Source organism: Apostichopus japonicus, chromosome 14 (genome assembly GCF_037975245.1).
Source record: "Apostichopus japonicus isolate 1M-3 chromosome 14, ASM3797524v1, whole genome shotgun sequence".
NCBI lineage: Eukaryota > Metazoa > Echinodermata > Holothuroidea > Aspidochirotida > Stichopodidae > Apostichopus > Apostichopus japonicus.
Window position 1 is genome coordinate 2,606,213 of NC_092574.1, and position 105,310 is coordinate 2,711,522.

Genomic DNA, 105,310 nt, shown 5'->3' on the forward strand with positions numbered 1-105,310 from the left:
GATGCTCATGTCTGCCTAGGTTCGATTCCACGCCGAAGCACTATTTTATATAATTTTTTTTTTTTTTTTTTTTTTTTTGGGGGGGGGGGTTGTTGTTAATATCTGCATGTACATGCATGGTGTTTTAAATTTGTTTTGCTTTGTTTGTTTGTCTGTCTGTTTTTGTTTTTTTTTAGGGGGGGTGGGGGTTGTTTCTATTTGGTATATTGTTTCGCGTAAACGAAGTAGGTCATTGCAATATTTTGCACAACTTGTACTTAGAAACCAATCGGAACTTAAGACCTGAGTAGTAAATTTGATTTCTGTCTCGCTCGTCGCCTTTCACTGGAAATTTTAATGAAAGTATACATAAGGACGAAAATTGTACCTGCAAAAAGAAATGCTTCTTTTGTACAGTGTAAGGCCACCGCGACATCTTTTCTGACAATCTTGATAATATTTGTTCTTCGGGAATGTTGTGTCATTACTTAGCCTTTATATTATAAACCGTTAAGTGTGGAAACAGCTATGCTCCTGTTAGAACAACTTCACATTTCTTAAATGCTGATTTACTGAGGCAGGCGTTTGAAAGACAGTGTGATACAAACAGGTACGGTAACGTTATAAACAATGCCACGAGCTCTCCGTGCATTAACAACGATCGAAACGTGCGGTATTCATGACGGTACACAAAGCAGATAATGCGAATACAGCAGACTTAGCCGAGAATTAAACCTAGTAGCGCGGAGGATTTAATTATGACATACTAGGACTTTCTACCGGTAAACTTTACTCATTGTCGAATAAATCTATCTAATTTCTACCTTATCTAGCTTTTACTCTGTAGTTAACGTATTATGACCAAAGCAAATATGAAATTCACGACAATTCCATGGGACTTGTATATTCATTTAAAATAGCTCCGTTTTGAATCTAAAATTTAACGCTCCATTGCTATGGTAACATCGTGAATAATAGCCCTGCCGCTAATGGATAGATGACATGTAGAAGATGGCCATCGATGGCGCTCTCAACTTCTCGTGCCACGTCTGGCACCTACAAGAAGTAACCGACATATTACTGGCGCAATCCCGACCGAACGTATTTTAACTCTCCTACAGACTTTTCTACACTGATCCCAGAAAGCATTAAGTGCCGTCAAAATGCCTCAGTTGCTCATAGGTACATATCCATGACGTAACACTGTTCTCGTTGTGCATAAAACTGTTGTCAAAAGTAAGGCATATATACTGATAGGCCTAGACTAGGTATACGTTGCAGACTATGCATAGGCTAACTTCACAGACAGACATACATGCATACAGACAACTTCAGATAATGTAAAATATCACTAACCGTAATCACGTTATGTTTACGATGTCTTGAAATGTCGTCCTTTTCTTCTCTGCAACCCCGGGCCGTCATTGTAGTCGTTCGAACAACTAAATTAAGGCGAGGAACGACGTCAAGATATATCCAACGTCTAGACCACACTGCTTGCAACGAAGAGAGAACTGCCCAGTACAGTACGTGTTGATATGGACGCCTACAAAATGACAACAAATATTTTCCATTGAAAATCCACTGTGTGTGACGGTATAGTAAACACTCGTATATAGATCAACGCACACGCACGCACGGAGGTATTATGTACGTACAGCATGCAATGCAGACAAATATTTCGGAGCGCGCGCTTCTGATTTTGTGCTGAATATTCTTGTGAGCGCTCTTGTATAACTGTTTGCATGTGCGCACGGACAAGATAGACGTCAGATTATCACGCTGTAGCTACTAAACCTTTACTTGCATGTGTACAGCAGTAGACTACTGTGATGGTTGCATGCGGCAGTTTAATTGTGTGTGCACAATATGTCAGCATTGTACGGTGGCTTAATAAGGACATAGGAAAGAAAAACAGTGTCCCCAAATCTCACAATGTTGTCTTTTTATCTCAAAATATTGCCTCTTTTTTTTCCCCCTTTAAAATTTGGACTTTAAAAGATCCATCGGGAGCTTTCTATTTTATAGCTGTTGTAAGTGTCATACCAGAAGTAATCGTTCCATTATCTTACACACTATAAGTCCGTCACGTTTTGGGTCCGCTAAAGTATAGCTAGAAGTTGTCAACTGACATATCAGACCCCCCCCCCCATTCCCCCGTTGATATCTGAGGGCTTGGCCTGTCAGGGTGCATGCGCATTTCTATATCATGACGCAGTTTAGACTTTGGGCTAGAAGAGGAGCAAGTTAAGCACACTGAACCGTCTGCTCGCACGGAGAAACATATCCAGATTTAAACACAGAATTTATGAAATGCTCTGTGTCACCTCCAATCCTCCTTATTTGCACATCATCTCTACTTTGATTTATGTGCTTCCACATCAAGGCATTCAAAACGATCGTGGTGACTGGAAATATGCCAAAACAAGCACTGCGTTAAGTCATTTTACGTCTTGTGTGTGCTTTTAATTTACTTGTCTTTTCGTGTGTTTTTTTGTTGTTTTTTTTTCGTGTTTTTGTTTTTTTGTTTTTCGTGTTTCTTCTTTCACGGTTAAACTTTTGTGCGAATGTACAATACTCCAATTGGGGCACGGTATGCATTCATATCACATTGTTTTGGAACAATCTGGAACTGGAAGTATTATTTCGACCCAAGAATCACCAGGCTGGCGTGGTGGCCTGAACGGTTGGAAGACAGCACTGCGCGTCGGTGTTTGTTGTCAGGCTGTGTGAATCGCGCCGATCGGATGACAGACACTGCTTTGTTTATAATGGCATCGCCAAGGTGGAATTTTTACACGGGCCTAGGATCCCAATTCCGTATCCTCCCTTAGTTCGCAAAAGCATCCGGGAGATTACGTTTAGAGTCCGGCCTTCGGGCCAGAAGTGGGCTAGCTGACTTGCAATGGAGGGCTCACGTCGATTCGGACTGGGTTGATGTTCAACGTTCAGTGAAACCATGGCCTCGATGAGGCGTAATCTCTTGTTAATTTTAGCTTTCTGTCTTCAATTTTATAATACAATAATTCAAATTAATTATTGACATTTTGCATTCATCTTTTTCTCGCTAAGTAATCACAATTTATTTAAGATTATATTGATGCTCATGTCTGCCTAGGTTCGATTCCACGCCGAAGCACTATTTTATATAATTTTTTTTTTTTTTTTTTTTTTTTTGGGGGGGGGGGTTGTTGTTAATATCTGCATGTACATGCATGGTGTTTTAAATTTGTTTTGCTTTGTTTGTTTGTCTGTCTGTTTTTGTTTTTTTTTAGGGGGGGTGGGGGTTGTTTCTATTTGGTATATTGTTTCGCGTAAACGAAGTAGGTCATTGCAATATTTTGCACAACTTGTACTTAGAAACCAATCGGAACTTAAGACCTGAGTAGTAAATTTGATTTCTGTCTCGCTCGTCGCCTTTCACTGGAAATTTTAATGAAAGTATACATAAGGACGAAAATTGTACCTGCAAAAAGAAATGCTTCTTTTGTACAGTGTAAGGCCACCGCGACATCTTTTCTGACAATCTTGATAATATTTGTTCTTCGGGAATGTTGTGTCATTACTTAGCCTTTATATTATAAACCGTTAAGTGTGGAAACAGCTATGCTCCTGTTAGAACAACTTCACATTTCTTAAATGCTGATTTACTGAGGCAGGCGTTTGAAAGACAGTGTGATACAAACAGGTACGGTAACGTTATAAACAATGCCACGAGCTCTCCGTGCATTAACAACGATCGAAACGTGCGGTATTCATGACGGTACACAAAGCAGATAATGCGAATACAGCAGACTTAGCCGAGAATTAAACCTAGTAGCGCGGAGGATTTAATTATGACATACTAGGACTTTCTACCGGTAAACTTTACTCATTGTCGAATAAATCTATCTAATTTCTACCTTATCTAGCTTTTACTCTGTAGTTAACGTATTATGACCAAAGCAAATATGAAATTCACGACAATTCCATGGGACTTGTATATTCATTTAAAATAGCTCCGTTTTGAATCTAAAATTTAACGCTCCATTGCTATGGTAACATCGTGAATAATAGCCCTGCCGCTAATGGATAGATGACATGTAGAAGATGGCCATCGATGGCGCTCTCAACTTCTCGTGCCACGTCTGGCACCTACAAGAAGTAACCGACATATTACTGGCGCAATCCCGACCGAACGTATTTTAACTCTCCTACAGACTTTTCTACACTGATCCCAGAAAGCATTAAGTGCCGTCAAAATGCCTCAGTTGCTCATAGGTACATATCCATGACGTAACACTGTTCTCGTTGTGCATAAAACTGTTGTCAAAAGTAAGGCATATATACTGATAGGCCTAGACTAGGTATACGTTGCAGACTATGCATAGGCTAACTTCACAGACAGACATACATGCATACAGACAACTTCAGATAATGTAAAATATCACTAACCGTAATCACGTTATGTTTACGATGTCTTGAAATGTCGTCCTTTTCTTCTCTGCAACCCCGGGCCGTCATTGTAGTCGTTCGAACAACTAAATTAAGGCGAGGAACGACGTCAAGATATATCCAACGTCTAGACCACACTGCTTGCAACGAAGAGAGAACTGCCCAGTACAGTACGTGTTGATATGGACGCCTACAAAATGACAACAAATATTTTCCATTGAAAATCCACTGTGTGTGACGGTATAGTAAACACTCGTATATAGATCAACGCACACGCACGCACGGAGGTATTATGTACGTACAGCATGCAATGCAGACAAATATTTCGGAGCGCGCGCTTCTGATTTTGTGCTGAATATTCTTGTGAGCGCTCTTGTATAACTGTTTGCATGTGCGCACGGACAAGATAGACGTCAGATTATCACGCTGTAGCTACTAAACCTTTACTTGCATGTGTACAGCAGTAGACTACTGTGATGGTTGCATGCGGCAGTTTAATTGTGTGTGCACAATATGTCAGCATTGTACGGTGGCTTAATAAGGACATAGGAAAGAAAAACAGTGTCCCCAAATCTCACAATGTTGTCTTTTTATCTCAAAATATTGCCTCTTTTTTTTCCCCCTTTAAAATTTGGACTTTAAAAGATCCATCGGGAGCTTTCTATTTTATAGCTGTTGTAAGTGTCATACCAGAAGTAATCGTTCCATTATCTTACACACTATAAGTCCGTCACGTTTTGGGTCCGCTAAAGTATAGCTAGAAGTTGTCAACTGACATATCAGACCCCCCCCCCCCATTCCCCCGTTGATATCTGAGGGCTTGGCCTGTCAGGGTGCATGCGCATTTCTATATCATGACGCAGTTTAGACTTTGGGCTAGAAGAGGAGCAAGTTAAGCACACTGAACCGTCTGCTCGCACGGAGAAACATATCCAGATTTAAACACAGAATTTATGAAATGCTCTGTGTCACCTCCAATCCTCCTTATTTGCACATCATCTCTACTTTGATTTATGTGCTTCCACATCAAGGCATTCAAAACGATCGTGGTGACTGGAAATATGCCAAAACAAGCACTGCGTTAAGTCATTTTACGTCTTGTGTGTGCTTTTAATTTACTTGTCTTTTCGTGTGTTTTTTTGTTGTTTTTTTTTCGTGTTTTTGTTTTTTTGTTTTTCGTGTTTCTTCTTTCACGGTTAAACTTTTGTGCGAATGTACAATACTCCAATTGGGGCACGGTATGCATTCATATCACATTGTTTTGGAACAATCTGGAACTGGAAGTATTATTTCGACCCAAGAATCACCAGGCTGGCGTGGTGGCCTGAACGGTTGGAAGACAGCACTGCGCGTCGGTGTTTGTTGTCAGGCTGTGTGAATCGCGCCGATCGGATGACAGACACTGCTTTGTTTATAATGGCATCGCCAAGGTGGAATTTTTACACGGGCCTAGGATCCCAATTCCGTATCCTCCCTTAGTTCGCAAAAGCATCCGGGAGATTACGTTTAGAGTCCGGCCTTCGGGCCAGAAGTGGGCTAGCTGACTTGCAATGGAGGGCTCACGTCGATTCGGACTGGGTTGATGTTCAACGTTCAGTGAAACCATGGCCTCGATGAGGCGTAATCTCTTGTTAATTTTAGCTTTCTGTCTTCAATTTTATAATACAATAATTCAAATTAATTATTGACATTTTGCATTCATCTTTTTCTCGCTAAGTAATCACAATTTATTTAAGATTATATTGATGCTCATGTCTGCCTAGGTTCGATTCCACGCCGAAGCACTATTTTATATAATTTTTTTTTTTTTTTTTTTTTTTTGGGGGGGGGGGTTGTTGTTAATATCTGCATGTACATGCATGGTGTTTTAAATTTGTTTTGCTTTGTTTGTTTGTCTGTCTGTTTTTGTTTTTTTTTAGGGGGGGTGGGGGTTGTTTCTATTTGGTATATTGTTTCGCGTAAACGAAGTAGGTCATTGCAATATTTTGCACAACTTGTACTTAGAAACCAATCGGAACTTAAGACCTGAGTAGTAAATTTGATTTCTGTCTCGCTCGTCGCCTTTCACTGGAAATTTTAATGAAAGTATACATAAGGACGAAAATTGTACCTGCAAAAAGAAATGCTTCTTTTGTACAGTGTAAGGCCACCGCGACATCTTTTCTGACAATCTTGATAATATTTGTTCTTCGGGAATGTTGTGTCATTACTTAGCCTTTATATTATAAACCGTTAAGTGTGGAAACAGCTATGCTCCTGTTAGAACAACTTCACATTTCTTAAATGCTGATTTACTGAGGCAGGCGTTTGAAAGACAGTGTGATACAAACAGGTACGGTAACGTTATAAACAATGCCACGAGCTCTCCGTGCATTAACAACGATCGAAACGTGCGGTATTCATGACGGTACACAAAGCAGATAATGCGAATACAGCAGACTTAGCCGAGAATTAAACCTAGTAGCGCGGAGGATTTAATTATGACATACTAGGACTTTCTACCGGTAAACTTTACTCATTGTCGAATAAATCTATCTAATTTCTACCTTATCTAGCTTTTACTCTGTAGTTAACGTATTATGACCAAAGCAAATATGAAATTCACGACAATTCCATGGGACTTGTATATTCATTTAAAATAGCTCCGTTTTGAATCTAAAATTTAACGCTCCATTGCTATGGTAACATCGTGAATAATAGCCCTGCCGCTAATGGATAGATGACATGTAGAAGATGGCCATCGATGGCGCTCTCAACTTCTCGTGCCACGTCTGGCACCTACAAGAAGTAACCGACATATTACTGGCGCAATCCCGACCGAACGTATTTTAACTCTCCTACAGACTTTTCTACACTGATCCCAGAAAGCATTAAGTGCCGTCAAAATGCCTCAGTTGCTCATAGGTACATATCCATGACGTAACACTGTTCTCGTTGTGCATAAAACTGTTGTCAAAAGTAAGGCATATATACTGATAGGCCTAGACTAGGTATACGTTGCAGACTATGCATAGGCTAACTTCACAGACAGACATACATGCATACAGACAACTTCAGATAATGTAAAATATCACTAACCGTAATCACGTTATGTTTACGATGTCTTGAAATGTCGTCCTTTTCTTCTCTGCAACCCCGGGCCGTCATTGTAGTCGTTCGAACAACTAAATTAAGGCGAGGAACGACGTCAAGATATATCCAACGTCTAGACCACACTGCTTGCAACGAAGAGAGAACTGCCCAGTACAGTACGTGTTGATATGGACGCCTACAAAATGACAACAAATATTTTCCATTGAAAATCCACTGTGTGTGACGGTATAGTAAACACTCGTATATAGATCAACGCACACGCACGCACGGAGGTATTATGTACGTACAGCATGCAATGCAGACAAATATTTCGGAGCGCGCGCTTCTGATTTTGTGCTGAATATTCTTGTGAGCGCTCTTGTATAACTGTTTGCATGTGCGCACGGACAAGATAGACGTCAGATTATCACGCTGTAGCTACTAAACCTTTACTTGCATGTGTACAGCAGTAGACTACTGTGATGGTTGCATGCGGCAGTTTAATTGTGTGTGCACAATATGTCAGCATTGTACGGTGGCTTAATAAGGACATAGGAAAGAAAAACAGTGTCCCCAAATCTCACAATGTTGTCTTTTTATCTCAAAATATTGCCTCTTTTTTTTCCCCCTTTAAAATTTGGACTTTAAAAGATCCATCGGGAGCTTTCTATTTTATAGCTGTTGTAAGTGTCATACCAGAAGTAATCGTTCCATTATCTTACACACTATAAGTCCGTCACGTTTTGGGTCCGCTAAAGTATAGCTAGAAGTTGTCAACTGACATATCAGACCCCCCCCCCCCATTCCCCCGTTGATATCTGAGGGCTTGGCCTGTCAGGGTGCATGCGCATTTCTATATCATGACGCAGTTTAGACTTTGGGCTAGAAGAGGAGCAAGTTAAGCACACTGAACCGTCTGCTCGCACGGAGAAACATATCCAGATTTAAACACAGAATTTATGAAATGCTCTGTGTCACCTCCAATCCTCCTTATTTGCACATCATCTCTACTTTGATTTATGTGCTTCCACATCAAGGCATTCAAAACGATCGTGGTGACTGGAAATATGCCAAAACAAGCACTGCGTTAAGTCATTTTACGTCTTGTGTGTGCTTTTAATTTACTTGTCTTTTCGTGTGTTTTTTTGTTGTTTTTTTTTCGTGTTTTTGTTTTTTTGTTTTTCGTGTTTCTTCTTTCACGGTTAAACTTTTGTGCGAATGTACAATACTCCAATTGGGGCACGGTATGCATTCATATCACATTGTTTTGGAACAATCTGGAACTGGAAGTATTATTTCGACCCAAGAATCACCAGGCTGGCGTGGTGGCCTGAACGGTTGGAAGACAGCACTGCGCGTCGGTGTTTGTTGTCAGGCTGTGTGAATCGCGCCGATCGGATGACAGACACTGCTTTGTTTATAATGGCATCGCCAAGGTGGAATTTTTACACGGGCCTAGGATCCCAATTCCGTATCCTCCCTTAGTTCGCAAAAGCATCCGGGAGATTACGTTTAGAGTCCGGCCTTCGGGCCAGAAGTGGGCTAGCTGACTTGCAATGGAGGGCTCACGTCGATTCGGACTGGGTTGATGTTCAACGTTCAGTGAAACCATGGCCTCGATGAGGCGTAATCTCTTGTTAATTTTAGCTTTCTGTCTTCAATTTTATAATACAATAATTCAAATTAATTATTGACATTTTGCATTCATCTTTTTCTCGCTAAGTAATCACAATTTATTTAAGATTATATTGATGCTCATGTCTGCCTAGGTTCGATTCCACGCCGAAGCACTATTTTATTATATTTTTTTTTTTTTTTTTTTTTTTTTTTGGGGGGGGGGGGTTGTTGTTAATATCTGCATGTACATGCATGGTGTTTTAAATTTGTTTTGCTTTGTTTGTTTGTCTGTCTGTTTTTGTTTTTTTTTAGGGGGGGTGGGGGTTGTTTCTATTTGGTATATTGTTTCGCGTAAACGAAGTAGGTCATTGCAATATTTTGCACAACTTGTACTTAGAAACCAATCGGAACTTAAGACCTGAGTAGTAAATTTGATTTCTGTCTCGCTCGTCGCCTTTCACTGGAAATTTTAATGAAAGTATACATAAGGACGAAAATTGTACCTGCAAAAAGAAATGCTTCTTTTGTACAGTGTAAGGCCACCGCGACATCTTTTCTGACAATCTTGATAATATTTGTTCTTCGGGAATGTTGTGTCATTACTTAGCCTTTATATTATAAACCGTTAAGTGTGGAAACAGCTATGCTCCTGTTAGAACAACTTCACATTTCTTAAATGCTGATTTACTGAGGCAGGCGTTTGAAAGACAGTGTGATACAAACAGGTACGGTAACGTTATAAACAATGCCACGAGCTCTCCGTGCATTAACAACGATCGAAACGTGCGGTATTCATGACGGTACACAAAGCAGATAATGCGAATACAGCAGACTTAGCCGAGAATTAAACCTAGTAGCGCGGAGGATTTAATTATGACATACTAGGACTTTCTACCGGTAAACTTTACTCATTGTCGAATAAATCTATCTAATTTCTACCTTATCTAGCTTTTACTCTGTAGTTAACGTATTATGACCAAAGCAAATATGAAATTCACGACAATTCCATGGGACTTGTATATTCATTTAAAATAGCTCCGTTTTGAATCTAAAATTTAACGCTCCATTGCTATGGTAACATCGTGAATAATAGCCCTGCCGCTAATGGATAGATGACATGTAGAAGATGGCCATCGATGGCGCTCTCAACTTCTCGTGCCACGTCTGGCACCTACAAGAAGTAACCGACATATTACTGGCGCAATCCCGACCGAACGTATTTTAACTCTCCTACAGACTTTTCTACACTGATCCCAGAAAGCATTAAGTGCCGTCAAAATGCCTCAGTTGCTCATAGGTACATATCCATGACGTAACACTGTTCTCGTTGTGCATAAAACTGTTGTCAAAAGTAAGGCATATATACTGATAGGCCTAGACTAGGTATACGTTGCAGACTATGCATAGGCTAACTTCACAGACAGACATACATGCATACAGACAACTTCAGATAATGTAAAATATCACTAACCGTAATCACGTTATGTTTACGATGTCTTGAAATGTCGTCCTTTTCTTCTCTGCAACCCCGGGCCGTCATTGTAGTCGTTCGAACAACTAAATTAAGGCGAGGAACGACGTCAAGATATATCCAACGTCTAGACCACACTGCTTGCAACGAAGAGAGAACTGCCCAGTACAGTACGTGTTGATATGGACGCCTACAAAATGACAACAAATATTTTCCATTGAAAATCCACTGTGTGTGACGGTATAGTAAACACTCGTATATAGATCAACGCACACGCACGCACGGAGGTATTATGTACGTACAGCATGCAATGCAGACAAATATTTCGGAGCGCGCGCTTCTGATTTTGTGCTGAATATTCTTGTGAGCGCTCTTGTATAACTGTTTGCATGTGCGCACGGACAAGATAGACGTCAGATTATCACGCTGTAGCTACTAAACCTTTACTTGCATGTGTACAGCAGTAGACTACTGTGATGGTTGCATGCGGCAGTTTAATTGTGTGTGCACAATATGTCAGCATTGTACGGTGGCTTAATAAGGACATAGGAAAGAAAAACAGTGTCCCCAAATCTCACAATGTTGTCTTTTTATCTCAAAATATTGCCTCTTTTTTTTCCCCCTTTAAAATTTGGACTTTAAAAGATCCATCGGGAGCTTTCTATTTTATAGCTGTTGTAAGTGTCATACCAGAAGTAATCGTTCCATTATCTTACACACTATAAGTCCGTCACGTTTTGGGTCCGCTAAAGTATAGCTAGAAGTTGTCAACTGACATATCAGACCCCCCCCCCATTCCCCCGTTGATATCTGAGGGCTTGGCCTGTCAGGGTGCATGCGCATTTCTATATCATGACGCAGTTTAGACTTTGGGCTAGAAGAGGAGCAAGTTAAGCACACTGAACCGTCTGCTCGCACGGAGAAACATATCCAGATTTAAACACAGAATTTATGAAATGCTCTGTGTCACCTCCAATCCTCCTTATTTGCACATCATCTCTACTTTGATTTATGTGCTTCCACATCAAGGCATTCAAAACGATCGTGGTGACTGGAAATATGCCAAAACAAGCACTGCGTTAAGTCATTTTACGTCTTGTGTGTGCTTTTAATTTACTTGTCTTTTCGTGTGTTTTTTTGTTGTTTTTTTTTCGTGTTTTTGTTTTTTTGTTTTTCGTGTTTCTTCTTTCACGGTTAAACTTTTGTGCGAATGTACAATACTCCAATTGGGGCACGGTATGCATTCATATCACATTGTTTTGGAACAATCTGGAACTGGAAGTATTATTTCGACCCAAGAATCACCAGGCTGGCGTGGTGGCCTGAACGGTTGGAAGACAGCACTGCGCGTCGGTGTTTGTTGTCAGGCTGTGTGAATCGCGCCGATCGGATGACAGACACTGCTTTGTTTATAATGGCATCGCCAAGGTGGAATTTTTACACGGGCCTAGGATCCCAATTCCGTATCCTCCCTTAGTTCGCAAAAGCATCCGGGAGATTACGTTTAGAGTCCGGCCTTCGGGCCAGAAGTGGGCTAGCTGACTTGCAATGGAGGGCTCACGTCGATTCGGACTGGGTTGATGTTCAACGTTCAGTGAAACCATGGCCTCGATGAGGCGTAATCTCTTGTTAATTTTAGCTTTCTGTCTTCAATTTTATAATACAATAATTCAAATTAATTATTGACATTTTGCATTCATCTTTTTCTCGCTAAGTAATCACAATTTATTTAAGATTATATTGATGCTCATGTCTGCCTAGGTTCGATTCCACGCCGAAGCACTATTTTATATAATTTTTTTTTTTTTTTTTTTTTTTTTGGGGGGGGGGGGGTTGTTGTTAATATCTGCATGTACATGCATGGTGTTTTAAATTTGTTTTGCTTTGTTTGTTTGTCTGTCTGTTTTTGTTTTTTTTTAGGGGGGGTGGGGGTTGTTTCTATTTGGTATATTGTTTCGCGTAAACGAAGTAGGTCATTGCAATATTTTGCACAACTTGTACTTAGAAACCAATCGGAACTTAAGACCTGAGTAGTAAATTTGATTTCTGTCTCGCTCGTCGCCTTTCACTGGAAATTTTAATGAAAGTATACATAAGGACGAAAATTGTACCTGCAAAAAGAAATGCTTCTTTTGTACAGTGTAAGGCCACCGCGACATCTTTTCTGACAATCTTGATAATATTTGTTCTTCGGGAATGTTGTGTCATTACTTAGCCTTTATATTATAAACCGTTAAGTGTGGAAACAGCTATGCTCCTGTTAGAACAACTTCACATTTCTTAAATGCTGATTTACTGAGGCAGGCGTTTGAAAGACAGTGTGATACAAACAGGTACGGTAACGTTATAAACAATGCCACGAGCTCTCCGTGCATTAACAACGATCGAAACGTGCGGTATTCATGACGGTACACAAAGCAGATAATGCGAATACAGCAGACTTAGCCGAGAATTAAACCTAGTAGCGCGGAGGATTTAATTATGACATACTAGGACTTTCTACCGGTAAACTTTACTCATTGTCGAATAAATCTATCTAATTTCTACCTTATCTAGCTTTTACTCTGTAGTTAACGTATTATGACCAAAGCAAATATGAAATTCACGACAATTCCATGGGACTTGTATATTCATTTAAAATAGCTCCGTTTTGAATCTAAAATTTAACGCTCCATTGCTATGGTAACATCGTGAATAATAGCCCTGCCGCTAATGGATAGATGACATGTAGAAGATGGCCATCGATGGCGCTCTCAACTTCTCGTGCCACGTCTGGCACCTACAAGAAGTAACCGACATATTACTGGCGCAATCCCGACCGAACGTATTTTAACTCTCCTACAGACTTTTCTACACTGATCCCAGAAAGCATTAAGTGCCGTCAAAATGCCTCAGTTGCTCATAGGTACATATCCATGACGTAACACTGTTCTCGTTGTGCATAAAACTGTTGTCAAAAGTAAGGCATATATACTGATAGGCCTAGACTAGGTATACGTTGCAGACTATGCATAGGCTAACTTCACAGACAGACATACATGCATACAGACAACTTCAGATAATGTAAAATATCACTAACCGTAATCACGTTATGTTTACGATGTCTTGAAATGTCGTCCTTTTCTTCTCTGCAACCCCGGGCCGTCATTGTAGTCGTTCGAACAACTAAATTAAGGCGAGGAACGACGTCAAGATATATCCAACGTCTAGACCACACTGCTTGCAACGAAGAGAGAACTGCCCAGTACAGTACGTGTTGATATGGACGCCTACAAAATGACAACAAATATTTTCCATTGAAAATCCACTGTGTGTGACGGTATAGTAAACACTCGTATATAGATCAACGCACACGCACGCACGGAGGTATTATGTACGTACAGCATGCAATGCAGACAAATATTTCGGAGCGCGCGCTTCTGATTTTGTGCTGAATATTCTTGTGAGCGCTCTTGTATAACTGTTTGCATGTGCGCACGGACAAGATAGACGTCAGATTATCACGCTGTAGCTACTAAACCTTTACTTGCATGTGTACAGCAGTAGACTACTGTGATGGTTGCATGCGGCAGTTTAATTGTGTGTGCACAATATGTCAGCATTGTACGGTGGCTTAATAAGGACATAGGAAAGAAAAACAGTGTCCCCAAATCTCACAATGTTGTCTTTTTATCTCAAAATATTGCCTCTTTTTTTTCCCCCTTTAAAATTTGGACTTTAAAAGATCCATCGGGAGCTTTCTATTTTATAGCTGTTGTAAGTGTCATACCAGAAGTAATCGTTCCATTATCTTACACACTATAAGTCCGTCACGTTTTGGGTCCGCTAAAGTATAGCTAGAAGTTGTCAACTGACATATCAGACCCCCCCCCCCATTCCCCCGTTGATATCTGAGGGCTTGGCCTGTCAGGGTGCATGCGCATTTCTATATCATGACGCAGTTTAGACTTTGGGCTAGAAGAGGAGCAAGTTAAGCACACTGAACCGTCTGCTCGCACGGAGAAACATATCCAGATTTAAACACAGAATTTATGAAATGCTCTGTGTCACCTCCAATCCTCCTTATTTGCACATCATCTCTACTTTGATTTATGTGCTTCCACATCAAGGCATTCAAAACGATCGTGGTGACTGGAAATATGCCAAAACAAGCACTGCGTTAAGTCATTTTACGTCTTGTGTGTGCTTTTAATTTACTTGTCTTTTCGTGTGTTTTTTTGTTGTTTTTTTTTCGTGTTTTTGTTTTTTTGTTTTTCGTGTTTCTTCTTTCACGGTTAAACTTTTGTGCGAATGTACAATACTCCAATTGGGGCACGGTATGCATTCATATCACATTGTTTTGGAACAATCTGGAACTGGAAGTATTATTTCGACCCAAGAATCACCAGGCTGGCGTGGTGGCCTGAACGGTTGGAAGACAGCACTGCGCGTCGGTGTTTGTTGTCAGGCTGTGTGAATCGCGCCGATCGGATGACAGACACTGCTTTGTTTATAATGGCATCGCCAAGGTGGAATTTTTACACGGGCCTAGGATCCCAATTCCGTATCCTCCCTTAGTTCGCAAAAGCATCCGGGAGATTACGTTTAGAGTCCGGCCTTCGGGCCAGAAGTGGGCTAGCTGACTTGCAATGGAGGGCTCACGTCGATTCGGACTGGGTTGATGTTCAACGTTCAGTGAAACCATGGCCTCGATGAGGCGTAATCTCTTGTTAATTTTAGCTTTCTGTCTTCAATTTTATAATACAATAATTCAAATTAATTATTGACATTTTGCATTCATCTTTTTCTCGCTAAGTAATCACAATTTATTTAAGATTATATTGATGCTCATGTCTGCCTAGGTTCGATTCCACGCCGAAGCACTATTTTATATAATTTTTTTTTTTTTTTTTTTTTTTTTGGGGGGGGGGGGGTTGTTGTTAATATCTGCATGTACATGCATGGTGTTTTAAATTTGTTTTGCTTTGTTTGTTTGTCTGTCTGTTTTTGTTTTTTTTTAGGGGGGGTGGGGGTTGTTTCTATTTGGTATATTGTTTCGCGTAAACGAAGTAGGTCATTGCAATATTTTGCACAACTTGTACTTAGAAACCAATCGGAACTTAAGACCTGAGTAGTAAATTTGATTTCTGTCTCGCTCGTCGCCTTTCACTGGAAATTTTAATGAAAGTATACATAAGGACGAAAATTGTACCTGCAAAAAGAAATGCTTCTTTTGTACAGTGTAAGGCCACCGCGACATCTTTTCTGACAATCTTGATAATATTTGTTCTTCGGGAATGTTGTGTCATTACTTAGCCTTTATATTATAAACCGTTAAGTGTGGAAACAGCTATGCTCCTGTTAGAACAACTTCACATTTCTTAAATGCTGATTTACTGAGGCAGGCGTTTGAAAGACAGTGTGATACAAACAGGTACGGTAACGTTATAAACAATGCCACGAGCTCTCCGTGCATTAACAACGATCGAAACGTGCGGTATTCATGACGGTACACAAAGCAGATAATGCGAATACAGCAGACTTAGCCGAGAATTAAACCTAGTAGCGCGGAGGATTTAATTATGACATACTAGGACTTTCTACCGGTAAACTTTACTCATTGTCGAATAAATCTATCTAATTTCTACCTTATCTAGCTTTTACTCTGTAGTTAACGTATTATGACCAAAGCAAATATGAAATTCACGACAATTCCATGGGACTTGTATATTCATTTAAAATAGCTCCGTTTTGAATCTAAAATTTAACGCTCCATTGCTATGGTAACATCGTGAATAATAGCCCTGCCGCTAATGGATAGATGACATGTAGAAGATGGCCATCGATGGCGCTCTCAACTTCTCGTGCCACGTCTGGCACCTACAAGAAGTAACCGACATATTACTGGCGCAATCCCGACCGAACGTATTTTAACTCTCCTACAGACTTTTCTACACTGATCCCAGAAAGCATTAAGTGCCGTCAAAATGCCTCAGTTGCTCATAGGTACATATCCATGACGTAACACTGTTCTCGTTGTGCATAAAACTGTTGTCAAAAGTAAGGCATATATACTGATAGGCCTAGACTAGGTATACGTTGCAGACTATGCATAGGCTAACTTCACAGACAGACATACATGCATACAGACAACTTCAGATAATGTAAAATATCACTAACCGTAATCACGTTATGTTTACGATGTCTTGAAATGTCGTCCTTTTCTTCTCTGCAACCCCGGGCCGTCATTGTAGTCGTTCGAACAACTAAATTAAGGCGAGGAACGACGTCAAGATATATCCAACGTCTAGACCACACTGCTTGCAACGAAGAGAGAACTGCCCAGTACAGTACGTGTTGATATGGACGCCTACAAAATGACAACAAATATTTTCCATTGAAAATCCACTGTGTGTGACGGTATAGTAAACACTCGTATATAGATCAACGCACACGCACGCACGGAGGTATTATGTACGTACAGCATGCAATGCAGACAAATATTTCGGAGCGCGCGCTTCTGATTTTGTGCTGAATATTCTTGTGAGCGCTCTTGTATAACTGTTTGCATGTGCGCACGGACAAGATAGACGTCAGATTATCACGCTGTAGCTACTAAACCTTTACTTGCATGTGTACAGCAGTAGACTACTGTGATGGTTGCATGCGGCAGTTTAATTGTGTGTGCACAATATGTCAGCATTGTACGGTGGCTTAATAAGGACATAGGAAAGAAAAACAGTGTCCCCAAATCTCACAATGTTGTCTTTTTATCTCAAAATATTGCCTCTTTTTTTTCCCCCTTTAAAATTTGGACTTTAAAAGATCCATCGGGAGCTTTCTATTTTATAGCTGTTGTAAGTGTCATACCAGAAGTAATCGTTCCATTATCTTACACACTATAAGTCCGTCACGTTTTGGGTCCGCTAAAGTATAGCTAGAAGTTGTCAACTGACATATCAGACCCCCCCCCCCATTCCCCCGTTGATATCTGAGGGCTTGGCCTGTCAGGGTGCATGCGCATTTCTATATCATGACGCAGTTTAGACTTTGGGCTAGAAGAGGAGCAAGTTAAGCACACTGAACCGTCTGCTCGCACGGAGAAACATATCCAGATTTAAACACAGAATTTATGAAATGCTCTGTGTCACCTCCAATCCTCCTTATTTGCACATCATCTCTACTTTGATTTATGTGCTTCCACATCAAGGCATTCAAAACGATCGTGGTGACTGGAAATATGCCAAAACAAGCACTGCGTTAAGTCATTTTACGTCTTGTGTGTGCTTTTAATTTACTTGTCTTTTCGTGTGTTTTTTTGTTGTTTTTTTTTCGTGTTTTTGTTTTTTTGTTTTTCGTGTTTCTTCTTTCACGGTTAAACTTTTGTGCGAATGTACAATACTCCAATTGGGGCACGGTATGCATTCATATCACATTGTTTTGGAACAATCTGGAACTGGAAGTATTATTTCGACCCAAGAATCACCAGGCTGGCGTGGTGGCCTGAACGGTTGGAAGACAGCACTGCGCGTCGGTGTTTGTTGTCAGGCTGTGTGAATCGCGCCGATCGGATGACAGACACTGCTTTGTTTATAATGGCATCGCCAAGGTGGAATTTTTACACGGGCCTAGGATCCCAATTCCGTATCCTCCCTTAGTTCGCAAAAGCATCCGGGAGATTACGTTTAGAGTCCGGCCTTCGGGCCAGAAGTGGGCTAGCTGACTTGCAATGGAGGGCTCACGTCGATTCGGACTGGGTTGATGTTCAACGTTCAGTGAAACCATGGCCTCGATGAGGCGTAATCTCTTGTTAATTTTAGCTTTCTGTCTTCAATTTTATAATACAATAATTCAAATTAATTATTGACATTTTGCATTCATCTTTTTCTCGCTAAGTAATCACAATTTATTTAAGATTATATTGATGCTCATGTCTGCCTAGGTTCGATTCCACGCCGAAGCACTATTTTATATAATTTTTTTTTTTTTTTTTTTTTTTTGGGGGGGGGGGGGGTTGTTGTTAATATCTGCATGTACATGCATGGTGTTTTAAATTTGTTTTGCTTTGTTTGTTTGTCTGTCTGTTTTTGTTTTTTTTTAGGGGGGGTGGGGGTTGTTTCTATTTGGTATATTGTTTCGCGTAAACGAAGTAGGTCATTGCAATATTTTGCACAACTTGTACTTAGAAACCAATCGGAACTTAAGACCTGAGTAGTAAATTTGATTTCTGTCTCGCTCGTCGCCTTTCACTGGAAATTTTAATGAAAGTATACATAAGGACGAAAATTGTACCTGCAAAAAGAAATGCTTCTTTTGTACAGTGTAAGGCCACCGCGACATCTTTTCTGACAATCTTGATAATATTTGTTCTTCGGGAATGTTGTGTCATTACTTAGCCTTTATATTATAAACCGTTAAGTGTGGAAACAGCTATGCTCCTGTTAGAACAACTTCACATTTCTTAAATGCTGATTTACTGAGGCAGGCGTTTGAAAGACAGTGTGATACAAACAGGTACGGTAACGTTATAAACAATGCCACGAGCTCTCCGTGCATTAACAACGATCGAAACGTGCGGTATTCATGACGGTACACAAAGCAGATAATGCGAATACAGCAGACTTAGCCGAGAATTAAACCTAGTAGCGCGGAGGATTTAATTATGACATACTAGGACTTTCTACCGGTAAACTTTACTCATTGTCGAATAAATCTATCTAATTTCTACCTTATCTAGCTTTTACTCTGTAGTTAACGTATTATGACCAAAGCAAATATGAAATTCACGACAATTCCATGGGACTTGTATATTCATTTAAAATAGCTCCGTTTTGAATCTAAAATTTAACGCTCCATTGCTATGGTAACATCGTGAATAATAGCCCTGCCGCTAATGGATAGATGACATGTAGAAGATGGCCATCGATGGCGCTCTCAACTTCTCGTGCCACGTCTGGCACCTACAAGAAGTAACCGACATATTACTGGCGCAATCCCGACCGAACGTATTTTAACTCTCCTACAGACTTTTCTACACTGATCCCAGAAAGCATTAAGTGCCGTCAAAATGCCTCAGTTGCTCATAGGTACATATCCATGACGTAACACTGTTCTCGTTGTGCATAAAACTGTTGTCAAAAGTAAGGCATATATACTGATAGGCCTAGACTAGGTATACGTTGCAGACTATGCATAGGCTAACTTCACAGACAGACATACATGCATACAGACAACTTCAGATAATGTAAAATATCACTAACCGTAATCACGTTATGTTTACGATGTCTTGAAATGTCGTCCTTTTCTTCTCTGCAACCCCGGGCCGTCATTGTAGTCGTTCGAACAACTAAATTAAGGCGAGGAACGACGTCAAGATATATCCAACGTCTAGACCACACTGCTTGCAACGAAGAGAGAACTGCCCAGTACAGTACGTGTTGATATGGACGCCTACAAAATGACAACAAATATTTTCCATTGAAAATCCACTGTGTGTGACGGTATAGTAAACACTCGTATATAGATCAACGCACACGCACGCACGGAGGTATTATGTACGTACAGCATGCAATGCAGACAAATATTTCGGAGCGCGCGCTTCTGATTTTGTGCTGAATATTCTTGTGAGCGCTCTTGTATAACTGTTTGCATGTGCGCACGGACAAGATAGACGTCAGATTATCACGCTGTAGCTACTAAACCTTTACTTGCATGTGTACAGCAGTAGACTACTGTGATGGTTGCATGCGGCAGTTTAATTGTGTGTGCACAATATGTCAGCATTGTACGGTGGCTTAATAAGGACATAGGAAAGAAAAACAGTGTCCCCAAATCTCACAATGTTGTCTTTTTATCTCAAAATATTGCCTCTTTTTTTTCCCCCTTTAAAATTTGGACTTTAAAAGATCCATCGGGAGCTTTCTATTTTATAGCTGTTGTAAGTGTCATACCAGAAGTAATCGTTCCATTATCTTACACACTATAAGTCCGTCACGTTTTGGGTCCGCTAAAGTATAGCTAGAAGTTGTCAACTGACATATCAGACCCCCCCCCCCATTCCCCCGTTGATATCTGAGGGCTTGGCCTGTCAGGGTGCATGCGCATTTCTATATCATGACGCAGTTTAGACTTTGGGCTAGAAGAGGAGCAAGTTAAGCACACTGAACCGTCTGCTCGCACGGAGAAACATATCCAGATTTAAACACAGAATTTATGAAATGCTCTGTGTCACCTCCAATCCTCCTTATTTGCACATCATCTCTACTTTGATTTATGTGCTTCCACATCAAGGCATTCAAAACGATCGTGGTGACTGGAAATATGCCAAAACAAGCACTGCGTTAAGTCATTTTACGTCTTGTGTGTGCTTTTAATTTACTTGTCTTTTCGTGTGTTTTTTTGTAGTCACATTGACTTACACACTAAATAACAAAAGTAATGTGGTCTCTAAGTCTAGAAAGAGTTTTCACTAGCTAAACGCTACCCATCACCGGATAGCTGACAAGTTGGCCTTTCATGGCACCATCAATTTTCCGTGTAGATTTTTTGCCATCCGAGCCGGAAGTTTTTGTCACTTGTAAACAAACCTCTTCACTCAGTGGTAAACAATTTTCCTACGCTGCTCCTGGGAGGCCTTAAAGGGGTCTAAAATTGCCTCAATTGACCCAATTTTCTCACTTCATGTACTTCCATTCATGCTCTTCAACATACAAGCCACACAAAACTAGATCATAATTTATAACAGGTCAAAAAAGATGTTCTCCTGCTGCTTTTTGGCACTTTTCCTGAGGGTGAACACTTGAAGCGGATTGATATAGACGCTAATATAGGAGTATGCCACCCGCAGCTGATTGCAAAAAAAAAACTAAACCCGCACTGAACCGGGCCCTCCCTCCCACTTTGAACACGCCACTGAATATGTTTAGCAGTTGAGTTCACCCACCCCTACCCGTGCATGACTTACATTATAATATGTTTGTTGTGTAATTAGTGACAATTGCTGTTTGACATCTAAGGGCTTCGTCATTCTCAACAAAATTTAGGAAACGTTTCTTGGGTGTACTGATGTACCGGTACTGAAAATTTTTGAAAACAAGTTTTGTAAGAATCGCTCGCAAGGACATCTACTGATGTTATAACGTTGAAATGCAAACAAAATCACGCAATATTTAACTCTGTTGCCTCTACTGCTTGGAATATTTTATCAGAAATAAACCTTTTCAAAACCAAATAGCGCCAGTTTATTAACTATATACCGCATACATAGCGTACATTCTTTAGTTACTGCGTCATCCTACAGGTCTCAACCACTGCATTCCATATCTCTTGTTATGCAAATAGTATACTGGTCGGCAATAATTCAGGTGACAGAGCTGAACTCTTTGACATGGCGACTCCGAATTAATTGAAACCGAATGAAGGGCTTCGGATAACAACGCGATTTGCCCGTATTTTGGAAGCATTGTTAGTGTAGTATGGACATGATCCGAAATGGGGAACTACCGTTACCTGCAGGGTGGGAAGAAGCGAGAGATTTTGACGGCAAACAATATTTCATCGACCATTTCGGGAAGAGGACTACGTGGGTTGATCCCCGAGACAGGTAGTTATTGAGTAGGCTAGGCTTAGCTTAGGCTACGGTAGGCTTATTGTGGTTAACAATGTTAGGTATGCCGAACACAGCCTAGCTTAGGTCAGTTGTGTTCGACTGCTGTGCTACTTTGTTTGGTAGTTAGTTAGGGGCGAGATCTCAAAATCAATAACATTACCGGCATTATGATAACACTAGGCATAGCCTAGCGCTGTTTTGTTAAAATTTAAGTGTTTTGTCCAGATGCATTGCCAGTTAGCATGCCTTCTTCAGAATCAGATAAGGAGGACAAAGATGTGCTGCACAGATGGGATGTAATTTTAACAGCCAGAGTTAGAGAAGGCCTAAGGTTCAGTTAGGCTACGCTATTTCATGTCGTAGTGTCCGATAACTATTTCGTATAACTATGCAGTTCCAATCCGTAATATTGCAACAACTGGTAGGCTACCCCAATAATGTGGCAAATTTGTATACTTACTAGCCTAGGCTTAGGTCTAAACAGTTAATGCTAATTCACTTTTGACAGCTCATAACACAACTGTGCAACAAGCTAAAGTGCCAGCATTATATCATCTCTGGTTAACCACCACATTGCTGGCATTATTGGAAGTTATGACAATTTGTGCTGTAATCCATTTTGCCAAGAAGAATGAAATTAAGAGACAAATTTGTTCAACAGTATTATTTATTAATAAGAAGTGAAGATTCTCTGTCCAACATAGTAATGTTTAGTGATATAAGTTTGACATATATACAGAAAAGTTCAAGTGTTATTGATCAATATGTCAATAATGGCATAAGTGTCACTTTCTGTCAGCAATGATTGTGCAGCCATTTCGTGCTTCAAGGTTTTGATAGCATACAAACTGTTACTGTACTGCTGATGCTTGTCAAAACAAGTATATGTAGCCTACTGTGCAATGAGATACATGGAGTCTTACATGAGTGCAAATAGTAATTGGTATAAGACAATATTTCATTGTAGAGTATCCGAAGATGAACATTTTTGTAGTAAAAACTCCTGAGAATCATTGTGTTAGAAGCAATGCTGAGAATTTGTATTACAGTGGGTCCTTGACAGATGGTCATGTTTGAAGCTTTCAGCTTCCTATGTCACTCAAGTATCATAAACGTTGGCTTAACTTTTGATTCCTTGTCGACGGCAAAAGGAATCTATTTCGATGGTGATGGCATGTGTGCATGAGGTACTGTAACCTTGAGAGATCTCATGCTTGGCATGTGGATGCCATAGAGTACAAGAACCCTATTGTTTTTGGTGGTCATTTGAGGTTACCGGTGGCCAAACTGAAAACCTTGTAAACACTATATTTCAAGCAGGGACACAGTAATGTACCTAATACTTGGCATGTGGATGCCCAATGCTGAACACAAGAACCCTATAGTTTTTGGTGGAGGTCAAAGGTCATTTGTGTTCACCAAAGGTCAAATGGTGAAAATCTTGTAATTGATTTGACAAGCAGGAAAACATGTCTGGATCTTATATCTGGCATGTAATGAGTAATGCCCAAGTTTAGTTTAGTAATGCAAACTGCTGATTGACTGTATGATCATGTTAACATGACATCAATCTGTTTGATCTCCAATTATTAAATTATTAATAAAGACAATAAATGGGGTGAGTACAACAACTCTTTTAAAAAAGGTGAAGATCAAAGGTCAAAGTGTGAAGACTTGTAAACATGATATCGCAGAGGTAATACTTCGATGACTCATACTATACTGTGATTCATGGTTCACAAAAAAGTTTGTCAATCCTCATGGATCTTAAATATTCTACACCTACTGTAACAATTGGAAGTCTGACCCCATGACCTTGAAGAAAGATCAACGAATGTTCTTATCGTTCATTTTGAATTTCCCTGCATTTTTATGTAAAGTAGGTCCTATGATTCACTAACAGAATTTTCAGAAATGAAGGTTTACAACTTAACAAAACCTCACAGAACGAATTAAAAGTAATTTCCAATTGATGGTAGGGCAAAGATACCCGAGAAAAAATCAACCAAGACCTATGAAACAACGTTTGTAATCCAACTAAAAGTAATCGTAACTGACAGAAAATAGGTCAAAAAGAGACAACGAAAGAGAGCTCCAGAAAGAAAATATTCCCATTTGTGGATATTTTTACATGATTCTTTAAAGTTAAAAAGGGAAATGGTTGTCTGAGATGGCCAGTCACAAAAGGGTTACCTGGACTCGAGCGACTTTGCCGCTGTCGCCGCCATTTTGAAACGAGGTAGACTTTTGCCAAGCCGTTTGCGTGCTATGGGCTATTATCGACAAGACTTCACACAAATCGTTTCAATGTAGTGGAACCCATTCCTACAGTGTCCAGTCTATTAAGAATGTTAGGTTTTGTAGTGTGAAAATAAATTATGTTGTGCCAAGGTTTTTTTGAAGAAATTTTGTCCCTAATTCTAATGTTTGAGTAGGTAAAATGTGGAATTACTGAGAGCTGCATATGGGAGGGGTAAGGTAGGAGTGACAAGAAATTTGATGCCTTAGGAAAGGGGTCATACCACATGTTGCATATACCAAGGTAACAGAGCAAAACTTCTTACAAGTTGCTTTATTGTAAGGAACTTCCACAATACGGAATGATTTATACTACATATCCAATGATTATTACTTACCCACTTACCATACAGTAGTTCCACAGTAGACCTTACTCAGTGAGATTTTAAAAAGCTGGGTACTCATCTGTTGCTTATAACAGTATCCTTCAATGAACATCAGTTAACAGTTTTCCAGTCAATACCAATTTTCTTTGGTGATTGATGTATCACACTACATACCCACTTGTTAATTATGGAGTGAAGTACTGTACTGGGGCTTGGGTAGGGGTGTTGTGTTTAGGGGAGGGGTGTGGTGTGTTTAGAGGTTTTGAGAAGGGAATGTGGTACTTAGGGGATTTGGGGAAGGTTGTGGTCTTTATCAGCTTTGGGATGGGTGGGGTGAGTACCAGCTTTGGGAAGGGTTAGGGTATTTTGGAGGGATGAGGTGGTTTTGTCTCTTTGGGATGGGGACTATGACCAAAAGCGGACTTACAGTATATATGTATTTTAGATCCTTATGCAAGCAGGAACTCGAAAAGAAGCCTCGTTGGCTTAAATCAAAGCCGCAAGCTGACCAAAGTCAGTCTCTTAGAGTCATATTTAATGTCCATGATTATAAATTGTCAACAACTCTGTAACTGGAAGATATACATTAATCTTGGAGTGACTCAAACTAGGGACCTTATGATTGAAAGGCACCGGCGTTAACTACTGCGCTAACATGTTTGGATACATTACGTACTGTACTGTGGATACTTTGACCAAAATTTTTGAGTAGAGCTGTTCTCTTCTTCTCTTGCACATGCATAGAGAAAACATTAGTCAACAGTGGAAAGGGAGTTGCCTGGTCTTTTATTGATCTTGTAATTGTAACAATAAAGCACTTTCAGTGACCGAAAAATGAAAAAAAAAGATTTGGTGTGACACTCTCCAAGAAAGCACATGTTTTAATGTCCTATGAAAATATGGGCATGAAATATATTTTACATACACGGAAAAAAATGAAGACATGCAATAAAGGTGGTATAATTTACGTTGGTCACTTCAAAGTGAAATACTTTGATAAAATAGAAGGAATAGCTTAAAATATTTGAATACTTGAAATGAAACAAACACTTCATACTGTGAAGACTTCATACAATAATATTGTCTGAGAAAAATAAATTTTGCACACAATGTCAAGTGCATTATGACTGGAAGAAGTATTACAAGGTGGCATAGTGAAAGGCATAACATACTGTAGCAAAAACAGTTAAGGTGGCAGGATGGATGGTTTGGACAAACCTTTGCACCTTATATACAAGTGAATTATGAAAATGTAACTTTGAAATGGTGAGATATAACTGTGACATAAAGCATAAGATTTAAATTAAAAGACAAATATAGAAAAGTACATGGTAAGAGTAGAAAGTAAATAAATGGCTCCAAACTTGACATATAACTTAAAATGATTTCTATAAATAAACTCTTATATGAAGAACTTGAGATATGAGGATAATTTTCATAAGGATGTAATGAACTCTGGAAAGCCCTCTGTTCACCTTAAGAATGAGGTACGTACAGTAGATGAATACTTTTTTGGGGGGCGGGTTGAGCTGATACTTACTGTAATACCAGTGGAACTGCATTTTGCAACAGTCTTTATACAACATAACAAACCAAAAAGATTTCAATAGTGAATGAAATTTTCCTTCTTTTGGGATTCGCTTTTTTCTTGTCATATATAAATGGGAAACCACCTTAGAGAAATCTGTGTGTAACACACGCAGGAAAGACTGTAAGTGAATGGCAATAATTTGTATGTGGCATACAGTACATGGACAACTTCAAAAGTGACTGAAAGCTTTCTTATTTTTTGGCAAGAAAGATTATCTGTGTCATATGTTGTTTTGTTATGCTGCTTATAATGGTTGTATGCATACATGTGTAGTGCAACTTTTCGATAATGATCTTATTAGAATTAGGTTTAATTTTAGCATGTACAATAGGGCTGTGTCATTCCGGTTAATTCACTAACCGGTTAACCGTTTCTATTAACCGAACGGTTAACGTTTAAACGTAACCCGTGTTGTTGCCTCAAAATAAGAGCCGAAAATCAGTTATATAGCTCAGATTATAATTCCGAAAGAGCGCCACCACTTTTGTGCGGAAGTACATTCTCGAAATAGCGCTGCAAGTATCGTTTTTTCGTAACGCGTATGTCAAGAATTTGGTTGTATTTGCTTAGTTTTGACGATCGTTGCATTGAAAAAGACGAATCGCGCGTTTTCATGAAGTTTTAAACAGATTTTTGTTTCTCTTTCAGTTCATCGGTAACTGTTACAGAGATATTTGAAGCAAATATTTCTTCGTTAATTGCGTAGCCCCAACTGTAATAGCGCAGGCATTGTATGGCAGTTATAAGCCTAATATTACTAGGCCTACTTAATATTGGCATTGGCAAGTTCGCGATCATATGGAGTGTTAGACTACAAGGCTTTCACCAGCTAGGCCAAGGTTAGGAAAGTCGGTTGTTAGGAAGCGATTTCTACAGAAGTGTACGGTAGAAGGGCTAGGCCTACGCAATTACAAGTACAACAATGGGTCACAGATATATTGAATTTGTGCATTGTGGCGGGGTAGGCAGAGGGTAGGGGGGAAGTGTGGAAAACATTGTAAAATTTCCCGCGAACACCCTGTCGATTTCCCGCCGGAGTTCGTGCAGCAAACACAATTAGCACGCGTAGCATAATGGCGTGGGGTAGTCCCCCGGTGGGGTCATGTGGTGGAACCCCTTGTGGGGGTCCAGAGGTTAACGCCCCGGAAAATTTGGCGCGTCTGGCGATAAAATATTCGCAGCTGTGGATGCAAAATACTGACAACTTTTTAAATTTTAATTGTCACGAAACTGATGAAAATTTTGAAATGACAAGTTAGAGTAGCCATATTTTGTTATAAAATGAAAGAGATCTATCTGTCTTACAATCATTAAAAAGTTTAACTTAAAAAACATGCGATTTTATGAAACAACGTTCGGCAAAGCCCCATTCCTAGACTGCCTAACAATAGCTTGCACTATACTACAACTACGGTAGGCTACATTTTCCAAGGTATACCTTGCCAAACAACTGTGAGCTCATCCCCTGTCTAACACCTGTTGTTAACAATTTTTTGGCATGTTGCCAAGGAACGTTTAATGGTCTAGAATTAATAACTTGTCAGTCAGTAAAGGTTCGGTTAAGTTATGAGAATTATTATCTTAGACGTTTAAGAAAAGTAGGTAAAATATGATCCCCGTAACAGCTAGGTAAGTAAAACAGGCAACTGACTCCTCCGCATGAACAAGACAATCTATTCCACATGATACATGGAAGTAAACCTTGTAATCACATGTTTAAGGTCACTTGGCATGATAAACTAAATGCTTAATATTGTTTCCATGTTCTTGTAGAAAACATAAACTTCGCAATATACAATTAGTTGTGTTTTTGTAGTTACGTGAGATCCGTAACCGACGAGGTGGTTAGGCTATTTGCTATACACTAAACTATGGTAGGATATTATTTTCTCCGTAATTTTGGAAATTCTAGAAAATACTTTTTCGCCGCTTAACACCAGATGTGTTCTTACGTTTTATTCATAATTGGGTGTACTTAGAGCCTTGATTACATGACATTAGTTCCATTTAGCACGATATGCCAGTTTCGCGTGAATTTTTCGAAAGTTTTTTGCTCGATCTTTCGTAAAATTTGAAAGGTGTACCAGCTTACTTTTCGTACACAATTGGTTATTTCTCTACTGATTTTCAGAGTTTTTTTTACAGTCAAGTGTATACGTTGTGCATTGAGTATAAACTTATCGCGAATGCAAGAAAACGATGCGGGGATTTCCAGCAGACAAATGTTTTCTTTGTGAGATTACTGAGTCTGTTGAATGGAATCCTGCACCTTAGAGGGAACACTGAACTGAAATTACATCATAATAAAGAAAACGTTTACTGCTTAAATACAATATAAATTTGAAAGGATTAGATGCAGACTCGCCACGTTGTCGAACGGGGTAACAATAGGCGCTTCACAGGTCGCATACCGCTTGGTAATCCCTCAATCGTACCGCCATTCTTAAAAATCTTTTGTATGGATGCATGCTAAAGTTTGCAATTGTTACGTGATTTTCGGCAAGCAAATGTTGCGGTCTATTTCGGGAACAAAGTGATTTGAAGACGCGCCGTTGCGACTGCGTAATTGGCATTACAAAAACGGTTAAACTTATACGATGTACGGCAGACGTTTATCCGGCCGTTCGGTCGGTTAACCGGTTAACCGTTTAACCGTTACAGCCCTAATGTACAACAAAGATTGACTCAGGGATGTGTTTCTTCTAAAATAAAAGTTTAGTTAAATTAGTTATATAAGCAACAGTAAGTTGAATGGTTGTCATGTTACAAATTTATGGTAGTGCCCGTAGTTGATCATTGATGTTGTACTGCTATGAGATTGACACATAAATGCCTGATCTAGCAGACCTACTGTACATGAAGAATAGTTTGAAGGTGTTTGACAAAGTTGTACAACACAATGAACGAACATATTTAGATATTGGTGGAGGGTTAGTTGGTAAACATTACAATGAATGTGTAAAGAATTAGGAATGTAATACATGTATAACCAGGCAAATATCGTTATTACATCGCCATGAACTAGGGTAAAATAGTAATCCTGAATATAGGAAGAAATTCAAGTTTGATGAATGAGAATGAGTTATGTAGGTACTAGTTTGCAAAATGTTTGTACTTAATAACTTCGTTTACAGGTAAATACTGATATTATTTGGCCGGTATATATCTGTATTGAATTGTTGTCACACTGCCATGCCTTACTACTGTACCTGGTCCAAAAATTCACCTAATACATCAATCTCCATTTTCAGTTACATTTTGATTGGAAGTAATGACAGGGATACTTGAGTATTCTTCCTAAATGTCATCATTTGATGATACTTCCTTCTTTCTTGATGTCTTTATTTGATGTCTAAAATTTGATGAAAATATGTTTTATTCCGAAGAAAGTATGATAAAATGCAATTTGTTAAACATGAAATGCGTATGGTGTATTTTAGCCATAGATACATCGTTTTGAAATACCTGCATACACATTTGCTGCAACAACCTTGATCTTTGTACTCTGTGCTGCTAACTCTCCTAAAGTAGAACCCTGAAGTATCAAATTGAGTTGAACAGTTATAACCAGATTAGAACAGAAACTTTCCCCTTGGATAGAAATGTCCATGGCCGAGTGCAAGTGTAACACTGTGGAGCCACATAAAGGCTGAAATTTTCTTGCAAGAGACTTTTTGTTTACAAAGTATCCCATTCTGAATTGTTGAAATTTTATAACCCAACAAATGCTGCCAAAACTTCCTCAGTCACAAAAAAAAGCACATTTTTCAGCAGCATTTCTATGAATAACTCTGTCACAGTTTTTGAAATATTTTCTGCCTTGACTAGGCCATATGGTTTAAGAGTGCAACAAAGCAAATTACAGTTCATGGCTGTAACATCCCAAATGCATCAAATGGCTTGATCTGTGTAGCTAGATTGCTGGGATTATTAGTTTACACCTAGCTTTTTCATTGGGTTCTTAACGTACTGTAGATACTTTACAAGTCTGACTGGTATTTCCATTCCTTGATTGTCCTTTGTCTGCTACACTTTTAGCGGTCTCATTAAATGCATTCAATGTGGCTACAGGGATGTTGTTATAGCAATTACATAAATTATAACAAATAATTAGAAACAATTCCAGTTCCTGATATTAATAATTTGGGAATCTGGTGATGACGCATATCTTTTCTGTTCCAATCCATTGTCCCTGTGGATTGAGCTCCCATCCCTCCACTGTACTGAATATTGAAGTTTGCTGGCAATGATAGCTGGTTAGGTCAAGTGGATTACATATATTGTACATGTTATGCAGTACTAGTAACCAACTGCATTCTATGCATCTGTAACTGAGTGCAACATATTGTCAAGTAATGATTCATGAAGCTGTCTGTAGAATTCCTCAAGTTGGCAAGTGAAATGTGTGGCATCGCCATTTGTCAGTGTTACAGTTAGAGATAAGTTAGTTTTAACTGCTTACTGTATGTATACATGTAATAGATATCATTTATATATGGTATAGGATATAGGTGTTACTTATTTTTCCTGAGTTAGCATGAGAGCACATGATACATGCCCCAACTCAAAGATACAGTAGCATGTAAACATTGCTTTTCGGAGACATGTACAAACACCCTACACTCAACTTTTATCAGGCAGTGGAAGGCCTGGTTCAGTATGAATAGTGATAGTACCTTTGCTATAATCCAGTAACACCCAACCTAACATTATAATTTAGTTTAACATCCCAACTGGCAAATTTGTGTGTTGTGTTTCTCTAATGATTTGGATTAATAGGGGCTGTGTTGGTATTTGGCAGTCTGCTTTACATTTGCCACTCAAGGGTGGTATGTATCCAATTTCAAGATATGTTTTGTACTTTTATTGTGGTATCTTGTGGTAATGCAAAGAACTCAAATGAAATGAGAAAAACATTTGAGTTATCTAAAATTGGTAACAACAGGAATGCTTGATAAGGACCCATAATTAGTGTGTGACTTTGACAGTAGTAGCCTTTGTTTTAAGACCAAGTTTTGTATTTAAGGTTAATTTCTTGGCCACTATGGCAGGCCACTGTAGCATGAAGGTTAAGAAGTCGCCTTCACATTCTTAGCATTCTTGTATTAAAGGAGTCCAAAGAGCAGAATATGCCCTAGAATGTAGATTAAAGGAGCTTTTGTTTACAGAGTTTCTTAGTTACCCATTCATGCATACAGTATGACTACTACTAGTATGGACTCTTCTGGATGCTTTATGTAGGGATGTGTTTGAGAGATGGATACACAACTGGACTAAATTAGTTATCAAAACTTCACCAAAGACTTAAAACTTCATGATGCAAAGTTGAAAGAATCTTTCTTGGTACTTTTGTGTAGTAAATAATCACACAGTCATGATGATTGCCCTCTTTTTTTGCCAAAAATATGACTTTCTACCATCAATGGTTTACTTGCCTTAGGCAGACAAGTAACCTAGATGCAGTAAAGATGGCGTAAATGTTTGTGTGTACAGTATGTGATGCCTTATCTTGTTAACAAGATATATCAACATATATGCAGATTGTCATGTGTGGCATGTTGCATATAATTAATGCAAGAGCCAATAACCCTGCTGGCTGAACATCATAGGAGCTCAGATACATGCATGGTAGGATTGTCTTATGTAGTGTAAAGTTTCTACACAATTTGGGAAAGGTCAGAGCTCATTCATGGTCACCTGGGGTTAAAACTTGAAATCCTTGTAAACATGATATCTCCAGATTGGAAAGTTTATTGGATCTCATAGTTTGGATGTGGCTTCCTTATTAAGATTGCAAGAACCAGTTAAGTTTTTGTGAAGGTCAAAGGTCATTTGGGGTCATCAAAGGCCACACTCTGTAAAGCCTTATAAACACGATTAACCAAGATAGGTTAGATGACATAGCATATATTGGGCATGTCTTTCTTATGGTGAGTGGGCTATTATTTTGGGTGGCGGTCAAAGGTCATTTGGGGTCTGCAGAGGTCCAAATGGTAGAAACCCATATGATAGTAAAATTGCTGCACAATTTTGTATAGGTAAAAGTTCATGAGGTTGTCAAACTCTACAAAATTTCTGAAGTTCAGGTCTCAATGAAGATGTCAAACTTATGCTGATTTGAATTCCCCATATGTAGTTGAACCTCCTTGGTGATTTAGGTGCTCAGGTCAAAGGCCGACATAGGTACATGCACATTGCAGTGTGAACTTCAGCCAGGGTTAGCTTGCAAACTACTCTTGTGCTGCATATGTAATATATTTAAAGGCAAGTAACCGCTGGGAGGGGTTTCCCTCTGTTTGGTTCCTTGCTGGAGCAAATGTTGAGATGATTCTTCTGGTATTTTATTTGCCCCTCTCCCCCTTTTGATGTTTACAATTAATCTGCTGAAATTGGTAGAGGTCAAAGAGCCTTTCTCATCACTTCAAGTCAGAAATGGTCACACTCGAAATTGTTCTGTGCAATTTTTGTTGAATGTTCTGATAACAAATGCTACAAGAATTAACAGACATTTGCATTGTTAATCAGTACTACATAGTTGTTAAGTCACAGGTTCACTTTATCCATACTGCTCAAATTGAAATAGGGCCTCTATCACTGGGTTTCTGTTTACCAAAAAAACCCTCTTAGTTATAGTGTAACATCATTTCAGACCATCATCTGTGTTAATGTAGTATCATATAGTATGGTCACGTAAAACATACCATTAGAAATGACAAGCAGCGTATACTGAACTTAATGAAGAGAATTGTTAGCACTAAAGGCCAATAAGTAATCAATAGGGTGATTGAGAGGCTCACTCACCATTTCTTCAAGTTATTAACTATCTGTGAATACAGTAAAGTCAACTATTGGTATAAACAATGGATAGAAACAATTGTTTTAATCAGTTGAAGTAATTTGGAATGGCAAATCTATAGAGTGTTTCAAGTCTTATTGCAACAATGTGAGTTTGGCAAATAGGCATCTGTACAATGTGGCTTGTGGTCCACCCAGGTTGGATTAATGGTCACAAAATGAACCTGTGTTTGAAATTATTGGGAGATTGAATAGAATAGAGTACGTATGTGCTTGGTGAATATTACTTTGTGGTTTTTGGATTGAACAGTCTAAGCCATAAACATTATTATTTACAAATTTGTAAAGTAAAAGAGGTTGTTACCTTAATCAAACATTCTTACTGTCCTAATGAAAACATGAAACCTTCTGCCTACACACTGCATGATTGTCAACATGTGTCTGTTTGATGCTGACTGTACAAGACCATCTGTTAAGTTTTCAATTATTGTTCTTTCTTGTCTTCCATTTTACAGGTTGAATAAACCAGACTCATTTTCAGAGTGCAATGGAGATCGTAAGTAACTCTTCCAACATATTTCAATGTAGTATGTAGACCTGTACAGTAACTCTTATTGACTTACATCTTCAGTACCAAGGAAACATTGTTTAGACTGAGTAGTTAGGTATCCATTTTGGTTCTGTTTAAATAGAATGCCGACTGTGGCTTTTAACTTTCAACCCTGATAACTTAATATATTTTAAGGGAAGGAGATAGGATCTTGTGATGATAATGTCCTGTGCAGCTGACAGCCTGTGCAGGAATTCAATTTTGTGATTGAGGACAAACAGGCATTCATGCACTTTGAATTTTGGGATACAGACAAGTCAAGGTGTCTTCCCACTGCCCATTTGATTATGTGGTAAAAATCAACTGTTTAGTTTGAAATCGTTTAGTTGTATTAATTACTGTAATTATTGCTTTATTACATTGACCTAAGTTTTAGGACAACCAGATTTAACGCTTGGACAACCTGAATCAGACAGTAGTTCACAATCCCATGAAAAGCAGTCCTAACTAGTACCTTCATGTATGATTAATGTGTGAATACCATGGAGGAATGAATACTGTGCATGTAGTGGCAGGTGCCTGAAGCAGTGCTGTCAATTTGTTGGTTTAACTGTTTAAACAGTTGCTCCATACACCCCCTTTAAATGCAATCTTGTCAGGTTGCCAAGGGGATTCATCTGCCCAATTTGTGGAAATTACCAACCAAATCACATAGCAAATGACCACAAAGAGTATGGTGCTGATCCAAAACCTGGAGAAATAATCCCAGACAGTGGAGTAACTAGGACTAGTGCAGCAGCCTGTGCTGGGTAAAAGGTACAGGGCAAGAAAAATACCCACCCATCCACCAAAGCCTGCCCACTAAAAAAGTAAATATACTCGATACCCACCTAAATGGGGATTCAAAGAAATACTGGCCTTTTCTGTTGACAGTTAACAGATTATCAATAACGGAACCTGGGTGCTTGGCTCCCCCCCCCCCCCCCTTTGTATATAGTATTGTATACAACAATTTTGCCTAATGTGAGGTCTTGGGACTTTGTAGCAGAAAATGCTCATGATAGAAAGGCCATCTTTCTCGGACTGGAAAATTTTATCACCAATGTTGGAACACTTGTACTTAATTGTGAAACTGGCAAGTATGAAGTTTGTGCTTTTGCAATTGGTAGAGGTCAGTGAACCACTGGGCCTTTCTCCTCATCACTTCAAGTCAGAAATGGTCAAACACTTGAAATTGTTCTGTGCAATTGTTGTGGCATGTTCTGATATAAATTGTGGCAAGTATTTACTATTCAAGATATCAAAGTCCATCAGCTTTCTGGTTAAAGTGTACAGCAAATACTGTACAGTGTAGAACCATTTCTGGTATTCTTATCAGCTTAAAAAAGTTGTGCAGTGAAATACAAGCACAGAAATTCCTTGTCTTTATCATAATTCCATCTTTACTTAAACACCTGTTAGTGGAATTCAATATTTCTGAAATGTGAATAAGGAGTCAACATGTTTGCAATTAATATTTAATTCTGGCCAATCAATTTCAAGGCACATAGTCATTATGTATTCATGATTCACTGCATATTCATCAGTATAAAAAAAGGAAATTTAGTTGTTAAATGTTCCATTCTGAGGCAAATGTAGGCTATAAATATGGTTTTAATTAGGTCTACATGTAATGATGTTGTGATAATAACTTCTTTCAAGTAGTGATTGTGCAGTTCTTGCATTGGAATTTCATTAATTACATTTATTTAATTTGCTAGTCCCTTTTGTTAACATGTTTTCATAGTAGGCCAATTTTCTTGATTGTGCCCAAGTATTAAATTCCTCAAACAAATGCTGATGATACTTGCAAGTTTTGCTATTACAGTTTATTATGATAATGATGTTTTTAGTAGTTTATGTCTAACTGTTTCCTCTACAGAGCTACCATTTGGTTGGGAAGAAGCACATGACCCTGTGTTGGGATGCTACTACATCAATCATGTTAAACGTAAGTCACCTTAATGTTATTCCTAGAAAGGTTGAATCATGAACAGATGCTGTCTTTCTAGAGGAATCCAGTACATTTTTCTTTCAAGTCAGTACAGTAATGATATTCTTAATTCTTACCTGCCCTTGTTCTGTTTAATCTTCAAGTTACAGTTTCACAGGACATGAGATTTTGATCATCAATTGTAAGATCAATGGTATCCTATAGAAAAGTGCTTTCAGTGAATTGCTTTCTGTTAATAATCATTTACATAACATAAAACTTGCTTCCTTAGAGAGCTACATTGTATGTTGGTGCATCTAATCCAGTTAAGATAGCAGTTGTGTCAATGCTTAGATTAATAGAGAACCCTTTCTTTACCATATCTTCTTTAGTTCACTTCAGATTTACAGTAGCATTACACTCAGTAATCACAGTTTTGATCTATTCTTTGCCGCCCTTGCTCTAGAAGGGTAACACTGGTAAGATGCCTCACTGCACATACAGTGGTCTTCTTGCCTGAAGAATCAATGACAGCCAGTGATCTTTATTTACTGACATCCATTTAAGCTGCTCAGCAAACAAACCACTTAAATCCCTGAAACAGTCCTATTTCAGTACATTACAAGTGCTGCAGGTTGCCAGCAGCATGATGTATTCATTGTACAATCTCTTAACAAGATCACATACATTTGTCAGGAATACAGCTTTCATCAAAATGCTCATAGTGGCATTGGCCATAGGCCTGATTCAGGAATTTTTAAAGCAACTTGTTGAGATATGATTTTTATCAATTTTTGGTATCGATGATAATCGTAACCTATGCAGTCATGCAGGCGGATGAGTGTGCTGTGTGTGTGTTTGACACCTTTCTTGTAAACACGATATCTCAAGAAGGGTAGCTTGGTTTAATCTCATATTTGGTGTGTAGGAGTAGCACATTAAGTAGAAGAAACCTATTGTTATGGGGGAGGTCAAATGTCACCAACCTTGTAAGCACGATATTTCAAGTAGGGAAGCTTGGACCAATCTCATATTAAGTATGTAGTTGTGACACGTTAAGTACAAGAAGCCTATTGTTTTGATGGAGGTCAAACGTCATTTGGAGTCACCAGAGGTCAAATTGTGGAAACCTTGTTTTATAATCTACCGTATCTCCCACCGACTAGCCTATTAGATAACATGTGCGTTTCGCCTCATGAGCATATCTCTGCTCTCTTTGTTGTAGTTTTCTGTCGTATTTTGCAATTGTCAAGATTCAGTGACAAACAAAATCTACAGGTATGGATGTAGTAACATTGGGGAAATGATCAGGCGCCATTTACAAAAAATAACTGTTGCCACTTTAGATGTTTTAGAGCCAAACCAGATGCAAAATCTTGGGGACCAGGGGGATAAAAATCTCCCTGTGCCTGCTTAATGTACAGCTTGTAGGTGTACCACATTGAGTAGAACAAGCCTGTTGTCTTTGGTAGAGATCAAATTCAACCTATGTGTCCCAGTGATGTCGTATATTCATTTGTTCAAGTTTTCAGGCTTGTGTGTGCAGAAACATTGAAACTGTAATCTCCTATTTGGCATAAGATTTCTCTAAGTTGCTTGGGGAAGTTGGTCATCACATGTATCTATATCTTATTGACCAATGTTGATGTTTGGGTTTGAAACTTAAATGTAAAAGTTGGTTTATGTAAAGTATTAAAAGATATTTATTATTCCCTTTCCTCTTTGAAAGTCTCGGCATACTCATTGTATACATGTTTGTTTGACAAGTGATGAGAAATGAATAAAATTTGATGAGAATTCTACTGTAATCTTTCCTGTAGAGTACAACCAGCTTGAAGATCCCAGGTCACAATGGAGAACCGAACAAAAGACTATGTTAGAAGATTATTTACATTCAGCCCAAGAAATCCGTGATGTGAAGGAGCAGCGACTACAGCTAGCTGAGAACGAGGTATGATGACTTAATGAAAGTTACATTTAATTCCCTAACAATTTCCACTCTTAACCACATTTACTCAAGCCACTATGTTAATGTACCTGCCAAATGATATCAACTAGTTTTTATTACCTACATAGGCATTGTGAACTTTTAGCTCACAACTCATGCATAAGGTATGTATGTAAACCACATAAGGCCAAGAGACATTCTGTTCATGGTCTTTCTCATGATTTTAATATTTGTTGTGACATTAATTTACTGCTTGCTTATTTTCATTGAAATATTGAAAAATTTCTTGGGGGGGGGGGGGTTGTTGCGGAGCAAGTATAACCTGACTTAGTTGAAATATTGTATCACTGAAGACCATGTTCCATTGACAGCATTCACCTTTGAGAATGCAATGGTAAAAATGGTGCCTCCTCATTAGACAGTGGGAAATATGATCTCAGAATGATGGGAAGGTCAAATGTTCATGTACTACCTAACTGGTGAGCGTTGATTGAGATCTGAGAATGGAAGCAATATCAGATTTGTATGTTCCCACAGTGAAGAGTGTAATATTGTACTCATAGGAGGAGAGTAGATGGAGGAGGATTCAAGGTTTCAAGTACTGTAAATGTATAGTGCAGTGTATTATGCCAGGCTCTGAACAGGCCTGTTGTCTCTGCCTCTTTCTTGCAGTCTCACTACAACTTCTTAAGGAAGGTAGTTTGGTAATGCAGGTCATGGTTGTAGGTCAAGAACTGGTTTGTCCACTCAAGGAAGTGGATTTCCCTTCTGGGGTCTGATTCTCTCATTAGATTTCAGATTTGAATGCATCCTCTGTATGGATGTGTAAAAGAGAGGTAATACACGTAGGAGTAGTGTGGTAATTGTAATCCTTTGCCTATGTGAACTGACTTGATTTTGCTCTTTATATTGACAGGTTCAACATCTTGATAAACAGTTGAGTGAGTGGCATTCCAGAACAAGTTGTAAGTGGATTGTCATTTTCCATACTTAAAGTAGTTTGAAATAAAAGATCTGCCAAACACTTCACCTCGTGTGCTGGAAGTTTTGTTTGTTGACTGCTTGTCAGCAATATTACATTTCATCCATGCTAACAGGGCATCCTTGTTTGTTCTTTTCATGAGATGCTTTGGGTAGTAGTAGATGGTTTTCACAATAAGGTTGTAGCCTAGAATAGGCTGGACTACATAGGATGACAGGCTTTCTGGTCACTTCGCCCAACAACCATTTCGCCCAACCAGCCTGGTCATTTTGCCCAACCAGCATGGTCATTTCGCCCAACCAGCATGGTCATTTCGCCGAACCTTTTTTTTACTAATATTCAGTCAGAATAATATTACTTTTTCTATTTCACTAGTTCAATTTGATTTATTTTGGGTTTTTGGTAGGTAAATAAAGTGAGGTCCGCTCGATATCGATCGGAGTCTAAGCAGTTATTTCGGGTATAATGGGAGGATTACACTACTTTAGGCGGTTACACATACAATGGAAGTTATTTTATTACACAAACAAAGGGGAATCGGTGTGGAATAATATCACCTTTTCTATTTCACTAGTTCAATTTGGTTTATTAATCCACAGCTATTGTTCTGCTGACTTTGGTCAAGCATTTATCAAGTCCGCCAGGCATTAATCAAGGGTATTATTCACAGCAGTTAGGTGTTTATCTAGTTCTACATAGTGTTAATTTAATGTTTTACAAACAAAGGGGAATCGGTCTCCATAAAAACCTATCAAACCTAACCCCTAAAACACTGATCCATCTTACTGACTAACAATTCCCGAACGTTTCCTTATTAAATTGAAGAAAAAATTAAAACATAAAACCCGTCCGTAATATTGAAGTACTATATTTAATCAATGTTACCACTGTATCAATGTAACCACGTATGTAATCACATATGAAATCAATTTAACCACGACTTCAAGTTTCCTTAATAATCGGTTCGTATCCCGTAACGTTAACAATTCCCGAACGTTTACTATCAAACCTAACCCCTAAAACACTGATCCATCCTCAAGTTTCCTTAATATTCGGTTCGTGTCCCGTAACGTTAACAATTCCGGAACGTTTCCTTACTAAAGTATCATATTTAATCAAGGTTGGGCGAAATGGCCAGGCTGGTTGGGCGAAATGACCAGGCTGGTGGGGCGAAATGGCAGTTGGACGAAATGGTTGTTGGGCGAAGTGACCTATTTTCCGAATGACAGTACTAAAAGGTTAGAATGCTCTAGACAAGATAGAGCAAGTGTGCTATGTTGTGAGGGGACAGGTAAGTTTGTCACTGGAGGTAGGATTGGGATATATGATTATGGAAGGGTTTGTCTGACTTTTGTAGGTGCTTGTAAGAACAATATTACCTAAACGTGATACTATTTTGCGAATTCGTTGTTTGCATATTAAGTTTCTACAAAACCTCATAACACCCTCCTCATGTTGGCCCTGGAAGAGGAAGGTTGTTAGTCCTTTCTTGTTTTACAAACTATTTTGACTTTCCTTTTTCTCTTTTTTCTTATTGTAGTAAACTCCAATAGTTCTTCTGGCAGCACGAGATATGACCCTGATATACTAAAAGCAGAAATCGCCAATGCTAGACAAAGGGTGCTCAATATCCGCAAAGAAATTCAACATGTGTCAAGATCGAATCCTATGTGAGTTTTTGGTTTTGATCACAAGAGAAACGTATGCAGTCATGATGGCATGTGTGTGTGTGTGCGCATTTGTGTGTGGGAGACACCTTTGATGCAACTACGACATCTCAAGATAGGAACCATGGATACTTTTCGTACTTCATTTGTAGATGTGTCATGTTGAGAGGAAGACCCCTATGTTTTTTGTGGTGGTCAAAGGTCATCTGAGGTCACCAGAGGTAAAAAACTGAAAACCTTGAAACTTGAAAATGTAAACACAATATCTCATGATAGGAAGTATGATAACTTTTGGTTTCGATGGCAAGAGAAACCTGTGCAGTCATGATGGCATACGTGTACATGTGGGTGTATGTGTGTGATGCCCTTCTTGTAAACACAATACCTCCAGATAGGACTCAAGGAAACATTTCATACTTGGCATATAGATGCCTCATGTCAAGTAAAAGAACCCTAGTGTTTTTGATGGAGGTCAAAGGTCATCTGAGATCACCAGTGGTCAAACTGAAGACCTTGTGAATGCATTACAGTGAGTAGAAGAACTCTATTGCTTTTGTTGGAGGTCATCTGAGGTCAAATGCTGAAAACCTTGTTAACACAAATTCTCATGATATGAAAATTTTAATATGTGACATGTGTTTGCATCATATTGAGTAGAAGAAACCTATTGTTTTTTGTTGGAAGTCAAAGGACATTTGGGATCACCAGAGACCAAACTGAATGCTTTGTGAACACAATATATCAAGAAGGGAACTTTGATGAATCTCATACTTGGTGTGTGAGTGCCCCTTATTGTGTAGAAGAACCGTTTTTTTTTGGTGGAGTACAAAGGTCATTTGAGGTCACCAGAGTTCAAATGGTGAAAACCTTGTAAACAAGATATGTGAAGCAGGAAAACATCTGGATCTTATATCTGGCACGAATTGCCCAAGTTTAATTCAATGCAAGACACCATGTAAACATGACAGTCATACTGTTTGATCTTCTATTTTTAAATTATTAATAAAGACCTGTGATGAGTACAACAACCCTATTAAAACTAGTGGAGATCAGAGGTCATACCATGAAAGCTGTGTAAACGTGATGTCTCACAGGTAAAACTTTGATGACTCATACTATACTGTGATGCATGGTTCACAAAAATGTTAGTCAACCCCCATGGATCTTAAAGATTCTATACCTACAGAATGTGTAAACACAGTAACTTCATGATAAAAACATGTCAATTTGAAACCACAGTAGTTAATAATTCCTATGGGCAAGGAATCAGTAAGCCTTTGGCTGCTGGTTTAACACAAATTTATGGAGAGTATATTTATAGATATAAAGAACACATTTGCAATTTTTGAAAGAAAATTTCTATAATTATCTGCTTGTAGGTTGGATTCAAACGAAACCCAAGTATTTGACCGCGCTCAGCAATCTCGTACCCGAGCTCTGTTGGAAGAAGCTAAAGCTGTAAGAAAATCTTTTTCTATTGGGGCTGGAGATCGGACCTACCAACGAAAGGTTTTTTTATTTTTTATCATTTCATTTTTGAAGATGTTTATTGTTTATAATATTATTATAGTGGACAAACACTAGAAATGTCTCCTGAAGGCTGCATTTTGAGTTGATTTTGCCATAGCCTGCTGGTACAGCCTGGATAAAGGAAGGGTTATGTGCATGAAGAATGTGTAAGACACAGTTTGTGTGGCTACTAGGTTGTCAAGTTGGCTCCTTTGCTTATAAAAACACAAATCTCATTGTTGGAGAAGTCGTCTATGACCTGTATGTTATCCACAATGGGTACAAGTCACCTTGTGGTGTTGGTGGGGGTCAGTATCCATAATTGGTACAAGTCACCTTGTGTTGTTGGTGGGGGTCAGTGTTATTTGAGGTCAACAGAGGTCAAAGTATGGCAGTGTTGATAATTTGCCTAGTAAGGACTTGGTCAGATGGACACAACATTACAACCCAACACAAAGTGCAGCACAAATGGTTGATGTATTGTTAGTAAGCTAAATCTCACATAGACATCCTTCATGTATTGTGGCTTTGTATTTTCTTGACTCTGTAATAAGCATTTCAACAGTTTGTTAAGTAGTTTTGGTTGGTTGTACAAACACCTGAGTATCCCCAAGGCCATATACAACAATTGCCAGTCTCAAGTATTAGTATGATGGTCAGTTGATACCTCATATAAAGAGAATTTTCTTTGTCACTGAATTCTGGTGTTCTAAAGTGCCACCATTTTGTCCCTTTACCTATTTATTCCATAATCCTTTCAAAGTCACATAACCTTTACTAAATTATCTCCCACCATTTTATTATTCCTGACCTATATCATGTCTCTGTATGTAACACCTTTGCATAGATGCTAAAACCTAGTTAGTTCATTAAAGTCTCTATAACTTCCTCACCAATTTTGCTAATGCAGTCATTTCAGCAGTGGCCCAAGGGCTGCTCAGTATGCTTCCTAACTTACACAGTAATCCCAACTGTGATGTTGTAAACAGGTGAAATCACATATCTATCAAGGTAGCATTTTCTGGTTGCTATCAAATGTAACATGGCATTGAATGCTATGTAAAAAACAATAATGACAAAATAGCAGCAGTCCAATCATCTTATGATAAAAGAATATTACAGCCTAGTAATTTTGTGCATGATCTGTAGCTGCAGTAGGACAGTGTGCAGTTTCAATACTGCTTTTCAAAATAGAAATGATCATAAACATTGCTTTCAGCAAATGTCTGCAGAGACATAGATTCAACTTTTTTTAACAAAAAACATTCAGAATATAATAGATCCCATTGTGAAATTGACTTGGAAGTTCAATGATAAGGCTATGACTCAGTGGGAGGTAACTATTTGAAATGGTTGGCACTTTGCAAATGCTACTAATAGAGCAGAATTTTCCATAGGGTGGTGGTTGTTCTAAACTATAGTGTGCAGTCATACTCAATTTGAATCGTTCTTTAAACAAGTATTGCAATTAAGATAATGTCATAAATACCCCCAAATGGTGTAAGCTGAAGAATTTTGGAGGTCAGTGCTGGTCAAAGTCTGAAAGCAAGCAGAATAACTGAAAAACAAAGTGTACATGAATTTCTTCCTTTGTGTAATTGTAGATCAAAGTACAAGAACCCTATTGAGTTCTGTGCAGGTCAAAGTTCTACGTCAACAGTAAGGATGAAAATCTGGTATAAAATGTAATAACTTACAAGTAAAGCTTGAATTAACTTGATGCTTGACAGTTTGATCGACCTTTATGAGCACAAGAATCCAGTTGCTTCTGTGGAGGTCAAATGTCATTTTAGCAGCCAAAAAGTCATGAAATGATGGTAATTCCAAAGGTAAAGCTTAGTTAAACATCCTTCTTATTGTGTAAATCTACCGATAATGAGTGCAGTAATCCTTTCCCCGTAAATGTAGGTAAATACTAACAAAATCTTAAAGTGAACTTGATGGATAGATATATGTTAGTTTGCATAATGAAATAACCTTACTGACCACTGGAAGTCAGTAATGGGCAGCACTTAAAATGTTGTGTGCAGTGTCACTGTTATATGTTCACATATATATGTTGCTGGTGATTACTTTCTGGTTTATTTTTCTGTTTGCAGCCGTTAGCAGATAAGACTGGTAGATACTACTCTTCATGCCAAGATGTGTCTACCTCTCTCCCATATCAGCAGAGACTAAGCTCCAGTCAGCTGGAGCTGCCAGGATCCAGCCTTTCTATTCATAATACACAGCTCCCAGAGAGAACCAAGCTCAATCTTCGGTATGAGGAGTCAAAGAGAAGGTACAAACTGCATGTTATTAAATGTTCTTATCGTTACTGGCAACCACCATCATGTCACTCTAAAATATTAAATCGGGAACCCCTCTCCCCATGATATTACATGCACAGAATGTACCAAAAGTGTAAAGGTAACATTACATATAAGTGTGTTGCTTCAAGACTGACACATTAATGTTGCTATAGGATCTGGAGAGTTATAGACATGGCAATAATGTTAGTTGCTGTAAAAGTCTCATTTTATTCTTATTCTGGTGTTTCTTCTACTCCGCCTAGGAGGCCACAGGTCAAGTCTTGTGTGATTTTCAAACTAAGCTTCTTTCACCAAAGCAATGTCTTCACATCTTATCATCAGCGTGCACAATTTATCGGTGTTTGTGGTGTTGCACCTTCGGCACCATTTCACACTTTGTATGTAGTGTATAATTCAGGGACTGGTTGCATCACTTAGCTCAGAGAAAGTTAATGCCTCAATAGCTATGGGAATGATACATATTTATTTGAATGTGCTGCAAGAGTTTTTCAGTAGTTGTTGAGATGTATTAAAAGCATCAAGGACTTTCAGCTGTACATTGACAGTTTAAGTAGCATTACTTCAATTATTGAGTTGCTTGATTTTATTTGATTTTATCTGCATGCTAAATGTGCATCTGCAGCATCATCTGATCAATATTCTGATTTCTTTCTTTACTGCCGAAGGTTTTGTTTTTTTATGTTAATCATTTTGACATTTAAAAGCTCTTGCTTTTTCTTAAATGCATCAGAGAGCTAGATTATTGCAATTTTGTTTTACATCATCCTTGTTGGTAGTTATAACTGTTTCTTAAGGTTTTGCTGCTGTCATCTGATGTGAAATTTGCAATCTTGCTTTTCCTACTGTAGAGAATGTTTGTTACAAATTAAGATGGCAGAGTTAGAGTCACAGCAAGCGAATCCCTTGTCCTCTGAGCTGGCGATGAAACAGGTTACTCTGATCCAAGAAAAAGAAGAACTCCTTAAAGAATTGAAAAATGCTCAAAGACACATTCGAAGGAAAGACGAAATCCAGAGGTTACAGGAGAACATTGACCAAGTTGAAAAAGAAATTGTTCTTGCCAAAGATGAATTACTTAAATTAAACATGCAAAGGTGGAGTACCATTCATTCATGTAAATACTAGCATACTGTACAAATATGCTTATGGAAAACACACTGGTAATATCTTGGAATATTCAAATCTGGTAAAATACTGTAATTATACAGTAGTAAAGATACTTCCTTCTGCAAGGAAAATGTTGAATAAATCAGAGATGTCCAAGCTATGCTTTGTACTATACAGGGTAGAAAACAAATCATTCACAGTCATTAGCAAGGAGCGCTACACATAACATATTATTCACTGTTGTGGCCAAACTGTAGCATTTACCATTGTGTTTTCTGTAAGGATATGTAGTTATCTGTTGAGGTTGACTAATCCTGTTATGCTGTCTGTCTGATTGTTTATTGCTGTATAAAGACTTTTGCATTTGTTTTCTATTTTCACCAATTAACACTGTCTTTTCGCACCAGTTTGCACTCTATGCCTGTGAGCAATAATCTTGCAAAAATCTAGAATTGCAAGGTTGAAGCATTGTTTGTAATAGATAATGAGAAATGCACATGGAGGTGTGATGAGAAACATACAGGATAGGTGTGGTAAGATCACTTTAAAAATAATGGCCTGCTGCATTTGCTTTGTATACTTTTTTTGGCATTTCATTGCTTACCCTCTTCCTCAATCAAAATTCAATACTAAATACAGATCGTACAAACTGAACCAAAGAAGCTGCTGTTAAAGCTGACAGCTAATGTGTGATGTAGAGACTGATTGTAAAATGCTGAAAGTTAATATGTGATCTAGAGACTGATTATATAGGCTGATAGCTAATGTGTGATGTAGTGACTGATTATATAGGCTGATAGCTAATGTGTGATGTAGAGGCTGATTGTAAAGGCTGATAGCTAATGTGTGATGTAGTGACTGATTATATAGGCTGATAGCTAATGTGTGATGTAGAGACTGATTGTAAAGGCTGATAGCTAATGTGTGATGTAGAGACTGATTGTAAAATGCTGATAGCTAATGTGTGATGTAGAGACTGATTGTAAAGGCTGATAGCTAATGTGTGATGTAGAGACTGATTGTATAGACTGATAGCTAATGTGTGATGTAGAGACTGATTGTAAAACGCTGATAGCTAATGTGTGATGTAGAGACTGATTGTAAAGGCTGATAGCTAACGTGTGATGTAGACTGATTGTAAAGGCTGATAGCTAACGTGTGATGTAGAGACTGATTGTAAATGCTGATAGCTAATGTGTGATGTAGAGACTGATTGTAAAGGCTGATAGCTAATGTGCGATGTAGAGACTGATTGTAAAGGCTGATAGCTAACGTGTGATGTAGAGACTGATTGTAAAGGCTGATAGCTAATGTGTGATGTAGAGACTGATTGTAAAGGCTGATAGCTAATGTGCGATGTAGAGACTGATTGTAAAGGCTACAGCTAATGTGTGATGTAGAGACTGATTGTAAAGGCTGACAGCTAATATGTGATGTAGAGACTGATTGTAAAAGCTGACAGCTAATGTGTGATGTAGAGACTGATTGTAAAGGCTGATAGCTAATGTGTGATGTAGAGACTGATTGTATAGACTGATAGCTAATGTGTGATGTAGAGACTGATTGTATAGACTGATAGCTAATGTGTGATGTAGAGACTGATTGTAAAGGCTGATAGCTAATGTGTGATGTAGAGACTGATTGTAAAGGCTGATAGCTAATGTGTGATGTAGAGACTGATTGTAAAGGCTGACAGCTAATGTGTGATGTAGAGACTGATTGTAAAGGCTGATAGCTAATGTGTGATGTAGAGACTGATTGTATAGACTGATAGCTAATGTGTGATGTAGAGACTGATTGTAAAGGCTGATAGCTAATGTGTGATGTAGAGACTGATTGTAAAGGCTGATAGCTAATGTGTGATGTAGAGACTGATTGTAAAGGCTGACAGCTAATGTGTGATGTAGAGACTGATTGTAAAGGCTGATAGCTAATGTGTGATGTAGAGACTGATTGTAAAGGCTGATAGCTAATGTGTGATGTAGAGACTGATTGTAAAGGCTGATAGCTAATGTGTGATGTAGAGACTGATTGTAAAGGCTGATAGCTAATGTGTGATGTAGAGACTGATTGTAAAGGCTGACAGCTAATGTGTGATGTAGAGACTGATTGTAAAGGCTGATAGCTAATGTGTGATGTAGAGACTGATTGTAAAGGCTGACAGCTAATGTGTGATGTAGAGACTGATTGTAAAGGCTGATAGCTAATGTGTGATGTAGAGACTGATTGTAAAGGCTGATAGCTAATGTGTGATGTAGAGACTGATTGTAAAGGCTGATAGCTAATGTGTGATGTAGACTGATTGTAAAGGCTGATAGCTAACGTGTGATGTAGAGACTGATTGTATAGACTGATAGCTAATGTGTGATGTAGAGACTGATTGTAAAGGCTGATAGCTAATGTGTGATGTAGAGACTGATTTGTAAAGGCTGATAGCTAATGTGTGATGTAGAGACTGATTGTAAAGGCTGACAGCTAATGTGTGATGTAGAGACTGTTTGTAAAACGCTGATAGCTAATGTGTGATGTAGAGACTGATTGTAAAGGCTGATAGCTAATGTGTGATGTAGAGACTGATTGTAAAGGCTGACAGCTAATGTGTGATGTAGAGACTGATTGTAAAGGCTGATAGCTAATGTGTGATGTAGAGACTGATTGTAAAACACTGACAGCTAATGTGTGATGTAGAGACTGATTGTAAAACGCTGATAGCTAATGTGTGATGTAGAGACTGATTGTAAAGGCTGAGAGCTAATGTGTGATGTAGAGACTGATTGTAAAGGCTGACAGCTAGTATGTGATGTAGAGACTGATTGTAAAAGCTGACAGCTAATGTGTGATGTAGAGACTGATTGTAAAGGCTGATAGCTAATGTGTGATGTAGACTGATTGTAAAGGCGATAGCTAATGTGTGATGTAGAGACTGATTGTAAAGGCTGATAGCTAATGTGTGATGAAGAGACTGATTGTAAAACACTGACAGCTAATGTGTGATGTAGAGACTGATTGTAAAGGCTGATAGCTAATGTGTGATGTAGAGACTGATTGTAAAGGCTGATAGCTAATGTGTGATGTAGAGACTGATTGTAAAGGCTGATAGCTAATGTGTGATGTAGAGACTGACTGTTACAGCTGATAGCTAATGTGTGATATAGATTAATTATAAAGGCTGACAATTAATGTGTGATGTAAGACTGATTGTAAAAGCTGATTTGTAATGTAGAGAGTAGGTTACTAGAGACTGAAGCTTAAATGTAATATTTTGCAATTTTAATCTTGCAGGTGGTAAGATATCTAATGTTTGTAAGAATAGTGAAACAAAGATGTGCATTGTCTTATTGCTTTCAAGTGTTCCATGAAAATTAAGTTTTAATTACTGAGTACTCTCTATGCTAATTTTGGAATCATTACAACAGTTGTGTAATTTTGATAGAATCTCACAACAAAATTTCATTCTATTTGATAACAGAACAAGTCTTAATGACGAAAAAAGGCGGTTAGCACAGCAGCTTTCAGAAACAACTCGACAAGCAAATGTTTTAGAATCAAAACTTAGAAGGTAAGAGCCTAACAAGTTTCCCTTGATGTAACCTTCATATGGGATGACTATGTGACTTATATTGAAAGTTTATGATGAGAGAAGAACCATGCTATCCTATGGTGCATTACAGGTTCATGATTTCCTACTTGGTATGTGGAAGTTAGTACAAGAAACCTGTTTCCTATAGAGCTCAAAGATCATTTGAGTTTGACGAGGGTCTAAAAACTTGTAAACGTGTTATCTCCCAAAGCAAAGCTTGAATGTATTTTATAGTTGATGTATTGATCCAGCTTAGTGATAAGAAGGACCTATTGTTTTCTGTGGAGAAAGATAGTTGGTACCGGTCAATTCAAATATTTGTGAACTCGTTTGAAATGCTATTGCTCCAGGATGTAGCGATGGATACATCTAGTTGAATCTTGCTTTATGTTTGCCAAGTAGGAAATTGTGTTTCACATGCCAACATCCGAGGAAACTATAAAGTGGTCCAAATGTCAAACCTAGCAACAAGAGCAAACTCCACAAGTTGGCTATCAAGCTCATTTGTCCATTGTTCATAGACAATCTAGCTTGTGTGTTTTCATCAGCATTTGTCCATGAACTTTCATATGTTCCTGGTTGTGTGTGCTCTACTGTGTGGATTAATGTACAAGCATAATGAGGTGAGGAAAAAAATTTAAGCAGTGCCATCACTGGAGGCTAGGTTTACAAGGAAAATTATGTAATGAGAAGAATAGTGTGTTCGATCAGTCTACCAAAAAACCACCAGGAACAATATTAATCATAACAAGTTACATATAATCTCCAGAGATGTACAAATTGAAATAGTATAATATCACATTATGTTCTTGAGATACAATATTTTCTGTATTGGATTAAATGGTTAATAACTTTCAAATAAAGAACAGACAAATGTTTCAAGCACTTAGATCTCTTAGTTGGATGGAGGGATATCAAATAGTTGTGAATGTTACATGGCTTGGTCAAAATGGTGCAAAGTTATACCCAATGCAAAATACGCTCTAAAGATCTGCAAACCATTACCAATGTTCTCTATGGAGCTTTGCAACTTTTGGACGGGACCTCCCCAGGTGGTTCACACAGTATAAAAACTGATAAATATGGTCTTAGTGGTGTATGTAATCTTGTAGTTCTCACCTCTGTTTTCTCCATGGTTCCTAGACAGACTAGCAATGATAGAGGCCTAAGTTAGAGCATACTTAAGCTCTTCCAGTCTACTTGAGAATCATGGTTGAATACCAAACATTTCATGGGTGTTCTTTTAAGCCTTAGCAATCTTCTAATAGCAGACAATGCATTTTGTGCAGTAGGTAACAGGAATGTTTCCTCTCTTTGGAGATGTTTCTGCACAGTTTGAATGTCTAACCGTTGTCTGAGGCAGTTAGCCTGTAGTTACTGATTTCTGCTCATATTTCTATTCACCAGATGATTGAAGTTCTTTCATCAGATTTGGGTAATATTCTTTGTCTTCTTATTGTAGTCTTTCAGTCAGCACCTTGTCATCAAGTTCAAGCAGAGGTTCTCTTGGTCCATCTAGTCATGGCTCTCTAGCATCGAGCAAAGGATCCATCAATAGCGCCCTCAGTCAGGCAGAACTAAACAGTGCTGGTGGCTCATTGCTAAACCTTGCAAACATTGAAGATATCAAGCATCAGGTAATCATGCAGTAGATTATTCTTGAGAACTTATGATGATCATGGAAAGTACATAGGAAAGCAGATAATTACATTACTCTGTTTTATTGTTACAGGTGGATGCATTGATACAAGGTGGCATTGCAGGCCTGGACCCTCCTAACCCCTATCACAGGCAGTATACCAATATGAGCAGACCTAACAGTGCAGAGAACATGCTGAACTCAGGTGAAACTAAAGTGTCTATGGTCTCATTATCCTCTCGTTCATCTTTGTCTTCCATCTCCCCTCCATCCTCTCCGATTACCAGTGGACATCTTGAGGAGGATGGTAAAGCCATGACAATAGCTGAGTATATTGCCAGTGTTGAGCAGGGGAGACAGTTAACTGCCTACAACCAATTCATTGTTGGTAATAATTATCAGCCAAGCCTTGACAATGTTAACTCACAACTAGTTGAGAAAGGGCAACCTCCATTGGATGAAGAGCAGTTTTCTCGATGTCTGAAGCAATGGCACATCAGCTCAGAAGATCCAACTCCAACCAATACATTGAGCTCTAGACAATCAGGCAGACATGATATTGGAAGGGAGGACGTGACCGCCATGGTCAGAGAAGGTCAGTTCATTCATGTTTTCTTCAAAGAGGATTGTTATTAACTTCTGTACCTGAGCATAGCAATACAGTGATTAATAAGGATTGCACTGTACCTTAGGATACTAGAATATACTTCATTAAGGATTGTAATTATACCGGTGCTTTGCCTGAGTGGATAAATGCATTTGAAGCAATGAGGCTTAGCAGCCTAGGGGGTTCCAGGTTCGATACCCGGCCGGTCATAGTAAGTTCGGGTTTTCATCCAAGAGTAATCTATGGTTTTCCCATCTGAAATGACTTTCTCAATTGAGAAGATCCCAAAGTTGAGTTAAAATGTTGAATTGGAAGCCAACCAACGTGTATGTTGTAATCCATAACCCCTAGCAGGTTTCTCCCTCAGTTGTGGTCGCTTAAGGGTTGTAAAATAACTGATGATTATGATTATTATAATATTATTATTATTAATTAACTTTTGTACCTGAGCATAGCAATACAGTGATTAATGAGGATTGCACTGTACCTGAGGATACCAGCATGTACCCCACAGGATTTTATTTCACTTCTGTACCAGCTAAAGGCAAACAGAATGTGATGTGTGTGTGCTTGGACATGGAAAGCAATCACTAACCCCTATTCATTTTTCCCACAGAAGTTCTCTTTCAGTTAATGAAACGAGGCTGTTTGTTTTAAGATGATAAAAACTTTCCTTGCTTAATCTTCCATCCAGGTAACATACAGAGACAGCCAGACCAGCCAACATCTCATTCACAAGGTGTGTCAGCTGCGGTATCTAATGAGTCCATGACTGCAGACAGTGGGGTCTATGAGGTGGTTTGTAAAAGGTCAGTTTACATTTCATGTCATATGCATAAGGGCTGTGAACAAAACCTTTTACATTTATTAATGTTGCTTTTTCAGATGTTAGAAATAAGAGACCACTTCCTTGTAATACCACCAAATTGTTTGATGCATGAAGCCACATTTTCTTTTTGGACAATATTCTTATTTGTTGAAGAGGTCAAAGGTCAAAAGAGATCTACAGGGCAGTGTTGGAAAACCTTGTTTAATTTCCCACAAACACACTTCGAACAACTGCCGGTGTTCGCGCAGCGAACACACCCGGCAGGTACAGCTTGCCGGTGGTTGTCTAAGGGGAGAAGGCCCCTGGAAAATTTTAGTATATTTGCTTGTCTGGTGATATAAAAAATCCCAGTTCAAATGCAAGACACTGAAAATTGTTTGAATTTACATTGTCACTAAAACTGATGAAAATGATAAAATGACAAGTGAGAGAAGCTAGAGTAGTAGTAGTTAGAGTTATTATGTTATAAATTGAAAAGAGATTTAATCTGTCTGACAATATTTAAAGAGTTTTACAAACAAAATTTCCGATATTTTAAAAAAAAAATTGTTTGGCAAAGCTCCGATTCTAGACTGACTAACAAAGAACAGCGTGCACTATACGTATATTACAACTGCAGTGCTTAACTCTACTCAATAGACTACAACATGTGCTGCGAATTTTCCCAGTAACCTTGCCAAACAACTGTGAGCTAACACCTGTTTGTTAACATTTTTGGCACGTTTCCAGGGGAAGTTCCATGGAGTAAACTGTTTTGGCCCCCCTCTAAAATTAATTAGGTCAGTCAGTAAAGGAACGGCAAAGTTATGCGAACTATTATCGTAGACGTTCAAGAAAAGTAAGTCAAATATCCCTGTAACATTTAGATAAGTAAAACACACCTTAAGCCAACTGACTCCGCATGAACAAAACTGTCTAGTAGTATATTACCCATCAAAATATGACGCACTATACAACGCATAGCATGATATCACAGCCCCTAGCTACGGCCATCTTGATGAAAATCTTGAAATCACATGTTTTAGGCCACATGGCATGATTAACTATATACTGAATATTGTTTCCATGTTCCTGTAAGAAAAATGTAAATTCCGTAAAATAAAATTGTGTTTTTTTAGTTACGTGAGATTCGTAACTGCCGAGGTGGTTAGGCTATTATTCACCTAACTATGGTAGGATCTTTCTTCGTATATTTGGAAAATTCTAGAAAATACTTTCTTTTGCCCCGCTTAACACCAGATGTGGTCTGATATTCATAAATGGGTGTACTAGAGCCTTGTTTACATGACATTAGTTGCGTTTAGCACGATATGCCAGTTTCGCGAGAATTGTTCGAAAGGTTTTGCTCAATCTTTCGTAAAATTTGAAAGGTCTACGACCTTACATTTCGTACACAATTGGTAATTTCTCTCCTGATTTTCAGAGTTTTTATTTCCTTACGGTTGAGTGAATAAGTTGTGCCTTGAGTATAAACCTTATCGCGAATGCAAGAAAACGATGCAGGATTTCCAGCAGACAAATGTTTTCTTTGCGGGATTACTGAGTCAGTTGAAGGGAATCCCGCATCTTAGAGGGAACATTGAACTGAAGTCAAATAGTTTACTTACATACAATAAAAAAACAAAAACTAGATAAAGTTGATTAAGTTTCTGTTTATTTTTTCTAGGTCTGAGATCCAGTTAGAATTTCTCTACAGACTACAGGATGCTTCTCTGACAATAACACTAGATTGCTTGCGAAATCTTTCAGTTATTTGGCCCTTAGGGCCATCACATATCTGGTAAGTGGCTATAGTTGCACTTAGTCATCTGTGTTACTTTTATAGTCCATACATCTGAATACTAAGAGTATACTGATAGAATAATTCCACAAGCTACTGGAGGCAGTTTTTCCCTTAATTCATTAAATCCATTTATTCATCCAGTCGAATGCTACTAGAATTCATGTCTGTCAAGATGCTCCAATGCATGGTTTGATGATGATCAAGCCTCGATCTCAATCCATATAACTCCTTATTATGTTTACCGTATGTCAAGATCCTTCAAGAAAGTGTTGATGATGGCCTTAGCTTGATCAAGCCTAGTTTACAAGCCACCAGGTCATGAGAATTGAACCGAAAAAGTCAAAACCAGGATCAGTCTGGCTCTTGCGCTAGACAGTTTTACTAGCCATCTAATTAAATATTCCACGTCTAGTTGAGAGAATGTGAAAATGTCTTCCAAAGCTCCTCAAATTTGACACATTTGCAAAGTATAACCCATGTCATTTTAAATGCCCCTGAAACATTTAGCTATTTCTAGTGCATTGTACATCTAATACAACTGTTTCATCAGTTTTCTGTGTCAGTATATGATTACTATCCTCCTGTTAGAAGAAAGCCTAACCACTTAGCACTTACATGCTTGACATGACAAATATTTGTGAAATAATGATTTGAATTTAAGCGCAGCAAAAAAATAAATGCATATGAGGCGAAATTTAACTCCATCTTGTAATGGATTAAAAGTTGCTTCCTTAATTAATCCTTTTGATCTTGCAGCTTTCTGAAAGGAAACCTTAATCTAGGTTCAAGTGTGCCTACAGTTGAGCTGAGAACAGATTGGTTTCAGGTAGACCTCCAGGGAGAAGAAAGTAGAATCAACCAAAAAGTGAAAGTGAATGTAACCAGGGAACAACTATGTGAAGCTAGTTTACAATTACTTATCTGTGTTGATTCTGGTGGTGGCCAGGAAGAATGTGTGGTAAGTAGAATTCACCATCTGGTAGTTGTGAGATCGGAGTTTATGAATGATTTTGTGTCACTGTTTTAATACATTAACATGTTCCGTCTGATAATGATATTTTGTTGTAATTAAGTATTTGACCCTTTGATCAAGAACAATTCTGATAAAGCCTGTCAGCATTATGTTGTCCAGTGTTGAGAGATGTCTGTATTTTGTTCACTTTATATACATGTCTTTATCATTTTACTTGTGTTACTGTAATAGCATCTGCATGACATGTCATTTTACTTGTGTTACTGTAATAGCATCTGCCTGACATGTCATTTTACTTGTGTTACTGTAATAGCATCTGCCTGACATGTCATTTTACTTGTGTTACTCTAATAGCATCTGCCTGACATGTCATTTTACTTGTGTTACTCTAATAGCATCTGCCTGACATGTCATTTTACTTGTGTTACTGTAATAGCATCTGCATGACATGTCATTTTACTTGTGTTACTGTAATAGCATCTGCCTGACATGTCATTTTACTTGTGTTACTCTAATAGCATCTGCCTGACAAGTCATTTTACTTGTGTTACTGTAATAGCATCTGCCTGACATGTCATTTTACTTGTGTTACTGTAATAGCATCTGCATGACATGTCATTTTACTTGTGTTACTGTAATAGCATCTGCATGACATGTCATTTTACTTGTGTTACTGTAATAGCATCTGCCTGACATGTCATTTTACTTGTGTTTCTGTAATAGCATCTGCCTGACATGTCATTTTACTTGTGTTACTGTAATAGCATATGCATGACATGTTATTTTACTTGTGTTACTGTAATAGCATCTGCCTGACATGTCATTTTACTTGTGTTACTGTAATAGCATCTGCCTGACATGTCATTTTACATGTGTTACTGTAAAAGCATCTGCCTGACATGTCATTTTACTTGTGTTACTGTAATAGCATCTGCCTGACATGTCATTTTACTTGTGTTACTGTAATAGCATCTGCCTGACATGTCATTTTACTTGTGTTACTGTAATAGCATCTGCCTGACATGTCATTTTACTTGTGTTACTGTAATAGCATCTCCCTGACATGTCATTTTACTTGTGTTACTGTAAAAGCATCTGCCTGACATGTCATTTTACTTGTGTTACTGTAATAGCATCTCCCTGACATGTCATTTTACTTGTGTTACTGTAAAAGCATCTGCCTGACATGTCATTTTACTTGTGTTACTGTAATAGCATCTGCATGACATGTCATTTTACTTGTGTTACTGTAAAAGCATCTGCCTGACATGTCATTTTACTTGTGTTACTGTAATAGCATCTGCCTGACATGTCATTTTACTTGTGTTACTGTAATAGCATCTGCCTGACATGTCATTTTACTTGTGTTACTGTAATAGCATCTGCCTGACATGTCATTTTACTTGTGTTACTGTAATAGCATCTGCCTGACATGTCATTTTACTTGTGTTACTGTAATAGCATCTGCCTGACGCATGTTTTTCTACTTGTTTTACCCTGCAAACCAGAATAAAACTCACTCTGAGAGCATTCAATGTGTGTAATGGCACCATCAATATTGCAGGAAAATACAATATAAATTTTGATACTTTGTAGGGTGGAGTGGGCATTGGTCTGGCACGACTGCTGATGTGTCCTGATCAAGCCTTGAAGCAAAGCTATGCAATCCAGAGCCTCCTTCCCCCAAGCCCAGATGTTACCCAGGTATGTACAAACCTCTATCATACTGTATCACTGAATTAGTACAATGAATTTTACAAGTTGAGAGTAATTTCTGAGTCAGGTCTGAGTTGGTTTCATAACCTAGCTTAAAGCAGCTGATATTTCATTTCATCAGAGATTTGAAAATGCATTATGTAACATATTTGAAAAGATTCTCTTTGTTAGGGATTTCACCTGATTTGGAAGTTGGTGGAACTCATGGAATCAGGACAAACATTAGTACACAGAAGAAAATGATCATTCAAGGTTACTGAAAAATTCAAATACATGCAAGCAGTCAAAGTATTTTGTTTTGCAGCACTTGTTCATGTTGTTTACCACACAATGGTAATATGAAAGATCAGTGAAGAGGCACATTAAGCAGTATAGAGTATCTGGTCTATAGTCTTCTTGACTTTGTGTGAACCAGTGACAGCCAAGATGGATGCTTTGTATCTTTATTACAATTGGGCATCTATTATAACTTAAGCACAGTGGATTGTTACAGTAGTTTAATATTATATGAGTCAAAACTGAGTTAAAAGTTGAAAATATATCTGAAGAAATCATTGAACCTTTTCAGATAAACTTAACTCAGGGGTTTGATTATTAAGGCCACAGTTTAGGCCACGAATTAGGAAAATGCTGCATTTTATACCTGCATTGTAGCAAAGTGTCGAATGTGAGACAATGTTGACTTTTCTGTCTTAGGTATGGTTGTTTTATGAGACACTGTCAATGTAAAAGACATGTCAAAAGATGGGATGTTTCTAGTGATTTAGCTGTTATGGATGTATGTATACAATTATGAGGTGAACAAACCACCATCTGTGTAGCCAAATGAACTGCAACGTCATTTAAATATCATCAGGCTTGCAGGCAAGTCTCTGAGCTTCTGGAATCTGCCAGGTTGAAACTAGAGAAACATCCAGAATACATCAGCAGTGAGGGTGCTGGCATCCACATTGATGGGTGAGTAGTAGTACTGTAGGATTAAAATGCTATCAGCAGTGAGGGTGCTGGCATCCACAGTGATGGGTGAGTAGTAGTACTGTAGGATTAAAATGCTAACAGTGAGGGTGCTGGCATCCACATTGATGGGTGAGTAGTAGTACTGTAGGATTAAAATGCTATCAGCAGTGAGGGTGCTGGCATCCACATTGATGGGTGAGTAGTAGTACTGTAGGATTAAAATGCTATCAGCAGTGAGGGTGCTGGCATCCACATTGATGGGTGAGTAGTAGTACTGTAGGATTAAAATGCTATCAGCAGTGAGGGTGCTGGCATCCACATTGATGGGTGAGTAGTAGTACTGTAGGATTAAAATGCTATCAGCAGTGAGGGTGCTGGCATCCACATTGATGGGTGAGTAGTAGTACTGTAGGATTAAAATGCTATCAGCAGTGAGGGTGCTGGCATCCACATTGATGGGTGAGTAGTAGTACTGTAGGATTAAAATGCTAGCAGCAGTGAGGGTGCTGGCATCCACATTGATGGGTGAGTAGTAGTACTGTAGGATTAAAATGCTAGCAGTGAGGGTGCTGGCATCCACATTGATGGGTGAGTAGTAGTACTGTAGGATTAAAATGCTATCAGCAGTGAGGGTGCTGGCATCCACATTGATGGGTGAGTAGTAGTACTGTAGGATTAAAATGCTATCAGCAGTGAGGGTGCTGGCATCCACATTGATGGGTGAGTAGTAGTACTGTAGGATTAAAATGCTAGCAGTGAGGGTGCTGGCATCCACATTGATGGGTGAGTAGTAGTACTGTAGGATTAAAATGCTATCAGCAGTGAGGGTGCTGGCATCCACATTGATGGGTGAGTAGTAGTACTGTAGGATTAAAATGCTATCAGCAGTGAGGGTGCTGGCATCCACATTGATGGGTGAGTAGTAGTACTGTAGGATTAAAATGCTATCAGCAGTGAGGGTGCTGGCATCCACATTGATGGGTGAGTAGTAGTACTGTAGGATTAAAATGCTATCAGCAGTGAGGGTGCTGGCATCCACATTGATGGGTGAGTAGTAGTACTGTAGGATTAAAATGCTATCAGCAGTGAGGGTGCTGGCATCCACATTGATGGGTGAGTAGTAGTACTGTAGGAGTAAAATGCTAGCAGCAGTGAGGGTGCTGGCATCCACATTGATGGGTGAGTAGTAGTACTGTAGGATTAAAATGCTATCAGCAGTGAGGGTGCTGGCATCCACATTGATGGGTGAGTAGTAGTACTGTAGGATTAAAATGCTGTCAGCAGTGAGGGTGCTGGCATCCACATTGATGGGTGAGTAGTAGTACTGTAGGATTAAAATGCTATCAGCAGTGAGGGTGCTGGCATCCACATTGATGGGTGAGTAGTAGTACTGTAGGATTAAAATGCTATCAGCAGTGAGGGTGCTGGCATCCACATTGATGGGTGAGTAGTAGTACTGTAGGATTAAAATGCTGCTATTATTATGATTCAGATTTAGTCTTATACCTTGTCTTGACAGTGGTAAATTTGAAGGAACTTGGTGCACATTTAGAATCTTCACAATTTACAATCAGTTACTCATCACATGTATTCTCAGCTTGTTGGTCTGATCAGCAGGTTCACTCTTTGTAAATTTCATGACTTATTTTGTAAGATTGCATGATTTGTAGCATTAATAATGTTTTTGCTTCCTCTTCAGTTTGAGTCAATCTATGGATACAATACCCTATCGTCTCCCACCCACCATTAATGGTGCTAGTCATTCTCAGACCTATGCAAGAGGAACTGCTAAGTCAGTTCTTCATCAAAGAGGGAGAAGTAATTTGGTAGTTCGCTCAAAGACATTTACTTCTTGTAGCCAACCACAGCTGAAAGAGCAGTATGTTTGCAAGGTGAGTCCAAAAGACATTTACTTCTTGTAGCCAACCACAGCTAAAATAGATGTTTGATCATCTTGTGATGTAAATGTCCTTAAACAGTATTAATATCCATGACATCCCTAAATAATGAAAGTATATATAACATATGTTTATGTATAACATATGTTTGCTAGCTGGTGTTTTTGTAAACAACCATTTGAGGTTGTTTATTGCTTTAAGATTACATCTTCTCTGAAGCCTGAGCTGGAAGTAGAATTAATGTCGACCTTAAGGTATTTGTACAAGTATAACACACTAAATCTGACTGATATATCCAGTGGTAAATACTTTATTCAACAAGGTACATGAACGAGATGTCAACAGCAATCGATGTTGGAAACAGTTAAGCCTTTCACAAAGAACAGATGCTTGATCTTTTGCCAAAATGTTAAATAAATAAACTACCTGAAGCTGGTTGTGTTGCCATTAACTTGTTACCTGCCAAACAAAGTTTTAAACAATATTCCTAGGCTTGCATCCAGTTAGTGGCTGTCTTCGGTTGTATCCAGTTATTGACAGTCTAGGATTGTATCCAGTTATTGACAGTCTAGGATTGTGTCCAGTTATTGACAGTCTTGGGTTGTGTCCAGTTATGGACAATCTTGGGTTGTGTCCAGTTATTGACAGTCTTGGGTTGTGTCCAGTTATTGACAGTCTTGGGTTGTGTCCAGTTATTGACAGTCTTGGGTTGTGTCCAGTTAGTGGCAGTCTTGGGTTTTGTCCAGTTAGTGACAGTCTTGGGTTGTGTCCAGTTAGTGGCAGTCTTGGGTTGTGTCCAGTTATTGACAGTCTTGGGTTGTGTCCAGTTAGTGGCAGTCTTGGGTTGTGTCCAGTTAGTGACAGTCTTGGGTTGTGTCCAGTTAGTGGCAGTCTTGGGTTGTGTCCAGTTAGTGACAGTCTTGGGTTGTGTCCAGTTAGTGGCAGTCTTGGGTTTTGTCCAGTTAGTGACAGTCTTGGGTTGTGTCCTATTATTAACAACTAAATAAAGTTTTATCATTGGTAGTCAGAGTCTAGGGGTTCATTTAATAAGTGACAGCCTATGGTTGTATCTGGATAGTGACAACTAAGATTTTATCAGGTTAAGAACAATCATATGTTTTATTGTATATGTTAGTGACAGTAAAGTGCTACTTTATTAACACTTGATCAAGACTGGCCTTAGGTGACATAGGTGGGAACAAATTTGTAAGTAGTTGTAACCTGCAACAATCAATATTGGCATATTTCTTTGCTTTGTAGCTCAATCGCAGTGAAAGTGACAGCTCAACATTAAGCAGGAAAAATTCCTCACGCAGGAAAGTGGTAAGTTTTTGCTACAATTATATCTTTTTTGTGTTCACCAAACCTAACCAAATCCCCCTAAGTTCTAAGTTACAAATGAATGTGGTATATGGACAGGGTTTTTGTGACATTCAATAACCTTGGTGTTTCATTGCAGAGATAAGCATATAATGCAGTGTTGTAGTCAGTCCTAGTACTCTTTGTCTTGTGTGCATATAATGCAGTGTTGTAGTCAGTCCTATTACTCTTTGTCTTGTGTGCATATAATGCAGTGTTGTAGTCAGTCCTATTACTCTTTGTCTTGTGTGCATATAATGCAGTGTTGTAGTCAGTCTTATTACTCTTTGTCTTGTGTGCATATAATGCAGTGTTGTAGTCAGTCCTATTACTCTTTGTCTTGTGTGCATATAATGCAGTGTTGTAGTCAGTCCTATTACTCTTTGTCTTGTGTGCATATAATGCAGTGTTGTAGTCAGTCCTATTACTCTTTGTCTTGTGTGCATATAATGCAGTGTTGTAGTCAGTCCTATTACTCTTTGTCTTGTGTGCATATAATGCAGTGTTGTAGTCAGTCCTAGTACTCTTTGTCTTGTGTGCAAATAATGCAGTGTTGTAGTCAGTCCTATTACTCTTTGTCTTATGTGCATATAATGCAGTGTTGTAGTCAGTCTTATTACTCTTTGTCTTGTGTGCATATAATGCAGTGTTGTAGTCAGTCCTATTACTCTTTGTCTTGTGTGCAAATAATGCAGTGTTGTAGTCAGTCCTATTACTCTTTGTCTTGTGTGCATATAATGCAGTGTTGTAGTCAGTCCTATTACTCTTTGTCTTATGTGCATATAATGCAGTGTTGTAGTCAGTCTTATTACTCTTTGTCTTGTGTGCATATAATGCAGTGTTGTAGTCAGTCCTATTACTCTTTGTCTTGTGTGCAAATAATGCAGTGTTGTAGTCAGTCCTATTACTCTTTGTCTTGTGTGCATATAATGCAGTGTTGTAGTCAGTCCTATTACTCTTTGTCTTGTGTGCATATAATGCAGTGTTGTAGTCAGTTCTATTACTCTTTGTCTTGTGTGCATATAATGCAGTGTTGTAGTCAGTCCTATTACTCTTTGTCTTGTGTGCATATAATGCAGTGTTGTAGTCAGTCCTATTACTCTTTGTCTTGTGTGCATATAATGCAGTGTTGTAGTCAGTCCTATTACTCTTTGTCTTGTGTGCATATAATGCAGTGTTGTAGTCAGTCCTATTACTCTTTGTCTTGTGTGCATATAATGCAGTGTTGTAGTCAGTCCTATTACTCTTTGTCTTGTGTGCAAATAATGCAGTGTTGTAGTCAGTCCTATTACTCTTTGTCTTGTGTGCATATAATGCAGTGTTGTAGTCAGTCCTATTACTCTTTGTCTTATGTGCATATAATGCAGTGTTGTAGTCAGTCCTATTACTTTGTCTTGTGTGCAAATAATGCAGTGTTGTAGTCAGTCCTATTACTCTTTGTCTTGTGTGCAAATAATGCAGTGTTGTAGTCAGTCCTATTACTCTTTGTCTTGTGTGCATATAATGCAGTGTTGTAGTCAGTCCTATTACTCTTTGTCTTGTGTGCATATAATGCAGTGTTGTAGTCAGTCCTATTACTCTTTGTCTTGTGTGCATATAATGCAGTGTTGTAGTCAGTCCTATTACTCTTTGTCTTGTGTGCATATAATGCAGTGTTGTAGTCAGTCCTATTACTCTTTGTCTTGTGTGCATATAATGCAGTGTTGTAGTCAGTCCTATTACTCTTTGTCTTGTGTGCATATAATGCAGTCCTATTACTCTTTGTCTTGTGTGCATATAATGCAGTGTTGTAGTCAGTCCTATTACTCTTTGTCTTGTGTGCATATAATGCAGTGTTGTAGTCAGTCCTATTACTCTTTGTCTTGTGTGCATATAATGCAGTGTTGTAGTCAGTCCTATTACTCTTTGTCTTGTGTGCATATAATGCAGTGTTGTAGTCAGTCCTATTACTCTTTGTCTTGTGTGCATATAATGCAGTGTTGTAGTCAGTCCTATTACTCTTTGTCTTGTGTGCATATAATGCAGTGTTGTAGTCAGTCCTATTACTCTTTGTCTTATGTGCATATAATGCAGTGTTGTAGTCAGTCCTATTGCTCTTTGTCTTGTGTGCATATAATGCAGTGTTGTAGTCAGTCCTATTACTCTATGTCTTGTGTTTCATTCTTCAGTCCGAGGGCTCACCACCATCATCAAGCAACTCATCACAGTACCACCAGACTGATACCTATAAGCAGAGAAGGAAACAACTTGGCCAAGAAATTGACAAATTACGAGAGATTAAGAAGTGCATGGAACAAGCCAAGCAGGCTGGTAAATACCATTTCTTCTCTCTGTTTTATTAAATGTTACCAATTTTCCTATGAATAAACTGTTCATGTTACATATTGACTAGTGGAGGATGAAAGGGGGCAGGTATACTGATATATCCAGGCAGCATTGGGACAGGTCCATTAATTGTTACCAACCTTCCTGTCCATGTACAGTGACAAGAAGTAGAGCTCAGAAGTCTTGCGGATGATCTGGTTGTTTAATGTCTTGACCATCCACTGTGAAATTCTGCATTTTCCCAACGCCCAATTTACCATGCACTCTAGTGTGTATGTGTTCATTTGTGACACCCTAACTATTAAACACTATCTCAACAACGGTAACATAAACAACCTAATGCTTGAGCATGTGGCTTCTCTTTTAATGAGTACAAGTTTTCTATTGTGTTTAGTGAAGGCTGAAAGCTACAATCCGGCAAAGTGTGTAAGTCTTAAAAGCACTCTATATGGAGAATTGTAACTCGGACAAAGTTTTCAAATTGGACAAAACTATTGTGTTCCACCACTGTCACTCTATCCATCCATCCATTTATCCCACCGTGCCATCCCATCCATACATCCCACCATGCCATCCCATCTATCCTATCTAGTCTACAACTGTTTAAGTGCTCTGGAACAATCATTCTTCGATGGATTTTAATGAAACTTGTACACAATGTTCGTTTGAAGTTGTGCTACTTTCGACCATGGGAAGTGAATGTCAAAGGTCATTTAGGGGAACTTTATGTGAAAAATGTTCCTCTTTCCCAAAAGACCATGTGTTCTTGAAAGTCAGTCACAACGTTTCTTTGGTCATGGTTTACAAGGATTTTGGATCCAAATTCATCTAAGGTCATTAGAGGTCAAAACCTGGAAATCTTGAAAACAGTCTGTTAAGTGATCTGGAGTGCTCATTCTTTGATTTATTTTGATGAAACTTATTACATGCCATTGTGTGAAACCTTGAAAATGTATCTGCTCTTTCCCAGAGCAACCCATGTTCATGAAACTTGGACACAATGTTCTTTGGATGTTGCACTACTTTTGATAACTGGGAAGTGAAGGTCAAAGGTCATTTGGGGGTCACTACAGGAAATTATGTGAAAACCTTCAAAATGTATCTGGTTGAAAAGAAAAGTTCTTGAAAGTTAATTGGTGATTTCGTACCATATAATGTTAGGTACATTGGGATGCAAGGGACATGCATTAATTCAACATTAGAATGTACATCCTCACTGGAACAATATTCACTTTAACTCAGATTTGAACTGTTTGAACTACTGCATCATTGGTGCTCTAGTATATTCAAGTTGAATTGTTCTTATGATTTGCAAACTTTATGTACTTTTGGCAGATGACAAAAGTCATGTTGAAATCTGTTCAAACGTTGTCAAAAGATTGGTTTGTCAACAGATGGATATGACATGTGGTTATAATTAGTACAATATTCCTGTTGGTTTTAGTGTGGTTCAACGGATAATTGAGGTTAGTATAGAAAAGAGTGAATATCGCAAGTCATATATCTGATGCACCTTAACTTGGACAAAGTTTGTATAATGTATATCTAAGGTTCTTTGGTCTTCTCATTTACAACATTTCCAAGTTTGGCAGTGGTCAAAGGTCATTTAAGGTCAACAAAGGTATTTTCTTCGGTAAAGTAGTGGATTCGGAAATGTTTCATTCCAGCCCAAAGCAAATTAATCGTTTGTAATGGTTTGCAACAATTGAGCATGTCACATTAATATTTACTGGCAGGAACATCAGAAACTCCAAATGGAATTGGAGGAAGTGAGATCCTTAGTAAATTATTGGAGAGTGCAGAAAAGGAATACTATGTGAGACAACAGGAAGAGGCCTTTGAGGATGACAAAGAATCAACTCTGACCAGAAACAGGTAATTAAAGACATTTAGAGGAAACCAATTACCAAAGTTAACCACTACACTGACAACTTGAAATCTTGTTACAGTGTAAGCTACCCATGATCCTTACTTTAGAGATCAAATTCTTCAAACTTTGTAAACACAAAAACCTCTAAAAAAAAAACTTAGATACACTTCAAACTTTGGTGTGTAGAGTCACCATAGTGAGTAATTATTTGTGGAGGTCCAAGTTCATGGCAGGTCGCTGACGTCAAAGTCTGAAAACTTCAAACCAGCTGTTGAAATGATCACCATAGGTGTAACAGATGGAAACTAGACTCTCACAGAAATACTTGCTGTATTCAATATGGAGTATCCACTGCCAAGTGTAGGATCTGTTTAAGTTGCTGAGATATTACTGTTAGACATACATCATACATATATCACAAACTTTGAGATGCTCTCTCTCCTTACCTCTTTAGGGATGCCAAAAATCACAAGGTGGAAGAAAGCACCGACCTCTGAGGGTGGAACCAAATCAACAGACAGGTTAACTTGAGCATTTTACCAACAGTACTGTAGCAGGCTATTTTGTATTCACCAGAATTGATATTATTCATTCATTTTTTATGATAAGTTGTTTTTATTGGGAGGGGGGGGGGGGGGCATGGTGGAGTATACTGCCACTCGATGAAAAGTAGGTGAGAAAAGATGATGTTCATCCATGTTCATGTAGTCTTTGTATTCAAGCAACTTGTTTGAAAATCATCAGCAGAATGAGGAATTTTGCATACTTATTTACCAAGATATTAGAAGGGAAACCAAAGGTTCATTTGTCAGAGTGGCTGGAAACACACAAACCGTTATGTGATCTCAAATAGCATGTTTGGAAAGGACAGATTATGTTTGATATCATCAGATGCTGCCCTGTTGCTTAAAGGAAGCTGAAACTATGAATTATTTTTCACTTCACAGCTATATATTGCCAACTACTCTGAGCATTTCATAACTATCCACTATTGAAGAAGACACATACAAAACATTAAATGATACATGCTACCTGTTGATATTATGTGTATTAACCTTAAATGTGTATTGTCTAACACATATAATAATGTAATGCTTTTATTTATTTCATTGGCAAACACACAATTATTTGCCTTATGTGATTGTTCTGGTAACAGTTCAGGGGATTGTGGTAACACACCCAATAGTGGCAAAGTCGATGTAAAATGCAGCTTGATATCTTGTCCTACTTTGAATTCTTTTCCTGGTATAATAAAAGTAAATGATGATTTCCATAAAGTTAAAACTATCCTTTATCATAGTGTTGAACCATTTAAGGTCAACCAGCCTTTGACTGCATGTGTACATTATGCATGTGTACATTATCATGATCCAAAGAATTCTTGAGCGCTTCCTTTTGTAAAGTCTGATAACCTTTACACTAATTGTGTTGATATATGGGTTTTATTTGCTTTGTATTCTCTGAGAATGTATTCCTGTTGAAGTTGTAAATATATGATATTATAAACATACCTTCTATAATATTCACAAACAAATGTACATATGTATATGATGTAAATATGTTCATATTGTGTGAGGGAGATGGGAAAGAATATTTTGAATAAAACATAGACATGTTTGTTTCATTTGTTCTGTGCTGTTTGATTAGTCTTTTTTGGACTTCCTCCTGGAATAGTTTGCGCGGTCATATTACTGTGTAACCCCCAGTTTGTGATGAGCTTTGCTACCATATGACAGGGGTGGGGGGAGGGCAGGGTAAAGCTTATTTTATTTTCTTCAGTAAATGTATAACTCAATCATTACATCCCAACCCTGTGAAGTTGCCTCCCCATCATGCCATGGTAAGGCAACAAGAACGCAATATTTGGGTGTGTTATCTCTAGTCAATACTTCAGTCACATTTTTCGTTTCGATGTAAATCGTAACCTTAGCAATCACAATGGCAAGTGTGTATGTATGTGTGTGATGCCTTGTTTGTAAACAACACATCTAAAGGGGAAAGTTGGATCTATTGAGTGCTGGATTAAGGTATGGGCTTCAGGAGCTGTAGCCCAGGGGCTGTAGCCCAGGGGCTTCTGCCAGCTGGAGGGCCTCCAGAGATAAAGTGAAATATTATTTCATTTGTGAATGCAGAATCATAGGCCTCCAAATTATTTTTTCAATTGTTTTTTTTCCCCTTCTGAAAATATTACTGGGCCTCACAGTACCTGTAACCCAGGGCCCTATATGTATCATTGCAATTGATATGGTGATGTAACTACATAGTACATGTTCTTTGCAACAACAATTAGACAGGTCTACATTTTACCATCTGGGCCCATGATTCCATGCATGGGCCCAAATTTTCTTTCCACTTCAAATGCTTTTTGGGATACATTCTTTGAGCCTGAATTTGAGAGGCCCAATATTCTTGGGACCATTTGGGCCCACCTTTCTTGAGGTTCAATTTTTAAGACAAATGTATTATCCAGCAAATATTTTGGTGCAAAATTTTAGTGGGCCCAAGTTTTGGGGGAGGGGCCAAATGTTTAAAATTGCAATACCTCCACAACTTTTAAATTTGATGGTATCCAAACTTTGAATAAAGTTGTTGGTTAATAGGTGGTACATGTAGGCCTACATTTTAGGGAACATCCTGGCCCCAAAATATTCCATGTGCATGTTTGGGCTGGGTTGGCCAAACATTCTTCCACCTATAATGGCCTGAATTTGTGGGGCCTAATATTTTTGGGGCCACATATATTGGACTTAGATTTGAGGGGGGGCAGCAAATAAATTTTGAGTCTCTTTGGATCGAATATTTTGGGACCATTTAGGAACAAAAATTGTTTAGCCCAAATTTTTGTGGGAGGGCCCAACATTGCTATAACTCCACAACCGTAAATAGGATTGTATCCAAACTTGGACAACAGTTGTTGGTTAATAGCTGGTACATGTGGGCCTAAATATGTTAGGCCCATTTTGGCCCAACATTTTGTCTGGCCCATTTTGGATAGTGCCATTGGGCTCTTTTGTTAGAATTTACTTACTGTTGGAATGACTGACATATACAATACATTTGTTTTCTTTAAAGTGAGTGAAGACTTGCACACAAAGAAACGTCTGATGGCGGTTATCTGCCCTAGTTTCGAATGAGGTGTAACAAAAGTGTTAGACACAACCATCGATCCCAGAAAATACACACAGCTTGCTACCGTCGGTAATAAGATACTAGTGTACAGTCAATATACATGCAGCTACGGTCAATACCCACAACACAGTATACATAGCAGCGATGGACATCTCAGGTCCAGATAAAAGATAACAAAGGTATCACATTTCATTATTGTCTGCATTTTGTAACGACAAGAAAAATTTCATTTGCAAGCAACGCGCGGTTTGGGGGGAGTCTTCAAAGCCTTTATGCAAGGAACCATCATGCCCATTGGGCTCTTATTATACTGTGTCATTAAATAGACTCAACATAACTGATTCCTGGTACCTTCCTTTATATGTTGCCGCATATAAATCAATAGATAATCCTCTTCATTTTGCTATGAATATTAACATGTATGGCTCACCAAACATCGGAACCACTAAACGTTTCATTTTCTGGTGTTACTTGTTTAGTAGATTTAGATCATGCTGAGAACCACAACCTTATAATGGGGGGTCTCATCACAAGAACTTTGGTCCTTATAATGGAGGTCTCATCACAATAACTTTGGTACTTATAATGGGGGTCTCATCACAATAACGTTGGTACTTATAATGGGGGTCTCATCACAATAACGTTGGTCCTTATAATGGGGGTCTCATCACAATAACTTTGGTCCTTAAAATGGGGGTCTCATCACAATAACTTTGGTCCCTATAATGGGGGTCTCATCACAATAACTTTGGTACTTATAATGGGGGTCTCATCACAATAACGTTGGTACTTATAATGGGGGTCTCATCACAATAACGTTGGTCCTTATAATGGGGGTCTCATCACAATAACTTTGGTCCTTAAAATGGGGGTCTCATCACAATAACTTTGGACCTTAAAATGGGGGTCTCATCACAATAACTTTGGTCCTTAAAATGGGGGTCTCATCACAATAACTTTGGTACTTATAATGGTTGAGTGACAATGAAGGAGATACACCAAGGTTCAACAAGCACTTGTTTATTTTTATGGTTTAATTTATTTTTGGTTTGTTGATGATTTACAATATACGTTCAAGTAGGCCTACATATGCAGAAGAGTGTGAACATATCACTGATGAATGTTCCACTAATCTCAACAATAAGACCCTGGCTCACATCTGACTGAAGGAAAACCATTCAAGAGGATAACATTTTATCTACACTTTACATATAATCATAAACTCATCACTTAGTTGGTAAGATTGCTGTAAAGTATTAATACACAACAATGGACCAGATGTTTCAGAAAGCTGTGACAGACACCGAATGTGAAACAAGCATAAATAGTCTCAGTTTATGGTGGGTACATTTTACACTTTCTACACACAATGTTAAAATACTAGATGATGCGTTACAGGAAGAATGTTCCAAACCTCAGTGCATTTTTAAATGATTCTTCTGAATATGACAGTGCACTCCAACTGTATGCTGTGCAATAAATAATGATTTGCATACAACATACTAACATCTGGAGTTGTGCATTATGTCATGCTTTGATATTATTGAATGGTCTTGAGAGTAATGATCAATTCATCACAACAGTCTAAGAGGTAAGGATCAAACATATTCGTAATAGTTGTGAGAGTGAGACCTCAATTTATCCATAGCTATTGGTGTATTATCTGCCTAACATACTCACAACAGTCTTTGAGGTAAGGATCAAACATATTTGTAATAGTTGTGGGAGCGACACCTCAATGTATCCAAAGCTATTGGTGCGTAATCTGCTTAACATACTCACAACAGTCTAAGAGGTAAGGATCAAACATATTTGTAATAGTTGTGAGAGTGACACCTCAATGTATCCAAAGCTATTGGTGCGTAATCTGCTTAACATACTCACAACAGTCTTAGAGGTAAGGATCAAACATATTCGTAATAGTTGTGAGAGTGACACCTCAATGTATCCATAGCTATTGGTGCGTAATCTGCTTAACATACAAATAACAGTCTTAGAGGTAAGGATTAAACATAGACATTGTAGTAGTTGTGAGAGTGACACCTCAATGTATCCAAAGCTATCAGAAGTAATCTACTCAGAATACCCAAGTTTATTTCCCATTTCTCATCACCTTGTGTCTTCCAATGTTCAATGAAACTATCTTTTATAGTATACAAGTTTACCCAAAAAAAGACATGCATATTTTATCATTACTTCCTTAAAATCTGTTAATACACATACATTTATGATTTTATGGAGCCATTACAGTGAGGACACTGACTGTTCCTATGTTCCACTTTGCGAATCAACCTTCAATTGTACAATGGTTCTACAAGTATGAACAATGTCAATTGTTATTATTCAAATGTAGTTAGATTTGCTCACAAATTTGTCAAAATGTGTATAACAAATGTTTTTACATTGGCAGCAATTTAAGGATCTTACATATATAAGACAATTGCTATTTTTTGTTGACCTTTAAGCAGAACTTGCTAATGGATTCATGGATTAACATAACCAATAACCCACTCATAAGGTGGACATTTCATTCAGTAACAAGGCACTAAGTACTTAACCTAGACCCACAATACTCCTCTAGTGCATGTACCTTATCCTTGCATACTTTGCATATAATTAGGGCCGGACGTTGTTGTAGTTACCAGACATATTGTACAATGAACTGTTTGACCTGATTTGAAATTCATGCATGGTATTATATTGATAGATGGCTACAATTTTTTTTTCAATTTTTTTAAATCTTTGGTGAAACAATCCAAGCATTATTCTGTTGTCAGATGCCAATCGTGACATCCTGGAAAATGTAATTTAAACATGCCTTATCATCCTATTTGTAGAGTTATTTGAACATGTCATATCATCCTATTTGTATAGTTATTTGAACACGTCATATCATCCTATTTGTATAGTTATTTGAACATGTCATATCATCCTATTTGTATAGTTATTTGAACATGTCATATCATCCTATTTGTATAGTTATTTGAAGAGCAAGAGAGCAATAAAAGTATTTACAATGAAATTAAAATGATGAAGTTCTCTTGAAATCCCTTCCCTGCCGCTTTCTGGTGTGTATTGAATGAAACTGGGGCCTGACCCTGGCAACACAGTATGACTAGTAGTGTGGATTCAGACTGGAACACTAGCTAAATAAGGATCCTCACCAACAAAGGGCTGGATACGATGGATAGCACGGTCAGTTAAGCACTTGTGACTTGTACTCCTGAGGTCAATGGTACAAATTCAATTCTACCCAAAACTTTCTTTTCCCTGTCAATTTTCCTCCTTGAGTTACTAAACATTGCATAGTCATTTGTAATGTTTTGATGTTACTGTCACTGTACACACGTTTCTTTGGCATGTAAAGTAACAGGGTTGAACGATCATTTCCAATGTGTCTAATGTAGCGAATGATTACACAACAGGTGCTTTTGACAACTGAGGAAGCCGTAACAGTTGTAAATAAATGCATTAATCATGTTAATTTTATTGTACTTTTAGCACGAAATGTTTGGAAGTGCTTGATGTAATGTAGAATTGAAAGGTACAGCAGATGCATGTGGCTAGCCAAAGTTTGTTGTATGGAGATGAGGATGCTTTAGAACTGATGAATCCATAATGTTTCATTCAGTTAGGCCAAATAATCCAAGGCATGTCACTGAGACACACTAAGTAGCTTGTTATTTATCAGCCTGGCCAAAAGTCTTGCATAGAAAGAGCTGCATGAGTTACTTAAGATCTAGGTTCACAAACTATTGTCACATAGCTGCAACAACACCAGAGGGTTTTGAGGGTTGCTGTCAAAGTTTCATTAAAAAGTTCAAATAGAACTGGTCAGTTTGTTAAGGATTTGCATAGTGTGTTTGTGTTGACTCCAATTCCAAGTAAAGAGTAAAACTTACCCTATCAAAACATCCATGTGGGAATTACTGCACATATCTCATGCTGCAAGTTTTTAAAATATTCACTCACAGCAAATCATAACACAAACTTAGTAAATGTCGACAAGCAATACCACACATTATTAAACATATCGTGCAATCCATTGCAATAGCTGCACTAGACTATATTATACTATACTTCAGGAGAATCAACTCAACTATTTGGATTTTTCATTATCCATACAAACCTCCAGTCCAGACATTTCCGTATAATCCAAGGTTTCATGTTTGTGCTTATTATATTCTTTAAAACAGCTCTCAACAAGTGAAGCATATGAACTACAGTGTTATAGGATCTAGTATCAAATAACAAAAACAACAAGAGGGTAATCCACAAAGTTGCATATCTCATCGCCAGCAAACACTGATTTCAAACGATTATTAGCTATGCAATCTGGCAATATCATTTTTGAAGTTAACATGTCTACAATCTTTTGTGAACCCTACATTGAACAAAACTAGACTGAGAGTCCTGATTCCAGAATCATACTTGTAACAGCGATACAATCATTGTGAAATTATCCTCTTTGTTAGTGTTGTGAGATTTTATTGTTAACTTTTCCTCTTTTTTGGGTCCATTTTATACCAAATTTTAGCACTAGAAAGATCACCACTCATTGTCAATCAGTGAAATTATACTGTCGCGTGATGGGTAATTATACATAGACTAGGCCGACTTTGTCCCGTTGCGTGTTAGACGCAGAGAATAGACATAAGATACGTGCCTAGGTACCATGCAGTGTATATCGCGCGTACTCACGCACACGTTTACAAGTTATAGGACAGGCACACGTTTACAAGTTATAGGACAGACCAGGATGCAAAGGTGAATTGTGTCACATCACTGCGACTTTCCCATTCTCATATTGACCGCGCTGTACAACCGTTCCAACCCTGTGTGTTACGTAGACAGTTTTGGAAATTCTAAAGCCTGTCCATTAAGCCAAGTTTTGGCTATTACATGTGAATAGCCAATGACAATACTTGAAAGTGTTTTGCCCATGAAAAGGAATTAGTGACTGCATTGTTTCAATCAATGAATGTTTAGGATGTTTTTTTACATACAATGTCAACGGCAATGAATAAAATTCAAGGATCAGGTACTTTAAACTTTTTGATTTATAGTGATATGACATCATAGTATATACCCAAATTTTGGGTTGAGATCTGCAACCACATGGATTGCCTCCTTGTTTTGTTTATTACAGAAACAGAATCTGATTCAAAGAATCTGTGATGCCAAACAAAAGTGTGTGCTTGTTTATGTTATAAAGTTGATTGAAAAGCCTGACGCTATAATATTTGACATCATAAGTTCTCATGAAGTAGCAAAACATACTACTCTTTGATTCCCAAAGATGCTCACATTCCTTAATCCCAAAATGGCATGATCTCTGGGTACCACTGCCTCCCTAAGGCTTGAGACACTGTGTCACGCATCTCATCAATGCTGAATTGCTCATCCTCCAACAAAACTTCTTCTCGTATGAAAAGCTGTGACAACCGCTTGCCACATATCTCTGCAAACTTAACAATGGCTGAGCAATGAACTTGACACTCTCCTAAACCAAGACTCTGAAGTTCTTTACAATGCTTGGCAATTTCTAGCAATTCCTTGTCCAAAGGCTCACAGCCATTGGCACAAATGACCAACTCCTTCAAACTGGGACAGTGTGTACCTAGACGCATTAATACCTCTCTAGAAACAGATCTGCCAAAATAAACATGAGTTACAGGCATTTCAAAAGTGAAGAAATGTTCATAGTCACTATCATTTAACACATAAAAGTTCATGACAAGGCTAATGTCTGGTGAATGACGAGCTAAAGCATTCCAACTTTTCTGACTGATGTGATGCAGCCTCTCTTGAGTTTCTCCTTCCTCTGTGGTGATGTTTATGCGTAGATACTTCAAAGTGACATGTTCCTCACTACACAGGGATGAGAGCAGTTCATCACTCAGATGAGAATAATCAATTGTTAATTGATGCAGTTGATGACACTGATCAGCTACAAATGTAATCCCTGTGGAAATAGACAATATATTAACATGAAACACAGTGCAAAATCTGAATTGAACACAGATGAATAATTTGTTCAATGAATATTTGACTCATAGCCATTTTTAAGGTTGGATGGTGTTGATGACTGTGGAACTTTCTGGATAACTGATTATTTATAGCTAAAGTGTTACCTAGCTTCACATTAATTAGTACAACGGAGGAGAAGGAGACGCGAGCAAGCAGGGCACTCCAATGGGCAATGTGAATGCAGTCTGCATCAGAGAAAATTTTATCCAGCATCGCATCACAAAATGCTAACAAAATGGTTAAGTTGCTATAAAGGAACTACAGTCTTGTATGGTATTCAGCTGTTTTAGTAACTTGTTACTTAGAATGATGAATTCAGCAATGGATCTATTCACATGAATTACTTCATTAACTTGAAATTAGCTTCTTCATGTACACTCCTTGAATTGGGTGAAAGAAGGGGAAGATACCTTTCTCATCCATTCTAAGTTCCAAGGGATTGATATTGAAACTGATGGAATGTGATAAATAATATAATACTCTTTATATAGGCAGTCATTGGTATATTACATCAGTTAACCTTGCTGTTGAGTCTATAAATAACAAAAGTTTATAAATTGTGTATTGTGCAAACAGTGTCTCTCTTTGAATTTTTGTTGCATGTTTCTTTGTTGGCATGATAGTACCATTTCAGGGTCATTGGTGGTATCTGGAACAGGTTTTTTCTAAGTTGAGTGCTGCGAAAATGAGCTGATAGTTGAATTATTATTTGTATGTCTGATCTTACTCACCACGAGATGATGCATTAGGACAACTCTCCATGTTAAGAAGTGTAAGAGAATCTTGATGCTGTGTGGCCAGGACTTCTAGGGATGGATCATCCACAGGCGTATCACTCAATGCCAATGAGGAGATACTTTGAGAATTCACAATCACCACAGTTAATGCAGAAACAAACTTATCTTTATTGATCATGAAGGTAGGCTTGGCAGTAGACATAAGCTCCAGGGTCTTTATTGAACAGTTAACCAACTGTGATAGAATGTCACATGCTATTTCAGCAGACTTGGGATGGCTATCAACACTAATGGATACAAAGCGAAGATGTTCCTTGTGTTGTTTCATTACTTGCCTAATCAGTCCCTTTGGTGTAGATTTCAGGTAGGACGTTGTCTCCTGAGTTACCTCAAAGTCAAAATGTCGCCACAGCTCTGGCATATGAAACACTTCGTTCCAATGTGAGCAGAGTGTGGATGCACGAGCACGATCCCAAAAATTGAGATAACTAAATACCTTGGCCAGCAAATGTGATGGCAAATATTCCCACCCAGATGGGAACGTAGTTGGTGACTTTATATATCTGTGCAATTTGTCAACAATTGATACTTTTCCTCCTTTAACATCATCGGATTGCTTCTGCTTGCTTGAGTTAGTCAGTGAACGGCATGCTATTAATGGCTGCCTATCCATAGAGGTTGTAGCTTGAATGGCACACTGGTCAGCCTTCATTGTTGTCATCCTCCAGTACTGCTCTACTGATGAAAATCCACATGAGCCTGAAGTAAACAGCTACAGTAAGTCATAACAAGCTCTTATCTGTGAAAGCATGAACAAAGAAATTTTACAAATTGCATAAAATGATATATAACATAGGTTGTAGACTTTCCTCTTTTCAAGTCCAAATTGAGTACCTCCTGTCCAAAAGTAGCAAATTCCTTGAACAAGCTTCAAACATAAAAATACTGTTCATGAACGGTTCCAATATATAACTTAAATGGGAAGTGATCTTTGCAAAAGACCAACAGCTTTAAAAGTAACATTCTTGTTAAAAGTATTAAATAAATTAACCTTGGACACAAGATATTGCATAGTGAGTTGTGAACATTAATGACAGAAAATTTTATGTGAATTTTCTTCAAATCATAGAAACCTACCTACTGAGAATAAATGCAGCCAAGGTAGTTATGGGTTGCCAATTGCCATATTTCCAAATCTTTTTGGTTTTGAATTATATTGATATCAGGTGACCATTAGTTCCCATCTAAATATTTAATGTCCATAGTTTATTTAAGCCCAGACTACTTCTCAAAACAATAATTATTTGTGACTGTTAACTATGGCTTTCGATTAAACATTATTTGCCACGTTTGGCTTCACATGGGAATCGCTAGCATTCCATGTTAAGCCTAAGGGATTTCTGTATACAGTGTACAGGAGATTTAAATAGACACTGTTTTCAATTAAGGTTATCTAACACAGCAGGTGAGGTGAATAATAGTACTCTGGTGCTAAAACAAGCACTTTGTTGTTACTCTTTGTCCTCAGTGTATCATTCACCAGCCCTGGCAACAAATGCACTTGCTACTAAATAAGCAGTGTCAACATATTTCAGTACCGCTCACGTATAACTGGACATGTGTACGCGCACAGAATCGTATAAAGACAATAAAACAAGTACAACAATATAAACAAGTACAATCGCGTATAAACTCGTTGACAAACAAATTGCCGCGTAGACACCGCAAAGACATCGCGTAGACACCTCGTATAATCCCTGTACGAGTTTATAAGCAGGAAATGCTCAATGAATAAGGGATTAAAGTCGCCGAAAGAATTAGTGAGATGTTTGAAACAGCCGTTTCTTAAATCGTAGTTTAAGACGTGATATTCACCTAGCAGTGAAGAGGACGCAGGTAAAGTGTTTGCCGGCATAGAACTTAACTGTTTTTCGTTAATAGGGTTTCTGCTCAGTGTTTCTTTTCCCGACTTTTCTTTCAGTTGTAGAGGTTATGTTCCACGGAGGATAAGTTTACTTTGAATAGTTGGCAACATTTTGAAGAAATAATAAAGTATTACTAATTGTTTCTTGTGTCAATTTTTTATATAATTTACCGTTGGTTCCAACAGAATGAAAAGAAAAAAAACTTCCACCAAACAACTTTGAAACAGGGCCGGTTAGAAACAAAACATGTTTCTCGACCCACAAGGGGCCTCCTCTTTTTCCTGATTCCCAAGACTCTATTCAGATTACAAGACATTTATACTATTATTATGTATTATTTTGTAAAGGTTGCCACATATTCCTAACTAGTATTAGCGCATGAATTATGTTAAAACTTATGTTTTAATTATGTTAGAATCATGTTTAAACTTCTACCAAACAAAATCTGTGAACAACTTTCAATCTACAACGTTTCTTGAAATCCTACATAGTAAATCAAAACTTTCGAATTAATCTGCGAGGCCACTACAACCAGGGTGGGAATTTGGCAAAAAAAGTTGGTAAGCATTTTGTTCATTTTTTGATGAAATGTGCTTACCAACATGAGCCAAGATTTCTCAGTTGGTAAGCACAATTCATGAATCGGTAAGCACAGCACAATGACCTGAACGCTGTTATCCTTTTGTGAAAACTTCCTGATTCGCGGCACAAGTGTACTTTATATCGAGCCGACAGCGGCGGCGCTGATAATCCAGTCAATGCATGTTCGATCGAAATAATTACAATCCCTGACCATCACGTTGAACTCTCCGACCAGACAATACCGGGTCGAATACTCGACTTGGTATTAGTTATTCAAATACATGATCAAAGGAAATGTATCGACTGGAGATCGTAAAAAAAACTCTGAAAATCAGTAGAGAAATTACCAATTGTGTACGAAAAGTAAGTTCGGTCCTTTCAAATTTTACGAAAGATCCAGCAAAACACTTTCGAAAAATTCATGCAAAACTGGCATATCGTGCTACATGCAACTAATGTCATGTAAACAAGGCTCTAGAACACCCATTTATGAATAAACCGTAAGACCACATCTGGTGTTAAGCGGGGGGAAAAGAAAGTATTTTCTAGAATTTCCAAAAATACGGAAAAAATAATGTCCTACCATAGTTAAGTGTATAGCAAATAGCCTAACCACCTCGTCTGTTACGGATCTCACGTAACTACAAAAACACAACTAATTGTATTTTGCGAACTCGACGTTTTCTACAAGAACATAGAAATAATTTTAAGCATTAGTTAATCATGCCGTGTGGCCTAAAACATATTTTATTACAAGGTTTACTTTCATAAAGATGGCCATAGCTTGATATCTTGTGCTGCGTGTATGAACTGTGCCTCGTGTATCATGGGTAATACTCCATGAAACGTTTCTTGGAAACGTGCCAAAAATGTTAACAAACAGGTGTTAGACAGCGGATGCATGCGCGCAGTTGTTTGGCAGGGTACCTGGGAAAATTCTGAGCACATGTACAGTATGAACTACGCAATTGCCGTCGGCAATTGCGTAGTTCATGTGTGAAGTTGGAATAATTTGCGATGCATACACAGTTAGTCGTAGGTATGTGACAGTCCAGGCACGATCGCTGAGCTAGTGTTCGTTGGTGCTTTTTGGTAGCTGCGCGACAAATTAATCCTCCGTAACTTAGAAGCAGATTGCAGATAAGCCTACTACAGTCCGATGCAGTCACTTACGGTCAGAATTTTTGGTACGCTCATTACAAGGGTGTGTAGTACTAGGCCCATTTGATTTTCTTATTTTGGTAAGCCATATTTTCATTCCAGTATGCTAGCGTACCGGCGTACCGTAAAATTTCCACCCTGACTACAACTACTAGCACTAATAAAGCAAACATGTCAAACAACGAATAGATATCACACCTTGCAGCGGTGTGACGATTAGTATGCAAGAGTTTTCTGTAGAAGGACATTTAATATTCTAGGCTAGGCTCTAGCATAGCACGATAGCAGGCATATAGTTGGCACATTGAAATTAAACTACACCGCAATCAACACACTCAATCAGACATCTGATAAATGTGAACCAGGTTTGTAGTGAAGTTATTGTAAACATGATTGAAGAAATGACAAATACTTTACAATATCTTTGCTAAGAATTTGAGATTATGAGCAAAGATTAAACATTGCTAGGACTGAATGTTGCACAGCAGAACAATCGTATTACTAACAAGTAAATGCATGAATCTAACCAAAGCAGGTGCTTGCTGATTTTTAACACAGCACAGAGCTGCACGTCAACAGCCACATCAGGGGCGATTTGTGCAGTATCACACCAAGACCAAGAGCTATAGTGTAGCATTGTGAGAACCACATACCATTGCCATATTTGCTGACAAACTGCTAAGTGTTGTGTTTGACAGGTTAGGTTATTTTTCAATTTAAGCAGATTATGTGTAGTGCTAGCTTGTACTAGTCAAGTAATCGTACAGCGCGATTAATCAAACTTCCAAAGTGTAATCGCGACTAAGTAGGTACATAGCTTAGGCTATGCATATTGACAGTCTCGTAACTGCTTTGAACCGTAGATGAAAGTTGAGGAGAATCCCGGTTGTAGTTACGATACCGGGATTCCTGTTGCATGACTACCGGTTGTGTGAAATTTGCACTACAGCACAACCCTATCAAGTGGCCTATATTTAATTTCAGACTATCGTTGAAACAGCCCACTGCACCATGCTAGTTGCTACATTAACATAACATAGGTTGGGCCTATTTCGTAATCCAATAGGCTACAGCCACAGGTAGGCATACTGATTCTTTTGACTCTTGTCTTGCGAGTTAAAATTGATTATGGACGTGTGATACAAACAGTGACATACAATCATGCTGTCTGTATATTGTATTATCCCAAGGTAAAGACCCAACTTACTTTCACACTCACCTTTGATACGCACCTGCCGTCTTCTTCTCGATACTATACTGTTCAAGCACTTACACTGTACCAAAGATATCCCACCTTATTACAGTGTCACTAAAATTGATGTTATGATGGATGGTAACACTGTGGTATTGCATGACAATGTTATTGATAATACATTCCACTTTTACAATATAGTTATCTCACATATTGACACATTTGACGAGGTCAGCTTATCAAGTAAAAAAATATACCATATATATCGCTCGCTATTAAGGTTTTTGCAACTAATTTATCTAAGTTAGTCTGACCTGGGAGACCAAGTGATAAAAGTCCGAAGAAATATGATTAAAGCTGCGACTTAGCCCTCAAATAAGCACTTGCAGTGGAAACCTTAAATAGGCACTTGTGGTGGAACTAGTACGCTCACGTTTCGTTACACATGCATCGAAAACATCGAACACATTTTCTTACGGAAGCGTAGAAGGGACGAGATCCGTTATCTCTTGAAAACGTCAATTTTCTGATTTTTGTCGTTTTGTCGAGATGGTAGTAAGTGTGCAACTCGTCAATTTGCAGAAAATTGCTGCATTGACGAGATCCGTTATCTCGTCAAAACGTCAATTTTCTGAATTTTGTCACGTTACCATCTCGTCAACTCGTCAATTTGCAGATAATTGTCGTTTTGTCAAGTTGGTAACGCGTCATTGCAATGTTCCTTCTACGCTTCCGTATTTTCTCGATGATGTGTTGTTTACATAATATAAACAATTGTTACATCAACACACGTGTTGTTAAACTGCTCCTATATAAAATCGCGATCGATTAATGAAACTGTAAGCAATATATGTAGGCCTACAATCAAGATGTGACATATAAGAGCAGATAGTTGCATCGCGAACCAAATTGTCATACATGTAAAGGTTTGGCATTAGAAAAGGATTGGTAATTAAAATGGCAAGTAACGTTTCCACAGGTTTCAAAGGTGGGGACGAGCTCGGGGAGGGTAACCCTCTACGAAAACGCCGATGCGGTAAAGGATATATAGGTCATGGACCTTGGTCGTTGAAGCCGACTCCTATGGAGGGGGGGGGGGGGACTTCTGGGGTGATATTCTACAAAGGCAAAGGCGTGGTTCAGGTTAGAGTGTCCGCCTCACGTCACCTTTTCACCGGGAGCCAGATCCCGTTCTTGACCTATTCAGAAAATCGCTGCAGTCCAGTGGTGATGTGCGATGATTCCGATGAAGACGCTTAATGGTGGTCCCGAGAGCAGGAATTGGAGCGAATTCACACCCGTCTCAGGCGCGTATCCAGGGGGGCGTTGGGGGCGCGCGCCCCCCGGGTAAGAAAAAGAGGAGAGAAAAAAAGAGAAGAAAAAGGGGAAAAAAGGGGGAAAAGGGGGGAAAAGAGGAGGAGGAGAGGAAGGAAGGGAAAAGAAAAAAGAAGAAAGAGAGAAAACGGAGAAAAGGAGGGAGTAAAAGAAAACTGCCAAGACACCGGGACGAGAAAGAGGAACAGTGACATCATTACAGCGCTGATCCCTATTATATACACATGGCCGGGTAGCCAGTGACGGATCGAGGACTTCGGAAGGGGCGTGCGCCTCACCCTACCCCTTACCTACCGACAACTCCATTTTTGACGTTTCCACTTTTCCTCTCTCACTAATGTATCTATATAAATACTATATATGGTCTACCATAACGCGTGTGTGTGTATGGACGCCTTAAACAATTGTGCTATGAACCCAACTGTGGCTGGTCTCGAACTCGACCGAGTCGTCGGGGAACATGACGCATTTCGGGAAGGGGGCGACCGCCCCCGGCCCGAGCATATTTTTTTATGAAATGCTAAGATGCAACTTACAAGGCATGGGAAGTGTGATTTCCAGCGATCTGGGCGGCATTTTCGGCCAAAATTTTCTTGTACGCTTCGCGCCAACTCGTGGTGGCGCTACGCTTAGATAGTTTGCCTACAGGCTTGCCCCCCCCCCCACTTTTCCTCAGGTTAAAAATTGTGCCCCTTTTCTACATAAAAATTGTACTCTTGATCACCTTATTAGGTCAGCTTAGGCGTAGGAGCCAAATTTTATTTGGGTGGCTGTAACGACTTGCCCGAAAAATATAACCGAATTTTTTCCGCGCGCTCCGCGCGCGTTCAACGTCTTGTGTGCATATCATATAGGCATGCGTCGGTTATTACACCGCATGCCAATAACATACAATCATATGCCGTGTTATTACCCTTCCATATTATTTATAATTATTGGGGAAGTCGTTACAATAATAATGATAATAATAATATCATAATTTTCAAAAATGCATTGCTATAGGCCTATTACATTGTGACTTTGTAATAAGCAGAAGCCATTTATAGCCTACTATCAATACTGAGTATAGTTTTAATATCGCATGATAACCTACCCCATCCTTTCGTATTTTGACAGATTTCATTTGCTTTCATGCATGTATCGATCGCGTGTGCAGGGACTTGGACTTTATAATGATATCATCTCATTTTGTCTCGAAAGAAAACTTGTTTTCCAATTTGCATATTGGATATTGCAGTGCTAGTAGGCATTTTTTCCTTGAAGGGGGGGGGGGGTGTTGATGGGGTGATGTGTATAAGGGTACTTCATATCAGGCTGCATCAGTCCAATCGAATTTCTGCAAAGTGCCCTTCGACGTCGGTGCCCCCCCCCCCAGATTAAAAGTGCTTCCTCCGCCCTTGGATAGGGCATCAAATAATTAGCTTCTGTAAGGCTACCTGATCCTCGGTTCTCTAAACTAAAGCTTCAAATATATCTCAAGCTTATAAGCACGGACCTGCAGGTCTCAACTAAACTAGGCTGCAAGGCTTCCTGATTCTTGGCTCTCTAAACTATTTAGTTTAGAGATAAAATTCAGAGACATAATTAAACATGACGTCGGCCTATAGGTTCGGTATATTATTACGGTTAAAATCGCAAATGGGCTAATAAATAGTCTCGAATGATAATAAACCCGACCGACTGACGTTTACCGGATTTACGATGATGGGAAGCTGTGCTACACTTGTGGGGGATTAGTCCCACTCGGCATAAAGGGACACAACGTAGGCTATTACCCCCATGTAACCAATACAAAAAAGGCCTTGCCCCGGGTTGAATAATTATGTGTGTTTTCATAGAGATGTACAATTATTTTTCAGGGTGAAAAATGTGGTTTTTGCTTCCATTTATATGGTTACTGGGAAGGTGAGGGGGGTTATCCCGGTTAAGGGTAAGGAAAAATGGCATATCAAATTTTGAATTTCTGATGAACTGGGCGAAGGCGTAAATTGTCCGAACCTTATTCATCTTGCAACGGCCACGCAGAAGCATGTAACAGTCACCATGGTTACATATGGCGGAATAACAGAGTTACGAATCCGTTATGTAACCCTCATGGAAGCTTAGACGAAAAGTAAACATGTCATAACATTACGAGAATTCGTATGTACAGGCCTATATCTCACCATCTCTCAACGCGCTCGTCATCAGATCGTGCTTAACTTATCTCTAGGTAAGCTAAGAGCTATCACAACCTTTCTGTGGGCAACATGTGGGTTTTACGGGGAGAACGTAGGGTTACTTGGCCCCATGTGATATTTACATTTAATATGTGTGGGCAAAGATACTTGGCCTAACTTTTGGCATTCCCACTTATATCCAACGTGGGTTGCATTTGTTCTACAAATTGGCAAATAAGTGTGGGGTAACCGTGATTGGGTCCCATTTGGATGTTTATGTGGGCTTGACAGGGGAAAATTAGTGTGATTAAACTAAGTGATGCCAAGTAGTGTTCCACAGTGGGTACAATGTGGGTTGCACATGGGTGATTAATGTGAGTAAACCAAGTGATATACATATGGGCACAAACGTGTGTCTTATGGAAGCTACAAATAGGCAAATGGGTGTGAGCCAGCCCTAGGAAGACTGATTGGCTCCCATTTGGGGCTATTACTTGGACATTAATTAATCTCCTCTGGACATGGGGTCTGTCATGTAATGTCCCATTTATCTCGGTTGTAAGTGGCGCTATCATAAATGGTGAAAATAAGGTCGAAGAGAAAGAATAATAGAACAGTTGATGTTCATGGATAACATTCTTCACTGCCATCACCCTCATAATAGGTAACCGTTGCAATGTCCACAACAATTTTGCAAATCATTCACATCACCATCGTACGTTACCATCATAATCAACTTCAAATAATTTACTAAATTACTAGCCACTTTGACACCCTTCAGTGGATTTTTTGGCTCCCTTCTGTGTAGGTTTTTATGAATATGTCTGTTGTTTTTCTTCTTCTCGTTGCCCTCTTTTTCAGTTTCTTTCCAATTTCATGGCCTCCAGCTTCAGTGCAGTTTTTGTTGTTGTATTTTTCACACTTCTTGAGCTCCAGGTTTGCAATGATTTCATCATATGTCATGTATCCACTGATCTGTACATGTTAGTGTACAGATCAGTGCATGTATCTCCCTTCTGTTATGTGATGATTGTTCTGTGTTGCAGGATCATTGTTGGTTTCGATCATCGTAATCTTTGTCGTCATGCAGGCGGGTTTGTGTACGTGTGTTTGTGTGTGACGCCTTACTTCTAAACACGATATCTCAAGAAGGAAAGGTTGGACCAATCTCATAATTAGTACGTAATTGTGACACGTTGAGTTCAAGATCCATATTGTTTTTAGTGGAGATCAAAGCAGGTGCGTAGCCAGGAATTTGCCAAGGGAGGGGCGAAAGTGTAGATTCGGCATTGCAAACTATCTAAGCGTAGCGCCACCATGATTGGCGCGAAGCGTACAAGACAATTTTGGCTAAAAATGCCTCCCAGTTTGCAGGAAATGGCACTTCCCAGGCCTTGTAAGTTGCATCTTAGCATTTTCTCTTTTGAAAATACTAGCAATATCATAGAAACATTAAAAAAAGTTTAAAATATGCTCAAGGAGGGGGGGGCGGCTGCCCCCTTCGCCCCCCCCCCCTTGGCTACGCGCCTGGATCAAAGGTCATTTGGGGTCACCAGAGGTGAAATTGTGAAAACATTGTAAAACAATATATATCTCAAGAAGAGATGCTTGGACCAATTTGATATTTAGTATATAGTGGTGACATGTTAGGTACAAGAAAACTGTTTTTTTTTTGGTGGAGGTCAAAGGTCATTTGCATACACCAGAGGTCAAATTGTGGAAACCTTGTTTTATAATCTACCGTATCTCCTACTAACCAGCCACATACGAATAGGAGAGGCTGTTGGCAATTGGAAATTAGCTTAAGGGCATCCGTATATAAGGACCAGTCTCGTGTCGGTAACTTTGGAGTTGCCGTGTACGTATACGTCGCTGCATATACATACCTGTTCTGAAAGGTGTTTAATAAACGTTATAGGAATAAACGATATTATTGTGAATCATCGGTATTATATCTTAGTATCCGTTGTTGACGTTAACCGTCGTCTTTTGCAATTGTCGAGTTGCAGTAGGGAAGGGCTTTCAACTTCGGGTAGTTTGTTCCGCAATTTGCGACCAAATAAAGTTCTGCGGTTGATTTGTTTGTAAAGCTGTGAGGGGTCGCTCTGTAATTTCCACAAAAAAAATGGGTACAATTTTTTAAGTGTCTTCGTGAATTTTTCAGTTTCGGCATTGGCTATTGGCAAGAGGGGTGATATTATGAGATGGTGAAATCCAATCAATGTGTTTGGCATATATAGTCGCTGAATTTCTTACTGTACCATTGAATGGGGACCTAAGTTGTCAGATTAGTTTCGACTGGAAGTCTGGAATAATATGGGTTGTATAGTAATGTGTCATGTTTGCATATTACGGTTTGGGCTTGCAGGGACTTTATTATCTCAACTTCGGGGAATCTAGGTTATTCATCAGTAACCACTAATAAGTAGCTGTAACTTCTCTTGGTCTCGGAGCCAGTTTGTAGTAGAGGGCGCTCTACAGTCAAGTCACACAAACACGAAGAATGACAATTACTGAGACGACCATCAGTTAAACTATTTATTTGGTTCCAACTATGCACTGTGTGTCTTACTTTCTTGTACATTCGTTATTCGGTGAGTGAATATGACCGCTCTAGGCCTCACAAATCGTAAACATTCTTTTTAGAACATCAACTTTCCCGACTTCATCCCCATTATCGACTGTTTCTGTTGACAATGTCGTCGTTTCACGGAAACGCAATAAAGATTAATTTCGGTGGCTTAACGTAAATTTGGCAGGTTACGGAGCCAGTGTGAAAATGTGCAGTAAACGACTGTTTGACGAACCTGTTGAGTAACGATATTTTGGCAGGCCGATTGAGAAAATGGGGGCGCACTTGCAAAGCAGGGAAATACCTGACAGTAGCCTTTTGACGGGAATGGTCCACAGAAGTCGATCCTTAATATAGTCCATAGTTCGTAGGGTAGGTGGGACCAGGCGCGTAGCCAAGAATTTGCCTAGGAAGGGTGAAGCCTTTATACAAACTATCTAAAACATGGGTTGGCGCGAAGCGTACAAGAAAATTTTGGCCGAAAATGGCTCCCAGATCTCTGGATATGACACTTCCCAGGTCTGCAGTTGCATCTAAGCATTTTCTATTTTGAAACTATGAGCGATATCATGCAAAAATATGCTCAAGTGGGGCGGTCCCCCCTTCGCCCCCCCCCCCTTGGGCCTTGGCTACGCGCCTGGGTGGGACATTTGGAGAGGTTCTGTTTGAGAATAGTCAGTGGTTGCCTGGCAAGAAGGCACTGTCATACCAGGTTTTTAACCAGGCCGTCGTTTCCAGGGTACCATACCTGTTATCTGATTAGATTCTTCATCAGGGGCGGCGTTTTGTCTCAAATATTGGGGGGGATATTTGCATGGGTGCAGGCGCGTAGCAACTTTCATCCCCAGAATTGTTCGCACGCTTTGTGATATTTTGTATGAATGTATATATATATATATATATATATATAAATATATATATATATATTTAAATTTATATATATATATATATGTATATATATACACATATCAGGCGCGTATCCAGGATTTTCAAACCCGGGGGGCGCGAATTACTATCTAAGCGGAGCGCCACCATCGGTTGGCGCGCAGCGTACAAGAAAATTCCTTATTTTGATACCCCCCAGATCACCGGAAACGGCACTTCTCGGGCTTGAAATGACCAACCAGATGTACACTTTTTGCCTGAGAACCAAGTTTTTCCCAATAGTTTTTTTTTCCATCCATAACCTTTTTGAAGATTGTCAACCCGGCACACATCATGTTCGACCTGATCGCATCTCCTGTGGGTCTTTGCTTTTGTAGGTGATTCTACGTCGCGGCCCACAATACCTGTCAGCCCCACTTTTCAAGGTTTTAAGCCCCATATTTGTTCAGAATTTGAAAATTCACATTTCTCGTGAATAAACTCACTTCAAAACATACCCATAATGTTGTACAAAATTTCAACCAATATAGAAAAACTTCCTTCAACCCCTAACAGACCGGTCAAAATTGCACGAGTAGAGGGAAGTGTGATGCAGAATGTTGGTCAGAAATTTTCGAAACTTCAGACACAGTTAATTTATTGGTGTACAAATATTAAAACCTCTTATAACGGCTATTATAAAACTTGGTTGAAGGAAATGAAAAAATAGCAGATATTTCCGAAACCGAATACTACACACATAGACGTAGGAGGCGCGGCGGCAGTGGCGGAGCTAGGGGTATTGGTCAGGAGGGGCGAGAATGGTCTGTAGGGGCGCTTTCGACACTATCTAAGCGGAGCGCCACCACTGGTTGGCGCGTAGCGTACAGAAAAATTTTGAGTAAAGATACTCCCTAAATCGCCGGAAATGATCCTTTCCGGGCCTGGCTAATTTGCAGATAAACGAAGAATAAGGTGTCATCGCCAAATTACACCAACAAAATGTGACAAATGTCAATAAGTAGATGAGAGCGCAGTAAAAAAGTCAATAATCTAGAATAAGTAAAAAGTGGTAAAGAGCTGAAAAAGGCGCCAGCAGTCCATTTGAGTCCGTCAGGGGGGGGGGGGCATCCGCCCCCATGACTGTATGGACGCTCCGCCACTGCGCGGCGGGGGTGCAGCCCCTAATTCGCCATTACTAATGTAAAAGAGAGTTTTGACATAATTGGACCTCCATGCTTATTATACATCTACATGAGACATGTCGTTGTTTACATTAGCATCCCGCGGTATACTGCGCAATTTTAACGGAACGTACAGTACATGATGGCATGCGATGTAATAACCGATGCTTGCTTATATGATATTGACATTAACACGTTGAGCGCGCGCGAAAATTTTTGGTTATTTTTTCAGGCAAGTCGGACAGTTTTGAGGCTTTTCATCCTGGAACGCCATTTTCATGCTCACTGATATGATGTGATATCTGCTGTTTGCGTTACAAATTCAAACAGGCGCGTAGCGAGGAATTTGTCAAGGGACGGGCGAAGCCTGTAGGCAAATTATCTAAGCGTAGCGCCACCATAGGTTGGCGCGAAGCGTACAAGAAAATTTTGGCCGAAAATGTATCCCAGATCGCTGGAAATGACACTTCCCAGGCCTTGTAAGTTGCATCTAAGCACTTTCTATTTTGAAATTACTTAGCGATATCATTTAAAAAATGCTGATGGGGGGGGGGGCGGGCGGTCGCCCCCATCTCAAAAATCGTCATGTTCCCCGACGACGCTGTCGAGTTCGAGACCAGCCACAGTTGGTTTCATAGCACAATTCTACACACGCGTTATGATGCATATATAGTATATATATAGATCATTAGTGAGAGAGGAAGATGGAAACGTCAAAAAAATGGAGTTGTCGGTGTAAGGGGTAGGGTGAGTCACACATTTACGAAATCATTGATCCGTCACTGGCTACCCTTCAGCGTTGTAATGATGTCACTGTTCCTCTTTCTCTTCCCGGTGTCTTCGCGTTTTTCTTTTACTCCCTCCTTTTCTCCTTTTTCTCTCTTTCTTCATTTTCTTTTCCCTTCCTTCCTCTCCTCCTCCTCTTTTTCCCCCGTTTTTCCTTTTTTCTTCTCTTTTTTTTCTCTCCTCTTTTTCTTACCCGGGGGGTGCGCGCCCCCAAAGCCCCCCCCCCCTGGATACGCACCTGCATATATATACAGGCGCGTATCCAGGATTTTCTAACCCGGGGGCGCGAATTACTATCTAAGCGGAGCGCCACCATCGGTTGGCGCGCAGTGTACAAGAAAATTTCTGGTTTTGATATCCCCCCAGATCACCGGAAATGGCACTTTTCGGGCTTAAAATGACCAACCAGATGTACACTTTTACCTGAGAACCAAGTATTTCCCAATAGTTTTCTTTCCATCCATAACCTTTTTGAAGATTTTCACCAGTCACACATCATGTTTGACCTCATCGCATCTCCTGTGGATCATTGCTTTTGTAGGTGATTCTACGTGGCGGTCCACGATACCCGACAGCCCAACTTTTCAAGGTTTTCAGCCCATTATTTGTTCAGAATTTGAAAATTCACAATTCTCCTGAATACATTCACTTCAAAACATACCCATAATGTTGCAAAAAATGTCATCTATGGACAACCAATATAGAAAAACCTCCTTGAACCCCTAACAGACCGGTCAAAATTACACGAGTAGAGGGAAGTATGATGAAGAATGTTGGTCAGGAAATTTTCGAAAATTCAGACACACTAATTAATTGGTGTACAAATATTAAAACCTCTTATAACGGCTATTATAAAACTTGGTTGGAGGAAATGAAAAAATAGCAGATATTTCCTTCAAGCGAACACTACACACATAGGCGTAGGAGGCAGGGGCTCCTACTGAAAGAAAAATAAATTGCAATGATGTAGCTAAAGGAAATGAATAGTTTAAAAAATATCTCCTTGATAATTAAAATAAAGTTGTAAGCTTGTCCGACTAATTCGACATTACTAATGTAAAAGAGAATTTGACATAATTGGACCTCCATGCTTTTTCTCGATCTACATAAGACATTTCGTTGTTTACAGCATCCCGCGGTATACTGCGCAATTTCCACGAACCGTACGGTACACGATGGCATGCGATGTAATAACCGATGCTTACCGGTACTTATATGATATTGACATTGACATGTTAAGCGCGCTCGGAGCCCCCGAAAAATTTAGGTTATATTTTTCGGGTAAGTCGTTACAGCCCCCAAAATCAAATGGGTTACTATGACTACACATATCGACAGTTTTGAGGCTGTTCATCCTGGAACCTCGATTTTCATGCTCACTGATATATGATGTGATATCTGCTGAGTGCTTTACAAATTCGAACAGGCGCGTAGCGAATACTTTGCCAAGGAAGGGGCGAAGCCTGTAGGCAAACTATCTAAGCGTAGCGCCACCACGAGTTGGCGCGAAGCGTATACAAGAAAATTTTGCCGAAAATGCCTCCCAGATCGCTGGATATGACACTTCCACTGCCTTGTAAGTTGCATCTTAGCATTTCATAAAAAAATATGCTCGGGCCGGGGGCGGTCGCCCCCTTCCCGAAATGCGTCATGTTCCCCGACGATTCGGTCGAGTTCGAGACCAGCCACAGTTGGTTTCATAGCACAATTGTTTAAGGCGTCCATACACACACACGCGTTATGGTAGACCATATATAGTATATATATAGATACATTAGTGAGAGAGGAAAAATGGAAACGTCAAAAATGGAGTTGTCGGTGAAAGGGGTAGGGTGATGCGCACGCCCCTTCCGACATCCTCGATCCGTCACTGGCTAACCTGTGTATATAATAGGGATCAGCGCTGTAATGATGTCACTGTTCCTCTTTCTCTTCCCGGTGTCTTGGCGTTTATCTTCTACTCCCTCCTTTCCTCTTTTTTCTCTCCTTCTTCTTTTTCTTTTCCCTTCCTTCCTCCTCCTCTTTTCCCCCTCTTTTTTCCCTTTTTTCTTCTCTTTTTTTCCTCTCCTCTTTTCCTTACCCGGGGGGCGCGCGCCCCCAACGCCCCCCTGGATACGCGCCTGATATATATATATATATAGGCGCGCATTCAGCATTTTCTAACCCGGAGGCGTGAAATACTATCAAAGCGGAGTGCCACCATCGGTTGGCCCTCAGCGTACAAGAAAATGTCTGGTTTTGATAGCCCCCCCCCCCCCAGATCACCGGAAATTGCACTTCTCGGGCTTGAAAATGACCAACCAGATGAAAACTTTTGCCTGAGAACCAAGTTTTCCCAATAGTTTGTTTTCATCCATGACCATAGAAAAAAAACCTTCAACCCATAAAGAACGAAAACGTCAAGAAAAGTGTTCCTCTGCTAAAGCCTGCTAAAGTGTTGTGGGTATCACGTTTTAATTGTGCTGACCCCAATATTGCTCACGTACCGTATATTGCAACCAAACAATAATAGAACGACCTGTGCAACACGGTTTACAATCGATGTAACACAGAGAAACGCTAAAGAGCTAAACTCGGAATCGGCTCCATCAATATAGGTCATTCTCATTGCATATAATCTGTGGCTTATATTTCCTCATAATTGAAAACTCTACAGAAGACCATGTTTTGGGTCCCTACATGATGAAAATAAGGTATTTTTCCTGAACAACTTTGGTTCACCACCAATCAGACGTTATATTCACAACATTTCAGCAGATTAAGAGAATCGCTCTAGAAGTAGCATCTTTTACGTTTTCAGAAAATTACCTCCCGTAACCACAATTAAAGGAAATTCAGATTTATAAAATATGATTGCATGTATGAAACTAACACACACCAACTCCTGACGAAATTTCAGTCAAAGCGAATGAAAATGACGACACGGTAGTCATTTTAACACGATAGCAAAATGTGTTCGAATTTCGGCATAATCGCACAATCGCTAGCGATTGTGCGATTTTGCCGAAATTCGAACACATTATACAGCTGTATAGCTCAGCTGAAAAGCTACCAGCTGAGCTAAAAACTAAGCACATGTTTACGTTACCCTACGGCCCACTACCTTATTTCGGTGTTCCACCAAAATTCGGATATGCTAAAGAATTGTTTAACTAGGACGGAGTATCGGGTAGGGCTGTGTATCCCCCCCCCTCCCCCTCACCCTCAAAACATAATAAAAGGTGATACTGATGTGAGACCACTGATCTACAATAGACGCAACCATGCTTGTTGTGTGAATTTTAGCCTGTTCAGATAATAAAGTTAGTTATTATCAATTTGTGAACATTATTTTTTTCCAATACAAATTGTAAGACAATGTTAAAAAAGGTTGAAACAACAACACTGTGATTCCACCCGATTCTCCTTGTCGTCACGATAACTAACGTGGTTCTTGCTAATGGTGATCCACGATAGTTATCGTGCTGTGTTATAACTTCATCACACATGTTATGAATTTCACGATAACTATCGTGGACTCTTACAAACCATTCAAGGAGACTTTTGATAGTCGGATATTACAGAAAGCGACTGGGATGCTAACTCTAAAGTATTGACAATTTACATTTGACATTGCGAAATCCACTTACTTTTGAAGGTCTCACTGAACTAAATTGTTTGACCATCGGCGCATAAGATTCAACCCTAAGCTAGGGTTGACTGACAAAGCAGGCCAGTGTCACCGTTTCTAGAAGTGATTGTCAGTTAGTGAGCAATTTGTGATTTCGGTTTATTTTTCGCCACAGTAGTAAAAATCACATGGAGTTAATTCCAATTCTTAATATTTTTCATTATATTATTGGATGAGAAACACTCATTCAGCAGTAATGTCATCTAAAAAATTTATGTCAAATATTGCTTTGCTTTGGAAGCTATCGGGGAGAATTGCCCTCCCACTTGCAACATTCGCCCGCTCTCAATTTATTTAATGTAATGGTCACATGGTCAATCATAAGTGCATTATCATGTCAAATTGCTAAATACACAACCGCATTTCAGTCTATATAGCCTACATTATCAATAATACTTGCAATACTTTTTTTTTATTAAGAATTCTGACAAATGGTTACCACACTTTCAATTATGAAGATTTAAAGCAGATTGACCTCATATATGTTATATAATTGCATCAAAGTCAACAGGGCACTACTTATTGTGGGCCACTCACCCATCAAGTATTGTATTGAGGAAACCAAACCCATCGATTATCATGAAGATGCCCAACAGTCCCCACCAACCACCCCCCCCCCCTTTTGCATTCACTGATCTAGCATCCCTTTTCGAACCTTCACTCGCGATTGCTCCAAGAACAAGGAGGATGTTTCATTCATTTTCAGTTGTCTGACCCACCCCCCCCCCCGAAACAAGAAAAAAATGAAAGAAGATATGACATTATGGTACTGGGTATATTTGCCTGCACAGATGGGTGGTGGTTGGGTACCATTCTTGGGATTTATAAGTTTTCTTGTTACTACTCATGCCAGCTATGGTGATGCAACTTACACTGAACATTTTCAGGTCAATACCATATTTGCACCCAATACTGACGAAACTATTCCATGTTCATTTCAGACCTTTTTCGGTGCAACCATGGACCACCACATACATATTTTCCGGGGTAATTAAACTATCATATCAGAAACGATGGAAAGAACATGATAGCAATTACCCGCCTGACAGAAACTTTTCCCTACGTAACAGTGCTTAGGTCAGCAACGTGTCAATCATTGAGGTAGCAAGTCCCTGTCAAATGTGACTTGATACTATGATACTTCACTGGAATCACCTAATTGTGGTGACGATGGTTTGGCTGCCAGTTAACCAACATCTTCCAATTTAATTGTTGTAATCAGTTTTGAGTCGACTTCTTCAACAGTAAAATATCCATCCTTTCAGTATTCCTGTTGATTCAAGTCTTTGATATGACCTTCATGTGCCATATTGTTCATTAATCTTTTTCATCTACATAATCTTGTGGTGCTAATTTTATCCATGCAAATGTTTGTCAAAAGGCAGAAATAAATCATAAATAAAAACAGTTGAAGAAGTTTGACCAAAGGTAGGTGACCATATTTGAAAATCTACCATATTTGGGCTCAATGCAACATACCATTAAAAAATAGTGTTCTTAGGAATGGCAAGACTTGTTTCCCAGCAGCCACATGATTTTGCTGTAGGCAACAATATTCTCACTACCAATCAGAAGAAAAGATCAGAAATGGTGAACACATTGGCACACACAGTGTAGAGAGAGCCCATATCTTCACAGAAAGAAATGGAATACCATATTAGACATGTATTGGTTATCACAAGAACTACACAAGTGCTTGATGCCAAAATCTCCTCCTATTGGGGCTGATGTATTACCATACATTGCACGATACCTGTGAGCCACATAATTGTTTCTGATTTTTTTTCATGTACCAGACACTAGGTGATGTCCATTCTTTAAAGGTCATCTGATGTATTGCCGGATTGGTACTTCAAGTCAATTTTTATACTCTCTGCTTTGCTGCAGAATTACATTTTCGTAACACAAGACTCACACAGAAAGAAGAAACAGAAAACAAGTATTGATGAAAGTTTAACAGATTCTTATAAGGAATACATATAAAAAGGTGATTGTCATATTGCATCATTATGATAGACAGCTTAACTATCTTAAGTAATTCATGGTAACCGTACATATGTTGTGTTCATGTAGGAAGTAGAAACCTCTCTAGTAAGCTTTGAATCTATTCCTTGAATGAGCCTACCGTGTAACTCATGTGATATCAACTTAGTAGATGTTAACTCCCATAAGTCCCAAATAGCACTTTCGAGTCATACTTAACCACAACATTCTAGTGAAGATGAGCCGCAACTCCAATTCAGCAAATGGCCACATATATATGCGACCCAAAAAATGTTGAGGAATTTTCACAACATTCTAGAAAAATAATGGCTGATATCCAATTGCATTTGGTTACCATCATGCACAAATAATATGATGGCAATTTAAAAATTTGTTACACTGTACAGATTTGCAGTCTGGCATGTACCTGTTACGGAACTTGATCATCCCGAAAGGGCAATGAAAAGGCAAGGCAAGATGAAAGCAATCACATTGACAGCTTTAACGATACAATATGAAAATTGGGCTATTTGAAAGATGGATGTCACCATAATTACATTGGCGCACATAGATAAAAGCTCCATAGATTATATTAGGAACATGTTGTTGAAAATTTAATGTAAAATATATGTTGCAGAGATGAATATGTTTTGTGATGTAATCCAGTTCATTTCATCTTGGCTGTCATGATGCTGGTGACAGGGAATAGCACATATATATCTCCAACCGAAGTCACTTCAAGAAGTCAGATCCTGGTAAATAGGTTGCAAGATCCTAAAGACAGCTGTGCAATAAGGAAAACAGATACATGAACACAATGTAAATGAAGGCAAGCTATTCATAAAAGCAGTATATATATATATATATATATATATATATATATATATATATATATTGATATTGATATTGATAACGTAATGAGAAGGAAAATCCAGAACAGTGAAAAAAATATATATATATAGATATATTTATATACATATATATAGATATATAAATAAACCAGAATGCAAATATGCATTGTGATTTTGATGAAGTAATATGAGTAAAGTTTGTATGAATGGGGCATACTTACGTTCTTGCTTTAAGTAATACAGCAAGAAGCTAGGAGTACTCCTCGTGACATATTGTATATTCACAATGACAGCTGCGACTTAAAATCACTACTGATAGCCTACTTGTACTCACTCTGATACATGAGCATACTAAATATAAGATCTCTCCAAGCTTCCTCATCTTGAGATATCCAGTTTATAACCTTGTCACAATTTGATCAAAAGGCAAATACTCCTATGCTATGACAATTGGTCAAACTCCATTCATGATAGCTAAACAAACATACTCTGCCATATCATTATCTTGTACGAAACATCAAACATTTGTACTGGAGTATTTATAGTGTTGCTTATTCAAAAGTCAGGTACAGATGGTATAGCAAACGTTTGCTTCTTCTTGCTGCAGTATCAGAAAATTAAGAGTGTCATATTTAATACTCACTGGTTTCGGGTGGGATGTCATCTAGCAACTCTTCAGGGATGGGTGCATTCACCCTCTCCATTTCTTCTGCAAAAAATATATTAATTGTCATTGTCCAAAGTGAACAAACTGTTGTTATGGTGTCTTGAAGTTATGCAGGATATGCATAATATACTAGTATGTTTGCAAACATCTATAAAAGTATATCTTACATCAATAGTGTTTCTTAAAAGGGTCAGGTACTGATGGTATTGCAAAGGTTTGCTTCTTCTTGTCACAGTATCAACAAATCAAAGAGTATCAAACCTTCAGGCTCACTGGTTTGGGGTGGGTTGTCTTCTTGCAACTCTTCAGCGATGGGTGCATCCACCCACTCCATTACTTCTGCAAAGGCAAAACAATTACTTTGGAGAACAGTTATTCGAATTGTGTTCATGTCTTGAAACCCTGCAGGATATGTATAATATACTAGTATGTTTTCAAATATCATCCTTCATGATAATATTTATCTTTGGTGCTAGTTTCTTTACAAACCCATCAATAAGTGGAAATGTACTGCATTCAATGCATGACATGAATAAGCCAAATCAATCACGCACAGCTAAATGCAAATGTATGCAAATATAATAGGCCGTGGCTATTCTTACGACTAGTCATAACAATTATTTATCTTCTATTCTTAAGACAAAGGCGAATTCAAGCCCAGTAAAGTAAATAAAGCAACTGCGCATGTAGTACAGGTAGCCCTAACCCTAAACATAACCCTAAACCTCAATTCTAACCCTAAGCTTAACCGGAAATTATTGTTACTCCTCGTCGTAAAAATAGTACTCCTGGTCATAAAAATTGCAACTGCGCATGCGTAGTCGGTAATTATTCTTACGACTAGTCGTAAGAATAGCCACTTTGAATATAATATCATGCACATAACATACGCAGAAAGACACACAACAATGCATAGATTCTATCAACAACTACGGATTCCCAAGCCATGGTCAACATAGAACAGTTTATTATTATGTCTAAGTTAGGTCTACAGCCCTAGTACTATGCTGGCCCAATCTTTTACTATTACTCATTATGACTAGCTGGCAGGTTAGTAACAATTAATACCATGGTCTTAACATTGTTAGGCTTAGGCCCTATAAGCCCCTTATTGTTAAGTTCACAACGTGTGGTCAATAGGCTATCACTAATTATAGCCTTGTAGTACTGAACTAAGGCTGAAGGCGTTACGTTCAGCCAAAACCAAACGTTACTTCTAATAAATATGACCATATACATTACGTTATCGTTTTGGTTAAGTACTTCTCCATCAGCCATCTCGATTGATCACATAGAGCGGATCTAGTACTAATTAAACTTGACAAGTGTTCGTGAACTTCCAATAACTTTCCGCCAATCACAGTGTGCAGTCACGCAGACAATACATACCGCATATTATGTTGGCGGCATAGAACTTAAGTTATGAAGAAGACGACATCCAGAGTCGGGTGGCGCATTCATACGGCGAAAGGAATGGAGGGTATTACCAAAATATTTGCTATAAAATAACTGGAAGCCAAAATGGAAGTTGTATATACGTAGCCAGAGCCGAATTGAGATACGGGTCTGTACCACGGAAGTAAAAAATACACTACTCTGCTTACAAAAGCGCCTCCACTTTCCCCCTTTTTCTCACTTTACCGTTTCTCGCTAAATTTAATTCTATGGGGAACAGTTCTTGTTTTGACTAACCTTCAATGAACAGTCGTTTTACATTCAAGCAAATGTAAAAGAATGAGTCGGTCAGCAGATTAATGGCATGAAGTCTTAAAACTTTATCAATAATAATTATGATGAAAGCTCTAAAAATACCATGATTATTGCATGGGGGGGGGGTAGATAATTCATAAAGCTTCAAATTTTATTTCGGTTAAATGAGTTTTAATTTCCGGTTTTTCAAATCTGGTAAACTAATATTTTATGAGGGATCAACTTTCATGATATTTCATACTTGAATGTACTGCGTGGGATGCTCTAACCTTAATGGAAAAAATAAAATTTTAGGAAAATTACTTTTAATCCAGTTTTTAAATTTTGCGACACTATGTGCAACACTTTTTCTTAATTTGCATACCCTATGTGAAATGGTCGAATGAAGTTTCCGATTAATACATGCTGTTACTATATCAGTGACAGATCTAGAGTTTCATAGGCTACCTGTTCAACATTTATAGGCTACGGCTACAATCCAGATTACCGTACGCAGCGTGTTCTTATATCATTCAGTGAAATTGAACATCTTGGTTTACGATTGGAGTGGTGTATGTAGATTATTAGAGTCTTCCCGAATGCAATAACAATTGACAACAATGCCTTACATGTGGAACATTTACGGAACAATAGAAAATTAAATGATAATTTGATGAATTCAATTTTCATTGGTTGACACAGATAGGTAACAGAAAGAAGGAAATATGCCGCCAGAGATTGATAATGAAGTTCAACCGTACATCACAATTGATCTACAAATACGATCAGGGTGTGCATTATGCGTGACTTGATGTGCATGTGACGGTCACAGTGTGACTTGTGACAGGTCCAAAAAATGATGCCATTCTCTTACACAATTTATTTCCATCTTATCTGAACACAACTTATTCATGAAACAGTTCATATCCTTGTAGCATTAATAAAATTGCCGTTCTCAAATGATGGCGTGGATAATGAATGAACATATGAAGACAAATTACATTTATATAATCCGTTGATGCACAAACCATGATATTATAATAACATACGTAATAACTCTCGTTAGCCCAATCCATGTTTTGAATACTTATGTGAATACTTGAATTCTAGTACTAGACCAATATTCCAAAATGTGTTATTTCAACCCAACGGCTGCATTCTGAGCCAGTCACAAAGAATTTTGCCCATATTCTGTAATATTCTGGCATATCTTCAATATAAGATCACTGTAGCAATCATCCCAGCAAAGTATTGGGAAGTAAAATGCAATAACTGTATATAGCGAAATATAATCATGATGTGTTTTCACTTTGTCTTCCTTTGTATAAGTGGGTCTCAACCGGGATAGCTCCGTTCTTTATATGGGACAATCTGTTCAGTTTGACCAAACATATCCACCCCAAATAATTCCGCTTCTCGTAACACTGCCAACTCGAGCAATTCCAAAATACAATGCTACGGTATTTTTGCTTAATCTCATTTTTGGAAAGGCACATGCTATTTAACTATGGGTTTAACTCAATGTGTTCTCCTACAATTTTGAGAGCTGAACATTGAGTGGCTGAAATTCCCACTGGATGGGTTTTGGAGCCAGAAAATTCCGAATGCTGCCTTTTTTTGGGGGGGGGGGGGGGGCGGGGCTGTTAATAACTCACATGGAAATTTTCAATTGTTTACTTCATTCCAACTGAGCATTTCGAATGAAGTGAACAATTAAACATTTTGCAGAAAATATGTCAACTAACGGGTCAAAGTTTTACATATGTTGATGGCACTTTTAAGCTACCGTAGATTAGCATTGAGCGTTTTATCGTATTTCATAGAGACATAACCTATATATCTTGAACTTACCTGGAGCTAGCGAACAGGGTCAACCCACCCAATAGCAAAATTATGTATAAATAAACCGAATTGAAGCTGGCGAACGTTGTACAGTAGTCTATTAGGCTTTTTTTTTTAGAGTATTACAAATCATGCGAAGTTTTGTACGGTGAAGTATAAGGATCGCGAGATGCAATTTCTCAAAGAGGCAAGGAAAACGTGGTAAATATGACTATTTGGTCAATTTTTACCAAATTTTGTAGGTCATTTACAATCACAAGAATATTTGAATAGGCCTAGGTAAATTAGAGCGTTACAGTCGGAAATTCCGATTGTCGCACTCAAATGTTCCAGCTATCGTCAGTTTTACCAAGATTTGGGGGGGGGGGGGGTGACAACCCCAACACCCTCTAGCGACGTCCCTGCTTTCAGTAAGGGTGTGGGTGGATGGCGACAGGTGGTGGATATCTAGTCAAAGGATGAATAGACCAATCAAATGTCAAATGTAGTATGTTATGACAATACAAGCGGGGCAGGGGGGGGGGGGAAGGCACCTAGAAAGAACACCCTTGTAGAAAGTCTTTCTACTATTCATTCCCACTCATTTATTATGCAACTTGCTCTGCATCGAGTACAATTCGTTTTCCCAAATTATCTAGTATAGGTTTTCAATGGACTGTTACATGTGGAAATTAGAAAAAGGTAGACAAAGAGATGAAAAAAAAAATACACACACAATGAATATTACCAATCAGAATTATACTTGGGGTCACCTGAACTTTCAAGACCTATCAAATATTTTAGTCACTTGAATGTGAGCTACACAAAACACACCCACTCCATATAAGGTATGAAAAATGGCTCATAAACCTACCATACCACTGTAGTGTTGCCCTAATGTAGAACTTGTCCTTAAATTTTATGAGAGGTTTGTTACAAATACAAGTTATTACTTCCAGAGGCACTGCTTAAAATATGATAGAAGTCATGTTTATAATGCATTTTCACCTCCTTCTTTGACGAATGGAAAATAAATGTTCACAAGTGGAAGTTACTGACCAGGAAATTAAAACTAAATAAATGCAAAATCCATAAGAATAATTGCTCCAAAGAATCAATCTCATGAAGGTGAGAAATTTTGAAGAATAAACTGGGATGGGCAAGAAAATAACATCTGATAATTTAAAATGGTATAACTCCGGAAGCATTAATTAAAGATCCCATTTAAAACAATTTTTTGAAATATTCAACAAACATGAATGCAAGAGTGGTAAACACTTCCCATTGACACATGCAAAAATCCTCTCCAGAGAAGATAAATGGGTATCCTGGAACTAATATAGGTTCCATACCATAACATCTGTTCTGATGTAACCAATACAACAACAACTTCCTTCATGTAGTTATCTGTTAAATATAAACTTGATAACAAAAGATTAATGAAATGTTTCCTTGCACTGACCATAAAAATATTGTCTTACAAAAACATATTTTGAAAATGGAAATAACACATTGCAAGCAGTAAGAACTGTTATAAGATGGATTAATAGGGATCCTATCTGATGGCATTTGGGGATTTTGTTTTTCCTTTGCCAGTGGCATCTTTATTAGGAAACAATTTGGTAATAACATGTTACTAATGGACCTTGCATTGTAAATATAATAGTAAAAGAAATTATACACAAGGGCCAAAATATTTTTAAAACAGTGGTAAATATATTAAATGTTTTGAAGTCTCTGTTATGTATTAATTTTCTCTACATGAATATTTTAATAGATCGGACTACTCATGTTCTTCTTCTTCTTCTTCTTCTTCTTCATCTTCACTCAAGGTTAACTGATTTACAGGAATATCAATATTTCCTCTACGAGCTATAGCAAATTGACTTTTTAATATAGGAGATAAAGAATCAATAGAAGACTTCTTTCCTCTGTAATGAACTAATAGGCCTTCTTCCTTCAGTGACCGGGGTTGATGCAGCTCTAAATTTGAAATAAGGTTATGAAGTATTGAGGCCTGAACTTCATAAAACTCAATGGTGTTCTTCATCTCCTTTGTGGTGATATTTTCCTCTTCATTTGCTCTGTCTAGCATATTGAGGGCACACACTGCCTTCCTCTTCACACTCATTGGAATTTTTTGTTTGTCCTGTAAATTAACAAATAAGTATGTTCCCTTATTGAACAATTAAATAACAATATGTATGTATTAACAATGCATTCATTGTACACATACTAAATACAGTAACCAAATGAATGGGCTACATGGTGTGACTGTTCCAGTGATGCAGTCATTGTTATTGTGCACATATTTTCTACAAATAAATGACTAAATATACATGTATAAAGTTTCATCTTTTAAACTGCAAAGAGGCTTGCAGTCACCAGCAAGATTACAATCTATGATCCCTGTTTGCTCTATATGTGGATGATCTATGTATGACACATGTTTCCATCTAGTTTAAAACAGTAATGGTCAGTGATGTCAGTGTCACTTTGTCTGCTGTTGTTATGAACCAAACAAAATTGTTGTTGACTGTCTACCCTGTAACAACCAGAGCAAATAGATATATGTACATTTAAAGGTGCAATGACTCAGAAAAACAACTGATCAGTCAGTCAACTGTCAAACATATACAATAATAATTACCGTTGAATGTGCATCATCCAAATAATGATACAAATTATTGGACAAGTCAGCCACTTGTGCAAATGTAATTGGTTGGTCAAGTCTGAAAATTCCATTGTAGGTTTGGATGAGACCCTTTATGGATGCAGAAGATTTTTTAATCTGCTTCCCTACCCGCTGTGCAATAGCTTGTCCATCTAAATTGCAAAAAAAAAACAACAATGATCAGTTAGTCATTAATCAAAAAGTTATTTAATGATATAAAGGAACTCTCTAAACCAGTTAATATGCACATAAGTAGCAAGTCCAACAAACATACCAGAAAAAAAATTGATTATTTGTCTGCAAATACTGCTATAAAATATTCACACATAAAGAATGTACACATAAAAACAGTGTGCTGCTTGTGCAGGCACAGCCCAGCGATAGCAAACCAAAACTGAAATAAATTACTGATCAATAACTGGATTAAAATTCTTTAAATCTGGTCTGGACTCAACAGTTGTTCCACTCTAATCAGACAAATGAGCAAAAAAGAAAAATATATGATATAAAACAACAATAATTTGAATTGAGAAGAACCAGCAGTATTGCTGCGATACATTTACATTTCACCTTTCAGAAACAACTATTAAGAAGTCTATAAGAGATATTTCAATGCAGCTTACCACTGTACTTTTTGGAAATTTCTTTGAGGTAGCTGTACTCAACCACCTGACTCCTCATCTTTTCAAGGATATTTTTCCGTTTAACTTCACAAAGCTCGATTGAAATGGATGAGTATTCAACAGAATCCCTGGACCAGCGACTTGTGATGTCATGTTTTTTTTCAGATTTTTGTATTGCATCTAGCACTCTGCAAAATTTGAGCAATATAAAGAAAGAAGTTGGTTATGAATTGGATAAGGTAATATTATTGACATGGTTTGAAAATAGAAAAAGTAACACAAATTTAGAGAATGACCTAACTCCAATATATCAATTTAGTTAAGACATAATATATAAATGAAATTGGTAAATTTGGAAATTACAACAAGCTTTGCTGAATTATTCATTTATGTAGGCTTCCAAATAGTAAAAAAAAAAAAATTGTTCAAACACTTCCTTCATTGCTAGAACACAAACTCAATATAGGCTAATTGTTAAGTTTATTTGTTACTAACTTTGGCTATAGGAAGACAGACATTGTTCAAAATCTGAACAGCCAGACAATTAAACCATTATCAGCTGAGTTAAAGAGTGAAGCAATTGAAGCTAGACACAGTAACAACTAAAAATATGTACGACTATATGAATCACATACCTAACATGTGTAATCTAAACTACATTGAGAGTTATGACTGAAATAACACTTTCTTCTTGTCTGAAGTATATTAAAGTGTGACTATCATATTAAAATCACACTCACAGATTATCTTCCCTGAAACAAAAGCATATTTCATAAATTTTAACCTGTACATGTTTGCACTTATATCAGAAGGAAAACTATATCTAACTTCACACAAACATAAATATATTTTGTAGGGTGTCCATGGATACTTAAACACCAATAGAAATGAGAGGAAACCTGTACAAGACAAGAATGTAACATTCTGTGCATCTTTTTGAAAAAGGACACCTTCCCTTCATTATAAATATCAGCAAACAATTGCTTTAATGTGTACTTACTCCCGAATATGTGTATTAAGCAGCCTGATGTGGTCGTGGTCTTCACACAAGGCTAATTCACAACTGAATAGGTAAATGAAAAGAAAAAAGGTCATAAAAGTGACATTCCTGTAAACCTTGAATAGTTGCTTAAATACATGTTTCCATAACCTGATGATGATCTCAGTAGGACTTACTGAAAACAATTGGACATACTTGAAGCATTAATTATTTGGTTAATAGTAAATGCCATAGACAGAACTCTCAACTTCCAACTTCATTAGGTCATGGCATCTAAATGTGTTTTTACATTCAACAAGGGCCATGAACAGGCCTCACAAAAGAAATGAACATGTATTACTATTCAGGCATGTTCTGTTAATAGCCATCTTATAATAATATATCTTCTGCAGTAGATGCATGGATCTGAGGACAATTACAGAACATAAGTTCACTAGTTTAATCATAAAATTATACACTGAATACACAACATTGTCATCTACATTGATGGCTTTCTTCCAGCTATTATGTTACACTTAGTCTTGGGGAGAAAGGTAACCTTGCAAGATTTTCTTTGGTAATATGCAAAACACACCATAGTTGATGATACTGGTCCAGGTTTTGTACGTAGACCTCTTTCCATGAAGCACGTCCTTGAAGAAAAATAAAAAACACACACATGTTTAAGAATCTGGAATGTGAAAACTAATAAGAAAATAAAACAAGTGAAATAAAATGAAATATGTACAAAGTAGTAAACAGTATAGTGACATTTCTTATAGAAAATTGATTATTCCTTCAAATGGTATTCCAAAGACTCAATATCTTACAAGACATTGACAAACTGCCGATAAAATGTGGAGACCAAGGATCTAAAAAGAACACAAATACTACCCATCTGAGGGCAGATATAATAAAAAGGATTCACATGCACCTTCAACACTAAGTTATACAAGTGCAAGTTGTAGTCATGGGACCAACCACTTTGGATGGGGGAAGCTTTAGTGAATTCTAGAGCTTCTAAAGTCTTATGATATTGGACACACTTACTTCCGGATGATTTTGTCTTGCTAATGGCACATTTATCTTCTTCTCTCCACCTTTTGATGTCATCGACTGTGGTTTTAACTATTGCACAGAGAAAGAAAATCCCAAAATGATGCAAGAGACATAACCCTACCATAGGATTCCATAGTAACCAAAAGAGCATATGGGAATGGTTTGCATTCACTTGAACCATTCCTAAGATACCTATGGTGCAGGCTTTTATATGCAATTGTAGTGGAATAATTGAAAGGAACAACCACAGAAGCTGTTATGGCACCTGCAGGTTTAGAAAATAGCATTTATGATTATCAAAATGAGAATATAGCCCTTATGAATGTTCTCCTTTAATGCTGACTTACATAGTCTAGTACATTAAAAAATAAAACACTCACATTCTCTGCAAATCTCCTGAATTTCAGAGTTTGATTTCTGTGCGACATCCCGGCATTTTTGGAGGCACAAACATAGTGAGGCAGCTAAAAAAAAATAAAAACAAAGAATAAATAAATAAAACGCTAGTAAACAATTGGAAACAAAAGTCAAATGTTTAGCCACATCTTCCTGATTATACTTTGGTCGAGACATATAATGCCTAAATAAACTCATCTGACAGTGAAGGCAGATGCTATTGAAAGCAAACATTCACATTTAATCCCATAGTGCATACCTGTGGCCATTAGACAAGTTACAAACACTCAAGAATGAGTTTAAGAAAACAAACATAGAGTGAAACATAAGGGTTCTTGAAGCAGACAAATTTGATTGAAGGTACATTTGGAAATACCTGTTGTGTCAGAGTTGTGCCAAAACAAACAAGGTTGGCATTGCTGCTTGTTCTGTTCTTCCACCTGATTAATGCATTATAAGAACTGCACTGACAATTGTTCAACCCTCTGA

The 105,310-nt window shown here is 38.4% G+C and overlaps 3 protein-coding genes and 1 long non-coding RNA gene across 7 annotated transcripts in view; 1 reads left to right on the forward strand and 3 right to left on the reverse strand.

Moving 5' to 3' along the window:
- Positions 1-21,868: 21,868 nt before the first annotated feature.
- LOC139980399 (protein KIBRA-like) lies at positions 21,869-66,382 on the forward strand. Of its 2 annotated transcripts, XM_071992037.1 has the most exons (22): positions 21,869-22,154; positions 33,686-33,726; positions 35,642-35,710; positions 37,513-37,643; positions 38,557-38,605; positions 40,163-40,292; positions 41,669-41,798; positions 43,898-44,079; positions 44,959-45,204; positions 48,687-48,776; positions 50,260-50,434; positions 50,530-51,031; positions 51,738-51,852; positions 53,539-53,652; positions 54,412-54,613; positions 56,225-56,332; positions 57,201-57,301; positions 59,001-59,193; positions 60,460-60,522; positions 62,727-62,868; positions 64,620-64,758; positions 65,208-66,382. In XM_071992037.1, exons 1-22 carry the CDS (start codon positions 22,027-22,029, stop codon positions 65,248-65,250), a joined length of 3,093 nt encoding a protein of 1,030 aa, XP_071848138.1. In that variant the 5' UTR covers positions 21,869-22,026; the 3' UTR covers positions 65,251-66,382. The 2 variants fall into 2 exon arrangements, with proteins under 2 accessions (XP_071848138.1, XP_071848139.1); XM_071992038.1 differs by lacking the exon at positions 44,959-45,204.
- Positions 65,380-79,875, reverse strand: LOC139980400 (F-box/LRR-repeat protein 21-like). Of its 2 annotated transcripts, none has more exons than XM_071992040.1 (3): positions 79,525-79,875; positions 74,644-75,448; positions 65,380-73,847 (listed from the first exon to the last, which is right to left on the reverse strand). In XM_071992040.1, exons 2-3 carry the CDS (start codon positions 75,368-75,370, stop codon positions 73,195-73,197), a joined length of 1,380 nt encoding a protein of 459 aa, XP_071848141.1. In that variant the 5' UTR covers positions 75,371-75,448; positions 79,525-79,875; the 3' UTR covers positions 65,380-73,194. The 2 variants fall into 2 exon arrangements, with proteins under 2 accessions (XP_071848141.1, XP_071848140.1); XM_071992039.1 differs by having other exon boundaries at positions 79,537-79,874.
- A 14,606-nt stretch (positions 79,876-94,481) lies between these two features.
- LOC139980032 (uncharacterized) lies at positions 94,482-95,927 on the reverse strand. The gene is made up of 3 exons (XR_011797431.1): positions 95,842-95,927; positions 95,557-95,622; positions 94,482-94,846 (listed from the first exon to the last, which is right to left on the reverse strand). It is a non-coding gene; the product is annotated as an uncharacterized lncRNA (long non-coding RNA).
- Positions 95,928-99,653: 3,726 nt separating this feature from the next.
- Positions 99,654-105,310, reverse strand: part of LOC139979969 (uncharacterized) — an 11,111-nt gene continuing 5,454 nt past the window's right edge. For both annotated transcript variants that reach the window (XM_071991251.1, XM_071991250.1), the window contains 7 exons: positions 104,806-104,889; positions 104,417-104,494; positions 103,962-104,019; positions 103,388-103,450; positions 102,388-102,575; positions 101,741-101,916; positions 99,654-101,239 (listed from right to left, as the gene is read on the reverse strand). In XM_071991251.1, coding sequence (XP_071847352.1) covers positions 100,874-101,239; positions 101,741-101,916; positions 102,388-102,575; positions 103,388-103,450; positions 103,962-104,019; positions 104,417-104,494; positions 104,806-104,889 — 1,013 coding nt within the window. In that variant the 3' untranslated portion in view covers positions 99,654-100,873. The remainder of the gene's footprint in view (positions 101,240-101,740; positions 101,917-102,387; positions 102,576-103,387; positions 103,451-103,961; positions 104,020-104,416; positions 104,495-104,805; positions 104,890-105,310) is intronic.

What these genes read in the sequence shown, in the direction of transcription:
- LOC139980399 (XM_071992037.1), top strand. Translation starts at nt 22,027, where the DNA reads ATGGACATGATCCGAAATGGGGAACTACCGTTACCTGCAGGGTGGGAA. An exon ending in GTGGCATTCCAGAACAAGTT is followed by an intron (nt 38,606 to 40,162) that starts GTAAGTGGATTG and finishes TTCTTATTGTAG; the next exon opens with TAAACTCCAATAGTTCTTCT. An exon ending in ATCGGACCTACCAACGAAAG is followed by an intron (nt 41,799 to 43,897) that starts GTTTTTTTATTT and finishes TTCTGTTTGCAG; the next exon opens with CCGTTAGCAGATAAGACTGG.
- LOC139980400 (XM_071992040.1), bottom strand. Translation starts at nt 75,370, where the DNA reads ATGACAACAATGAAGGCTGACCAGTGTGCCATTCAAGCTACAACCTCT. An exon ending in TCCTAATGCATCATCTCGTG is followed by an intron (nt 73,848 to 74,643) that starts GTGAGTAAGATC and finishes CTATTTCCACAG; the next exon opens with GGATTACATTTGTAGCTGAT.